Source organism: Astatotilapia calliptera, chromosome 6 (genome assembly GCF_964374335.1).
Source record: "Astatotilapia calliptera chromosome 6, fAstCal68.1, whole genome shotgun sequence".
NCBI lineage: Eukaryota > Metazoa > Chordata > Actinopteri > Cichliformes > Cichlidae > Astatotilapia > Astatotilapia calliptera.
The window spans coordinates 6,003,411-6,147,080 of record NC_137427.1 but is presented as its reverse complement, the minus strand read 5'-3'; the positions used below and the strand labels follow the sequence as shown (position 1 = coordinate 6,147,080).

Genomic DNA, 143,670 nt, shown 5'->3' with positions numbered 1-143,670 from the left:
TCATGAGAGAGGCAACTGTCGGTGAAGATTTGCAGCCATCTACATCAGCCACATCTGTTGAACCCATTCCTAATATGGACAGCAGTGACGTACAGGAGAATGAATCTGCCATCATACAGCTTACCTCCATGTCCAGAGAGGCATCTGACCCTCACTTCCAGATGACTAAAGCACAGTTCTTGGCACAACTGGCAGTTTCACCGATCGTTCAAGATCCAGAAAAACAGGTAAATGCTATTCAGTACATGGGGCTCATAATTTCTGTGGTTACACATTGAAATTGATAGTCATCATGTTATGTTGCTGTTGTTGTGGGATTTTGTTATTGTTTTTTTTTTTATTAGAACCCCTACAGAATGTGGTACCTATTTATTTATTTTTTGTTTCTTCTTTCCATTTTGATACAGGCCAACTCTGACTTTGCAAATGGTAAAGCTTCTTTGACGGAGAGAAGCTTACAGAAGAAAAGCTTACAGAAAAACTCCTTGGTCGTTCGGCTGCGAAGTCATCTGAAAACTCACTTGCAAGTTAAAAGAACTGAAAAAAGTCTGGAACAGAATTCAGAAAGTGAGACTACCACTCTCATCTCTAAGAAACTTGGAATAGAGAATGGCAGTCTTAACGATGAAAAGTCAACTAAGGAAACCAGTCCTGTTTGCCTTGGAAGGAGAGATGTGGTTAAAGATAATACAGCTCTAATTAATAATGCCCCATCTTCCATCAGTCCTGTAAGATCTGTACTGTGTAATGGTGGTGATTTACCCAAGATGATTGATAATGAGCCAACTTCTAAGAAGAGCAGGGCTAACAGTGATTCCACCACCATGACTCCTAAGGCGGACAGTACACATAGAGATGGTTTAGGCACAGATAATAAAAAATCCACATCTGTGAGTCCTAGAGAGGGTAATTTAAATGAAGAAATTGCTAGTCCTGAAATGACTTCAGTGACTCCTAGGAGGTCTTTGGGTAGGGATAGTCCTAGATATAAAAAATCCAGTTCTTTAAGTCCGAGGAGGTCGCCTTCAGGTAGAAAAGGTTCTTTGAGTTCTAGAAGTCCTAGCTCAACTAAAGAAAGTGGTAGCCCCAAAATGACTAACAATGATACAACCCCTATAAATGAAAAATCAAGTTCTGTAAGCCTTGTAATGTCAACCAGAGGAAGCACTAGTCCTAAAAAGACTGACTTGCCTTCTGTTAGTCCAAGAACACCTAGTTTGAGGCAGTCTGGCATCCGTAGGAGTTCACTTTTCAGCAAGGATGACTCAAGGACAAAAAGGATTAAAAGGGAATTAAGATCTTTTGGTATAACCACAGGTGGCGCTATTACTAGAAGAAATAAAGGTGAAACTTGTTCCCCAAGTGTCAAGTCCCCTACAATAGCTAAAAATTGCATCAGTCCTACAAGGACTGAGGAATCTACACCTGCTAAGAAGCCCAGACTAATCCAAGATGTTACTGGTCCTAAAAGGGGTTTTAAAGTTGTTAATGCTATGAAGTTAGCTAAAGCAGCAAAAGCTAAAAAAATTGCTTCAATGAAAAAGTCTAACAAATCTAAATTGGCAAAAAGTCTGTTATCAGAGAGTCGGACCAACTGTGGGGTTGGGAAAAAATGTCGAGCTAAAGTGTGGATACCTCCTGTCATGACAGAAAGTGAAATGGCTCCACCTGGGGAAAAGGAGTCGTCTTTGTTAAACGTAAAGACGGAGACGGGATCTGATAATCAAAACCCCAGAGGCTCCCCTGATTCACCCCAACCCAAATTTGTTACGTCACCAATTGTATCACCTCTACAGCCTTTGTCAGTCATAGGTAGGCATCTGCTAAGGAACCAGTGTGGGGAATGTGGTCGAATTCTTAGCAGCAGTGCTGCACTGGAAAGCCACGTTAGTCTTCATACGGGACACAGGCCCTTCTCATGCACATTCTGTGGGAAGAATTTCCCAGACTCCAAGAGCTTTAAACGCCACGGCCGGGTGCACCGTAATGGTCGGATACATATCTGCCAGCATTGCGGGAAGGGATTTGTCTACCGCTTTGGCCTTACAAAACACATACAAATGGTGCATGGCAGGATAAGACCTTTCATTTGCCAGATCTGCAAAAAAGGATTCTTCACAAAACGAGACGTAGAAGTACATATTAGGATCCACACTGGAGAGAAACCATTTCAGTGTACCCTCTGTGAAAGGAAATTCATAAGAAGAGTAGAACTGAATGTGCATTTGCGATGGCATAATGGAGAGAAAAGACACTGGTGTCCATTCTGTGGAAAAGGATTTTTAGACTACAATAACCTTAAAAGGCACAAATACACCCATACAGGGGAGAAACCACATGCCTGTCCACACTGTTCAAAGAAATTCACGCAGACGGGTCACCTAAAAAAACATGTTAAAAATGTACATGGTGGTCCGTGAGAGATGGACATGTAAGAAACCATGTTCACCTTGGAACAATGGTATGCTTTGAAATAGGAAATATACATTCTTGTAATTCAGAAAATGCATGCTGTGGTGCGGGTTTTTGTTTGTTTGGTTTTTATAATGGAATTTATATGCAAATGGAGAATTTACTTATTTTGCCTTTTTGAGATAATTATTTTGTATCTTTGTAGAATGGTTCGAGAGTTTGGGAATTTGTACTCATTTGCTGCTTTGTTGGAAATCCATCCATCTGTCTTAAAGAACGGAAGCAACTTAACTAAAGCCAACAGACGAACATGCGTGCCACTTGGTACTGTTGAAAATAAAAACGATGCAATATAGACAGGCTAGACAAGTAAATCTCCCCAAAATCACAAATTGTACTTTAAAGTGATGCAACATAATGATTAGTGACAGTTGTTCTTTATACTAGCTACACTTTTGTTCCTCCTCACTTGCAAGCAGATGAGGAAACTTTCCAGAGTGTTGAACTTTATTTTTTTTTCTTTTTAAAATGTTCTGTATGGCACTGTGTGCTCTCTGCAAAGTAAAGTGTAATATAGATGGAGATTGAGGTTTTTCAGAAATATACATCTTTAAATTTAAGTTGGTTTGTCAGAATATGCAGGTATCCTTTTCTCATACTTTTTGATTCAGTAGGTGATGTCACAAGATGTGTGAGAGCATAACCCCAGTTTGGCATGGTATTTCTTCCCGAATGTTGTACCTGAGTTAGTTTAGGGAAAATTGTTAAGGTAAATTTGGCTTCAACTCAAGTAAGCCTTTGTGGCATACATAATGCTTTTGTTTTGGACATGGACTTTAGTGTCCTAGTGGCATTTTAAAGCTGTCATCTTTTTCTTTTCTCATTTTGTAATGAGTTCGCCATAATACACTTGCATTCGTTTTTAAATATTGTCAACTGAACACATTAAAAACAGATGTTTTGTTAGTTTTTTTAATTGGTAATTTATTGATGTTGTTTTCATATATACAGTTACAAAAATTGAAGCACTTGCCTATCATTAAAAAAGAAGTATTTGATAATCTTTCCACAATAACTCTGGAAAGCACATCTTGTGACCAGTGTTGGAATTTGGATGTTGGATTTTGAAATATGCACTAAGGTTAAAACATGTCTTAATTAAATTGAGACTGAAAATACGATCTAATTTCCATTACCCATCTTTCAATTTCTGTCAGTATGCCACGTCATTACTGATGTCTAAATGGCAATGAAGTCTAATTGTATTACTTGCACAGTAATTAACCACCTCATTCAGGGAGGACTAAAAGTGAATCTTTTTTTATTTTTAAACATATTTTCATTCTGTTCAACATTGTGCTGTATTTAAAAAAAAAAAAAAAAAAAGATGTCTTTACTTTGGTGTAAATGTCTAATTTTTCTCAGATATGTTTGAAAAGCTAACTTTCCCAAAAAATATCAAACACAATATTAACACATTCTTTTACAGCCCTAAACCTCATTGTACATACTGTGAATTTACATTGATTTGATTTTTGTCAAGTCAAGTTGCATAGTTTGTTTGTACTGGCTGTTAAAATGAAAGAAATGTAAATAAACATTTTGTTTATAAAATTATTTTGTGATCATTTAAAAATGTGTAGCACAAGTAATAGCTTTGCAGTCCTGGAGTTTAATGATGACTTTGACTTTATGCTGTATGGTTTCAAATCAACTAATGCAAACCAATATTCTCCAGTGGGGGTAATACGCAAAAGATCTTGCACTGTTTGTTCTTCACCTTATGACCACCATTTTTCAAAAGTCCACACTGCACTCAGGGCCGTTTCTAGACAGGCATATATGAGGGGTAACTGTTTTTGTCAGGTAATTGGATTGCACTTTGTCAGGCCTCTACCCAAAGACCTGACCAACTTGGGTGTCCCAACTGAAGGCTGAGCTGCTGCTGGTCAAGCTTTTATGGTCACTAACGCGTGTGAAACCCCTGACCACGTTAAGGTGGCAATCCCTCAGGGGGAAAACAGAAAAGCAAAAAATAAAATAAAATATTCTAAAACATGACATTTAACTTAATTGGATAGCCTATGTCGAATATATTTGAAACCAACAATAACACTTCACACTATTGCCAATATTAACAAAACTAAAAAGGGTGGGCCCAGTTATAAAAAAGAGAATTCACAAAGTCTTGAAAAATAAAACTTAAAAATAGAAATAAAAAATAAAATATCAATTCAGATCTTTAAAATCAACAACATAAAATCTGTCTTAATTGGAGGGCCTTATTCAAATACATTTCATGGAAACTCAAATTAACACAGAGACATTAAACGCACCTCATTGCCTGCTCTGCCAAACGGGAGAAAGTACGTTCTTTGCAGATGCACTTCGTCTCAGAGGTAGGTTAATAAATTGGATTTAACTTAACCATAATAATAACCACAATTTGAAGGCAATGGCAAGATGCGCGGCATGGATGTTTAGCTGGGGGAGGGGGAGTTCTCTGCCGAGTGCTGTGAGCCTGCGCACAAAGAGTGCACGGAGGCAAAGAGCGGATGAGACGTGAAACCTATCATTTAATTTGTGCCTTTTCTAGCGGATTATTCAGCTACTATAGTAAATCTTGTCCATATTTAGTTTGTGGGTAATTTATTATTTTCTTTCTAAACTTCTAAAAGTTTGACTTAATGGGACATGACGTTTGTTTAAGGGGGGCATTGCCCCCTCTTGCGTATAGCCAGTAGGCCACCACTAATATTTCAGAAACCAAGAAAGTAGCATTATTTAGATGAAAAAGAAACACCACCAATCAGTAAATTTTGGAAGCACATGTTTATTGTATTTATTTGGACAATGTACAGTCTTCAGCTTTTAGCCCAAGGAATTATACCCCGATACATGACTTCTGTAAGGCATTATGAAGCATATTTCACTGATGTTTTTAAATCTGACTAAAAATTATACCTATAATTAACCTATACCCACCTATCCCCCCCCTTGCGACAAACTGGCGACCTGTCCAGGGTGTCCCCCGCCTCTCGCCCTATGATAGCTGGGATAGGCTCCAGCACCCCCCCCCCCCACGACCCTGAAAAGGATCAGCGGAAGCGAATGGATGGATGGATCATACCCATTGTTTAACCAATATTATGCCTACTTATGCTAAAAGCATTGGGACACAAAAATCTGTGAATATTTTAATGCTGCATTTCAAAAGCAATAAAAAAAAGAACAGTCTCACCCACAGATTTCAAAGTAATCAATATTACTTAAAACACTCAAAAACAACTGACTTTTTATTTTCACACAAGTATAGATTCATAATTTTATTTCAGTGTTTTATTTAAACTGAGTTTCCGTAGTCTCCAAAGTTTAGTGGTTAACATTTGATACTGGAAGGAGACACAAATACCTGGAAATGTTGTTTCAAGGAGGTTATCTGACATAAAACTGTGCTAAATCCACCAAGTGTCTATCTCTTATGGTGGCCCCTTTTAAATAAGGGAAAAGCTGAGAGAAGCTTTATTTAAGCTGAACACCAGTAAGCAAAATAGACATTATAGCAGAAGTGCATTATTTTAAATGATTTAAATTTGGCGCAGATTAAAGACACAAGATTAGCATAATGTAACCTGAGTCTTTCAAGGCCTTACTAAGAAGGCAGATACCAACAGGCATATCCACAGTGGCAGCGACAGAGTAAGAGCAGGAGGGACACCTGACCGAGCAATTGATTGGTAGCATTTTCCCACATTGCCAACTTTATCTACAGCTATTATTTCAACAGTCTGTGAGCAGCAGGAGGCATTGTAGTTTGCCACGATGATAGGAGCGCTCAATGAGGTGTATGTGAGGGTTCCATTACCCTGATGGAGGGAAATGCTCTCTATCCCAGTTCCGTTTCCATCTGTAATGTTAGCTGAGAGCCCCCACTGGAAATGTCCACACTGGGACAGATCATGAGGGCATTTGTTATCCTGCACGCTAACCACTTTACATAATGGCTGAATAAAATCTGTAATCTGGAAAAGAAGAAAGATGTGTTTGACATGTGTGAAAGGACTGTCAACATTCAGCTTTTGATCAGTACCAGCAATTTGTGTGGATATGTTCAGAAGCGCTTTTGCTTATTTCACTGACTTACCTTGGTAACAACAGACAATCTCAAAACAGCATAATTTGAGTCAACGCCATTGGATGACTGTGCGTCAATAGTCAGTGTGACATCAGTGCCTGACTGCGTGCTGGCAGGTGGTGTTATGGTCAATGTAGCATTGGCATATTGCCCAGTTACCAGGGTGAGTCTGTCAAGACAAGAGTAAAATATAATAATACCACAGGGGCTACATTTGTTATATGCATTAAAGATGTGACAGAAACCTAATGTTGTATAGCACATTTGGGCGGAGCAATAACAGCTATTGCTTACCCTTACCTTCTATACCAACTGATTATTGGGGTGACACAGGTCACTCAACCCTTTTATAATTTTAAAGGCCCAACAAATTAGACTCAAACAGGACATAAGGTAGCTGTGAACCCAATTTATGTGTTTTGGTCTAAGTTACGCTAACTAAGCTTCAAAGATATAAAAATGCTGTAAATATTAGCAGACTATCAGTGCCAGTCTTTACAACATTTAACATTTAAAGTATTATTTTAGCAGTGAACCTCTTACTCATTTGGGAAAATCATGGGGAATTTTCTGTCATTTCTGGCACTGATGGAATACTTTCCACCAGAGCTCTGAGTCATCACACTGAATGGAAGCTTAAAGGTCTGTCCTGGCTCCACACTGCTGTCCACCACAGCCTAGAGTGGACAAGGAAAAGCAACAACTTAAAAGGACTGGTATCGTTCTTGTACCTTGTGAATGCTTAATTATTCTGTATCTATTTATGGAATGAATTTGATTCGAATTAGACTCATTGTATCTGATATTATAGTCAAACAAAACACATTTACATTAAAGGGGAAATTGAAAAGACAAACCTGGATCTTCACTTTGGAGAGAGACATTTGGGTGTTTGACTGCCTCTGAAATTGACTGTTGGACACTTTGTCAGTTCCTTTTACAACGACCACAAACTCGCCTTTAGGGACAGCCTCAACAGTCACCAGAATTTCTCCATTGTCCATCTGAGTTAGTACACCATTGCTAAAACTCTCAGGACCTGAGACTTTTGCCAGGCTAACTTGTTCAGCAGTCATCGAAGACGGACCTCTTCTACCCATAACTGACAGTATTAGTGTGGCTGACTGGCCTGGATTTTCAGAATTAAGAAGAAAAGAATCAAAGTGTGAGGAAAAGCAAACGGAAAACAAAATTATATTAAAGATAAAAATAAAATATTATTACAAGATCTTTAAAAATCCTCTTTTGAGCTAAACAAGGTGCCAGTGGTGACGTAGTCATACATTTCACCACTAGATGATGCTCTTGTAATACAGAAACTTCACATCAATTAACTACACTTGTTACTTGTGTTGTAATATAAATACGTTATGTGCAATGCTGTTAAAATGTCAAAAGTTACTCTATTGGTGGGGTGTGGAGCACATTTTTTTTTACTGAAAATAAATCTCTTAAAGCAAAATAAGGTCAGGTTAATGAAGTTACCTTCAACCGTAAAAGAATAAAACTGCTTTATTGTGGTGCTGTACCTTCTTGTGGACGCCCACTGAGCACTGCGTAACCTGGGTGAGGTCCAGCAAAGCTTTCCACAAAGTCATAGATAAAGGTAATTGTACTCTGGCCTGGAAAAGCAAGCGTTTACAGTAAATACAGACTTACAGGAAATGCACATACACGGCAAAAACTCATTGAACCTGAATCACTTCTGACACTTGTATAATAAAGACTTGTAGTAAATAAACATATACCCGATTCTACCTGTGATTTTGAGTGTGTAGGGTTGGTTGGAGTTGATGTTGATCTGCCAGTTTCCTGCCTGCTTCTCAGAGTTGAAGCGAATCCTGTGCAAGTTGCCCACAGTCTGAATGGTGCCCAGTTTACCACTGGCCTCACTTTGACTCTGGGTTACACCTGAAAATGTTTAACATCCATTATCACTAATGGGTATTTTGCAATTACATTTGTTGAAATTGGTTGTGTGAAGCACGGAAATGTTTGGAAATGAGAGGTACCAGCAGGGTTTGTCAGCGTGAAAGTAATGGATCTTCCTGTGATGTAGATAGTGATGTTTTTCAATGACTCATCCAGTGTGAAGGGGAAGGTCTCTTGCGTTCCAGGATTTCTTGCTCGCTGAAGAACTGTCACCTGACAGAATTGAGGGAAAGGGGGGAAAAATGAGCGACTTACTCTGCGATCTCTATTCTTCAAACAATAGTCCAGTCATATAAGTCTCATTATATTCACTGAACTGTAGAATCATACCAGAGCTGAAGTTGAGGTGTCAAGGATAATATCTGTGGCTTGAGAAAGCTCTGATTTGGAAACATGAATGGCCTGGCCTCCAGAGGTCAGAGCTATGTCTTTGTAGTCGTCAAAGGAAGCAGCTCTGAGGGAACGACGGCGTCTGCTAAATGGTGTAGTAATGAAGAACGACACCTGTGGAGATCAGTTAATGTCACAGTTATACCCACAGCTGCCATGCCTAAGTAGGCTTAATGAATACTGATTATCATGAAGTGTCATTCTGCATTTACCTTTGACTTAGTGCTACTAATGAGAGCATTGATAGTGTCTTTGAGCTCAATGTCTTTTGCTAAAGCATCAGTGAAAACATAGATGTCAGAAGAGGAAGGAGCACCTGTCAGAGCAAGCTGGAGAAATAAAGTATACATAAAATCTTCGATGCATCCACATTTTCATCTTTCTGAAATGTTTTTGTCTGATTAACCAAAATCCCAGTTACAAGTGAAAATGTCACAACTGATTGTAGTACCTGAAGCCCTGACAGGCACATCTCAGGTTCATCATCTCCACCACTTGCTGTAAGCTTCGAGATTTCTTCTTTCATCTTATCCACGTGTGTTGTCCTGATCATAGGTCCAAACTCTACATACAAGAACAAAAAAGAGCTAACCATGTAGACTGACCTGAGGACTAAATATAGCCGGTTGTCTACAAGCACATTGGGACAATATGCAGATTTGCATCACAAATGCACTTTATGTTTCATAAAACAGAAATTAAATACAACTAGTACAGGTCGTTTAAATACCAGTAAATGCTAATATCATTAACGGGATAGAGGAGTTCATACCAGGGTCATTGAAAGGCACCAGGATGTACTCGGAGGGCTCGTCTTGTGTTCCTTTGTATGCGTCAATGATTTGATAAACAACTGATCTTGCTTCTTCAATGTCATCTGACATACTCCCAGTTGTGTCAATTACGAAGCACAAGACAGATGAGCGAGCAATCCCCATCATTCTGTGAGAAAAGAAAATTCAGTTTTCATTTCAATCCCAGAGTACTGAAATACTGAAGTAAAATACTTCATACTTCATAGTATACTCTGAAATACTTTGTTCATGTGTCATTATAGTACCTCAAAAAGTTACTGTCTCCTACAGCTAAGCGAAGATCCTGCAATAACTCGAGACTGGCGTCTGTTGCTGCTTGCACAGCAGCGTTGTGAAAAGCCAAGTTGTCTTGATGACGCTCATCTTTGCTGATGCCTCCTTGAGGATTGATTTTGCTAGTACGATCAGCTGCACCTCCATGGCTGCATTTACCTTACATAAGGAAGAGATCGTTGTACCCATATCTTGATTAGATATACTGATCTTGCATGTGTGTTTAAGTACTCCTAAAAAACCCTAAAAGCATGTAATAATAGTAAAAAATTATATGAAAAAAAATTGTGAAATCAAACTGATGTGTGTGTTAGTTTGGTTCAGTTCGGGTTTTATCAGTGGTACAGAAAACTGTCATACATGTCTGATGAATACAAAGTCACAGACAGAAACAAGTTAGGTTAGCTCAGCATAAACATGGCACTACTGAGGTAAAAAAGAAAAAAAAAAAAGAGTCTATCCTGTTAGTACATCTAAAGCTCACTGACATACAGTGGTCCCTCGCTATAACACGGTTCACTGCACTTTGCACCGTCAAAGGCTCCTGTGGTAGCACCTAAAAGGCAGAGGAAGATGCTAACCATCGCACAAAAAGTTGGACTTCTGGACATCCTAAAGGAAGGTAGAAGTTACCGTATTTTTCGGACCATAAGGTGCACCTGGTTATAAGGCGCATTAAGCAAAACAAAACAGTCAGATGAGTCAAACTTTACTCAACTCATTGTTCTTGCTTCCTCTATTTCCGTACCATTGATTCATTAATGTTGAATTCTCTGGCAGCTGCTCTATTCCCATGTTCTGGACCTGAAAACAGGGTTTGATCTTTGGCTTCATTCTGTAATACTGGACTTATTTTTCCACAAAGTTTCGAACTTTGAGAGTCTTTAAACAGGAGAAAAGTGTGACAATGTTCATGCCTGTCAGAGTAAAGTGTATAAAGTATGTAGTGAGGGGTTTTACAGCCTTAAAACATGGAGAATAAAAAAATAAAGCTGGCTACTTCGTGAATTTCAATTTTCGTGAGTTATTTTTAGAACGTAACTTCCACGATAAACGAGGGAACACTGTATTCTGTTTATTATTTTCATTGAGAAGTAGAGCATTATGTAAAAGCACAGGTTAAATGGAAAATATAAATAATATTAGCATAACTCGATTTAAATGTTCATGGGAGTGTGCGTGTGTGTGAATATTAGATAAAAAGCACTTAAGCATTGCAAAAATAGTGTTTGTATGAATGGATATGAATTGGTGAATGAGACATGTTGTATAAAGCGTGAGTGCTTAGGTAGAATAAGAACTATATAAGAAGTTCATTTAACATTTTAAGCTACAGTAAGTGAAATCTGAAAACTTGAAAACTGAAGCCCTTGGGTGAGAGGTGAAACTTGTTCAGGAAATTTAAAGAAGTCCATTCATGTTCTTTCCAAGCTTCTTAGATGTTCTCAATCATCATGGCCTTGATGACTGAGAACCTACACAGGCATTGTAGACATTGTTTGGGCATCTGCAAAATGCTCAGATTGTAGTGTTAACTGCTTCGAGTACGCACTGCCTTCTCAACTTGAATGTAATTTATCTATGTGTGTGAAATGATACCTTTAGGTTTGACAGAAGAAAAGACTCCCATATAGCCAGATGTGAGTTTCTTGTCTTTTAGGATGTTGGGGAGCAGCTGATTGGGGCATGTTCCACTGGCACTGTCACAGTTACTGCAGGTGGGGGTGTTCACATCTACACACACACACACACACACACACACACACACACACACACACACACACACACACACACACACACACACAAAACAGGATTACTGTAGGAGACGATTGGTTGATAAATATCCAGATATCTTTTAACAACTAGTGAGACTCTAAGCAACTCATCTCTTTAATTCATTATTTATGTACACTGTTTGGAGTTGTTTTATGAATGCAGTGGTCTGAAAATGAAACGTAATGACCAGCCAATGATAATCAGCCACTGTCATGTCCTTAGCAAGACTTCAGTCTCTGATATTTGGTCTATACATATTCTCTCGAGAAAAGAAAAAAGCATGGATGTTATCTTTTTATGGCACTTTACCCATCCCAAGGGAATGGGTTGGGTTCATAATAGTGGTGATAATCCACACTTACCTGCCAGGTTATCCAGAGGGAGGCCTGGGTTTATGAGGTTGCTGTATGGCTTTGTGTACCCCAGCTCAACCCAGTTACTGTGACTGTAAAAGTCCTGAGAGTGCAGAGAAACACATGTTACACAAACCTCATATAACCTCCATACTTAAATTTCTGATTGTATGGCTGTTCCAATACCTTTTTAAGTTAATTCATTTATGCCCTGGTGTTTTGTTGCACCCCTCTCACCTGTAGTGTGTGAAGGGCTCTACCCAGTGTTGTCCTTGCAGCCTGAAAATTCTCATTGTGAACGTTAGCTTTAATGGCCACCATGCCCTGTGTGATTAGGCTCCGCCCCTCCAAGAAAGCCTCAGAGTTGAAGTGATGTGGAGCACTAAAAGATTTTTTTAACATATAAGTGAGATCCTTGCCTTACCATTTGTAAAAATGTAATTTAATTATTCCATAGGTTGTTATTCCACGATTTTGCTTTACCTGTTGACAAAGTCGCGATCTACCAACCCATTCTGGGCGTAGATCTCTTGAAGAGCAGAATGAAATTTGGCACCAGACACCTCTCCTGTTGCTGTGGGACCTAGACAGGCTTGCACCAGCTCTTCAGGAGAGGAACCCTAAAGGGTAAAGTTATGAAGTTCAAAAAAATATTCCTGTTAAAAATGAAAAGGTGAGTACAAAATACATTTTACTTTATGAGGGGAACTGCATTTGTCAGAAAAAGAAAGCTCAAATTGTTAAAAAGCCTATAAGTTCTATTAAACACACACACACACAAGCCTTGGTATTAAGTTTAATACAATCATAAAAAGGACAATAAATGGGTACATTTATTCTGTGGGTTTCTTATTTGCTTTTAAAGCTTATCCAGACAAACATCCACATTAAAATGGATCTGACTTTGTGTTTAAGTGTTAATGTTTTTATCTGTGGCAGGCGACTAAGTTTATGCTATTTTGTACATATTGTATACCTACCGTGGGGTTGAACTCATAACCATTTTTCTCAGCCACCGCCTGACACGTCTCTCGCACTTTCTGCAATATAGCCGTTCCTGTAATGCTGACATGAGTGGATGCTCCACCCCCAATAGAGACAAAGGCCATACCTGGCCCTAAAAGAGCCAAAGGCAGCAGCGCTATGACCAGCAATGAATTCATGACAGATCTATTTTAAAAAAAAGAAAAAAAGGAACAGCATTTGTTAATTTAGCTGATTCAGTTAATTTTGATTAGAGTACTGCAAACATACTAAAACTGTGTGGTTTGAGATAATTACAAAGTAAGTAATTAAGTAGTTTTTTTCAGAACAGGTTCAATCATTTATAAGGATTTTAAAAGGTTTTTATTTTAATAAAATATGTTAATAATATAAATAATCATTGGAATCTTTAACAAAAACTCTACTTTACAAACAATATGCAGATGTTTCCAGTGCGTTACATTCAAGTACAATACTGTTCTTATTTTATCTTATTTCTTTATAGTTGTATATATGTATATTTTAATTTTAATTTTTACAGTTTGCACCTTTGATCCAGAGGACGATATTTCATCCCACTGTATACTTGAGTGTATATTGTTGGGTTGACAATAAAACTCTATTTTACTTGTGCTTTTTCATCCTGTGATTTATATTTACACAGATTTCAGAGTAAAAGTTATTATGTAGTAATGAATAAAAAGCCAATGAAAAATAATGAACATTTTCAAATTAAGTTAAAGAAAAAATAATTTAAAAGCTACCGTACATGCAATACTGGGAGAAAATGTCATTTCAGTTACATAAATAAACTATAAAATACAATCATACCTTGATGTTTCCAACCTATGACGACTCCAGTGGGCTTTAAAGTGTGCTGCCCTGTCACTGAATATATACTGAACTAAGGGAGGGGACCTGAACATGACATAAAGAGCTGTAATCTAAGTTAACTGGAAGGCAATATATTTCAAAGTTCACCACAATGAATCCATTTGGCCACACCTTGAGGAACACATTTTTTCTTTCTGTAATACTTGCCATACTAAAATGAAATATAAACCTTGATTAGCAAATGATTACCACATTATAACAAAAGTTTTCCTGCAAAGGTTCAATAGTTCAGTTATCTCAGTATGTCTTTATGGACAAGTATAATACCTCTAATGGAGATTATTTTTGACCTGCATTTATTTTGAGGTCAGTTTTAAGTACTAATAGAAATGCAACATTGTTTTTGTATTTACATTTTCTTCTTTCCCATTATATCCATTTTTAATTTAATTCATGATAAAATCTTCCCAAAGCATTTTCTCCTTTCTAGAACTTGTGTCATGCATATTAAATCAACTGAAATTCATGGCAACATAAGGGACAATTTTAGTTCATAAAATAAGAAATAAATATTATATTACCATTATGCGCAGCATGTACTCATCTTTTATTTTACTAAAAATGGTCAGGGTTACTCAATGGGCCATTTTGCTATGTTGCCAATTAGGTTTATGCATATTTTATTTTCAAGTACTTTCATTACAACATATTCATAAATATCATCAAACATTTGTTAGTTGTGCAAATGCTCAAATAATGGGTAATTTGGCGAAGCCTTAATGTCTCCCAAGAAGAACAAGAGGCAGTGAGGAGGAAGAGGTCTCTGCTTAGACTCCAGCCCATAAGACCAGCCCCTGGACAAGAAAAATTTTGTGTGATAGGGTTTTGTGTGATAAAGCAATATTCCATTTATTTCCACTCAGTTCAATTTATTTCAACTCAATTTTATTTATATAGCACGAAATCACAACAGCACAATTTTGTGACAGTGGGAAGAAAAATCCCTTTGAACAGGCAGAAACCTCTAGCAGAACATGACCCATGGTTGGGCAGCCATATACCATGACTGGTTGGGGGGGGTAAGGGGAGGAAGACAGAACAAATTTAATGTGTGAGAGAAAGCCAGACACCAATAATAAATGGCCTGCATTTGTATAGTGCTTTTCTAGTCCCTAAGGACCCCAAAGCGCTTCACACTACATTCAGTCATCCACCCATTCACACACACATTCACACACTGGCAATGGCAAGCTACATTGTAGCCACAGCTGCCCTGGGGTGCACTGACAGAGGCGAGGCTGCCGGACACTGACCACCACCATTAGGCAAACACGGGTTAGTATCTTGCCCAAGGATATTTGGCATGCAGCCAGGAGGCAGTCTGGGATCGAACCACCGACCTTCTGAGTAGTGGCTGACCTGCTCTGCCACCTGAGCTACAGCCACACCCAAAGAATAACTAATGATGAACATGTTTCCCTTCAGTTGGCACATTCTTACTGATAGATCACTGTTTGATTCTTACGTTGTACCTATTATCTTCGGGGTTTTAGATTATTTTTTACAATTGGACATTCTGTTAAAAAATACTAAACGTGCTTTGGATAAGTGGTTACACATATCAACCAACTAAATCCTACTTACTTTAGCTTCCTGTTCTAAGTCAGTGGGAGAACCTAAAGAGGCCAAGAAAAACAAAACAAAAGAAGAAAAACATGAAAGTCACGTTCTGACCAACCTGACTATATAAGTCGAAAAAGGGAGTGGAAGGAGAAATGGCAGTCTTAGTCATGCAGAAAACTTTAACAAAGTGGCAAGAAAATGCCATATTCTCCCTTTCTTACTGTGTTAAAAAGCAAAAACAGTGTTTACTGAATTAATTTCTGTGTGCTCAATGCAAAGGCATAAAAAGTGGAGGCAGGGGCAAACAGGATTAGTCTGAATTACTCTTAGTGAGTTAGAAAGAGTTAGTCTGAACACTTTTTGGCAGATCATTTCAAAATGTTTGGAGTGAATGGGAGGTGTTTCTAAATTACCATCTTCAAATCCAGCTCACCCCATGGTCTTTTATGCTTAAGCTTAGGTAGTGTACTTCCTTGTACTAGTGTTGGGCTGTGAGCCAGCCACAGAAAAGAGAAGACATAACATACAGAAAAATTATGCGCTATCTCGTCTGACTGCTTTGTGTCACTGCTGAACTGAAATTTGAGCCAATTTGCAAGTCTGAAGTTGCAGGTACTCTAGTAAAGGTTTTACCTCTTTGTTTTTGAAAGCAGTCATCCCTTCCTGGTGTTGTTCATAACTTATATGGAGAAGAATTTCTAGGCACAGCCCAGTGGTGATTTGGTGGTCTGGGGTTTACTCCTACACTATTTGCAAATCGCGTTGCCTTTTGTTGACCTCAAGTTTACACTTGGGAAATTTGCATAGTAAATTTGCATAACGAAAATTTTCTCCTCCAAGTCGGAAAATGTAAAAAGGATTTAATGAACTTAAAGTGAGGGAAAAGTAACCCCATATGGAGAAGTTTAAGTGTCTCAGAGTCTTGTTCACCAGTGAGGTGAACAAGACTCTTTCAATTCAGTTCAGTTCAGTTCAATTCAATTCAGTTTTATTTATATAGCATCAAATCACTACAAGAATTGCCTCAACATGCTTTATATTGTAAGGTAATGACCCTACAACAATACAAAGAAAAACCCATCAATAAGATGACCCTTCATGAGCAAGCATTTTGGCAACTGTGGGGAGGAAAAACTTCCTTTTAACAGTAAGAAACCTCCTTGCAACTTGCTGTGGGTGAAGAGAAGAACACAGAACAAAAGACACACTGTAGAAGATAGTCAGAGATAATAATAACTAATGATTAAATGTATAAGATAAATGTTTATATGTTAATACACTAGAAAGATGTACAGTGCTGCTGAGATGGTTACTTTTTTGAATGCCAGCACAAGACCAGCAGAGTTCTGTTAGAGTGAAAATGGCTCAGCTTGCCTGGACAGCTTTCTAGCAAACATAATATTAGTACTGAGGGCAATGCCAATCTAATTCAGATTCCATATATTTTCAGTGAAAATGACTGGCACTAAAAATTTTCTGTAATAGATGGCAGTCTGCCATTTGGTACTAATGAAGAAGTAAACAGTTGTTGTACACCAGCGGTCCCCTTTTTTGCGCCACGGACCGGTTTATGTCTGACAATATTTTCACGGACTGGCCTTCAAGGTGTCACAGATAAATACAACAAAATAAAACCAGTACCAGTACCAAAAAAGAAGATTTATTCATAACACACAGGAAAAGACCAAGGGAAACAGAGTTAATGATAAAAATGATAAAAAAAATTAATAACAATAAAGAAACCCTGAAAACCATAAATTTCACACCCGAGCCTCAATGGCCTGGTACCAAACGTCTCACAGACTGGTACCGGTCTGTGGCCTGGGGCCTGATAAATTTGATCAAAACGCTAATCAGTTTATTTAGTTATTTTTTTATTAGTGCAGCTTTTGGTTGAATTCCAGGTCATGAAATGTCAGCTATTCCATAAATGATTTTACTACTGAATAATATCTTTTTACACAGCTAAATTTAACTCGTACATGACAATATATCAGTGGTGGTGAAACACACGTAGTGCAGTGTTTCATCATGCAAACTGTCTCATTGTTTGAGTGTCACGGTACGGAGTGTGGACAGGAATCACGCTAAAAAAAAACCCCAAAAAAAACTTCTTCATGTCCTTCCAAACAATCTTCCTTCTCTCACAAACTGAAACAAAGCCTGATAACTTTTATTCCCCGACTCCTTTTGCTATAACTTAATAAGATCCAATTTCATGTCAATGTTACTGAGACTTTGGACCAGTTGTCTCCTCTCTAGCTTATAATTCCGACAATGCAAAATAACATCCTCCAAAGTTTCCTCCTCTCCACAATAGTCACATTTCATTGAATTCAATCCTGTATGTCCAAATCTCAGTCTTGACACCACAACCTCCTTTCGCCTACTCCTTCCTGTGGCTCACCTTACTCCCATCCCCCTTTGAATTTTATAAAACCACCTTCCCCTCCTTTCTTCTTCCCACTGTTTCTGCCATCTACCCCTCATTTCTAGCTTAATAATATGCTTAACTTCCACCTGACCAAAACTCACCACCAGATCAACTATCCTATGATTAGTGGCTTCCTTTGCTAACCTATCCGCTGCTTCATTCCCCCTTACCCCATAGTGAGCTGGGACCCATACAAACACTACTGACAGACCCATCATATGTATTCTGAAAAGAGTTTGCTGAATCTCTATTAAAATATCTGATCTACCTTCCGAATGACCGCTCTATAGACTGACCATGGCTGCTCTTGAATCTGAACAAATAATTGCTTTCAATGGTCTCAACTCTTCCACCCACTGAACCGCTAATAGAATTGCTATCATTTCTCCTGTAAACACAGACAATCCATCATTAATCCTCTTCCCAATTTCAACCATAAAGTCCGGAATTACTACGCTACCCCCACTTGACTAGCTGGATTCTTTGAAAGCATCCGTATAAGAACTGAACCGAGTCTAAACCGCCTGCCCTATCCTTACTCTTCTGGTGCAATAACGCAAAATCTACAGCTGCTTCAGGAAGTATCCATGGAGGGATTGCAGGCCACGGCACTCGCTGACATATGTCTAACTGATCTGAATATGGGTATGCTGCACAAAACTTTACAACTCTTTGTGCCCATCTCAGATTTCATATCAAAGACGTAAAAAAAAAAAGTATTATGTCCATTTGAAGGTTGCTCAAAATACTCCAGTGTCTGAACATCATTTTCCAGCCATATTTCTTGAAAACATAAGCAGACAGTTCGGCATTCAAGGCAACAAGAAATTGGTGAAATTGCCATAATAAAAGGACAGGACACAGTTAATCTATTAGAAGACAGGAATTCACAGCACAATAGTACTGATGAAGACGTATTTCTATATCGATTGGCATTGCTTTATTTAACCTCCTAAGACCCAAACTCTTCCACGGCATGAATTTTTAATTTCTCTTTGATATTTGGGCTGATTGGGACCCGATGAATGTAAAAATAAAGAATTACAAGATTTTTTTTTTTTTACCTAATTGTTGTTTCTAAGAAAAATGAGAGTCACGTATGAGGATATTCGTTTAAAATTTTCAATAGAACAGTAGCAGTGTACTGTCCTCGTAAGTGGGACCCTTGTAGGGTAAAATTTAGTATTTTGGTCTAAATAACCCAAAATGTGACGCCAGGTCCTAGGAGGTTAAAAATAGGGATGGATATTGAAAAGATTTTCATGATTCCGATTCCATTTTCGATTCTGTTTAACGATTCGATTCTTTATCGATTCTCTTATCGATACTTTTTAAAAAGGAGAACACTAAGGTCGATTAGCTTAGAACTTTGTTTTATATCTTCTCTTCTTTGTTTTATATCTTCTCTATATCTTCAGGAGTAACATGGCCTTACAAACCCAACAGTGAGATCTTAAGAGATCCACAGCCTACGACTCTTCAATGGGGCGTCACTGCCTTTCCGTTACTATTCAATCCTAATTGCAGGGTTCATCTTTTAGTGAGGACATATTTGTTGAAATAGCCATATAAAGTAACTTTTCCAATGGCCTCTTTTTTGAGATGCAACAGACCAGAGAATCTGAATGACACGATTACTCTGGAGCTTTGCCCTGCTGCATCAGCTGAAACATAATCAAAGGCATAAAGGATTATTAATTATTTCTCCAGTCAGAAGCTCAAATGGAAACTTTTGTATGAGGACACTTCTCCAGCAGATAGAAAGTGAGGGAGTTTTGACCAATAACAAGGTTGGCACAGCAGACATACTTCTCATGATGAAGTATTACAAGGAAAACGAAGACGCCCTCTTTGACTTAGCAGATGTAAGCTTTTTCCATACAGCTCTAGGTTTAATGCTGTTGCTCGCTGTCATGTTTTTTGTTTTTTTTGTTTTGTTTTGTTTTTTTTGGGGGGGGGGGGGGGGTTGTTACATAAAATGTCTTGGTCCTTTTTCTGATAGGAAACATCTGGCAGGAAACATCTACCAGGATGTCTCTTGGGGCAGAGGGCAACCTGCCAATGACGCCAAGGCTTGTTATGCTTGGTAAAAAGTCATTTATGAAATATAGCTGATTAGACAATATTACAATTTCTGTTTGGCACAGGAGCTTTTCGTGGAGACAGGTATCCAGACTCTGTTTTGTTAGCTCTCATCTCTCTAATTTCCTTTATAAACAAAGGTTGTTGGACATGTGTCTCAGTGAATCCAGCAAAGTAACCATCAAATTTCACATTACATATTACTGATCAACATGGTAGTCTAGCTACACCAACAGCAGAAATACTGAATTCAATACTGTAAAGTTTAACAGCAGCACCAACTATAAACTCCAAAATAACCATACAGCTGATGCAACTCCGGTAATTTAATTGGGGTGACTCTTTGTTAGGTGTGTTTAATATGCAGAATAATTCCCAATTATGTACAATCATAATATGTTAACTTATGTACATAAGGCCATTAATAATTAACTGTACATAGCTATTTGCTTTACGATTATCTATACAGTGTGAAGAAGTGAAGTATTGGAGTTATTTTATGTTGCATAATGACAATGTTGCCCCTATAAATTTAAGGACAAAGTTCAATGACTGCCACCTGCTGGATGGTGAGTGCAGAGGGGCTTGTAATTGTTGAGCTGGACAAAGAGAACACCTTTGCTGATGCGATGTCAGTCTTCTTTGGTTCCCTCTATGTATTGAACCTGGAATACCAGTAGTCAGCATGTGCAATATTGGAACTAATTCAGAGGTATGTTTGAACAGTTAGCTAATAGTGATAGATGATGAATAAATAATCTCTGAGTAACTCATTATTTCACATCACAACTCAATGCTACTGTGTGTTACTATTTATTATGGCATGCTTTAAGGTTTTTAAGGATAAACCCTGAAGATAGAACAAAATGTACCTCCAACAATGAAGACAAGCTCTCTCACCATCTTACAAGAAGCTGTCTCTGTCCAATAGGTTTTTTAATTGCAACAGTTTTTTTTCCTTCTTTTACCCGTTTGTTAAAAATGATTTCAGCTACTTACACTTTGTCACATGTATTGGCTCACCCTACAAATCAATGAACTCAGCCCACAAAGCAAGGTCAGGGTTCAGTGCAGGACAGTAAAGTTCCTTCACACCACACATGCTCATCCATGTCCTTGTGGACCCTGCTTTGTGCGTTGATTTGGTGGTGTGAGCCAGTATTTTTGGACAAAGTGTATATAAAGGCAGAAGTGTGGGGCTTGATATTCTATTCATAACAATTCAGTTTATTTGAATGGTGCCAACAAAATAAATGCTAAGGCACTTCAGAGTGTAGGTTTAAGACCCTAAAAAATATAACTAAGAAAACCCAGCACTTGTGCACATGTTGTCTGTCATGATATATACAAACCAGATTCCAAAAAAGTTGGGACACCAAACAAATTGTGAATAAAAACTGAATGCAATGATGTGGAGATGGCAAATGTCAATATTTTGTTCAGAATAGAACGTAGATGACAGATCAAAAGTTCAATCCGAGAAAATGTATCATTTGAAAGGAAAAATATGTTGATTCAAAATTTCACAGTGTCAACAAATCCCAAAAAAGTTGGGACAAGTAGCAATAAGAGGGTGGAAAAAGTAAATTTGAGCATAACGAAGAGCTGGAAGACCAATTAACACGAATTAGGTTAATTGGCAACATGATTGGGTATAAAAAGAGCTTCTCAGAGTGGCAGTGTCTCTCAGAAGCCAAGATGGGTAGAGGATCACCAATTCCCACAATGTTGCGCAGAAAGATAGTGGAGCAATATCAGAAAGGTGTTACCCAGTGAAAAATTGCAAAGACTTTGCAGTTATCATCATCAACTGTGCATAACATCATCCGAAGATTCAGAGAATCTGGAACAATCTCTGTGCGTAAGGGTCAAGGGCGTAAACCCATACTGGATGCCCGTGATCTCCAGGGCCTTAAACGACACTGCACCACAAACAGGAATGCTACTGTAAAGGAAATCACAGAATGGGCTCAGGAATACTTCCAGAAACCATTGTCAGTGAACACAATCCACCGTGCCATCCGCCGTTGCCAGCTGAAACTCTACAGTGCAAAGAAGAAGCCATTTCTAAGCAAAATCCACAAGCTCAGGCGTTTTCACTGGGCCAGGGATCATTTAAAATGGAGTGTGGCAAAATGGAAGACTGTTCTGTGGTCAGACGAGTCACGATTTGAAGTTCTTTTTGGAAATGTGGGACGCCACGTCATCCGGACCAAAGAGGACAAGGACAACCCAAGTTGTTGTCAATGCTCAGTTCAGAAGCCTGCATCTCTGATGGTATGAGGTTGCTTGCATGTCTGGAAAGGCACCATCAATACAGAAAAATACATTCAGGTTCTAGAACAACATATGCTCCCATCCAGACGTCATCTCTTCCAGGGAAGACCCTGCATTTTTCAACAAGATAATGCCAGACCACATTCTGCAGCAATCACAACATCATGGCTGCGTAGGAGAAGGATCTGGGTACTGAAATGGCCAGTCTGCAGTCCAGATCTTTCACCTATAGAGAACATTTGGCGCATCATAAAGAGGAAGGTGCGATAAAGAAGGCCCAAGACGATTGAACAGTTAGAGGCCTGTATTAGACAAGAATGGGAGAGCATTCCTATTTCTAAACTTGAGAAACTGGTCTCCTCGGTCCCCAGACATCTGTTGAGTATTGTAAGAAGAAGGGGAGATGCCACACAGTGGTGAAAATGGCTTTGTCCCAACTTTTTTGGGATTTGTTGACACCATGACATTTTGAATCACCATATTTTTCCCGTAAAATGATAACTTTTCTCAGTTTACACTTTTGTTCCGTGATTTATGTTCTATTCTGAATAAAATATTGACATTTGCCATCTCCACATCATTGCATTCAGTTTTTATTCACAATCTGTTTAATGTCCTTTTTTGGAATCCGGTTTGTATGACATAATATCATTATTGTTTGTACAACCATATCAGAAAATACATGGGTTAAATGGTTTAGTAAAAACAAGTGCTTCCTCAATGAAAATATGTTTTCAGTTTATTTCAGCTTTTGATTTGCGAAATGCATATTTCTGCAGAGAAAAATCAGAACTGAAATAAATAAATGGTGTAATTAAATGGTGTAATTATACATACATATATATATATATATATATATATATATATATATATATATATATATATATATATACACATATACATATATACATACATATATACATATACATATATATATACACACATATACATATATACATATACACATACATATATATATATATATATATATATATATATATATATATATATATATATATATATATATATATCCCGCAGGCGAATGGGAACCATGAAGAGGCCGCTAGAAAAGCTGCAACCACCAAGTACCTGCAGAGGGTCAGGCAAGTCCTGAGGAGTCAGCTGAATGGTAAGAACAAGATCCGGGCCATCAACACGTACGCCCTGCCCGTGATCAGGTACCCTGCTGGGGTAATAGGCTGGCCAAAGGAGGAGATAGAAGCCACTGACATAAAGACAAGAAAGCTCCTTACCATGCATGGAGGGTTTCACCCCAAGTCCAGCACCCTGAGGCTGTACGCTAAGCGGAAGGAAGGGGGCCGGGGACTGGTGAGTGTCAGCACCACAGTCCAGGATGAGACAACGAACATCCAAGAATACATTGGGAAGATGGCCCCAACTGACCGAGTGCTCAGTGAATACCTCAGGCAGCAGAAACCCAAGAAAGAGGAGGGAGACGAGGAACCAGCATGGAAGGACAGGCCCCTGCACGGTATGTACCACCGGCAGATAGAGGAGGTGGCTGATATCCAGAAATCCTACCAGTGGCTGGACAAAGCTGGACTGAAAGACAGCACAGAGGCACTAATCATGGCAGCACAAGAACAAGCTCTGAGCACAAGATCCATAGAGGCTGGGATCTATCACACCAGGCAAGACCCCAGGTGCAGGCTGTGTAAAGATGCCCCAGAGACAATCCAGCACATAACAGCAGGGTGCAAGATGCTAGCAGGCAAGGCATACATGGAACGCCATAACCAAGTGGCCGGCATAGTGTACAGGAACATCTGTGCCGAGTATAACCTGGAAGTCCCGAGGTCAAAATGGGAGATGCCCCCAAGGGTGGTGGAGAATGACCGAGCTAAGATCCTGTGGGACTTCCAGATACAGACGGACAAAATGGTGGTGGCTAACCAACCGGACATAGTGGTGGTAGACAAACAGAAGAAGACGGCCGTAGTGATCGATGTAGCGGTTCCGAATGACAGCAATATCAGGAAGAAGGAACACGAGAAGCTGGAGAAATACCAAGGGCTCAGAGAAGAGCTCGAGAGGATGTGGAGGGTGAAGGTAACGGTGGTCCCCGTGGTAATCGGAGCACTAGGTGCGGTGACTCCCAAGATAGGCGAGTGGCTCCAGCAGATCCCGGGAATAACATCGGAGATCTCTGTCCAGAAGAGCGCAGTCCTGGGAACAGCTAAGATACTGCGCAGGACCCTCAAGCTCCCAGGCCTCTGGTAGAGGACCCGAGCTTGAAGGATAAACCGCCCGCAGGGGCGTGCTGGGTGTTTTTATATATATATATAAAAAACCCAGCACGCCCCTGCGGGCGGTTTATCCTTCAAGCTCGGGTCCTCTACCAGAGGCCGTGTTACTTACCGTAACACGGCGGAATGACTCTGGCAACAGTGACACCAGTATATTACTGCAAAGTGGAGACAAAAAATCTAACAGTGTGTTACACCCACTGTGTCATTAGACATTTTTTCAGTGTATGGGGTGGAGCAAAGGGAGGTATGTCAGCATTCATCTCTGTGTGTCTGGGATTCAGTAGGTGTCTCTAGGACTGGAAAGTACTATAAACTGAGAGAACTGAAGTGCTGAGTAAGAAAAGTAGGCTCACAAGAAGTGCACAACAGAAATTTTTGAAAAGTTTCAACTTTCTATTTCTTCTGTGAATCTGACCGACTATACAGGTGAGTGTTTTCTACAATACTAAAGTTTAGTTATGAGTACAAGCTATGTATGCAGTCATCATGGTTTTGCTCTACTTCTTGCTGTTGTTGAGCAATAGTTATGTTTGGTTTTGAGCTTGTCACCTGTCCCTTTATACATTTAATTTTAGCAATGGACAGTAAATCTGATATATTGATTATTGCACATTTAGTTAGCAGGTTTTTGGGGGGTTTTGTTTGTTTGTTTGTTTGTTTTTTAAAAGGCTACACTTCAATGTAATTTAATTCACTGAGACAAAGGTGTAACTCGGTTTTATGGCCAATGTAGAGGCTGTATATTATGTTGCTGTTGAATTGAATTGCTGTTACTTAATAAAATATGACCTGACTATATAGAGCACACATAAAGCATAAGAATCAATAGAATTCACATAAAAGTGTAATGTGTAGCAGCTGTCAAGTAGTAAAAATAGAAATAATTTCACACTGATAATATGCTTTGACATAATAGACTCAATGTTCATAAAAGCACAAATCTCTATTTTCATAATCACTACAGCTGGTGCGAAAGCAGGCAGAGTTGCCTGGTGAAATTGTTCTGTCTTGTATTAGATGGGCCTCTCATAATGTAGGTATTCAAAGACTGAGTTCACCCAAGTTCTCCAGAAAGATAAAAAAAAGAAAATTAGTAGTCCAAGAAAGAAACATGCATTCACGTCAGCATTGTGTCTCGTTTTTATCAACTCATCCGTCTGTATTCATGTGCAGACTTGGTGTTGTGTTTACCTCATCTACATCATGAGTGCAGGGATGTGACTAAGAATGTAACCATAGCTAAGGGAGAACAATGTTGCTTTGAATTTTATACGTGAATAGTCAAATGTTTTTATTATAAAAATCTCAACCCATAATTCAGTGCCTGTAAAATGTCTGGAATCTTTTAGAAAATAAGGGAGAAATAGCAACAGTAGAGAACAATTAGAACAGGCAGAAACTTAAAGTTCATATTAATAGTGTATTTCTTTATTTTACCTCCCTTAATGTTCAATACTAGAACTACTAAGAAGCTACTGTAGTAATCAGATAATTTTTTATTAGCTACACTGTCTCTTTTGTAAGGGTGTCACTGCTTTGTGTTACTCCCCTTAATCTAATCTAACAATAAATACTTGTGTTAAAGCTGAGCCACAAATTATTCAAATGTATCGGCCCTAGGATTTTTTTTCCTTTGAAGCCAGGTGTATTGGAATTGGAAATCCATAGTTCTTGAAACAATGTGGCATGTGGTAATCAGGGGGGAAAATGACTCTTCGTTTAAGACGCAGTTATCTTGATTCCATTTACTACTTCATCTACTTCCTACTTGCGTAAGTACAGTGATCCTGGTGTTAACGTGCCAGGTAACTGTCAGTGGGTTTTGTGCCTGAGGTGCAGATCATGTCTTCAGTTATGACTTTAAATAGTTCCTAACCGTTCACACTTACAGGAGAGGCTTACAACCTTAAAGTCAAATCTCTGATGAGACAAGCATATAAGCCACAACCAATCTTTGTGAGGAGTGAAGTGATAACGAGTGTCTATTTCTCTAATTTGAACATCATATCTCATTCACGCACTGTGAATTATGCAGTCATGATCTAGCAACTTCATAATCATGTCCATTTTAAGAAATGACCCTTAAGTATGTTGATAGTAGTAATATCAGGAAAAAAGAAAAAGTGATTATTTGATGTCTTCCCTTGTCTTTTACAATTTTAAAATGACTTTTATAATGATTTATCATAACATTAACAACAATCACTTGAAACCTTAAAAATAGGTGTTTTGAATTGTGTACACAGTATGGTAATGTTTTAAAACTGAAAAGTGCCCGTACATTTAAGTTTTGGCTACCCTTATGTCTTTAGAGTGTATATTTCACTGGAGATATTATGGGCTGATAACGACAGGCATCCTCACAGATTGTTGGTATCTCTGTTGTCTCCTATGGATTGTCTTTAACTAAGCATGTGTAGTTGCCCAATAGATGGTATGTGGCTAGTCCACAAAAACAAGCTTTGACATGTTTCAAAGAGACTGTGTCGCTGTTTTTCTTATTTTTTTCTCACAGTGAACTTCCATGACAGTTATGGTGAAAGGTAACTCTAGTCAGAAAACGATGCTTTAATTTGCAAAAATATTACTACCCAGTGATTTACTATTCATCAATAATCATATTAGTCATAATGCTGAAAGCAAAGTATGTAATTGCTCAATAAAAACAAAAAGACAAATAGGCAAGAAAAGTTGAATCAATGCACCTTAGGGTGTGGAAGGAGTGTCCGTGGTAACCACAATCACATAAAAGTTTCATAACATTATGTCAAGAGGATGCACCTCCCCAGCACATTTATCTGTTGTGCCAAATCAAAATCATGAGTATCAAAAGGGGAAAAGGAATCACTAATGCCAAACCACAGGGACAGTTGACAAATCTCAGCTTATTTTTTGCCTTTCCAGCAAATATGCTAATTTTTTTGCCTTCAACAGAGCTTGTATATATATATATTTATTCAAGCTCTTGTGAATATATGTTGTTTTTAATTTACCTCAACTCGTTCAAAACAAACATTTAAAAGTGAAACCACAATTCAGTCCAGCAGGTGTCACTATAGCAAGTGCTGAGATCCAATACTTCTCTCTCAGAGACAGCAACTTGGATAGATACTCCATGTATGTCTGGCTATAACATACGTGGAGTATGCGCCAGCCGGGTGTTTAGCTATGAAAAACTCCATGTTCCCAGTGCAAATTGCTGTTTTGTGCTTTGAAATGTGTTGTTAGAGTATCTCTTTGCTTGTTCAGCGTAAGCTTGCTCACAGGGGCATTTAAACACATAGATTACTTATTACATTCTCACAAAGATGGATATGAGATTAGGAAAGTAAAATACCTCCTGACCTTTTGTAAAACAAATGGAACCTGCGTTAAATCTGACTTTAACTGGTTATTCATAAGCTTCGTGTCTGTGTCTTGTTTCACTTTTCAGAAAAAGTAATCTCAAACATGTCCAACAAGACAAATGTCTCAGAGGACCAGGTTTTCTGTCCCCAGCTTGAGATGATGAGGAGGCATGAACTTAATAACAACACACAGGTCAATCTGACTGTGGTTTGCATCCATGGACTGGTCTCTGGCCTGGGGATTTTGGAGAATGCCTTGATCATCTGGGTGGTGGGCTTCCGCCTAAGACAACGCACCGTGGCCTCCATCTGGGTGCTCAACCTGGCCCTGTCTGACTTCCTGGCTACCCTGACGCTTCCCCTGTTCACTTTATACCTAAACTCTGGTCACAGCTGGGAGCTTGGCAACCCACTTTGCAAAGTGCAGACATTCATCTTTTTCTTCAACATGTTCGTATCAGCCTTCCTTTTGGCAGCCATTTCGCTGGACCGCTTACTTCTGGTCACCAAGCCAGTGTGGAGCCAAAATCATCGATCAGTAGCAGGCGCGTGGAAAGTGTGCATATTGGGTTGGCTATGGGCAGCAGCTAATGCATTGCCATATTATGTTTTCCGCTCAGTAACTGAAACGAAGCATAAAAGAAAGTTGTGCTATCACAATTTTGCCATGTATTCCTCATATGCCACACCTGAGAGAGACTGTAACATGAGGCAGTGGACCACAGCTATCTCCAAGCTGCTGCTGGCATTCATATTGCCACTGGCAGTGATTGCAGGAAGCTACATCAAAATTGGTCTCAGTCTGAGGAGCAGGAACAGGAGGAGGAAGCAGAGTGCCACTAGACTAACTGATGATCTGATTACGTTAAACAGAAATCAACAATCAAGAACTACACATGGAAGAACTGCAGCCACAAATAAATTATCTCTCAAATTTCTAATCCCTGGTCCATCATTAACCACTAAAGAAGGCCCCTTGACTCCTACCACCCCTAATCTGACGAGTCAGAGCCAGCTATCCCAGAGTTTCACTAAAATGGTGACATCTGTGATTACAGCGTTTGCACTGTGCTGGGCTCCTTATCACATCTTCTGTATGATTGAAGTGGCAGCCCAATATAATATGGAATATCTCAAACTAGTGGAAGTAGGTCTACCTCTAGCTACAACACTGGCATTCTTAAATCCACTACTGAATCCTATTCTCTATGTCTTCAGTTGCCCACGTTTCTGTGTAAGAATACGGCAGAGTCTGGGAGCAGTGTTTGACGGACTGGTAGAAGAAAGAGGGGTGTTACTGATGACCCCAGGAAAGAGTTTAATAAGTCACATTAGGAGGAGGAGCAGTCGAGATGTTGGCCTAGGAATCCCAGCATCACCCTGTCAGTCATACAGTAGCCAGCCCATCGTCTCACCAGCTTTGCAGGACAATATAGTGGAGCATAGCTGAGACATCAATTGATTTTTGGCTTTGTTAGTAATCAGTGAAGTTACATTTCAAATGTTTTTATATGGCCTTTTAAAATTGTACTACATTGTCACTACTACCCCTGAATGGCGACCCTATAAAGATCAATACATCAGCTTGTGCATGTGACTGAAAACTGGAAAATGTATATCCTTCTGATTTAGTGCAAGACCATGGCGATTTGTAGTTAGCTTTCCCGAGCTCTATCATGAGGTCGAAATTCAGTTTGTACCGTACAAAATATATTGTTCCATATCCTGTCTCATGTAAAAGTTACAAAATCTTAGCATTTATGCACAGCGTTTAACATTGTAAATGTGTCAGTGTTCGAATTTCAAGTATTTTTATACTTATCTTTTTATAGTGATGTATAGCTGTTTTAAATGTTTTAAATAAAAAGCTGTAATTGTTTGTATCACTTTGGTGGAACTTTGGTATTAAACTCATAAACATTTTTAAATGACTGGATGAATTTAGAGTGGAATTTAGCTTGTTTGTCTTTTCAGTCACTTTATTAACCTTTTTGTAAGAAGAAAAGATGCCATAGATAGATGGCCCCGTACTGCCAATTCATACTGTACAGCAGCAGTCCCCAACCTTTTTTGCGCCACGGACCGGTTTATGCCCGACAATATTTTCATGAACCGGCCTTTAAGGTGTCGCGGATAAATACAACAAAATAAAACTAGTACCGGTACCGAAAAAAAGAAAATTTATTCATAACACACATGAAAAGACCAAGGAAAACCGAGTAAACGATAAAAACAATAACAAAATAACGCTGAAAACCGATAAAAACCCTGAAAACTATTGTACTAATTTCACACCTGAGCCTCAACTCTCGCGGCCCGGTACCAAACGACTCACGGACCGGTACCGGTCCGAGGCCCGGGGGTTGGGGACCGCTGCTGTACAGTTTTTAGACACCAGAGGGCAGGGTAGCACTGATTTTGAACAGGAGCCATGAAACCACAATGCAGGATTATGCTTTTCAGGTCCTGTCCTCCAGTAACACTTTAAATCTAAACTGCTGATTGCCCAACCACCTATCTGAGTGATTGGATTTGATCATATCTGATATCCATTTTGATTGACTATCTCATCACTGCAATAGCAATTGTTTGCTTTCATCACACTGAGCAGAACACAGACTAACGTATAATGTAGGCCACAGAAGGGTGGGATTACCATAGAGGTAGTTGTAATTTGAAAAGAATATTAGACAGTGGAGAGCCAGAATATAAAGACAGAGCAGGATTAAACAGGTCAGGCAAGCATAAAAAATTCCTCTTTCCCCTCAGATTTTCACTTTGAACAGATTATCATTCTTTCTCCACCTCTGCTTATGACTCACTTCTTTTTTCCCCTTCAGTAATCATCTGTTTCTGACTGCATGTTTGCGTTGATTTCCAGCAATGATTTATTTTGCTTTGTAAACGATAGAGTAAAAGAAAAAAATCACAGTAAATCAAAGACACAGAAAAAAGAAAAGAAATGCAAAAAAAGGAAGACTCCGACAGGGATGGAAAGTGTTGCCTAAGCCTGGCATTTCATTTATTAGTTTTACAATACACAGGGTTGCAGAACAGTCAAAGTAATTACTAGCATGAGGGGAAGTAGAGTTTCTTCTGTATTCTGTCTATTAAGTAATTTTTTATTATCATTTTTTTGTTGCCCAATATTTACATTCTGCTTATTTGATAATACTTTGTATATTTGATTACTTTACATATTTTTTATTGTTAGCCAAATAGTGTGTTTTGGGTTTGTTTGGGGTTTTTTTCTTGGTAATTGTAAAAATCTGAGGAAAGCATGAATAACCCTGAGTTATTGATATTTTACAAAAACTGTATATCCTAGTATTTAATCCACTACTGTGCTAACAAATTAAATTTCATATTCTATCTAAGTGATCGAGTGTTGAGTGGAGAGAGGGGCTAATCTTTATAGTCTGAATATCTCTTTAAATTCTCAATAATTCTCAGTAATTGTCAAAACCGAGAGATGTGAATCTAAAGATGAAAGATATAGAAGTAATAAAGATTAAAGGGTACTGACAGTCAACAAGAGACAATGAAACAGCAGGCCAACAGTGAGAACACTCGCAGCATAATATGCAGCAAATGATATCATCGGAGAGATTATATAAAATCTAAAAAAAGAGAAAAGGATGAAAAAGAGTATGGTGAGGTTAAGTATTGCTTTAAAGTATGTAATGCACTGCTAGAGCTGACAGATGCTGCCTAGAAAATTAAGCAAAGCTGAGGTTTATCACAGTGAATTTCCCATGACCATCATGTACTTAAGTGTATGCCTATGTGCACATTGGGTGATAAAGGTACAAACTGTCATATTCATATGTCTATACTACAGTGCCTCAGCCTTGGGGATAAGGGGAAGAGCTCAGAGTGGAGCTAGTGGTCCTCTGCAGCCCAGACAGATTGGTGAGATAAAGCATTGCCCCTCAATAATTCAAAACAGATGATTGGATGTATAACAAAGTGTTCTTCAAAGTATTTCTAAGCATTAGTGTAGAAATTTCCAATTTATATGGCTTTTTTGGTCGTTACAATGTGAGGAGTGTCTAGCTGCTACCAAAAACCTCAAATCAAACTGTTAAGAGCATTTTTCCTTTAAATGTTACACAGTTGTTGACAGAAAAAGTGTAAATTTGGTATAAGATACAAACCAACTAAATACTCTCAAATCCCAAGAACATTAATATTTACAAACAAGATAACACAATACAAAAGAACAGGTGACATTATGATTTATACATGCTTACTGACAGTGGCGGTCCTAGCCTGTTTGGCGCCCCGGGCGAACACTCCCTCTGGAGTGTTCACACAAACACACACATATGAAGAGAGAGAGAGAGTATGTATGCAAACGGCTACCAAACAGCCATCATAATTCCTCATACAATGAGAACAGGACAAATCAACAATTGACAATGACTAAATATTAAAATCTGTAACATAATGTATTGTTTGGAGTTTAGTCTGTCACTGTTACTATTTTTACCATTTCTTCTTGGACCAACCCACATAACCCACATAATTTCCTTAGGGATTAATAAAGTATTCTGATTCTGATTGTTTCAGGATGACCTGCCATTATCCAATGACACATCTACTTACCTGTATCTTTTGCTCGTTTCTCCTCCTCTTCTTTTCTCTTTTTTCTAAACTGAGGACCTGATGGCTCTGAACTTTTCTTGTCCATCTTCCATTGGATTTAATTTTGCACTCCAGTATGAACACCCATCCCTCAACCCCAGGATCACCACAACATAACCTAATAGACCTACACCTTAGTTCACAGATTCACTTTGTCTAGGGTGCATTTCTGAGATTTCACACAACCCAGGATTTAAATCATGAATACATAATGGGCTTGGATTTACAACATTATGAATGTTGTGTGTGAGCCTTTAAATCATCAAACTGTAAATTTTAAATTTCAAATTGTTATTGATCCTAAAGTGTATATTTATTTTCTTACTCTTCTTATATTTATTGTTTGTTTACTTGCACTGCTGTAACTGGAGCCTTGTCGTCTCTTCTCTCTATATACTGGACTGTATGTAGCGGAGATGACAATAACGTTTACTTTGACTTCAGCAGCGAGCAGGCGCACGGAGGGCTCTTCCGCTCACTTTTCGAGTATAGAATTTCGAAAAAACATCAGTGCAAATTATAAGTCTGTATCATAATGTCCGCTGTTTTCGTGTTTGTTGGTTTGTTTGTTTTTTTGTTTTATTTTGCGAGTTGGTTATTAGATGCTGCTCAAGCCGGTCAGAGAATTCCCCACCTCCGCCCCCCTCCCCCCCTCCTCCCTGCGCCGCCAGCAGCAGGCTCACCTCGCAAACGAAGGGCGCCCTTACCCCCAGCAAATGGGCGATAGAAAACCGATCGGTGCATATGTCATTCCCAGTATGCGCTGACTGACGCCGATGCCCGTGATGTCGCCCCCCACCACGATGCCGCCCCGGGCAACCGCCCGTGTCGCCCGTATCTAAAACCGCTACTGCTTACACATTCCAAAAATACTCTAAGTTATTTTATTAGGTATGTTGTATTCTTGTACAGCACTTTGGTCAACGCTCCTGTTGTAATTAAATGTGCTATATAAATAAATAAACTATAAACTAAAACTATAATAAAAGATCACATAAACTGGAGAAGTGGAAGTATTTTACTTACCCCTGCATAGAAGAATGAGTCATCTAGGGTTTTTGTATGGTTACGAAGAAACTCCTGACACAAAGGCTGTTTGTTTGTGGTCGAGGACACTTCTAAAAGTTTGCACTCCTCCTCTTTTTTACTTGCCACTGCACAATATGTCTCAGTGCAAGATCAGGCGTGTGTGTGTTTGTCAATGCTTGAAAGACAAAATTTCCTGTATTACATTAGCCTACATATAGTTGTAACTGAATTTCATTTACTTCTTTGAATTTTATTTTAAAGGAAGTACATTTTGTAATCTTCTTTCTTCATTTCTTCTTTGTCTTTAGGCAGAATTAAGGTCAAACATAGGTGAAAGTGTTAAAAGTTGATAACTGGTTCATTACTGCTGAACTGATCGATTCTGGCTCCATTCTGTTTTTTCTTGTATTCTGCTGGAATCAATGTGCATGATTCACAGTTTATACAGCTTCTCGATTCATTCTTTCTCTTAATCGAGCTGTTTTAGCAGCACCCCCTTTAAGCCTCTGTAACGCGTGGTTGAGCAGTGAAGGCAGAAATGAAGGACCTTTAAAAGAGTTCAGCAGTTCAAGCGTCTTTTTAACTGTCCCTTTCCCATTACAACAGTGGATTAGTGCAGCAGATTAACAGTGCAGGTCAATTTGGCCAAAACTAAGAAAATGACTTAAAGTAGATTGGAAAAAAAATGTAATTGGGAATCTCTAGCAATGAAGATGAAAGTCTCACAAATATATTAACTAAGAAAACAGATTTGTATCATGCATCAATTCAGTTGTGCCTTTGGCAGTACAGTCGCTGTGGCTTGCTTAAAACAGTTTCCTGAAATAAATGGATTCTTAAGAAAAGATGTCGATAGGAAGGAGATCCTCCCATAGGAAGAAATAACATTTTTTTCCACTATCCCAAGTGAATTATGTAACTAATCGAAAACCTGATTTCAAATGTAGCCCTGGAGAGAGTTATTCCCATACAGCTTATGACAAAATTTGATCCGAAGTGATTGATGGCCCTAATCACGACCTTTTGACCCCCCGCCCCTCCCCTCCGTGGGAAACCCCCGCGTGACGAATCGTATCCGGAGAAAGGGGGGTGGGAAACCCCCCGCGTGACGAATCGTATCCTGAGAAAGGGGGGCGGACCCCGGAAGCGCGCCATCTGTTGCTAACCGTAACGAATTGCAGCCCGAGAAAGGAGGGGTGAACCCCCGGAAGCGCGCCATCTGTTGCTAACCGTAACGAATTGCAGCCCGAGAAAGGAGGGGTGAACCCCCGGAAGAGCGCCATCTGTTGATGTGAAAAAAAAAGTTTTTAGTGGGAGGGACTGCAGCGAGGGAGGAGAATAAAAACCAGAGAGAGGAGTCCCGTCACAATTTCAAAGTCTCTCACACACACAAGATGGATTCTTTCCTTCTGCAGCCCTCCAGCGGTCCTGTTTACTTGGACGGTGAAGAAATCTGCTCTCCCGCAGAACCCTCGAGCATGGGCGGCAGCAGCAGCGAGTGGGCCTCGTCGATTATCAGCGATACGCCGGTGTCTGTCTACAGTACCAGACCCGAAGCAACCGACACTCCGCGGAAAGAAGGAAGAAGTAAGAACGTCTTCATGTTCCGCAGCCAAATTCCAGCACCGAGAAACTTGCGAGGAGAATGGACTCTGCCTGCTGAGGGTTGTGGAAAGTGGGGCTACATATTCAAATATGAATCGGGGGAGCTCTGGTTTTATCAGTTGAACGAAGGAGAAAGCTTGACGGAATCGAGCAGCATTGTGAAGCTGACTCCCAATGACTGGGCCGTGCTGAAGCTGCTGGTTGCGATGGCTATCGGAGAGGCAAATGAGGATTTCCCCATTCCTGAAGAGGAAGATGTTGCCGCTAAAAGACCCCGGAGAGAGGTAGATTCTCCTCCCCCTCCTCCTCCTTCTCCTTCCGTCTTCGGTGATGAAGAAGAGCATGATGCTGCTGATGATGAAGAAGAGCATGATGCTGCTGATGATGAAAAAGATCCTCCTTCTGACTCGTCTGATGAAAAAGAGGATACTGCTGCTGAGAATGATGAGGATAAAGAAAAGACCCCCTCTGTAGAGGATGTTTCCTCCCCTGATGAATCAGCTGATGATGATGATGATGATGATGATCATCCTCTCGACACAGTTACAGAAGAAGAAGAAGAAGAAGAAGAAGAAGAAGATGAGCCCCTGGCCGAAAAACTTCCAGAAGAAGAGCCCCCAGCTCCAGAAATAAAAGAGGAGAAAGCAGCTCCTGAGAAAAAAGAAGCTATTCCCCCAGCTCCAGAAATAAAAGAGGAGAAAGCAGCCGCTGAGAATAAAGAAAACATTCCCCCGTCTCCAGAAAAAGCTACGGAAGAAGAAATAGAAGCTATTCCCCCTCCCCCGCCGCGAAACGGAGGCATACGCTTCAATGATGACCAGCTGATCAAGACTAAAACAATCTTGTCAACCGTCTGGTCTTCAGGAACCACAGCTACGGGGAGATGGAGAATGAGAGCAAGTCTGCGTTCGACTGACGAGTCTGATGCCCCTGACATTTTTGTCATGGAAAAATTCAACCCCGACTGCGGATTATTTCGCAGCATGATGGTTATACCAGCCAAAGAGTGGGTCGTAAGAATGCTGCAAGTGAGGAAGGATATTACAATTCTTTTTCAAACTTGCCGCTGCTGGAGGGATGCCGTAGGAGTAAGGAAATGTCTCAACTTCTGAAAATCCCCGCCCCTCCCGGACCACGCCCCCCTTCCTTCTGTTTTAAAAGTCCGATCAAAAAGCCTTTTTTAGCTCAGAGAGAGAGATGGACTCTGCACCCCTGCTTCGCGATGAGGAGACCTGCTCCACCGATTGTTTTTCTGACGAGGGCGAGGTGGTACCCGACACTCCCGGTTACTGGCCTCTGAAGCGCCTGAGGCGGCAGCAGCAGCAGCATACCGACGAGATGGACGGCTGGGCGTCTTCTTTATTCATCGACACTGTGAAAACTGCTGTCTATCATCTGGTCAACTTGGTGATAAACAAGCACCGCACCGACGAATGTAATGGATGTAAGATAGACCATCCCAGCCAGAGACAACACGAGTGCCTGCAAATTCTGGAGGATGATTTTTATTCCGACAATTATTATAACATCAGAAAGAAACTGCTCACTCCTCGCTTTGTCCCATCCATTCAACGGCTGTTGATTGCTCGAAACATCAAAACTGAGGATGTTAAAGTCGGGATGGTTGCGGAGACCTTGCTTCATGAGCTGAAATCGGTGAGGAAAGTCTTTGACGCCATCACAGACGCTTATGACAATTTGGTGGGGCAAGATGTGGTTAAAATCGGGGAACTCCGTCTGGTTACGGAGTTTTACAAAGGTTGCTGATTCTTTTCCTGCATGCTTCCTATATTTAACCTTGTTTTTTAAACCATGTATTCTGTTTCTTTTTTAAAAAACAAAAAAAAAAAAACTACCTCATTTTTAATCGTGTATTCTGTTTTTTAAAATCCTACCTCATTTTTTAATCGTGTATGCTTTAAAAAAAAGTATCCTGTTTGTAACCATTTAACATGTTTACCTCATGTTTTTTTAAAAAAAGAAAAAACAGTTTTTGTAACCGTTTGACTCTATAACTGTGTTTTATCTCAGGGTTTTGAATAAAAGTGTATTCTGTTTCTTTTTAAAAAACAAAAAAACCTAACTCGTTTTTTAATTCTGCTTTATTTTAATCATGTATTCTGTTTCTTTTTAAAAAACAAAACAAAACAAAAAAAAAAACCTACCTCGTTTTTTAATCGTGTATGCTTTAAAAAAAAAGTATCCTGTTTGTAACCTTTTAACATGTTTACCTCATGTTTTTAAAAAAATAGTTTTTGTAACCGTTTGACTCTATAACTGTGTTTTATCTCAGGGTTTTGAATAAAAGTGTATTCCTGTTTTTGTAACTTACTTGTATTCTATAAGTGTGTTTTATCTCAGGGTTTTTGAATAAAAATGTATCCCTGTTTTTTGCATGTTAAACCCTCTGGTTTTGAATAAAAAATATTTAAAAAGCATTCATCTCTGGTTTTTGAATAACGTATTCCTGTTTTCTGCACATTAAGCCCTCTGGTTTTTTGAATAAAATAATAAAAGCCGACTCCTGCGACGTTATAACGCAGACGAGCTTTTTATCAGAAGACGAGATGGCCGAGAAAAGTGAGATGAAAAAAGTGTATTATGACCCGCATCACCCAGGTAGTTTCGGAGGAGTAAATAGACTTCGACGCGCTTTAGAAGATGAAACCGGTAAAAAAGTTGATATCCGCAAGGTGCAGAATTTTTTATCCGAACAGGACGCCTATACTCTGCACAAGCCGGCGCGAGTAAGATTTAAGAGAAATAGAGTGTTTGTGACCAAACCCCTGAAGCAGCTTCAGGCCGACCTGTGCGACATGAGACAGCTGTCTGAATACAACGACGGATTCAATTATTTATTAACCGTCATAGACGTATTTTCAAAAAAGGCTTACGCCCGCCCCCTGAAAAAGAAGACGGGTTCTGAAGTGACCGAAGCTTTCGAATCTGTGTTGAGAGAGAGTGAAATACCGGAAAATTTACAGACCGATGCGGGAAAAGAGTTTTTCAACAAGAGTTTTCAAGCTCTGATGAAAAATCACAGCATCTCCCATTTTGCTACCGCCAGCGACCTAAAGGCCTCGGTGGTGGAGAGATTTAACCGCACTCTGAAAACAAGGATGTGGAGATATTTCACCGCGCACAATACCAGACGCTATCTGGAGGTGTTGCCAGACCTGTTAGAAGGATATAACCGCAGTTATCACAGCAGCATTAAAATGGCACCTGCCGAGGTGCGCCCCGAGAACGCGGATCAGGTGTTTCGCAACTTGTATGGAAACACACCCGTCCGTCCTAAAATAAAGTTGAAATTTAAGAAGGCGGATCTGGTGAGGATATCCAAATTGAGAGGGGTATTTGATAAAAAATACGAGCAGAGTTTCACGGACGAAATCTTTACTGTGATCAGGGTCCTTCACCGTTCGCCACCCGTGTATAAATTACAAGATTATGACGGGGACCCCATTGATGGGTCGTTTTATGAGCCCGAGCTGCAGAAAGTGAAACTGACCGAGGACAAAGCGTTTCATGTGGAGAAGATTTTAAAGCGGCGCACAGTCAGAGGGGAAAAACAGGTTTTTGTCAAGTGGAAAAACTGGCCGGATAAATTCAACAGCTGGGTGAAAGCCTCGGAAGTGGTAGGCGTATAAAAAAAGAGACCCCTCGCATCATTCGGCTCATTTTTTAAAATTCATCATGCAGTCCGAAGGGTTTTACGTGACCCTGCCTTCCAACGCCAGCAAGGGCTTATTTAAAGATAACACCAGCGGCTGCTACACGGTAGATCTGGCCAAACCCCTCGAGCTGACCGGAGAATGGAGCGTGGGCTTATGCGAATTCATTTACCCGCGCACATGGTACAATCTATCGCCGGACGCCTCCTACTTGGAGCTGATGCGGACGACGGAGGAAGATCAGCCCCTGGTGATTTTAAAATTCGGCAGGGGAGGTCATTACGGACGCGTTAAAGATCTATTGGATCACCTGGTGCCGGCGATCCAAAAGTACGACCCGTCCTTCGAGGCTTCGTTCAACAACATCACCAAACGTCTGGATATCAAAGGAGTCGGGAGCCATAAAATAAAGGTCTTCCCTCCTCTGGCTTACATGCTGGGATTGAAAACGAACGAGTGGTGGACTCTGTCAAAGCGCTCTACTCCGTATCCGTGCGATATGAACGCGGGCGTATATAACCTGTTTCTCTACACCGACATCGTTCAGTACCAGCCGGTCGGTGACAGTTACTCACCGTTGCTCAGCGTCCTTAACGTGAAAGGCGATTACGGAGACGTGATCAGCATCAGACATAACACTGTCCATTACTTGCGCGTTTCTAAAAAATACATTAAAACCATACGCGTAGAAATTAAAACGGACCGCGACAGATTCGTGGATTTTGTTTACGGGAAAACGATAGTCAAGCTGCACTTTAAACCGGCTTGACAAATGGCTGCGCGTCTCCCGCAGGACCCTCACCGTTTTGTGAGGTATTATGAGGGGCAGGTGGGAGGTTCCCTTCCAGGTTTTTACGGAGCGCCCGTGATGTACGGCAGAGGGATAGGATCCATCTTCTCCAGACTGTTTCGTTTCGTGTCTCCTCTCTTCAAATCAGGGTTCGCCGTAGCTAAACCTCACCTGAAAACGGCCGCAACCAATATCGCTACAGACGCTGTGAAAAGAGTGATGGGTAAGCTGACAGAGCCTCGCCAGGAGGGGGCGGGGGGTATGATGGTCCTCTCCCGCAGGAAGAGGAAACGCCCTCCGGGCGAGCGGATTAAAAATAAAAGCGTCGGAGTAAAAAGTAAATCAGTTAAGGCTGGCAGCGGGAAGAGAAGGAAGCCCCAGAGGAGCTCTGACATATTTTAGAAGAAAATAAATAAATAAAAAATGTCTCTCTTACACAAGAAATCTGCCGAATGCACCCTTGCCGAACTGGATCTATTTTCAGCTCCCATGACCCAGCTATCCATAGAGGATAAAAAATATCAAGAATGTCAGCCCCTCTCTGCTTTGAACGACAACTCACCCATCGAATTTTTCATCCCCGGAGACGGGGAAAAGTATCTCGATCTGAACGACACCATGCTCCATCTGAGAGTGAAAATTACGGAAAGGGACGGGAGCAACATCCCACCCGACGCGGGGGTAGCCCTCATCAATTATCCTCTCAACACAATTTTCAGTCAGTGCGACGTTATTCTGGGGGATCGATTGATTTCGCAGTCCAGCGCCACCCATCCTTACAGGGCCATGATCGAGACGCTGCTCAACTTTTCAGAAGACACTCTAAAGAGTCAATTCAGCGCCGGTCTGTTTTACAAAGACACTGCTGGAGACATGGATTCTATAGTTATAAGCAACGGGCCGAACAGAGGGATAAAACAGAGAGCCGTTTTCACGGCCGAGTCGCGAGAAGTGGACCTGCTGGGTCCCCTCCACGCTGATATTTTCTTCTGCGAGAGGCTCCTGCTGAACTCTGTGGATTTGAGAATTAAATTGATACGCAACAGCGACGCCTTCAGTCTGATGGGAACTCGGGATTCGCAGTTTGCTCTGAAAATAACTTCGGCCTCTCTGTTTGTTAAAAAGGTCACTGTCTCGCCGGCCGTCAGGCTGGGGCACGCCGCGGCCCTGATGAAAGGAAACGCCCTCTATCCTCTTTCGCGCGTTTCTGTGAAAACCTACTCCATCCCTGAAAATTCCAGGATCTGCAACCAAGAGAATCTCTTTCTGGGAGCCATGCCCAAATACGTGGTCCTGGGCATGGTTCATCACGACGCCTTCACCGGGAGGAGGGATCTGTCGCCTTTCAACTTTAGACACAACGATGTAGAGTATCTGGCGTTGTGTCAGGACGGCAGGCAGGTGCCAGCCAAAGCTTTCCAGCCACAGTTTGACCGCGGAAATTCGGTCAGGGAGTTTTATCACATGTTTTCCGCCACGGGGAGACACCTCAAAGATTTACCTCTGAGCATCGATCGCCGGGAATTTAATGAAGGGTACGCCCTTTTTGCCTTTAATCTGGAACCCAGCGAGGATGCTGACGCCCTGTCTCCCGTCTCCAACGGGAATTTGAGGCTGGAGATGAGATTCAGAGTTCCTCTACCTCAAACCACAACTCTCATAGTGTACGCCTGCTACGATTCAATTCTGGAGATTGACTCTAAAAGACAGGTGCTGGTGGATTATTACTAAAATATACACACATGGATAACCTTCAGCTGGAGCACATTCTACATCGCGCCTTGGGAGACGTTTTCTGCGGTGTTTGGGCCTCGGACCAGCTGGCCTTTTTGAGGCGCGACTTTAAACCCCCCGCCTACTTTATAGTAAACACTCACCCCTCGCACTTGAGGGGAGAACACTGGCTGGCTCTGACTCTGGAAAAGGACGGCTCCTCCACTTTTTTTGACTCTTACGGATTCCCTCCCGACTTTGCTCACTATCCCTCGGTCATCTCAGAGTTTCTGGAAGGCCGCTCTGACAAAATACTCTATCACGATCGTCAACTTCAGCACCCTATGTCTGTCGTTTGCGGGCAACATTGCATTTTTTATCTATGTCACAAGGCTCAGGGGTTATCCGTCGGTAAAATACTTTCTCTGTACTATAACGATGTGTTTAAAAATGATGACATGGTGTCTGACTTTCTGAAAGGACGCTGCCCCGCTCGCTCTCGCAGAGGTCATCACGGGGCGTGCTCCTTACAAAAGTTTAAAGATGTGTGTATCAAATAAAGAAACGTAAACAAAAAAAAGTTTGTTGCAGCGTTTTTTTTATTTCATTTGTAAACAAAAAAACATTTGATTTTACATAGAGGTCCAGGTCGGGGAAAGCGTTATTTTGACCCGAGAAGGTTTTCTCCCCCTTCGCGCAGGTGTCTGTCCTCCCTCCTCCTCCTCCTCCACAGATTTAAGACGCGCATACTGATCGCGAGCTATACGGTTATGTATTGAGGATGAGGGTATGTTTGTTTCGACCAAAGTAGTTAAAAACGCGTTCCATCCTTTCGGTCGCGTTTGGTTTTTACTTTTAAAAGAGAGGGAGAGGTTTTTAAATAGATCGATCATGTGCGAACCCCGCACCGCATCCCCCTTGTAAACAAATTCACCCCTCTTTGTCCATCCTCCTCCACCCTCAGGTAATTTCTGCATAATGTAGCGTGCGTTTTTGCGATCTCGAGGGGGTAAGGATTTTAATACTTCTTCCATCATTTCATCATCCTCCTCTCTGGGCCGCTGCACTTGTTGCTGCACTTGTTGCTGCACCTGCTGCTGTTGCACCTGCTGCTGCGCCTCCTCTGGCGGGAGCTGGAAAGTCAGCCTACTCTCCTCGTCCCGGTCCTGTTTAGAGAGTGTGAGATATCTCCGCAGCAGAGACTCGTATCTTTTGATTTTTTCATACGAATTTAGCCGCGGATCCTCCAGTATGGCTTTCATCTTTTCGTCCAAATCGTCTTTGGCAGTTTCTCTGACGGTAGGCTCGGTGGGTCGGGTCAGTTTTTTCAACTCGTGAGAGGGAACGAGAATCATTTTTTTAAACATCTCAGCGTTTTTGAAATATTCCTCCCAGTAGGTTCCCTAGAATGGGTACGGCTGCGGACAGCAGAGGGAAAAGAAACCCTCCCGTTTGTTTCTTTAAAACTTGACGCTTACGGTTTAAACTCGTTTTCTTGTCGGCCAGCAGCCTGATGATCTTTTTCTGGCGTTTCAGTTTTTGGTATTGAGGAGCGGAAAGAGGTATGTTTCCCTTTAAAAGATTTAAAGCTATCTCGCACAGCGCCTGGAGGAAATCCGGGGAGCTGTGAGCGAGAATGTCTTTGCGTTTCTGCGGCGACGCGTGGTACAGAGCTTGCAGTAAGACTGCGTTTCTTTTTATACGCTGAGACATGGCTACTTGGGTTTAGGCAGGTAAATGACGGGGTACTGCCCCGGAAGCAGACCGGCGCGCACTCTGTAGCGTTCTGGGCACGAGGGAGTGAGATCGAGGATTAAATACCCGTGGGGCTCCTCGGTGGCGTCTTTGAAACTGTCTGAGAAAAAGGTTTTTTGCGAAGGGAAAATCTGACGGGCCAAAATCTCAATCTGCAGCTTGTCTCTGGGGTTTTTAAACAACACCATATAATTGGAGTTTAAGCTGATGGTGCGGCTGTATTTTCCCTGATGAAAAACGTTCTGGGTTAGCATCATAACCGAGACGTTTTTATGGTGGCGGTATTGAGTGAAAATTTTAACCACTTCCTGGTGATCCGAGGCCTGAAAGATGACGTCATCCAGCACCACCAGAACGTCTCGGAAATCTTCAAAAGAATCAGGCAGCCCTTCGATAAATTTAATGTTTTTATTGGTCTTTGAAAGCTCCTCATACATGGGTTGAAAAGAAGTATAAATCCACACAATATTCGCGGGCACAGTATCCATGACGCGTTCACAGTTTTCCAAAACACACTTTACAAAATGAGTTTTCCCACACCCGCTAGGACCCACAACTAGACAGGAAAAAGGCACTTTCAGTCTGTGATCAAAATCAGTTTCCTCCATTCTTTTTTTTTTTTTTTTTTTTTTTTTTTTAGAAGAAAACAAAAACACTAGTACCCGAAAGGCAGAGTTGTACCGTCTGGAAAGAGACGTCTCTTGTCGTAAACCACGCGAAACTTTTTCTGAAATGTTCTGTTTTTGAGCACAAAGCCTCTCTTATCCCTCTGAATTCCGTTCTGAGGGGTCTGGAGCTCCGCCTCTTTCATACCAGAAAGGTAACTTTCCACCAACCCGCTCATACTGTCGAAATTGACGCGTTCGCAACATTCTCTCGTCTGCGTTATTCCTTTCATTTTTACCACCATTTTCTTTTTGTTTCTGGTCCGGTAGGCGTAACTCTTTGGACCCGCGGAGACAAATTCCTGGATGGTGTCCCCGTCTAATTCGTCCGTGAGATCCCCTAGATAGTTGCCCAGCTCTAAAGGTTCCTCCCCCTCTTTCACTACGTAGATCAGAGAGTCGGTGTCGGTGTACAGAACGCTGCGCTGCAATTTTTCTAAATACTCGTAGAGTTTTAGGCGGGCGTAGGCTGTAGTAAAAGCGGCGATAAAAACGTTATTGGTAGCGCCGGGAGGTATCACGCACCGCTCGTTATAGCTCCACTGAATTAAAGCCACTTCCTGTTTTTTGGTCTTTAAAAAAGAGACGTGTTTAAAGACGTACTGTCCTGAAAAGACGTAGTTAAAAAACTGACTCGGCTTTCTGACCAGAGCGGTCTGAGTCATGTTGGCTCTCTGAGCAAACTTTCCCCAGAAACTGTTGAGACACAATTTCGAAACTTGTCTTTTGGCCTGATTCACCTCTATTTTTGACGGGTCTAAACGTATGCCCTGATGCCTGTGGTACTCTTCCACGTATTTGTTCCTCTCATCCTCGTCGCGAGCTTCCGGAGGATAACCGGAGGCTTCCTGTTTGCCTTTGAGAAAAGTGTTAATATAGCCGGCGAAAATATCGCTGCTGCTACTATCAAAGTGCCAGACCTCTGTGATTTTAACCACTCTGTAACCTAATTCTAAGGCTTTGTTAAACTCGACGGTGACCCAGACCCCGGTGAGAGCTCTGGCCTCGTCGTCGTGAAGGCACGGACCGCTTTGTTGATTGGTCTCGGCGCAGGTGCGACAGAGGGAGAATATTAATTTACCTCCGGGGGTTTTGTACGGTAGAACGGGGAAATAGAGCCCGCGCGGCGGGTAAACGGTGGCTCTGATCAGCCCGAAATAACTGCGAGGGTCTGCAAAATTCTCTCTGATGATTTGGGGGTGATGCAGAGGGTAAGCGCGTTTGGCGTTGACGTAAGGGTACAGGGATGTGACGTCTACGTAATACACATTTTCTCCTGGCGAGGCGCTGTAACGCAGTCTCAAGGCCGAAGTGCGGCCTCCGTAAAGCCCCGAGCGAGGAGACAGAGGTTCCGGGACTTCGTAGTTCCGCATAAAATTTATAACCTCCTCGTTCGATTTTTTCATCTCGTTCCATTCGTGCTCCCACAGAGTGACCGTGCGGACTCTGTAAACGTTTCTCAGCTCCCGGAGCCTCGCCTCGGCAGAGGCGTGCAGGTCCCCGTAAGGAGCGCGGGTCAAAGGGCAGATTTCCTCAGGCCTGTAGCATTTTGGACAGCCGTGATAAAAGCATCCCAGAAATTCCCACACCCACTTTTCCCCGTTAATCAGCGCGTATCCGTCGACAAAGTACGGGCCTATTTTTTTCTCTCCGCCGGTTGTGAGAGCGTGTTGAACGGGAATTTTCTGAGAGTGAGCTACCCACTCCAGCCACTGAATGGACGCGTGCGAATAGGCTTTGAACCTGCGCCCGTAGTTGTCGGGCGAGGGGATAGCCAGACTGTTTTCGGGTAGGAAATTGGTGAGAAACACTTTCATGCAGGCTGAAGCTATAGTGACGCAGCTGAAAGGGTCTACTTTAGTTTCGCCTATAAACCCGTCTCTGAACTTTACGCACGCCTCTCTCAGAATATTAACGTCGTTTCGGCAGTAATACAGGGATTCTTTTTCAAAGTTAAACACTCCCCGGGAGGCCTCGCAGTGCCATTGCAAAAACTCAGCCCTTTCGGGAGGTGACATGCGCTCCACCCCGTAATCTGAAGGAGGAGGGTACGGACCCGAGTATTTTAAGCGGTCCCGCGAGCTGAATTTGTGAGGAAAAAATCCCTTGGATTTGTCCTCGAAGCCTAAAGCTTTGGGCATAGCGCTGAGACGCATGGTGAGAAAAGAAAGCGAGTCTATGAATTTGAGAAGGAAATCGGATTCTGTGAAACATATAATTTTACTGCCTTGCATGATGAGAGAGGGCGTCATCCCACCCCCCACCAGGTGGCTTAGAATTAAATAGCTGTCAAACCCTTTCGCGTTGTGCGCAACGAACGTGGTCTCTCTATATTTTTTCCTTCTGTATCTTTGGAGAAACTTTTCAACACAGTCTACACCGTAAGCGTGCCACTCTTCTCCTTCTAGAGATTTTGTGCACACTAGGTAAGGGACGTGCGCCCCCTCCCTGTCTGGGAAGGTTTCAAAGTCATAAAAGATTATGGAAGCGTTATCAGAGTTTTCATGTTTCAAAGGTTGGATGTAACACAGGTGTTGATCGTTGTCGGGAGGAAGCTCCGCGCGACAGATTTTACATCTGGCGGCTGTGCACCTGTGCATTCCGCGACGGGAGAGGTGCTTGCAGTCCGGACATTTATACAATTGTTGACAAACGCTGAGGTCTGAACCGGAGTGAATTCTAGGTTGTTTGTGCTTTAAATAACACGCACGTGTGCGACATGATCTGTTACAATCCGTACAGATTACAGAGTCCAGAAAGTGAGAGGGGCATGCGGGGTCAAAACAGAGGTTGCAGCGGTTTTGGCAAAAGTGTTCTTCTCTTTTATAATACCCGCGGTGACATTCGTCGCAAATGTACTGAATTCCTAAAAATGTTTTTAGATTTTTTATCCCGTAATAGTGATGGTGGAATAAGAATAAGTACAGCGGGTGAGGCGTGTTCGGGTAGTCTGTTTCGATTAATGAAAGAGTTCTGTCCTCGGGCGGGCGGTAAAACACGACGATTTTACGTTTTAGTATTTGTTCGAATTTACCTATGTCTGTGAGAGTTACCTGAGTGCGATCGCTCAACCCCGCTAAACGCTGCAGCTCTCTGCCGCGTTCCAGGGCCTGTTTATCTGTGAAATGAGGTTGAGTGAGGTGAATCAGGTTGATGGCAAAACACAGATTATCGTTTTTGTTTTTTACCACGTACAGACAGCGTCGCTTTTTGACTAGAATTTCATCGTCTAACATTTTGTGAATCTTTTTACGCGGGTCATTACTGCCACCGCCTCTAGGATTTCTAATTACTTGCACAACAATTTCTAGGGGAGAGCCTGCGACGATCGCTCCGTTTGATTGTATCAGCCTGGCTAGCAGGTCCTCAAAAACCGGTACAATGTTTTCAGCGCTTTCGTCATCGACGTTAAAAACAGAGTGATTTCGCGCGTGCTCGCTGATGATCTCCAGTTGAACCCGGTCGTTACGACTAACTTCCGGTCTGACCCTATCCGCTAGATCTACAAAATTATCCCTGACGTTGAGGTAAAATTGAGCGAGGTCGCTCGCTTCATCCGGAGAGGGAATGTTAAATACTCGCCTTATTTCGAAATTATTAAAATGTTCGCGGCGAGTCACCGCATCGTTCTGTACCCGAGATCCTCCTCCTCCTTGTTGATGCTCCGCAGGCCGGTCCTCCTCCTCCTCCTCCCTGGGCTGCTGTTGATGATGCTGCTCCACCTGCTGCTCCACCTGCTGCTGCACCTGCCCCTGCTGCCGGTCGTAGAGCTGAAGAGCATTTTCTATCGGCTGCAGAGGGTCAAAGTTCAGTAGACCGGCAAGCCGTTCGTTTTCAATGTTTTGAAGGAGGACCTGCAATGCGTTTTCTAAAGGTTGTAGAGGGTCGTTTGGTGGTGGTGGGGCTATATTGTTTTCTAACGGTGGGGCTAAATGTTCATGGTTTCTGTTTAATTCTGCCACGGCTTCCAACAAAGCCTCAGGAATGCTGTGTTCTTCCGACATGATTTTCTTTATTTCTTAATTCACAGACTTTTACATGCTTTTACTTTACAGGTCCTTGTGTCTGTATATCGATGCATATGTGCGAACTGTTGCGACGTACATGAAAGCGAGTTTTTCAAGGATTCTCTTCTTATGAAGCATCCGTCGAGCTGTAAGAAAAGACGGACAGAATGTATTTTTTAAACCTTACATTTTTTATAGACCAGAGAAGTTTAATAGGATCGATTCATCCCCCCGTCAATTACCTCTCAGTCTTCCGAGAGGAGCTCTCACTCTCCTGATAGGAGGCGATCTGGACGGTTCCTCCTCAACCTGATTTTCTTCAGTCTGATTTTCTGTATCGGTCTCTGTCGGGGAAAATAAAACAGAAGAGATTTAAGAAAACAATCTCATCCTTCCTATTTTTTTGAGAATGAAAAAAAAACGTTTTATTTACCTCGCTCCTCCGCCCGATTGTCTGTAGCGGCGGGGGATTGGTTAGGTAAATCCGCAATCTCGGCTGCCGAGAAATAAAAACAGAAGAGATTTAAGAAAACAAACCTCCTCTTTCCTATTTTTCGAGAATGAAAAAACTTTTTATTTACCTCGCTCCTCCGCGCGATTGTCTGTAGCGGAGGGGGGTTGAATAGGTATATCCGCAATCTCGGCTGTCGAGAAATAAAACAGAAAAGAGAAAGATTTAATAAAAAAAAAAAAAAAACAACCTTTTTAGCTCGCTTTATACCACTCCAAGTCGGGAGGGGCGGTATAGCACACTTGGATTACTCCGCCACATCCTGATATTTATCGAAATGACGGATATTGCATCATATTGTTTACCTTTTGGTTTAAAAGGTATTTTCCTGCAGTTCTCCCGGTATGCGTTGACGAAAATAACGTCGTCGTCTTCTTCTTCTTCTTTTCGCTGCGGCGGGGTCTGTATATTCTCGGTTACCTCTGTCGAGAAATAAAGCAAAACTTTTTTAAAAAATCTGCTCCGGGTCGGGAGGGGCGGTATAGCACACTCGGATTACTCCGTCACATCCTGTTATTCAACAAAATGGCTGATAATGCATCATATTGTTTACCTTCGATTTTAAAACTTTTTTCTCCGCGGTTCTCCCGGTATGCGGAGACGGAAATAGTGCCGTCTTCTCTTCGATGCGGCGGCAGCGGAGATTCTGCGGGGGATATGGCTTCTAATTCGCCGTGGAAAACGGCCGGATTTCTGCTGTTACTCACTGCATTATCGATTGTTTCTGTAAGTATCAGAGCATGGTTAAATCAAGTCTATCTAAACTTGTTTAAAAAATGGTATATACTTATTTAAACGTACCGTAGTCCACTTGCGTGAAATCATTGATGTAGAAATCTAAAAGAAAGTAATCAAATTATTGACATCTCTGTTGATATATAATTTAAAGTCGTAAAGAAAAAAACTTACCGGGGTGAGGTATGAACAGATCCGGCGAGATGGCCCTCTGATCGGCGGCGTTGTTTGAACGGGATGCTGACATAATATTCTCGGATTCTTCCTCGCGATTGGTAGAACTGTCACAGATAGCGACTCCCCTTCCGCTTCTTCTCTCATTTTATCCTAGTCTAGCGAAGCATCTGTTTTTCGCATCTTTCTCTTGACAATACCGGTAGTTAGAGGGGGTTTGTTTTTTTTTGATTGCCTTCTTGCGAACGCCGTCTGTTTTCCCCCCATTCCGCAACGGTAAAATATGGCTTTGAGACGGGTATTTGTTTTACCAAATGGACAATTGCTGTCTGACCTTGTTCTTGCTGTTGACAAAACTCGGCTCATGGTTGACTCGTTCCCACAGAGGGGGTGCTTTAATAAACTTATTCGAATAATTAGATTTTTTTTTCCTCGCTAAGACTAGTTTTATGGGGAGATGTAAAAAACAGGGTTACAAGCAATGATAATATCGGATGCTGACTCCTCAGCGTCATCATTTTCTATCTATTGAGAAAACTTATTGTAAAAAGTAATGAAGAAAAAAACTCCTCCTTGCCTCGCGGGGTGTGTGTGTGTGTGTGTGTGTGTGTGTGTGTGTGTGTGTGGGCCTTCTTGTGAACGCCGTCTGTTTTCTGCAACGGTAAAATACGACTTTGAGACGGATATTTGTTTTACCAAATGGACAATTGCTGTTGACAAAACTCGGCTCATGGTTGACTCGTTCCCACAGAGGGGGTGCTTTAATAAACTTATTCGAATATGAGCTTTTTTCCTCGCTAAGACTAGTTTTATGGGGAGATGTAAAAAACAGGGTTACAAGCAATGATAATATCGAATGTTGACTCCTCAGCGTCATCATTTTCTATCTATTGAGAAAACTTATTGTTAAAGTATTGAAGAAAAAACTCTCTACTTTGGTCTGACAAGGAGCAGGTTGCGCAAAACCTACCTCATATAGATGTTTTAATAATAATAATATTTTTTTTGGAGGGCGTGTTATAGGATATAAGCATTGAGAAAAAAAAAACATAAAAAAAACAAAACTGATATCTGCTGACTCACTCCTCCTTGGTCCGCGGGGTGGGGGTGTGTGTGTGTGTGTGTGTGTGTGTGTGTGTGTGTGTGTGTGTGCCTTCTTGTGAACGCCTTCTGTTTTCTGCAACGGTAAAATACGGCTTTGAGACGGATATTTGTTTTGCCAAATGGATAATTGCTGTCGACAAAACTCTCATGGTTGACTCTTTCCCACAGAGGTGGGTGTGTGTGTGTGTGTGTGTGTGTGTGAAACAAGATCGCCTGTCGCTGGTTTGTTTTTTCAGTCTCTTGTAAAAAAAAGGACTCTCAAAAGGAAAAGTAGTATTCACTAAGCGCTATTTATTCAATTTTTTTACACATAGGCAGCCTGTAGGTTACAAGCGGATAGAAAGTTCTTCTTTTCATCACAAGCTATGGTGTATCTTAAAGGTTACAAGCGGATAGAAAGTTCTTCTTTTCATCGCAGAATCATCTGCTGCATCACCGCTGTGGTTAGGGAACATGATGCAACAGGTCTAAAAATGACTAGACACTTCCGGAGTATTTCCGGTAGGGTCATAAGGTCCGGATCGATGCCTTCCATAGTAAATATGCTGTATTTGAATATGTCATATTCAAAACCTTCTTCTTTGGGAGAGCAGATCTCATCGGACACAGGACCGCTGCGGGGCTGCAGAAGGAAATCCATCTTGTGTCTGTGCCTTAGAAATTGTGACGGACTCCTCTCTCTGCTTTTTTATTCCCCTCCAACAGATGGCGCGCTTCTGGAGGTTTCCCCCTCTCTAAAAACTTTTTTTCCCAACAACAGATGACGCGCTTCCGGAGGTTTTCCCCCTCCCTCTAAAAACTTTTTTTTCCCCCAACAACAGATGACGCGCTTCCGGGGGTTCACCCCTCCTTTCTCGGGGTGCAATTCGTTACGGTTAGCAACAGATGGCGCGCTTCCGGGGTCCGCCCCCCTTTCTCAGGATACGATTCGTCACGCGGGGGGTTTCCCACCCCCCTTTCTCCGGATACGATTCGTCACGCGGGGGTTTCCCACGGAGGGGAGGGGCGGGGGGTCAAAAGGTCGTGATTAGGGCCATCAATCACTTCGGATCAAATTTTGTCATAAGCTGTATGGGATTAACTCTCTCCCTGGCTATATAAGTAGCTCATTATTTCAATTTGTTCATTAATATTGATAGTTAATTGCAAATGTTTAATGTGTTCAAGAATGTATACCTGCAAAGTATGTGATGTGTGTCAGTTAAATGCACAACCTTTTTATTTGTATTTTGAGGTTTATGTCATTATTTTTGATATGGTATTGATATGTACTACAGCTCCAGTGAACCCTGAAGTAGTCTCAGGTAGAGGGGTGGGAGTAAGTGGGGAGCCGTGTGCACTCTGCAGGAAGCGAGAGAGACGAGAGCTGAACAGTGTCGAGTGAACGCAGAGTTCTTAGAAGGGCGACAGACGCATTTTCGGGTTGACGGATAGTTAACTGGAGTCGAGAACTGTTGTACCCTTCTGTGAGGTAAATGTGGATTTTGTCTGACACTTGTATCCAATGTTATTGTGTAAAACGGATTAGCGCTAACACAGCCGCTAGCACAACTGCTAACATAGTTGCTAGCGTAGCCTAGCATATTCGCTAAGCTCTTGTTCTGCTCTGTTTTTATTTATTAAGCTAATGCTAAGATTGAATGTTATCACATGTGAACTGGCATTTAGTGGAGTTGTGTGATTCAGTAGGAGGAGACGGACGTCTTGCTGGTGTGTCAGAGAGGTCCCTTCTGCTGGTGTGCTGAAGTTATGTGTTCACGTGGGAGCACGTGGAAAGGACGACTGTGAGTGCTGCTGCCGCGGCCTGCTGGTAGCCGTGACCCAGTTTCCCCGCTATCCCCTTGAACTGCCTGGAGGTGTGAGTACTGTTGTTTGCACGTGCTTTTTATTTGTACTGCTTGGCAACAAGTGAAGCGACCATATTGTTTTAGGTCCCAACGCACCCTAGCCACGACTCAGGCCTGCAACGAGGGGTTTGCTAGCAGAAAGACTGTAGCACTTGAGGTGTGTGTGTGTGTTTGGTGAGAGTGCGTGTGGGCCCACAATATTATTTGATTATTTTGTTTCTGTTGAGGTAGATACCTTATCATTGTTTAACAAACTTTATTGATTTTACTTATTTTCTTTGTGTTGTTAATTCAGCATTCACTAAAGTGGAGTTAACTTTATAATTGACCTGCTTGTGTGTGATTTATTTCCATATAGTGTAGTTTTATTGCATATTTAATACCATAAGCATTAAAAAGGGAGTATCAATAGGAAAGTAACAACAGGAACCCAGGGCCCCTCTCAATAGAACGTGGGACGGGTGTTACACAAATATTTTGAAAACTCCCCGTCCTTCATGTCAATTTTGGCTGATTACACAGGAATCCATGGGTGACCAGAAAAGGAATTCAAAATGTTGCACAATGGTTTAGTTGTTCATGAGTCAAACCAAAGGAAGTCAGCAAAAGTAGTTATTTAGAGTGGCGTGGAGCCTGAGCTTATGGCTTACAGGGATAATACATATTTATGACAACTTCATTATTGCAAACTCTCATGTTTAGCATGAGAATTCAGCAGTGAAACAGTAAATGCCACTAAACAAAAACACAAGGAAGGAATTACATGAAGACATAATTTGCGGTGCATTCAGAAATATACTCTGTTGTGGCTTCTGCTATCTTTTATCTTTTATGGTGTGGTCTGCTGGGGCGGCAGCATCTCTGCTGGGGACAGGAAGAGACTGAACAGGGTGATCCGAAGGGCCAGCTCTGTTCTAGGATGCCCTCTGGACCCAGTGGAGGTGGTGAGTGACAGGAGAACGGCGGCTAAGCTGTCATCCCTGTTGGACAACATCTCCCACCCCATGCAGCAGACTGTGACAGCACTGAGCAGCTCCTTCAGTGGGAGACTGCGGCACCCACGGTGTGGGACGGAGAGATTTCGCAGGTCTTTCCTCCCCACTGCTGTCAGACTCCATAATAAAGACTTTAACTGATCAAGCACACACATCCATACATATGCAATAATACTAAGTGCAATAATCCTTTCTGTCATCGTTGTATTTTTACTCAGTTGTATATAGTATTTGTATTTGTATTCTATTTTTATCTTATTGTATATTTATTTTATTTTATTCTACTGTATATAGTATTTTATTCTATTCTGTACAGTTGTGTACTGTATTTATTCTTATTGTATTCTAATTTTTGCCTCATAACTTTTGCACTGTCCACTTCCTGCTGTGACAAAACAAATTTCCCACGTGTGGGACTAATAAAGGTTATCTTATCTTATCTTATTCAGAAAGCACACATCAAAGTCACAAATATCTTATTTCTTTGTTCCCCAGTGCTCAGGACTTTCTATTTTATAGATATTTTAACAATACCACTGCTTAAAATTTAAAAGACCCAGGTACATCAAAGTGCTTCACAGATGAGCTACATTTGCAGGGTTACAATAATAAAGGAGCAAAGAAAATACAGTTATCATTACAGATGGTGGCGTGGCACAAGCGCAAACCGGGGAAAAGTTAAAATCTAATTTGTTTAGAAGGCTGGAAATGGATTCTGGGATATTGCATTTCATCATTTCGAGCTGATTGAAGACCAAAACAGCCAATCAGATTTTTTTGCATCCAAGTCTGGGATTGGTTGGTTTTGTTTCACAATTATAACGGTGTACAGAAAGAGTTGAATGCGCACGGGCAGAAATGTTGAGAGCGCAAGCAACACGTTGCAAGCAAGCGCAAATGTAAAAACTGAGCGAGAGGGGCTGCTATTGTGTGTGTGTATGGATAATAGCAAACACTGAAATACATCTTTTGCACGCAGCAAATAATTTTGTTCACTCAAATTTAGCTTTTCTTCGCTCAAAATAAATTTCTCCTCAAAATACAACACTTGCACCTGCAGATTTTTTTTTACGTGCACTCAGAATAGTGGCACAAAAATAACGCCATAGAATTTAAGCGTGCACATGACTCATAATAATAATAATGGGTTGCATTTATATAGTGCGTTTTTGGGACTGCTTTACAATACCACTATTCATTCACTCTCACATTCATACACTGGTGAAGGCAAGCTACAGTTGTAGCCACAGCTGCCCTGGGGCAGACTGACTCAACAGTTAAGTTATCAGTTTGCAATTCTCCCAGGCACAGAGACAAGAGGAGTTAGGCTACACGGTAAATCACAAACTTAACTAAAAATGCCCCACAAGTAGCAACATGAAACTAATTTTTGTTTCACTTTTTCTACATATGTGAAGCCCAATTCCAATTTGATTAATGTGAGCAAAAGGGCCACATGCTTTGGTATATGTCTAACAGCATTATGGTCACAGATATTTTTATAAAATATTACATTTAGTCTGTTTAATCCATGTGCAGTTATTTTGATAGTACCAAAAACGTTCAGCCAAATGGAGCATATGCCACACAACTAACATAACTTTATTTTACCAATTTCAGTGTAAGTTCTCTCCCATTGTGTCCATCATTGTTAATATGTGTTTTGCAAATGTTTCGTCCTTGCTCCATTTCAAAAACAACACCAAATATTGAAACAGATGAATGGAATTCAGCCTCAATGAACATTTTCCAACTGTTTCTAAAAATGTCTTCTCGAAAACAACTTTATATTTTAAACCACATAATGGTTTAAATGATAAATTACTGTAATTATGCAGAATGAAACATGTTGATAGTAGTTTGGCTTGGACGGAGACGGAAGTAGAGTGTTCTTCATAGATCCTTACAGTAACTGTGCTTCATCTTAATTTCTTCTAACCGCACCAGTTGGATTTTTCTCCTTTCCCACCCCGCTTTGTCATCTTTTTGGCTTCTCTTATGGGAAAACTGTAATTGCAGTTTCTAAATCATTTACTATTATCATTCCTGCCCCAACAAAGCTAGTAATTTGCTTTTTTATACACCCAGTAAGTGAAACATGGAAACATTATTTACAGAGATGTATTGCAGCATTAATCTGATAAATGTCTTAACCTTTTTAAAATAAGACAGACAGACAGACAGATAGATAGATAGATCCCCCTACTGTAAATCTATACTGTACAGAGATATAGATGGGTTGCAGGATATGAAAGAAAACAACCTTCTTCTTCTTTTTTAATCAGCATTTTTCGTGTCTACATGTTGGGTCTTTTTCTGTTGATCCCTCCTCTGTTTTTCTTTGAAATCCTTTTGGATTCTCTTGTGGAATCATGTCGTTTTCTTTCCCTGAAACTATTCCTGCCCCACCTATTTTAGGAATGGTTCAGTTCTAAGGGAGTCCTTCCCTCTAGATCTATGTCTGCATCTTCACATTTTGGTCTCAGAGCCAAAATTTTAAGAGACTTCTTACTATCATTCTGTACACTGTTTTGCGAGATACATTTCTATATTGGGAATATAGTAAACAATGGGAAGCAGTATTAGGTCCAGAGGATTGAGGACAAGCCTACATCAACATCGGAAGAGACGAGATCAGAGTGAGAGTGAGCAAATAAATACGGGATTACTGGAGATGTCACAAACACAGACAGGAAATGGTGTCAGGCTCAAAAAAGATCTATGTTAACCACTGTCATTGACACACTTATAAACATCTCAATATTTTGATACCTGCTTGTTAATTGGTCAGTTTCTACATAAACTGGAAAGAGACATTTAAAAATATATTTATTTACATTTTGGGAAGACTTCTGCTTATAATAATCTGTGCCTTGATGGGCTTTTCTGGAGAATTTAGCACATGTGTGACACAGAAGTATTTACAGGGGAACAACTACGAGCAAAGGATAGTAGAAACACACCGATTGAAAAGTGAGTGAGGGATGTAGATACTGTACAGGAGGAGTGAAAGATAGAGAGAGTAAAACTGAGGGATGAGAGAAGGAGGAGCGATAGCAGCAGGAGATATGCCTCAGATTATCAACCGGTGTCAGATGCTCTGGGGACAGATAAAGAGGAGGAGCGTGACACAGAGAGAAAGAGGACGTCTCTTTGAAGCAGGACTGTAAAAATGACTGATGTGAAAAATTCATCATCTGTGGAGTTGCCAGAGGGGAAGTTAATGAAGAAGGTCAGTGCATGTAGATGCAAAAATATGCAAACTCCTGTCAATGATGCTCTTAAACATCCCACGTGGTTTAACTTCTGAGGTCTGGCTGGTACTAATTTATTTTTTAAGTTAATGCCACAATGCTTAACGCTCATAATGTTACAAACCAAATGGAGTTTTATGCACTTAAACACAACATTATCACAGAAGACGCTTATATTTGTCAGAAACTAAACCATCAATGATCAACAGCTACATTTTTATTAATTTTGTGAGAGCCAACTTTTCTGAGTTGGTACATCATAAACTGTGTATTGAACGCTTATGATTTGTTTGTGCTCTCTTCTCCAGGGTTCAATCAAGAAGAAAATTGAATCATTCAGGAGATGGAGTTCAGCTAGCATCAAGAGACCACCAAAGCCCAAGGCCAAGACTTTGAGTCTGTCCTCCCCAGTGGGAGACCCAGATGACATCTGGCTGGAAGAAGGTGACAAGAGGAAGCTACGCCCTATTGTTGACTCTGTCTTTGGACAGGTAGGTGACTGAACTGGGAACTATGTAAAGCCAAGATATATAATTAGACTGTCATTTTTAAGGGTTCTTTTTTTTTTAAGGGTGTGTCTTTCCTTATAAGGCATGGGATGTTACAATATCATATTGCTATATGTATAAATCATATATAGCAGCACCCTTTTTGAAAAATGGCTCACAAATATAGTGTTAAAACGTTATATATCCATATCTCTTTAACTATTTAGATTACGTTTAGATCTGTTGTGCAGTAGCGTGAGGTGTTTGTTTGCAGTAGTGAAAATTGTGCGCATAACATTTTTGCAACAGAGTATATTTTGACTGGTTACACATTAGTAAGAACCAGCCTGTATTATTAAAGAAGGATTATTTAAATTTAGATCAGCAGAACACTTGGAGGAAACACACATTCCTTGAGGATTGGAAGGGTAATAAACCTGCCAGGGCAAGCTTTAATTCAGACATAGTGTGAAACAGATGAAAAAGATAAAAATGTACCTAAAAAGTGTGTATTTGTTAGTGGCAGCCTTGTGAACTTGTTTTGCAGTCTTTAATAAGTAGTCAGCGTAGTTAGTAATCTGTCCCATAGTAAAAATTTCTGTGTGTATAAGCCAAGACTTCAGTTTCATGTATAATTTCTTGCCATGTACTTTTTTTCTGTTCTCACTGGTTTGATCCAGATATTTTTGGTGTATTTTAATGTGTTGCAATAGCAAATCTTCCACATTGTTTTTGGCAGTTATGGCTTCCAGTTTCATCCACTTCCTGTTTATGTTTGTGGTGTTACTGAAGAAAAGACAAAAGCTTGTTATTTATATTCTCATATATATAAAATATTTCTTTTGCCTGTGTAGCTTCTTTTAGACACCAAAACTATTTGGCAGAAACAGCTGGAACCAGTGCATATGGAGCCAGTTTTCCCATCAATAATAATAATAATAGTAGTAGTAGTAATAATAATAATAATACACTTCCTGGGAAGGTTTCAAAAAACCTCCACGGATTATAATGGAAAGATTAGAGTTGACCTTGTTTAGAGGTGTCCTGACAACAGGTTTGCTTTTTTGTTGTATATGGGAGAAATGTAAAAGCATCACAGGAATTTCTTTTACCTTAAAAAATAAATCCCTGATGATGACTAACTGTACCCTTGTGTACCCTGTACCCTTTTAACATGAAAGGCAAACACTGCCTTACGGTAGTTCAAGCAATCAAATGTGTTTAAATTTAAACAAAATAACAGTTCTGAGGCACAAATGATAATCCTGCTTTGTGCCTTCCTTTGTTAAATAGCAAACCTTTTAGGTTTATTAGTTATTGGGGATGTTGAGTGGCATTTTAATTAGAAAAAGAGAATGGCAGAAATAGCTATACCAATTGCAACACAGTTTTGATCAGTGGTCAAAAGGTCACCTGGGATTAGAGTCATAAACTAACAATCATTAAATGTTCTTTAAAGCCATCTGAAAAGAAAACTAGGCTGTGTTTTGACATGTTTTTATATTTCCCCTTTTTTTCTTAGTTTCATCTCCAGTTCTCATTATTCAGATGAGTCATCCATATGTAGCCGCTAAACTGGTGGAACTAAATCTTCACCACCACGCCTATACAAGCAGAAAGGGGAGTGAGTGGGTCAGCGCTCAGAGCACAGAAATTTAGCTGGCTTCAAACACACCATTTATTTTCAGGATAAAACACAGTCAGAACCCCAAATACAAGCTAAAATCCCCGTATACAATAAAAATAGTGTTTACAACCCGCTAAAAACCCTGCCGGCAGGAATGATTAAACGCTAAAAACACAAAGCTAAATGAATGTTTTCCCTATACTAAAAACTCCCCCCCAGGGTCCTAATTCTCCCAGTCCAGCAACACACGGGCAAATTCTCCTGAGCTGAGAGAGACAGGAGAGGAACTCCTCTTCCGGGATGTGGACTCTCGCCAGCAGAAGACCAGGGAGGAGGCTCCTATCTCCACCTGACTGTGCGCAATCGTGCAGTCCAGCTACTCTCCACCTCCGCGCACGGCCTCCCTCGTAGCTCCGCCCTGAAACAACAGACACGGGCCAGCAACGTTGTCAGCGCAGCCGCTGTTACCCTTCCCCGGCAAAGCTACTCCTAGCGCCCAACAGTGGGAAAGCGATACTCACAGATGCAGGCAGAGGCGTACCCCTGCCCTACTGTGGATTTCACGCGTCGCCTCCCACGGTCGCTATTCTGTCCGTCGGGACTGGATCGCCGGATTGTGCTGGCCGATCGCCGAATGTCTCGTGGCGCCCCACAGTCAGGCCAGAGGTCCTTCTTCTCATATGCTGGCTTGCACACGTTTTGTTTTCCAGCTCTCCACTTTTCGTGTGTCTCTCTCTTTTTTGTCTTTGCGCTCACTATCTCCCTTAAGTCAGTTTGGTGGCTGATAGGCCACCTCGGGGAACGCCCCCACCTCACAGGTGCCTACAATTGTCCGCTTAATCCACAGTGGAATAATAAAAAACATATTGTTCAATCAACACTTTAAATATGGAGATAAAATCATGCAATAGGAATATCAATAAACAAACATGCAATATCACTATTACAATAAAATCATGCAAATAAAATCGACACCCTGTACCAACACAGTCTGATCCAAAACAAGATATAAAAACACAATTTTCCACTGTGTGACACATACACTGAGCAACAGACTGACTGAATAATGAATTACTGGATGTCTGGGTCTGGGATAAAGGCTTGAGAGTGAATGATAGTTGAATGTAATAAAGGAAGAAAGAAGAGACCTATTGCAACATAAAGCGAGATTAGAGCTAGAAGGAAGGAACTAAACTTTGAGCAGACAGATGTAGTTTAGTCCAACATCAGTGCTAAAAATGTCACGTCTGGCGAAGCAGACGTCATGGCATGAGGAGAGCTACATGTATGTGTTCCAGCTATGTGGGGATGCAGGGGGTGTTGGGCTTGTTCAAGTGGACAAGAAAATGCAGAACTCAACAGTGATTGGCAAAAACAATGTGGACCCAAATGCAGGCACGGTGGCGAGGGCAAATAATAACAAAAGGAGAGCCTTTATTTTGGCGGTGAAAAAAATACAAAGAAACACTAACACGACTGGAGGTACAGAGAAACTAACAAAAAAACGAAACTGGGAAAAGCTAAGAATAACAAATGACCTGAAGATGGCGAGTTAAGGCAAGGAACGAGGCAAGGAAAAAGGGCAAGGATACCTCAGTAGGTAGAGTGGTGGCCCCATGATCGTAAGGTCGGGGGTTTGATTCCCCTGAACAGCTACCCTGAGGTACCCCTGAGCAAGGTATCGTCCCTACACACTGCTCCCTGGGCGCCCAATGGCTGCCCACTGCTTCACTGGGTTAAATGCAGAGAGGAATTTCCCCACACGGATCAATAAAGTATACGTTATTATTGAAATAAAGAGGCGGACAGATCGACCAGGGACCGAAGGAAACACGATATATATACACACAGAAGGTAATGAGGGAATGGGAAACAGGAGGGTAATCAGACGGAGAAAGCAAAGCAGAAAACACTGACATAGGACAAGGACTATCAAAATAAGACAGGAAAACCCAGAACAGGCATGGAAACACAGACCAAGGAGACAGCTGACCAGGAAGACAGATGACTAAACGTATAGACAGAACAAAACCTATACTAGAGACACGACACACTTACACGGAAGGCCAGGGAACAAGCCTAAGAACCAGGAATCACAAAGACACTGACTGAGGAGATACATTGTGCACATATTCAGGGATTATTTATTTACTTCTGTTTATAAATGCGTTTAAAAGTTGGAATGTTTTTTTAACTGTATAAGGTGTACTTAATTACAGAAAAACAGCAAATAATTATAATTATATTGAGAGCTTTATTTGAGTGAGGAATTGAAAGAAGTTAATCAACAACTCATTTCATATGTAGGCAAAATCCAAATATCATGCACATGTCACATACATCCACCACATGAAACCATAGAAAGAAAAAAAATTATTTCAATAAATCCTAAAATTTATCCTCTAACTGAAATGTTAGCAGATGCCAGTGATTAGCTGGCCTTCTTTTTAAACTAATATATTCTAGCAAACAAGATTCCACACCTCACTTGCATGAAGGCATAACTGAACAGCAAGGAAACACTGTATAACAGTACATCCCATTGTTTACCCAGTATGTGTGAATAGCCGTTTTATAGGGTCTAATTTACACCACTCCACACATTTCTGGTAATTAGTATTAGTAACTTAGTATTCAGTGGCTTTGAAAAATATTGTATTATCTCACTTCTGAATGATCAAACACATTGGCTATATTTGAAAGATGAAAGACGAAATGCTACAGCTGCAGCTTTACGTCATAATATCACGAAACAGTAAAAACTACACCTTTATTTCTGATATATGTTAAAAATCACACACAGTTTTCTGAACTGGTCAACATTTTTAACAAAGCAACGAGGACATTGGTATAATAACCAGCACAGCTTTAGAAAAATGCTTTATAAGTGGGTTAACTGTTGTTCTATTTCCACTGGGGCAAAGCAGCAACAGTTGTTCACTGTTCAAAAAACAAAAACAATCCAACAAACACATATTCCGACATTACTGCGACTTTCTGACCCTTATTTTTGTTTGTAAGAGAAGTCTTTGATTTAATTTAACAGGACAGCCACATTTATCTTCTAGGTCACATGAAAATGCAGAAATAATATCTGGACAGGTGCAAAAGGCATTATCCTCCTTTTGGGAGTGGGGAAGTGGGCGAGAATGAGAGCAGAGAATGTGGGACAATCCAGACAGCCATATGTGGTCGCAGCCTGTAAAATGATGTCAGGTTAAATGGGAATCCTTTACTGACTATACCAGCATGTTATATTCCTCCTGTCAGCACAGTGCTGCTGCAATTTTGGACTTAGTTCAGGTTTGATTAGCGTGTCTATCAACCTTTTAAACAGAAAGCATGAGATTTTGATGAATGTGTGCTTAAGCATCACTAAGCCAATTCACCGTACATTCCATAAAAGAGCCAAGCTCACGTGGTGATCATCATTTAGTTATTCCTGGTAACATTGATCCAGCATACTTAATTCTTCAAAGCCACAAAAGGCAAGCCAGAGCCAGTTATAAATAATCTGATCACAGGCTAGTGGAGACATGTACTGAAGCTGTTAATTATAGCAAAAAGAGGGGGGGGGGGGGGGGGGGGGGGGACGAAGTTCTGTTAAAACTCTTACATGACATCTCAGTTTAAAGTATGTCATGAAAATCAAAGTGAACGACAAAAAAACAAAAGTGGGTAGCAATAAAAAACAGCCAACGTATGTTCTTTTCAGTTGTAGCAACCTGCAGCAATCTCTCTGTTTTACTGTTACTGTTTTTTTGCTCCCAGTTCAATTCAATTCCATTTTATTTATATAGTGCCAGATCCCAACAACACTTGCCTAAGAATGACTTCATACTGTAAAGTATTGTATTGTAAATAATACAATAATGTACCAAATGCATAAAATAACCCAGTACTCAGATGACCCCTATAATCAAGCACTTTCTTACAAGAGAAACTGAGGGGTTAGACTGGATAATGATAATGGCCAGAAACAGGTGAGAACACAGCTGGGATAAATCTAACTAATGAAACAGAGGAAGTAGAATAAAAAAATGCTGCACACAGACAGATGATTAACACAAAAAAACAGGTAAAAGGCATGGAAACTGACAAAGGCTCCATAACTGAAAACACCGGGTCAACAACCCAGGTACTCTGACAACAACCAAAGAAATTATTAGGTCATAAATGTCATTAAAATTCTCTCTCCTTTCAAAGTAAATAAGAATAAAACGCTACTATTATTGCACCACTTTAAGGGTGATAAAGGTGGAATTTGCCCTCTAAGACACAGGCAGCATATCTCAGGTAAAATGAGTTAATTATGATATTTTGTCATATCACAGGTCACACTGTGGTTTCAGTTGTATTCTTATCACACTTTTACCTCCCCATGTGTTTTGCTAATATAAGACATATTAGATAGTATTATTCTATCCTGACTGAATCAGTAATACGAGAGTATACTCTAAAGAAACATGATGATCATGCACTAGTTTCTCCACTTGAATTGTTCTTTGTTTTATCAGTGCACAAGTCGCAACCACTTCCTCCCACAAACATTTTTTTCTGTCATTTAATCTTGTTTAAACAGACAAGACTCAGAGACGATGTAACTTTATGCTCAAGCTGCTGTGATAACTGATCCAAATTCTGGTCTGAAGAACTGACATATTCATATTCGTCTACAGATTGATCTGGCTAAAATGATAAATCACTGTCAGAGGTCAGGCCCATGGAGCCACATGTGTCTCGTTCTACTTTTTTTTTCTCCACTATGTTCCCAAGCTAGTGTCTGCTAGGCGCAGTGTATGTTTTATAGTCAGTTACTGGGTTTGTGACTGACTTTTAGTGGTAAGCAGGAAGTCTAGAGTGAATTATAAGTAAAAATGTGGCTTGTAAAACCAATAAAATAAGATGGAGACAAAAAGGCTCACAATTTGTTGCAGCCACACTTACATTAAAGTACATTGATGCAGTTAGTTAAGTTGACTTCATAAGTATTATTTTGTACCTAGAGAACACGGTTTGGATTCCTTATTGCATAATGGTATTTGTCTCTACAATTACGCTTTGAAATGTAATAGAATGGGAAGTGCTAATACTCAAAACAGAGCGTGAGTTCTTCTAGTTTAATAATTGTCTCCATTGTTGTGTTGTCGCAGATATATATTTTCACGCATTAATATGTTTGCTGTGAGCTATGTTTGTGTTACAGCTCAGTCTTATCTTTGTTCAACAGGGTTAAGCTCAATTTAGCTTAACTTCAGCCACAACTCAAGAGATTATCGCACATTGAAGGTCAAAGGTATGAAAAGAAACAGAAACAGAAAAGAATAGAAAAAACCAAATGAAGAAAGGACTCTTAATGTTTCCATTAAAGATGGGACATCAAACATGCTTAGTGTACTATACATATTCCCAGTCTTTAATTCAGTGAAAAACTTGTAAGAAGTGCAGAATGCTAGAATGGGTTGATGACACCGATGTTGTTCAGGCTGCAGCTTATTTATGTAAGAAAGACTTCAAAACGGTTTTAGCAATTTTTCTTTAGCTTTTTGTTTATTTGTTTGTTTGTTTTGTGATAAACTTGTGTGTCTGCACATTTTAAATTGGAAAGCACCCTTTTTTGCTCATCTGACCTTACTATGAGATCTTTTTTGTGTGTGTGTGTCATTGTGCAAAAAGTGGGCATGCAAATACACATAGACATCCCCCATCTCAAATGGCAAAATGTTTGACCTGACCCACCCTAAAGCTGTTTGCATAGCATGCAAAATCCTGGGTTTTGGAATCTGTCCATCATGCTGTTTACAGCCCAGCACTGGATTTTCAGTTGGCCTGTCTTCCATCCTTGTCTTTCAGGCATCTGGTATGCTTGCAGTTGTCGAGGGATGGCACATGAATTCTCACCCAGCTGCTTTGTTTGGGGTTTTGTGGCTGAAAGGCTTTGTGCTCACACCAAGCTGCTGATGAAGGCATGGTGGAAACGCTTCTTTTTTGTTGTTGTTTGGAGAGCAAAAGAACCTCTGTTCTGTATTCTGGGTGCTTTTCAATACCACTTGAACTCATTGGTCTAGTTCATCTAAAGTAATCTGTGCATGACTACCTAAGAGGCAGCACAAGCACAAAGCTTCAAAGAAATAGCAGGAAAATCTCACCAATTTTTTGGCATGCCAACAAACAAGCTAGCATTTCTGCCTTGTGGCCTTCATCAGAGCATGAAACAAAACTGAAGGTTGTAACATTTACAGTAATCTGACATTGTTTCTGATCTCATGTGACGACCTTCATACATTTTAAAACAGAGCAGAGTGAATACAGCCGGGGTTAAAGTTTTCTATACTATGTCACAACCCGGCTCATAGAAAGTGACAATTAAGAGGGAGACCACACACAGGCTTTTAAAGGCTGTAAGACATATTTAATGAAAATAAGGTAAAGCAACTTAAAGACAATTTAAAGGACATAACAGCTATAACTGAAACTTCCAAATGAACAAGATGGGTGCCAGACGGCGAGAGACAGAGCCAAAGCCAGCCTGCTGGTTCAGTCAAGGTGTCTTTATATACACTGGGACTGGTGTTGCATCACTAATTGGGTCAGCTCCACCTACCTGCAAGAAACGGGTAAAAGAAAAAGCAAAACACAAGGCCAGCCCACTGGCCGTCACAACTATTACATTTCATTTATATACTTATTCAGAGAAGATCTGAGCTAAAATCATTAGTCAGCCCAGCAGGTGTCATTGTGTTTAGTGATGAGATCCAACATCTATTTATTTGATAAAATTCCCTGGCAGAAATAGCAGAAAGAATTACATGTTCAAGTCCAGTGAACAGCAGGAGGAGCAGCAGGAGAGCCATGATTGGCTTCATAGTTGTGTTTGGCTAAGACAGACTCTATGTGCCCAGTTCTGTAACTCTTGTTTGAATATTCTACTTAACATCTAAAGTGTTGTTACACTCACTGCATTTTCCACATCTGAAGTTTCCTTTCGTGTATGTTTTGGTTTGATAGGCTGAAAAGTGTGTTTACAATTATCTCTGATTGTTCAAGCACTTCAAAATCACAGTGATTCCACTTAGTCATCACTCAGATTTTAAGATGTGTCAGTATTAGTAATGTCTCTGAGTTTCTTGTGACAGCAGTTAAATTAAGTGGAGAAAATTATTCTTTCCAGTTGATATTTTAGGTGTAAGCAGTTCAGATTTTAAAACATTATTGTAGGCAGTGCTGATTATTGATCGATGATACGCTATTTCATTAAATCTTGATTTCATCTGATTGCCATGCTTTAGAATATTGGGAGGTAGACTACAGGAATCACTTTGGGAAATATTTGAAAATTGAAATTAAAACAGTTTCATTTGGACTGCAAGCATAAAGACTCTCAGTGTCAGTGTTGGTTTTGTATGATTTTTCAAGCAATTTAGTCCATCTTTGTCTCTTTAAAGAAATGAGGTGTTGATGGTACAATATCTTTTAGAAAAAACTTCAGTAGAGGTTCAGTAATAGATTTTATACCAGAGACAATAGTTCTTGATTAGGAATTGTACTGTTGCACTTTGGGTGTATTGCACTAAGAGGAATTCAATCTCTTGTGTAGCTCGTGAGAGCTACGCTAGCATGCATGAAGAGACTTTTAATTTAACTTTTGATTTCATTCACTGGATTATTTTTTAGCTCTTTATAGCACTCTCTATGCTCACTATCCCACTGCTTCTTTTGATACAATGTAGTTTTTTTTTCTTTTACTAATATGATGGATTTGGGTCCTCCATAGTTAGGGATGATACTGGCATCTAGTGGTAGTGCATATGTATTACCGTTAAGCGTGTGTTAATCCCACTATTTTCAACAACCAAGCTTTGCTGCACTCTACTGGCAATACTGAGGCAATGCAGAGTGTTGTCTAGGAATACATTTTACATAATAGGCATATTAAAAATTGCTGAAACTATGTCTTGTAAAAAAAAAAAACCTTTACAAACTGCTTTATAACAAGTAACTGTGGAGTAATTTGTGAACCCAGAAGAGATTACCAGCATCAAAAACATGGGATTTTGAGAAAAAGATAACTAGGTTAAACTCAGGAAACAGATGGAAGAAAATGGGTGGTCTAATGACCAGATACATGGGAAAGTAGATAGACACAAAAAATGTGTTGGTTCTCCTGAACTGACCACAGAGGATTAAGGCTGCAAGCGATGAGCCTTCATCAAACTGCGTAAATCTCTGGCACACATATTACACCCAATACACATGTATATAAAAAATGCAGTATATATAACAACAGTGCTTCACATCTGGGATTTGGTTTCAACAAAGAACAGTAGATGAATTGGACTGGACAAAATAATCAAACAATGATCCTAAGAAAACAAGTACCAGTATTTTTATTTCTAGAGGGAAAGGAATAAGCGTTGATGGTTTTAGAACGTAATTGTAAGGGAAACAATTAAAAAGCTGTGGTGAAGAGAATCATCTTTAAAAGCACAGATATAACAAGATAGTTTCTTAAACATATTCCTCATACCAAAAAAAAAAAAGCTTTTCAATTGTGCCACAAGACTGAAGCGAGACTCCATCAAGATTAATAACACTGGCCCCATCTTTGGTGCCATCTGGTGGCTTTAGAGAACTTTATTTATATAACTTCTACTTAATCAGGGTTGAGATCAAAGTCAAGAATATAAACAGACAAGCAGCAAAATCACAGACACCAATGAGCAGAAGGCAGGTGATGGTGAAGACTTACATTCAGAGACAGATGCTGCAGGTGAGCATCTGCACCACATCAATGCTCCCACCGCTTCACGAGCAACACAGTTATGATTATCAGTATAATCAGCAATTTCATAAAGCTATAATTATTTTTAGTAGCACTAGTAGTAGTTGTTGTGGTAGTGTCTATACTAAGTCAGAAGTTTACATCATACAGTTGCAATCACTGGTTTTATTATACACCCCTGCAATTTTACTTTCTAAAATGTTTTCGCATGCACTGTTATGTGCCTCTCTTTTCACTTTTCTCTTTCCCAGCGTGTCTCCATGTGTTTTAATTTTTTTAATCGCCTTTTTTTTTGTCTCACAGTGACTAGTTGTGTAAAATAAATATTCAACTTCTATTTCTTCTACTTGCAGCCCCATGCTCTCGTAGCCTGTCAGCATAGTTCTTTTCTTCTAATCTGAACTGCTGGGGATTAAACAGACAGCCAACTCTTCATCCATAATTCTACCACCCCCTCCCTCCCTCTCTCTCTATCTCTCTCTCTTTCTGACTTAGAGACATACACACACACACACAAAGCTTTGCCAGACTAGTCATTTGGAAACCATAAGCATGATGTTTGTTTGAGAGAGAGGGGTAGGTGGGTGGGATGGATTAGATTAAGTTGGTCCAAATTCAAGGGATCACTTGTAGCAAAAGGGGGTTACAGATAAAGGGAAAAACAGAGCGCATGCCCGTGTCTGTGTGTGATAGAGAGAGACAGAGAGGGATAGAAAGGGAGAGAGAAAATGGTCGAGTCATGCAATCAGAGCCAGAGTCTGGCGCAGCGGGTTGTTTCAGCTCAGATATGACCCAACTCTCCCACCCCAACCCGTCAATCTCCATCACTCTGCCCCGATTCCATAATATCACCGTAAACATTTCAAATCTCATCATGGCAGCCGCCAACAACCCATAGGAGTTTAGGACTGAATGTGGCATCATATACACACCACTGGACCAATAGGATCTGGGACTGAAGCACATGCACTGAGAGGAGTCGCTTTTTGTAGTAGAGGTGCAAGTGGAAACATTTGCCCTCCTCCTTCCTGGGCGATAAAAGGCGTTGCCACCTAGGATGCATTGGATCTAGTATGGATTTTGGAGTTTCATGTGACGTTTGAACAGAGAAGGGTGAGAAAGAGGAAAAGAGGAGGATAAACTTTGGAGAAGTGTGAGGACCAGCAAGGAGGGAAGGGAGGGGGGAAGACAGGGAGAAGAGGGCAGGGTGATGGGAAACACCAACCAGACTTCTAAAAAGAACAGTAAAAAGAAGAAGGTAAGGAAACATTTTGTTGTTCTTGGATAACTAAAACTAGGATTTCATAGCAATTTCCTATTTCATCTCTACTTGACACAAGAGACGTTTCAAATTTGCTTTTATTTGAAATATACAAAATAAATAAATCTATTGAAAATATCTGTAACAGTACAAAAAATGGCAAATTTGCCAAAATTTTGATAATAGCTTTATGTGTTTCATAATCCGATTGGTTCCTCTCCTCTAAGGTAATGTCACCCATAGAACAAAGTGGTACCCCGTTGGCTGCTGCCATGCTGGGGGGACTGGGTGATGCAGGGGAGATGGACACAGAGGATGAGGAGGAAGGAGGGAACGAGCGTGAGTTTGATGAACCCCTGTGCGCTCTGGTTAAGAACTGCAACATGCTGCATAACATAGTGGGGCCTGCATGTATCTTCCTCAGACAGGGCTTCGCCCAAAGTCAGCTTGTATGTATTTACCCACACTACAAACACACACCACACAAACATACAGAACTGCCAGAATTGTCATTGCCAAAGTCTCCCATAAATCCTTTCATCCATCCATTTCCAAAGTGCCATCCAAAGGAAGGTTAAGGTGAAGCTGAGGTCATCGTCACGGCTCCTCTGCCCTTCATCTCCACCAACCACGAAATCAAACTGTGACTGCATCCACTTACCCTATATTCACTAACATCATATCTATAGAAATGTTTTAAAATGTTCTGAGGGCCTCTTACTTACAAACTTATATGTATTCTACTATTTTGAGTAAAGTTATTGTACACTGAAATTACTTTTTACACAAATAGCCAAAGTAAATTGAATAAAAACATGTGAGAAAGGACATGTTTTGGTCATTCTCATGTCAGTTGAGCTTAGTGAGATAGACATCTAAACATCAAAGGCTGTGACTACCCATGAAAAAAACCACTTCATATTATAATTAAAAGATGATAATCACTAAGCCTCGAACTAAAACTAACAAAAAACAAAAAATTAGCAAATAATTAAAATGAAATAAGAAATAAAAACTGTTGAAACGTATAAAACTACGTTTTTTCACAGCTATAAAAGAAGGATAATGATAACGAGACCTGATACGTGACACAAAAATTTGTCCAGATTCAGGTACCTTTATAGTCTTGGAGTCTTCTATGCGCACCTCTTATTACAAATTAATGTCATACATGGGGAAAGTGGAAATGACACAGACAAGGAACTAGTTTAAAAGCGCTCCTAGAACAGTGGTGTATGATCAGAGGTGATACTGGATGCCATTTGAAGTGAAAATGGGCAAGAAGTGTAAAAGTATGAAAAAAGAGTATCCAGAATGTGGTTATGTAAATACTATTTTCTTTGCTGTATTGGTCGTAAGGTGAATGCGAGTTTCTGTGAGAATGCTAAAATCTGTCTCTCTGTGTTAGCCGTATAACAGACCGCGGTGTACCCCTCCTCTCACCCTAAAAAATCTTTTTGGGTGTGTGATTTGAAATAGTCTATTGATATATTTAACTACAGCCTTGCAGAGTCACTGTCTCGTTTATCAACTGATTGACAACCGCAGTTTAAATTTGCAGTTTACATTAGCATGTCTTTCACAGCAAGCAGTATATGATAACAATTGAACAAATGGCTATGTCTAATGTGAAAGTGGTCCCTTGCAGTTCCACACTCAGTCTCTGCAGTTCGCTTAAGATTTATAAGACGTTTTAGCTGATTGCTTTGCTTTTATGACACGCAAGTTGCACCAGCTGCAGTGGACAGCTGTTTCCAGAGGAAATACACTGATAAACCTTCTGTACACCACTTTCACAGCACCAGCAAGGAAGTGCTTAATGAATATAGTGAGGCGTTTAGCAGCTAAAAAGCTAGGTAATTTTCCTCAGGAGTTTGGACTATGTCTTGATCCAGCCTCACTCATTTCATATGCCACATTTTCAGCCACAGCAGGCAACCATCAAGTGCATGTAGTGGAGCATTCAGCAGACAAACAGCTTGATATTTCAGTCAGACACCAAAAAACAAGCTAAAAGAAGAGTGAACATTAGTCTTTCAGAAACATTACTCCATACTGTGTGATTAAAAAAAAATGTTGCTTTGAATCTGCCGAATGTGTAAACAGGCAAATAATTTTGATAAATTTTGATATACACATGTGAGATTAGTAATGTTGAGGAGATGCTGATTAATTACGCCATTATTCGAATAAGTCAAGGAAATAATCTTGTGTTAATACAGGCAAACTTATTTTCCAGCCAACTTCAGCAAATCTTAAATTAATCAAATCAGAATATTGTCATTTTGAGTAAAGACTACATAAAAGATAGACTAGTCTAAAAAGGGAAGTCAATGTGTTAGTGTCTTAAACCTGCATTCTTTCTAATGGTGAGCAGCACAGAGTAAGTTTGTTAATACTGAAGTCCATTACAGTCACTGTGTTACACACTTGATCTCTGACCTCTTAAACGCTTTCTGTAGTTCATTTTCTCAATTGCACAGCTACAATTGCAACGTAATGTTCATTTTATACATTTTAGTCCTAATTAAGGTATAATACACAAATAAGCAGGGTGTGTTTTAGGGCAGGCCTACCTTGGGGTTGACAAATCACTAACATAAGAGTGTACAGTGTCTGTGTTTCCATAATCAGATCAATGTCGTTCATCATCTCTGGGTTCAAAAATCCAAAATACAACTTCACAAAACATGACTTCATATTTTGTCTTAATTTTTATATACATTTTTTTTTAGCAGTATTAGCAATGCTATCTGTAAGTTTAACTACCATCATAGTTATATTTCAAAGTGGCCAGGTCAATTCTCTTGCATATGAATGAATGAATGAATGAATGAATGAATGAATAGATAAATATGAAATCTCGTTATTAACTTTAGATAGGGACTGTTGACACTGATAAAACTGAGTTCTATAACATGTGCTTAATCTTGTAAACGGGTTTATTTCAACCCAAACCATAACTTGAACCCCAATCAAGGTTTTTTTTTTTTGTTTGTTTGTTGTTTTGGCTAAACCTAAGCAAACGAGGACTGAAAGCAAAACTTGTCTCACATAAGATTTAAACCTAAATCTCGTGGCATTTTCATCCTGTTGTGTCGTGCTACATGCCTTCCTTCACAAACTTTTATTGTTGCTCAGTTTCTGCAGTCTTCTAAAGTCACGATTTAGCAGTAGTAACTGTTGTAGATTGGTAATGGACCACAAAAAAACAAAGGTAGGAGAAAACCGTTGCCTTTGTCTGTGGATAAATCTGTCGCAAATTTTAGCAAAAGGTACGACAAAAAAAAAAAAAAAAAAGTGGTACACGTTTTTCTGTTCAGCCTGTGCAGGTGTGTTAATGTTCGTTTAATCAAAAGCCAGCTGGACTGCAGATGCAGATAAGAAAAAAAAATTGCTGGCAGATAGAGAAATGAAAAACCGATAAGCCTTCATGATTTGTAATACAATTTACCGCTGTAATCTCCCTGCCACTGTTCGCTCTCCTGCATCCTCTAATCCAGGGCTGTATTATTCCTGCTGATGATGTCACAATCTCGAAGAACACATCACGTACAAATTTATCCTGGTGTCACCTTGCATTCCTTTAGCCAATTCAACAACAACCGTAAATGGTGTTTTATGTTGAATCAGAATCAGACTATTTTATTAATCACTAAAGAAATTATGCATGTGTTTGTTACTGCATTAATTTTTAGTTTAAGTCATAACTCACTCTTATTTCTATGATTTCATTTTCACTTTATTTTTTAAAGTGGCAATTCAATATTTCACCAGTTTACTCAGCATATGATGTAATTCGTTTTTCTTTCTTTCTTATAACTTTGTGACATGCTGCATGTTTGGAAGGTAGATCTTTTAGGTGGTATGTCATTATGAATCTGCTGTTAGTACATTGTATTTCAAAAGCTTGTTGTGGAGCATATGCACAGCAGACTTTCTCCAACAGAAGGGGCAGAATGAGACTGGACATGAATGCTGCTGGGTAGCAGCAGTTTTCAACTAAAAAGGCTATTAGGGTCAGTCAGATCAAAAACCCAATAATCCTCTAATAGAATCTCTGGCTGAGCAGATGAACATAGAACAAACAAAATGTTTCACAGGATTGAGAGGAGTGGAGGAGTAAAAGCACAAGAAGCAAAAATGTTTCCAGCATTTTGTGTGACTGAAATAGAGCAGATTCAAAGTATAACTTGTCTGACTATTCATTTCTCTTTATGTATGCCCTTTCTTCTTCCACACCACCGCAGGACAGAGATCTACGACCAGAAGAGATGGAAGGTACAGATTCTTAATCCAGATTCTTAATCCTCACCTTGTCTCTCAGTCTATTCATTCCACTCTGTTCTTTTTCATCTACCTTCCTTTCAAACCTTCTGTTTAACTGTGAACATTTTTTTTTTAATTTCCCTGTCTTGCATTGAAATGTGTAAGAACAAAGTGAAGGATTATCTTTCACAGGGAGGAATAATCCTTCACAATTTAACTTCCACTCATACATCGCTTCTATTCCTCAGTAGTGGCTCACAATTTAACAGCGTACATGCACATGAAAATGTCATTTCTATTTTAAATATAGATTCTATGACTTTGGTTTAGTGTAGTAGAAACTTGATATATTTCTTCTGCAATGATTTAATGGTGACAGGGGGATCTGTGTCACCATCTGTTCAGGTTCAGGTTAATTTTATTTGGACAAGTTTGGATATGGACTGCAATCATCCATGTCACACTATTCACAAACAACAGGCAGCAGAGTGCAAAGTACTCAGTGTTATAATGTTGTAAGAAGATTGAAGAAGAAAGAAAAAAGAAAGGCTCCATATAAATAATGAGATGAAAGTTTAAAAGCTCATTCAAAACATTAATGCCTCATAAGAAAGTGATGCAAAAATAAAAAGTTTGCAAATGAAATAGAAAGTCCCAGGAGCAATTTAAAAATATAATTTTTCACAATCCTTGCAGCTTCAGTTTCTGTTTTTACATTTTTATTGATATAATGATGAACGACCATAAGTATTTCATAAGTTTTAAAGAATTTTATTGGGGGCAAAAATATCATATTTATGCAAAAAAAAATATTGAATATTTACAGTGCACGGTGTTGCCAAAAAACTGTGATCATCTTCAAGCACTGATAAGACAGAAATCAGTTATTTGGTCCAAAGATTGTATCCAGCATGTCACAGAAAACAGAGAAGTCCGTGAAACATTATTGAAAAATAATTTTTTTACTATGTCATACTAACAACAAGTCAAAAATAGTTCAAATAAAACTAAAGCAATTTGGAAGTATTAAAAAAAGCACTCTCAGACAGATACCCCATCCCCATCACAATGTACACTCACTGATCCAGGGCAGCTGAGACTGAAACTGTGTCTTGTTTTCTCAAGAAAGCAAATGTACTCTGTCATACTTTTGCCCAACGGCAAATATTTCGCATAATCTGTATTGATGTGTTCTACTTGCAGAGTTGCGTGAGGCCTTCAGAGAATTTGACAAAGATAAGGACGGCTTCATCAGCTGTAAGGACCTGGGCGAGTGCATGAGGACTATGGGATACATGCCAACAGAGATGGAACTTATCGAACTCAGCCAGCAAATCTGTGAGTCCTGAACACAGACAGATAATTCTGTAATTCCCTAAAATCTTTCACTCGGAAGACCAGTGAAGGAGCACCAGGATAAAGCAGAACTGCAAAGCAGTTGATGTCCAAAATGTCTGTTTATCCTTTCTTCACCTGTAAATCTGTTAAGTCTGATGAACTGCCAAAATTTTCTCCTTACATTAACTAGCAATGATTTAATTAATTTCTTTACAAATAACTTTTTAACTATTGGAGAAAAAAATATTCACTAGTACTGTCATTAAGTACAGCATCTCTGTTAAATGCTGATATGAGTAAACTTCATATCAGCAATGCGTCAATGTGTCTTCTAGACCCTACAAAACTGCTCAAAGACATTTTACCATGAATTAAAACATAAATCTTACATCATTTCACATTTATAACCTTATTTATTTCCAAAATTCCTGAAAGCTGTCAAGTAGTTAAATGAGCTTTTGAAAATGTTTCTTTGAAGAGTTACAGTCAGGATTTAGAGTGCATCATAGCACAGAAATAGTGTAGTGAATTATATGAATGATGAATCATCTTCTTAGGAACTGTCCTGCAGTGGTTTGAATCACTGCAGTATAGTTTGTGCATGTAAATGGCGAGTCTTCCTCACATGCAAATGTTAATCACAGTTCCACAGGGTTCTGTGCTAGGACCATAACTTTTTACATTATAGATGCTTCCCTTACAGTATTATTATAAAACACTCCATTTTCATTCCTATGCAGATGACACGCAGTTTTAATTAACCATAAAGCCAGATGATACAAATAAACTAGTTAAATTATAGACATGTCCTAAACACAGCTAATGGCTGCAGTGGACAGTTTTCATTGCATATTTTCACATCACTGCAAATATGCTCTTATTATGACTTCTGTTTATAACATATTGACGTGGGTCTGCTAAGCTCTGTCTTATATGCATGCACAATTAACTCCGTACCACTGGATCTTCAGTAAATAATCCAATTTGTTATTTACTTGTATATACTATGCATGCATATTTATCTTTCTTCTAGGTGGTGGCAGAGTGGATTTTGAGGATTTTGTGGAACTGATGGGCCCCAAAATGCTTGCAGAGACTGCAGACATGATTGGGGTTAAAGAGTTACGGGACGCCTTCAAAGAGGTCTGCAATTTTATTTTAGCAAAACAGAAAACCATATCCAGGCTTAAACTAGGGTTTAGAAATGAATGCGGTCCAGAATTTTTTCTCCTAATGTATGCTATTTAAGGTGCAACAAATGACTGAGGTCCATACCTCAGTCATGCTAAAGTTGGGCATACACTGTGCGATTTTTTTTTTTCCTTTTAATTATTCTTCAAAAAATTATTTAATCAGCTCCTGCTCAAACTGTACGATTGAATCGCAGGGGTGAGAAGTTTGTAGGTGACGATGCACACTGTGCGTCCATAACATGAAGCTTATAACACAAAATCTGTCTCTCGCTCTCCCTCTCTCTCCCTCTCTCTCTTTAACTGACACAGACACACACACCACCATCAACTTTGTTAAATTGCTAATGAAAAACATCGACTAGCAATGAGCAGAAATGTCCATCCAACTCTTTTCACGGTTGGTCCAGTCATGATAATTTTGTGAGGCCACATCGAAAAGGCTCAGATGAGCTTGCCAAAGTTCTACACGCTGCACTGCCATGCTACTCCGTTTCTGTTTGCGCATGCATAGTGTGAGAGGCTGCGTTGACACCCTCATGAGGGCCGACAGGATTTCAAACAGGTTTGATTTTCTTGCGACTATACGATTGATGATTGGGAGCTGGTCGTGAGGTGTTAATCCCTTCTCGTTACCATGTATACTACACGATGCACGACACAGGAGAAACTCGGGCCGATCCCCAAAACGACTGAAAAATCTGCTCAAAATGGGCCAAAAATCGCACAGTGTATGCCCAGCTTAACCTGAGTAGGCCTTCCCTCAAACTGACACTCCAAAATGTTTTTGTTTTGCTTTTTTTAAATGCTTATTTTCCTTTTAAAGTCCTTCCATTCTGCTTTCTAGTTTGACTCTGATGGCGATGGTCAGATCAGCCTTGGAGAGCTGAGGGAAGCCATGAAGAAGCTAATGGGTGAGCAGCTCAACCACCGCGAGATTGATGAGATCCTGCGAGATGTTGACCTCAACGGGGATGGACAGGTGGACTTTGAAGGTGATACAATTTATCTCTTAGTTAAGATCGGTGGTAGTGGTGTGTTTGTGTGTGTGTGTGTGTGTGTGTGTGGGGGGGGGGGGGGGGGGGGGGGCTAATACAATTGGGGATGATATAATCTTTTTAAAGATTTTTAAGATGACTGTGGATGACTGTGGGAGTGCCCTTTTCCCAACAAACAATGCAAATATATTCTCTCTTTCCACAGAGTTTGTGAGAATGATGTCTCGTTGATTCTTCAGTAAACCTCACACTACTGCACTAAACACAACACTGGCCAGACTACAGACTGTTAATGTTTTTCTCACATGTACAAAGACATCTTGGTGTTTTTTCAGTTACGTGCAAAACCTCTTATAAAAATCCCTTAAATGTGTTACTGTTGTATAAATCTAATATGTATCATGTGTGTAACGAGAGATGAGAGTGATATTTCAGCGGGAATAGACCAAACCTATGGTGTCTTTAAAAGTTTATATTCATATGAATTTGCATAAGAATTGCATTTAAAAGCCTGAAAAAATAAGATCCTGTTTGCACTGACTAGATACTGTGAAACTTCAATTATAAGATGTATTTTCTGTTTCTTTATTGTATTTTTAATTTGGGTGAATTGGTCACTAACTATGCAGTTTAGTATCTACAAGTTTGTTGAAACATTAATATGAATGTAAAAATGTATTTTCTGAATTTCAATATTTTAATGCCACTTCATCTTAAACTTGAATGTGTTAACTGTGAAATATCTAATACACATAGAAAACATGAATGCTTTGTTATGAGTTACAATATTTATTATACAGAGTAGCATCTGAAACAATATTTTTAATATCTTTTTGATACCTGTTTCAGAACAATTACTAGTAATTTGTGTCTAACACACAGTGAATATCAGTTTCATATCCTTGCACCATTTTTCCTCTTGGTGAAATTTAACTGACAACCTGCCTCATAGTACATGGTTATTTTATGTAAGCATACACAGTATGCATATATACCTCTTTGATGTTTCATTTGTACAGCGTTTAATGACTCAGAAAACACATTGTAAATAACAAAAATGAGTGAACAATATTGAAAATAAATACTTTTTTGTGGTCAGATAGCTTATGGCCATATACTAAGTCCATATCAGTTTCATGTATTTTCTTTACACAGTCTTCCAGAATTGCTCTACCTTCCCGATGAATTGAATTAGATCCCCTCGTTCCGGGCACTTTTGGAGGTCATTTATTAGAACCTTTTTCAAAGTATAGACAGTTGCACTGAAGCCAACATTGACAGGAGCCATTGGTGGAGTCCCATCCCACACTGGAGGAATGTACCAGCTCCAATTGTTTAGATCAAACTTGATCACATCTGAGAGCTTATTGATGTTGGCCTTCTTCATTTTAACATCTTTTCCGAACATTTCATTGAGCTGTTCCATCAGCTCTTTACTTCTCTTCAGCTGCTCCAAAGCAGGCATGTCATACATGTTTGTATGTACAAAATGACAAACTGGCTTCTTCTTGCTAACACCCTTCAGCCTTGCAAAAGCATGACACACCATTTCCCAGAGGTCTTTCTCTCTGGAGCTGTCGTTGGAAATACTGACAACTACAACATCACTGAGTGCCACTGCAAGGCTCGCAACTTCTTTGTCACGTTCATGGCTGTGATCATCACGAACCATCCGATGTGGCTTCAGGCCCTCTGTATCAATGAGCATGATGCAGTCACAGCCCAGCTCTTTCCTTATGTCTTTACTGACACTGATCAGCTGTATGAATGCCCCTCTGGTGCATGTACCCACGTTGACGGCAAACCTGACCCCAAACATGGTGTTGAGCAAAGTTGATTTACCTGAATTTTCAGCTCCAATGACTGTGATGACCTTAAGCTTGCTACTGGAATTCATGATGTTATGCAATTCAGTAAGTACCTGGCTGATCCATTTTATTGGGATGTTTGCTGCATCTCCATCAACAAGCTCAAGAGGGAAACCATCAAGCATCATCTGAGCACACTGTCCAGGAAGTTGTTCGATGTTTTTTCTCTGACGACTGTATTCTGGCAGGCAACTCACATTATTATACAGCTGCCCACACTCTCTGACAAAGTGGACTACTCTTAAAGAGCAAGCTGAAATTTGGTTGTCAGTTTCCACAATTTCTTTTGTTTCCTCGAGAGATTTCTGCCTAAGCTCTTTGTATCGATCCTGGAGAGCTGACAGTTGATGCCTGGACAGGTTATCCAGTTCCATTTCCAGCCATTTGAGAAAATGGTAGCGTTGAACCTCTGAGGTTGTCATCCCATGGTGGAAGCATTCCACTGCAGTTGTCATCTCAAAACTTTGCTGCTTGTTCCTCAGCTCTTTCTCTTTTTCTTTTATGGACTCGCAGTAATTGCCAGGGTTATTGTTTCCAACTTTACGTAGCCTCCAGCACTCAGTTTCCACCCATGAAATTGCTTTCCAGATGTTTCCCTGATAAGGCAGTTGCTTGTCTTTGAATTCAGAGATGTTAGTTACCTTTGCAGTGATTTTACTCGCATTCTCCCAAGCAGTCTGGCATTCATCCCTATCCTCATCAACGAGAATCTGACAACAGTGAGCTGTGTAAGCCAAATCTGCCAATGACACTTTTTTGGTTTGGGGGCTTACTAGCATTTTAGAGACTGATTCCTGGAGTGCCTTTAGTAGTTCTGTATCAGTCTTTTTAATCTGACTAATATCAGTCATCTTTAATCTTGGGTTCACAGTCAGTTGTTTGAGTCTATAGCTTTTTCCCTGTGTGCTGCTTATCAAAAAGATATTTGCTTCCACATGTTTTCCTTCCAGATGCTTGAAGTAATTCGTTTCTGATTCATCACAGTAGATGTAAACAGCTGCAGATGCCTGACAGAGGAATGCAAATTGTCTTTCAGAAGTCTTGATATCTCCTCTCATATTGGTAAAAGCCAATGGTTCTGTGAATTTATCTATCTTCCTGTTCCCACACGGGAGGTACCAGCTGATTTCCACCAGTCCATCTGAAATTCTTCTGGGAACATCACAACATGCCATGATACGGTGACAAAATGTGTGATGAATCTGCTGATTGTTGCACAGCAACTTGTTCAACATCTGAGATTTGGACAAAGATGTTTTTCCCAGCCTGACAAACGATACCAAAGGAATATCAGACAGCACAAGTCTTTCATCAAAGTATGACTTTAGGAACGCCTGCTGAGAGGGTCTGAAAGTTCGGACAATGTCGCGCATAGACCACAGCATCATTGTGATTTCTCTTGTTTCAGAGTTTGGAAGCAAGAGCGGGACAGCAAACTGACAGAGTGACATTTTCAGGACCAAGTCCTGCTGAAGAGCACTGTCTGAACAAAGGAACAGTGCAGTTACCAAGTCCAAAAGATTGATAGCATTGCACTTGTCCCCATCTTGAGACACACATGTGGCACTTCTAGCATTTGTATTCAGCAACATGAGTTGCTTTAAAAAGGCCTCAGGAACTGCCCTTGCAGATTTTGGTTTCCTCTGTGATCGATCATACTGATTAATCTCCAGGACAGTGCTAAGTGTGAGCTTGGTGTCATACTGGTCTTCCAGTCCAATCTTTGACAACACCTGCCTTAGACTTGGCTCTGTGAATTAACAAAAGAAACTAGTAAGTGTACTAGGTCATTTTTACTGATTATGATGCATTTATTCTAGTGCTGTCAGCGCCATAACCGCATTAACATGGCAAATCTCAGTTAGCGAGTTATTGTGGATCACTCCATGCGTGGGGCTTCACGGCGTAAACGTGTTAGCACATTTAGCTTATTAACGCCGCCTTAATGTGGTTATGGCATTAACGCCATTTTAACAAGATTAACGCTGACAGCACTAATTTATTTTTCACAACCGAGCATCAGGATACCCACAGAGGACGCATGATAACATACTAAGATAGTGACTGGATCATGGTAAAGCTTTAGTGTGAAGGGCTGGTAACCAACACAAAACATATATAATTCACAACTGCCTTACATCAACCTCAAGTCAAGCTAAAACCTGGCAATTTAATGGCATTTATTTTAAATTTAAAACAAGTGAAGCAGAATGTCTTAATAACAAAACATGACAGTCTAAGGCCATCTGCCTCCCTCACATATTCTTTCTTCCTTCTGCTAACGTTCATTTTCCTTTCTGAAGTGCATACCTTCACCTCTCCAGGTTCTCTTCACCTGCTCCCTTGTCTCACTACAGACCACACTGTTGTCTGCAAACATTGTAGTCCACAGAGACCCCTGCCTGACCTCATCTGTCAGTCTGTCCATCACCACTGAAAACCCCAATCGCAGCACCACTTTTAACCAATGTTGGGGAGTAATGGAATACATGTACCGGCGTTAACAATTTAAAATACAAAATATGAGTAACTGTATTCCGTTACCGTTTAAAGAGGTGGTATTCAGAATACAGTTACTTTGCTGAAATAAAGGGATTACATGATGGTCTTTTCCTGTTTCATATGTTACGCGGTCCCCTCTCTGTTTCCGGTGGAAACCCAAACAAAACACGCATTAAGAGGCTCTAATGCCTGTGTCTCAATTAGGGCTGCCACAAACGATTATTTTGATAGTCGACTAGTCACCGATTTTTTTTGCGATTAGTCGACTAATCAGATCATCATCCATTGGACTTAAAACGTACAGCTTATTGCACCAGCAGCATCTGGTCTTATATAACTATCATTAGCTTACAGCTTTAAGTGTTTAAGGTATGTGCTAACTAAAAATAAAGACAAGATGATAGTTTGTTAAATTTTAATGAAGTTTGCAGAATGTTTCGGTAAAGTTTAATAAACTCCTTGCTATCTAAAATATAACAGGACACCGGAGTAAATTCTCCAGCATCTCACACTTCTGATAATCAGCTGTCTGCTTGACGTTTATTCAGCTGTGTAAAAACTATAACTTTAATCTCAGCCAAACCGATTTACTCAGGAACAAATAAAATACTGAAAAAAGCCAAACAATAACATTTTTAAGTTATCTACGGTAAGTGACTTATATATCATGTTTAACCTGAGTAGCGAAAGACGGCGGTGGGTTTGAAAACGATTTGCCAGGAGTCCGGTGTTCTCACGGCTCTAGTGAGCCTCGCCCCCGGCTAGCTATCGAGCTAGTGGGTAACAGACGTCTCCGAAAACGTCAGAGCGCTTTGAAAATATGTGGTGTCTTGATAAACTGAGCAGATATTTGAGGTTTACACAGCTACATTCTCGCCTGAAAATATGTTAAACGTTTATTTTGTGACCCAGAAAGAATAATAAGAGTAATATTAAAACTAACTAGCTGCCGCCATTGTTGGAAACTGAGCTGGGCTGCGCTATGAATTCTGGAACACAGCTTCTTCTTCTTCGGGGTTTAACGGCAGCTGGCATCCTTGTACATGCAGTGCTGCCATCTTCTGTTTCAGTCCGTTATTACACTCTTAAATCCTACTACTTATTCCTGCGTCTTTTGTGATCTTACAAAGCTTCAAACGACACGTCGACTATTAAATCAGTCGTCGACGATTTTAATAGTCGACGTAATCGTGACTAGTCGACTAATCGTGGCAGCCCTAGTCTCAATCTCGTGGCCCATGTCGCCTCTACTTGCAGCCTGCATAATGACCTGTTTTATATACGCACGGAAAAGTTTTCTATACGAGATTGCTGCAAAAAGTGCAGCCTTACCTAATGTCCACCTACTGTTACTCATTTTATATTAAGATTTAAAAATCTAGTTGGTGTTGGTATGACAAGTATCCTTCAGTAATAGTAATAAATCACACAGCAATAGTACATTCATGTAGTTGTAAAAAGCTTGTTACAAAATATATTTGGGGGCATGTATTCTGTAATCTGTAGTGGAATACATTTTAAAAGTAACCTTCCTAACACTGCTTTTAACTCATCTCTCACTCTTACCGCACACCTCACCACTGTCTCTGCTGTCCTCATCTCCTGCACCACCCTCACATACACATAGTTCCTCTCTTGACACCCTGTCATATACTTTCTCTAGATCCACAAAGACACAGTGAAGCTCCTTCCAGCCTTCTCTATACTTCTTCATCAACACAAACATAGCATGAAGCCACACTGCCGCTCGCTGATCATCACCTCTCTTCTTAATCTAGCTTTAGCATTTCTTTCCCATAGATTCATGGTATCATTCATCACCTTTATTCTTCTGTAGTAAAATTGTTCTTGAAAATTGGTACCAGTAAAGTATATCTGTACATGTAATGTGAGAAAATAAATGCTAGCAGTTGTAATTCTTCAAATATGTCTATATAGTTGACATTAAAAAATAATAATTAAAAAGCAAGTGCTTTAACATCATCTCACCTGTGCGTGTGCAGATAGAAATTGGCTCGCTGCACCTATCATTCACCACTGTTGAGACAGAGATGGTGTACTTTGTGTCTGGTTCTAAATCAGAGACTTTTTTGCAGTAATCATGGGTGTGTATCACCAGAGGCTCTTTTCCTGGACTTTCAACAGCTATGAGAAATTGTTGAGGAATTCCCTCCATTTTTTCTCCATCCATCCATTTCAAGGTCAGAGATGTAGCATCGGAGTGCTCTTTTGTTAAATGTCGAGGGGGTGACACAACTGCAAGAGAGCAGTGATTATGTTTAATCCAATTAAAATATGAACAGTGAAGCAAATCTAAAAATGATGTGGATTTTCAGATTTTACCTGTGAAAACAGTTGCAGTGACCCATTCGCTTAAATTGCCATCTTCATCTTCTGTGGCCACGCTGAAGAAATACTGTTGTCCAAGTTCAAGGTTGCTTATTTCTATTTTATGAAAATTTTTGATGACTAAGCGACCTTCCACCTTCTGCAAAGAGCTCCACATGATCCTGAAGCTTTTGGGTCCTTCTAGTCCCTTTGGGTTTCCCCAGCTGAGGACCACCGAGTTTGGCTTCACTGACGGGAACTGAATCCTACCAGGAGGGGGCACCACTGGAAAATGTAATGTAAAATAAGAAAACATTTTCTTTCCGCTGTACTCATTTACCTAACGATAAAAAAAGATAAATATTTGAATTCATTTGATTCCAACATTATCATGACTTTAAAATTCAACTGATGTAGCAAAACACAATTTTTAAATATGGTTAAAAATAATAATTTCTTGTCTTAAAACCACAGAATGACTCAATTTAGTCATTATAAGTTATAATTGATAATGAATCTGTTAATACCTGAAAAACATGTTTTACACTTCAAAGTCTGTCTAATTAATTGGCTTTGGAGAAGCATAAATCTCTGAAGATAGTGCCAACAGCACACTTTTAACTTTGACCTTTTAACTTTGACCATTTTAGATGTTTCTATTTCTTTATTGGTCTGCTGTGGCATGGTAGCAGTGCGCTCAACTTCAAATCTAAGGTAATGACACACACTGGTGATTGTACTTCTGAGTATTTACAGATGGCAATATAAATGCATTTCAGGTATAAGCTGTCAGCAGTCCATCCATATATATTCATCAACGAAGGTCATTACTTTCTGTTTTCTGCTTTGAAACTGAACTTTCCGAACAAAATTTGATAGTCTTTTTCCCTGTATTAATTTCATATAAATTATATGAAAAGAGGAAAGTGTCAAAACTTCATTAAATGGTGAATCTCTCCATTGATTTCTTATTGTAGCCACAGATCATTGTTACTTAGATGCCATAGTGAATCATTATATAGTGTCAGTCACCTTTGTGTGGCATTTCATAGTCCTCGGGTTCTTCATCATCAGACAACTGTAATTAAATAGCGATTGTAAGAAAAATGCAGCACATCAGCGATGATTTCGATATCACCCTTTCACTTGACTCACGGCCTGTTGTGTCCTCCATGCCCTGTGCTCAGTGATGTCATGTCCCCTGTGTTTCCCCTCTGCACAAATGCTGCAAATAGACATCTGATCAGTCCTGCAGAAGAAATCCAGAGACTTTTCATAATGAAGACACCGTTTTCTCTCGACTTCACTGCACACATCTATGAGCTTATGTCTATTCAGGGCATCCACTTTGTAGTGTTGCCGGCCATCCTTCTCACAGAAGGAAACGTTGCAGGTCAGGCAGGTCTTCACAGCAGCAATTTTGCTACAAATGTCACAGATCACCTGTCTGTTTTCAAACAGAAAAGTAAAAGGTTGATTAGTAGTGGCATTGCCTTCTTTATCAATGAACTGAAATTCAGCAGTTATCTTACATATTATCATATATAACAGTCTCAACGTCAGAGTCGAAATCCCCTGATCCACTTGTTTTAGATGATGAGTAACCCGATGTAGATGACTTTGTGGATTCTGCTCTCTCTAGATCATCCTGGTGACGACTGAAAGGCAAAGGGGGGGGGGGGGGGGGGGGGGTATTCCAACCATCTCAAAATTTTGTAATATGAGCAGGAAGAATTCAATGGAGGTATGTTGTTTTACTATCTAAAGTCTCTGACTTTAGGTCTGCATGACAATGCAACACTGGATCTACTTTCTACAGTTTATATACTGTGCATGTAGCTAAGCTGGAGACGACAGGGAAGGCGCCCTATTCACATGTGTTCCCTAGTTTGGGGGTATCCCAGACACCAATAAAAAGTCTGTAAGCAGTATCAGCAAATCATATTTAAACTGCTGGGGATAAAGTCTGGCGTACGTTTTGTTGTCCTCAAAAGTTGATTCTGTCTCTTGTTCAAAATAGTCCCAGTGTGGAGTCTCCAATCTGAAAGAATAATGACATCATTTGTTAAGCTACTTCTTATCATGGATTCACAATTATGAACAAGGTAAGCAAGACTTTCAAGCTTAAACACATTGAAGTACCAAGCTTGGTTACCAAGATGGCTTTACTCAACAACTGAGGGTTGGATCTTTTTTATGCTTTCCAATGTCAAAATTAAATTTATGCATGAGCAGATTGAGCTGGATACTCCTAGCTTTAGCAAACATACGTGTCAGTTGTTCTTAATTGGGTGGAATTTTCAGTTAACGTTTTGGTGGCTACTCAAACCTGATTTTAACAACAACCTGCTTTAAAGGGTTCAAAAAGCTTAAAATAAAACTCGCCAGATTTGAGTGTCTTACTGATTTTGGGGTTGGTCATCAATGGAAGTCCTCTTCAGCAAACATGGAGAAAATTTAGCCTCCTCAATGATATTAGATGTCTTCACTGGATATACAGCAGCTGTAGGCCCCATTAAGTTTAACCTGAAAAATCATTGCAAAGAGCAAATGTTATGCATGTATTTAGTTAATTCAACAGACATGCTGTATGGCATACTGTCTACTATATTTCAATGTTTAAAACATACTTGGGAAGACTCTCAACACCACTCATATGTCCACCCCAATATTTTGGCATTCCATATACTTTTCTGAAAGACAACAATAAGACTAGGACGTTCAAGCTTTATTTGGCCATTTTATTAGTAAAAATGCAAGGATAAAAGTTTACATTTCACCCATTCCAGCTAGACACAGTTAACTTTAATAAAATTGTCACTAATGAAGGTTTAACCACGGAAAGAAATTTTATTAAAATCTGGTATATATTACTGTTTTACTGTAAAACTAATTCAACAAGCTTTCTATAGGGCTTCTGTACTGCAAATTAAAAAAATAAATAAAAAAGAACTAGAATCTTGCAGGTATGGGAACCATAACGTCAGACATTTGAGTCTAAAATCCACCATCAAAGTTAAAAAATAATAGAAGAATCGTGAGTAAATCTGCCTTACTGATCTTTCCTAAAATGGAGAGGTACATCTTTGGAAGAACTCTCTGATGCACAGACAGACCTCGCTGTTTCCTGACTGAGAAAAAAAAAAAAATTGCATTTCTTTTAAACAGATGACAAAAAAATAAAAATACTCAGCAGATTTTGTCCATTTTAAAAAAAATCCAACAAAACTAACAACATCACTGAGTTTACATTTAAAGTTAGATTAGGTATCCTTTAGAATATCAGGCATACCAGTCTAAAATCCATCACTCATAAATTAATAAATACTACTACTACTATTACTACTAATACTAATCAGCAGCAGCAGCAGAACCATAAAAGAAGAAATAAGAGAGAAAATTCACTATCAAAGATGAAAAAATAATAAAATCTGTCTTACAGATGTTTCTTGAAATGGAGAGGTACATCTTTGGAAGAGCTCACTGACTGACAGTCAGATTGGTGTTGATTTTTAGACCATTGTGTCTTTTTACTGTGTAGAAAAAAGGATTTAATGAGAAACAAAAACAACCTTTAAATTGTGTTTTTTAAAGAATAGGGAGGTTTATCAGGGTAGGGTGCTCAAAGGTAGATCTTACAGATGTTTCTTGAAATGGAGAGGTACGTCTTTGGAGCCACTCTGTGATGCACAGACAGAGTGTGCAGACCCCGGTGTTTTCTCACTGAGAAAAAAAGTAACAATAAATTGTATGTCTTTTAAACAGCTGAGACATCTAAGGGAAGATAATACCATTTTTGAATCTCTAACAAAACTAACAACATCACAGAGCTTACATTAAAAACTACATGAGGCATCCTTTAAAATATCAGGCATGCCAGTATAAATCCACTATCAATGCTAAAAAATCAATAGATAGATAGCTAGCTAGATAGCTAGATAGATAGCTAGATGTATAACAATGGAAAATGCACAACATGAGGAAAGACGAGGAGAAAAAAAAGAACTCCCCCCAGACTGAGCTCCAACAGGGAGATCAGTTTGAGAACTGAAAAAAAACACCTCAGCACATAGCACATGAACCATCACATCTCACAACATAGAAGACACAGACAAAGATGAAAAAATAATAAAATCTGTCTTACAGATGTTTCTTGAAATGGAGAGGTACATCTTTGGAAGAGCTCACTGACTGACAGTCAGATTGGTGTTCATTTTTAGACCATTGTGTCTTTTCACTATGTAGAAAGAAGGATTCAGTGAGAAAAAAAACATCCTTTAAAATGTGCTTGCTACAGTAGGGTGCTCAAAGGTAGATCTTACAGATGTTTCTTGAAATGGAGAGGTACGTCTTTGGAGGAACTCTGTGAGGCACAGACAGAGTGTGCAGAGCCCGGTGTTTTCTCACTGAGAAAACATCACAAAATCCATGAATGTAAAAAATTTAATTAATGATTCCATGATATGATAACACACAAATCTCTCCACACATGGGCTTACTTGATATGTGTATTACATGTAAATGGAAGTTAATGAGTCTTTATCAAAGCTCTCAGTTGAACTGACAAAGCAGAGTACAGTTCCTTAAACTGCATCATACTTAAATGAGATGCTGAGATCTTACCTGAGGAATGCATATTGGTAGGCAGGATGTGTCTACCTACTATTTTGAGTCTTTTTGCTAAGACAAGCTAAATGGCTGTCGCATTTAACATGAGGTTAGCAATCTTTTCGTCTTCCTTAAACTACTTTTTTAATGTGTAAGTGAGCATGTTACTGTTTAATTTTGAAACTCTGTACCAAAACAGTCACAGGACTTTGGCCTTGGTGTCTTCAGTCCGAGTTTATGAAACCTTGGCTTCCTTTTCACAAACTGCAGGTGTTTTGAATATTGTCAGGTTCAGTGTCCTCTAACATTGTTATCAGTGGCAGCAATATTACTGTACTACTGTAGTTGGCCCTTCCTGCACCTTCTGGTTTGCTAAGGGGGCCATAAATCCTGATAACAGCATCATGGAGCATGTTTTGTTTCAAAATACATTTGCAAGGTTTATGCCTGGTGTCCAGTTATTTTCACTGCCTGACTGGGTCTTATCAGTCTCTGCCCATCCCTTGCCACATCTCTATCACATGAATCTTTTCCTGTAAGGAAACGAAGACATTAGTCTTGACTGGAGATTATTATATAACAGATGTAACCTTACTAAAGTCTATGACAGAATTTTTTTCTGGAGTTTTTTCTGGAGTTAATGTCTCTGCTTTATCATGCTGCATGGAGGCATGACTAGTGTGTGTTCCTTCACGGGCGAATTGTATGGATGGAAAACGATTCTGGAAAGAGATCATTTTCATTTTTACATCAAACCATGTCAGTGTGAATGTCACCGGAAAACTGAAATAGCAGAAGAGTACAGATTTGTAAGTTATAGCATAAATCATTTGCTGGACCTTCACCCAGGAGACTTGGCTTCATAATCGAATGTGGACTCGTTTTGTGTTTTTTCATCTTCTTTTTCTTTGTTTTGTTTTGGGGGGGTTCTTGCTTTGCATTACATTTCTCAGACAACACCTGTGTTTTCATGCCTGGATGGGTTTATTAAACCACTTTGCCGTTATGCTGGGCTGGAGGACACCTGAAAAGATTTTATGTGCACTCATTCACTACCTTGAGGTGTCAAAATAATCAAATTTTCTATTGACCATTCATCTGAAGCATAATCATCGGAGTAGCAAGCACAGACTTAAGGTATGTAATGGGTTACTAAGGTTTGAAACAGATTGTTAAATACAGCACTAACAACTTGCAGCCTTTTCCAGTAAGTCACCATGTAATTGACATATCTCTATATTTTTTCAGTAGCGCTGTCATTTGAAAGATCTTCTCACCTTTTGCTCTTGTCGCTAGAGCCAGACGATATTCCTGTCAATTCTTTATCACAGAATTTAGACACAAGGCTCTTCACTCTGACCCTTAAAAGTATCAAAACAGTATTCTGTAAATCTGCTTCATTATTTGTCCTTGAAGAGCAAATCTTGCTTAGTAGATTTTGAGAACAAAAAGTTCAAAAAAGGATCCATACCTTGCATCATCGTTCTCCAAAGACTCCATATTTTTTTCTGATTTTCTGATTAAACCTTACACCATCCTCCTTTGGACAATACTGCTACTGGGCCATAGACGATGAGTACCAACCTGCAGATGTAATTAAAAACCACATATCAAGTGTCAAATCCTAAAATGATACTGAGTCATCTAATAAACATATGGTTGTGTTCTGATTTCAGTGCATAATGTTAGACACACTGGGGTAAATTTCACAATTTCAGAGGTTATAAGAACTGAAAAAAGTTGTAAACAGCTGTAAATTATGTTGCCCACAATGCCTTTAACTTTAAAGTTTAATGTGATTCCAAAAGGATACAGGAAAATTAAAGCTATTTCTTATATTTTGTAAACTTTGTAATATATAATAACTGTTACTGTTATTTTCTTGGCACAACTGTAACCACATAATTTCCTTAGGGATTAACAAAGTATTCAGATTCTGGTTCTGTTTAATTTATAAGACCTAGTAATTTGTCATTATAATAATAAAGTACTGATTTTAAACAAAAGTTTTACAATGTTTTTTAAAATGTTGATTCTAATAACTACTGTCACTTTCAAATTCAGAGGAAAAATAGGTCATGGTATAAATCTGGACTCACTACTACAAGACAGAAAATATTAACCCTCTGAGGTCCATGTGTCATCAGTAACAGGACCAGCCCTAATCCTAACTGAAGCCCTATAATAATATATCATTTCTGTTTTTATTAACTTGTTCTCTTAAGTCTTAACAATCAGAGAGCAAATAAAATTATTAGTCTAACTGACAGGCATCAAAAACTGTTAACTGTTTTAAACCAGAAAAGTCAGTTTGCCTTTCTTAGAAATATAGCATCATCAAGTATGATTCTCAGCATTTAGAGGGTTAGAAAGAGTTAATCACAATTTTGAAGAAGAAGGGTTTGGTAGGTATGCAAAGAGTGATGAATTAGAGTCAAGGTTAAAAAGAAGAAAAAGCAGGACAAAAGAAACCCCTTGATAATAATTTGTGTGGCCCATGAAGGAAAGACGAACCATTTACAGTTGATGTTAACAGTAAAAATCAGCACATAATTATGACCAAAATTTATTTTTGAAGTCACCATAACAGACCAAACTTTCCTGAACTTAGCAAATATAGATAGTTTCAGTTAATGGTACGTAACTAATTTGACTGTAAACTAGCAAGCGTACCAAAGTGGCAGTTACCAACAAAAAACACCATTCTCTCAAAACATTAGAAACATTATACTTGTGTTTGTGCCAGATTCTTAATTAGGCACTTTTTTAATAGCACTTTGAAAATCCTTGCACTCGAGTAAATTTAAACTTCTACTTAGAAAGGCTCACGGAAAATCTATATATCACGAAAGGCAGAAGTGAAATATTACATGATAACATGTGTAGCTACTTGGACAGTCCTTTCAGGTCAGGAAACTATATCAGCCATTGTAGACCTTTTTTGAATGTCGCCTGCACTGTCAGACTATTATTTCAAAACAAGAGCAATTTGATGTAGAATAAAAAGTATATACCTGAAACACATCTGCATTTACATTCATCATCAACTGTCCACTTTGACAATGATAAACCTACTCTAAAGTGTTTTTCACTTATTTGACTTGTATGTGGAATTAAAATGACTTACCTGAGAGAGTCTCCTTGAGATCCAGTTCTTAGACAAACCCAGACTCCACTGTAGTGAGCTGGAGGTGAGAGAGTTAAAAAGGAGGAGTCTGAATTGCACAGTATGACTTACACAATATGACAGTATAAAATGACTGACAAAGTTACTGGACTCTCATTCTCATATATTTAATAATTAACCTGTTCACATGCTAGCATGCTATGTGGTTTGGATTTATGATTAGTTATGACCTTGTGTCAAAAAAACGTATTCATACTTCTGTGAATGTGCCCTCTTGCAAACTGCATTTCAGCAGACTTTGAAGGAAAAAAAATTAAACAGGCTCATAAAAGTTTTATTTTAGTAATCCAACCACAACTAAGTTGTAGGTCTTAAAAACACAGATTACAGCTATGTTCAAGGATTCATTAGGTGAATGATCCTGTACAAGGAGTGTGACAAAGTGGGTGAGAAGACCATTTGTCTACATTCTTAGTTAACATTCTTGTTTTGATTTAACCATATTTCACATGTAATCTGCAATAGGCAAACATCTACTATCCCGGGTTTGTTTATGTTCTGCACTTTTACAGATTATATAATATAACATCTTGGTTTAAATCAATTCATGCAAGTTTGTTAAGTTAACATGTTATTTATTTCAACTGTTAATTTGTATTGTTTGAACTTACCTTTACCTACCTGTCTTCCAGAAGCAAAAGGAGGAAATGTAGTTCTACTTCCTGCTTTATACCTTCTGGGTTCATCTGAGGTCACAGGAAGAGACCAAGGGCAGGAGGGGAAGAATTCTTATAATTTAATAAAGTTGATTTTAAAGGGTTTATAAAGAAATAGATTTAATGTTGTGATATGTATTGATTACACCAGAGTTTATGTTGCCAGTCAAGAGGAGTAGTAGAGGATGAATATAATCATGTTCATCTCACCTACCTACTGAATGGAATAGTCCAGAGGAGAAAGTGTTTGATTAAGGGGACTATTTAAGCAGACGAACTCAGGTGTTTCAGAAGAAGGGTTCAGGTCAGTGTAGCTGTGTGCAGTTTGACCTTAATTTCCGTTGATTTAAGTTCAGTTATGTTTATTTGAATTGAGTTTATTATAGAGTTGAGTTTCTTATTTGTTTCTTTGTAAATATTCTTGGGCCACAGAATGGTGAATAAATCACTTGCTACACTGGACAGCATCAGTCTCCTGCACTTCTTTGACCGCTTAAGTCGAGTCCTACCACTAGTGATGGCCAAATGAAGCTTTCCGAAGCACTGAAGCTTGTATTGAAAAACGGTTCATTACTCGAAGCTTTTCAACACAGTCCTCTCCGGTGACATCTGGTGGTGAAAATTTTGAAGAGCAGCTTGAATCTGCAAAATAAAACGGACTGCTCAATTATCACTGCTCACTCAAGAGTGGAGTTCTCTCTGATATTGGGCCACCGTTCCGTTGCTTTGAACATGTAATTGGTTTTGTTTTCTCGATTGGGGGGCTGAAAAAAATGTAATGCGTATTTGCGTAATACATTTTGATCAATAAACTTTCCCTATTTAAACATGCACTATGGTGGCCTTTCTTTGCTCATAACTCCTTGATGTTGGTAAATACAATAAGTGAGCAATATATATAATATACATATGATAACACACAGCACATTATGGAGTATGCCCCTGCTGTGAAGTCCTGCCTCCATCTACTTGTCGTTTAATCACTGGACAGCTGGACAGGTTCATACAAAATATTAGATTAGGCCAATTGTCCTATACATATTTTTGACCTAGGGGTGGGATTGATTGTGAACTGGAAAGGGAAAATGCTTAGGAAGCTGAGGGCTGCATCGTCACTGATTTGTAGAATCACCTAATGTGAGTAACAGGTTATAGTGAGAATGACGTCATATAACAGTTTTTTGTTGAAAGCAGAAAAAACTAGAGACCAGAAGGAGTCAGAGCTAAAAACTCCTCCCGTTATATTTTCTCATTGAATGCAGAGAGGAGCTTTTTATTGAGATATTTTAATCTACAGCACAGCATGCCGCTCTCTCTCTCTCCTGATATGAGTGAATGAAGCTCACCCACCAATCTCTGTTTCTTTCATCTATGTGACAGTCATTCAATCATTCGAATACTATATTTACATATTATTTATATATCTATATATGATATTCATTTAATTACACTTTTGATTTCAGCGTTTAAATAATTGGATAGTAATAATATAATATCTTATAATGTATTATCATATATAATAATTGGATATTATTCTTCATAATCCACAGTGAAAATAATAATGAGAGCGAGGGCATTCTTTTCTTTTGCACATGCATATGTAATGAATAGATATAGTAGTATCGAAAACATTCATTCAGTAGTTACCCATCCAAATCACTCTCGCTGATAAAAAAATAAATAAATAAATGTGAATCATTGCACCTGGCAATAACTAGAAGCAGCAGATACGCCACCTGCTGAAACTGCAGGAGTCACAACAAAACCTTGTTTAATCATGGTCACGTGACCTGGGTGTTTTGAACAGCGCTGTAGAGCAGCGTTTCGAAACATCGAAACTTCGTTGGAGTACCCAGAGAGAACCCACACAAACACAGGGGGAAAATGCAAAGTCCACAGAGACAGAAAGACCCCGGCCTGATGGTGGAATTGAACTCAGAACAATCTTGCTGTGAGGCAATAGTGCTAACCAAGTGCTTTGCGCCTTTTTTATTTAATTAATGTAAATGGTAAAATGGTAAATGGCCTGTATTTGTATAGCGCTTTTCTTTAATGTACGCATATTTAAACATCAATTTTATTATCTGAGACCACTAATGAATATACTTCCATCCATCCATCCATCCATCTTCATCCGCTTTATCCGGAGCCGGGTCGCGGGGGCAGCAGCCTAAGCAAAGAGGCCCAGACCTCCCTCTCCCCAGCCACCTCCTCCAGCTTATCCGGGGGAATACCAAGGCGTTCCCAGGCCAGCCGAGAGATATAATCTCTCCAGCGTGTCCTGGGTCTGCCCCGGGGCCTCCTCCCGGTGGGACATGCCTGGAACACCTCACCCAGGAGGCGCCCAGGGGGCATCCTTGTCAGATGCCCGAACCACCTCAGCTGGCTCCTTTCGATGTGGAGCAGCAGCTGCTCTACTCTGAGCCCCTCCCGGATGGCCGAACTTCTCACCCTATCTCTAAGGGAGAGGCCAGCCACCCTTCGGAGGAAGCTCATTTCTGCCGCTTGTATCCGCGATCTTGTTCTTTCGGTCACTACCCACAGCTCGTGGCCATAGGTGAGGGTAGGGACGTAGATCGACCGGTAAATTGAGAGCTTCGCTTTTACACTCAGCTCCCTCTTCACCACGACGGACCGGTGCAGCGTCCGCATTACTGCAGCTGCAGCCCCAATCCGTCTGTCGTTCGCGAGTGATGAATATACTTGTGTTATGCAATATGTGTGAAGCACTTAATCACAATTAATAGTACACTCTTAACAATTTTAGTGAAAAGTTTCATTTCTCAAAACTTGTATATGAATTTATGAATGTCTCATTCTCTGTTGTCCCATTTTGTCCCCTATTTAATAACAGCACTGCAGATGTAAGGACTCTGTTTTTTGTAGAACCTGATAACGTATGCTATCCCATCATGACTGAAATCACCAGAAGCTTGTGTGATGGCAGCTATGTTATTCCTTAGTTGTGTGAACATTCTGCTTAGCCTCCCATCATGTCCTTTTAAAAGGGTAGGAAACACTGGGATTAAATTAAATCATGACCATCCACTAACGATGAACTTATAATCAGTCCCACACATGTTCATATGCATAAGACTGATAATAACTGATAAAGACTATTCACAGGGGTGTTGACATTCAAAACAGGTGGTCTGGGGTTTGAGCTATTATTCCAGCTCTTAAATGGTAAACGGCCTGTATTTGTATAGCACTTTACTTGGTCCCTAAGGACCCCAAAGCACTTTACACATTCAGTCATCCACGCATTCACACACACACTGGTGATGGCAAGCTACATTGTATCCACAGCCACCCTGGGGCGCACTGACAGAGGCGAGGCTGACGGACACTGGCGCCACCGGGCCCTCTGACCATCACCAACAGGTGAAGTGTCTCGCCCAGGGACACAACGACCGAGACTGTCGGAGCCGGGGCTCGAACCGGCAACCTTCAACAAGACGAACTGCCAACTCTTGAGCCACGATCACCCTATCGCTCTTATTCCCTATTAAAAACCTTACATTTTGTTTGAATTTTCCTGCCTCCTGCATTATGGGTCCATTAATGCACACTCCACAGAGCTATATTGTGACTGATGTTGCTTTTAGCTCAGTAAGCAAAGCATGATGTGTTGCTCTTCTGAATGCGTGGTCACTTTTGGTCAGTCTGACTGTGCTTTATGTGCACCCTAATTCAGTTTCCACAGATTGTTTAGAGGTCCATGTGCAGCCTTGTTAGTAACCTTTAGCATAGCCATGACTTGACACTGTGAAAGAGCCTCTTGTCTTTGTATAGCATTTTGAGTTTGACACTTTAACTCAGTGTCAGTGTTTCCCACTGTCCCAGTGTTTCATAGTAATCAGTGTTCTGGAAACTTGAAGGGCAGATGTATTTGTAATAGCTGGCTGCAAGATCTTTTATTTGGACAAGCTTCAGATATTATGATCAAATCTACCTGAGTATCACCTGAGTTTTACTAAAGGAACAGAAGTCAAGTAAATCAAACCTATAGTTTGCTGGATGTGAAACACTGCATATCTCCTTTATTCTACATTTGAAAATGTGTCTAAATCCTCAAACTGTTTGATTATTTCCAGGTTTATATACAAACATGACAGGTACTTACACTTAAAAGATATTGCAATGAGGCTTTCCGGGTGTATTACAGAGGTTATAACCCAGAATACCAATGATATTATGTGTTTGATATTGTAAACAAGTGCAGTAAATGAATGTGAGGTGGAGACTTTGTTTTGGAGCTCTGGGAGGGTTGGTGTCAGTCTACACAGAGCTGCTCCCACACAGCAGCATGGCCAAACTAAGAACTCACCACCTACTTGTACGAGTAGGTGGAGAAGTAGAGATAGACAGACAGATGGATGAAACAGACACACATAGAGAGACTGTGTGTGTCTCTCACACTTTCACTGTGCATAACAGAAAATCCTAATGGGGTCCTTCAAACCCATGTTGGACAAGCATCCGGACCAACATGGGATATGTCAAGAGAACACTTTTTAGGAAAATAACAACCAAAGAAGTCATGCACATGTCACAATTTTATATAAATTTACATTGTTAAAATTATAACTACACTCTCCAATTTTTTGGTATTTTAACAAATGTCTATAGCACGACATGTATAGATAGATATGCTGTTACACAGACAGCCTGCCTGTCAACCCCAGAATAATTGTCAGAAATTTAGTCACAGAACAGATGGAGCTCAACTGTTGAGGAGCACAGCCACATGTAGGATGTAAAAACACCTGTGAATAAATGCCAACTAACAAGATAGTGGGAAAAGCAACAGTTATGTTGGTGAGGCTGTGTAAGTGTGAGTTTAAGTGTGATTGTTGGGGTTTTCTCCAGGATATTGTTGGGTATTTACCTTGCAGTGTAATGTCCTTTGAGGCAACTGTCGTTGTGATTTGGCCTAAATTGAACTGAACATTTACAGAGACTGTAACTGAACTCAGCTGTAAAACTAGCAGATTCAAAATACACCAAATCAAAGCAGCAGGTTGAGAATTTATTTGGTCAAACTTTAAAATGCTCCTTTAAGAGTTCCAGAAAACTAGGTGTGTAGCACTCTGTGACAAGTAAACTTATCCTGATAAAGATAAGCAGAAGTGAACGGATAGGTGGATAAACCATTAAATCACTTTTAAAAAGTAAAGAGTAAAGATAAGCTATATCTACACTATATAGAACCTGAGAGCAAACTCCTGCCTGGAGTAGCCTGGAGAGAAATGAGTAGGATCTCTTGTGTGGGACTGCAAGGCCAAATGGTAGAAGAAATTCAGGCAGAAATGTAACAGACCCATCCTCTTGTAACAACATTTTATTTCTTAGTGATGTAGAAGCGTATCCTCTGATGGGCTCAAAGAACAAAAACTTTGTGGAGCACATGTATTAGCATTCACTAGTGCCAGAAAGGACTGTTGACATGGGAAAAAAAGAGGGAGAAGGTACTTGAACCAACATGGGCTAATATGGTTGCAAAATTCTACTAAAAGTTTTCAGAATGAAAAATATAATGCAGACAAAGCTGATGGGAATGTGTTGGTTGTACCTCCCTCTAGTGGACTGTTATTGTTAAACACTGAAATAGTCTGAGCTGTCACACCACTGCTTCCCTTTTTTCCCTACTTTAACACATTCATTCCTGAAACTGACTGTTATCCTACCCTAATGTTTATAGCTTTGATTCTGTCAATTCCACTACATTGGTGAAACAGGAAACCACTGTGAGCACAGAGGTTTCAGCACATGTCACCCTTGACTATACTCTTGCTTAAACACAGTGTAACATATGAAACAGGCAGTTGTATGTAAAAACACATGTCAAAAACTACAAGGTCATAACAAGTCTTTGAATATAATTTCTGTAAAAAGTAGTGCAGGCTGTGTTATTTAATTTGCTTGGATTAATATCTAAATGAAAGAGCAAGATAAAAATTTTATTTCTTTTATTTTATTGTAATAATGAGAGTGAAGAACTGAATGGTGGTTAATTAATATATCCATAATTACACAGCATTTAATTTGGTACCATTTTCCTAGTTACAAAAAATCACTGATAAGCAAGTACAGCATAATTAAGTGATAATAACATAACTGATTATAACAGTACAAGGCTTTGTAAAGGCTTTCGTTAATCATTGTACTAAATGGTCATGATAGTAAATTAATTTCATGCAAACTGGCATATGGGTAAGTTACATGTGTCAAATTAATTGTACCTTCAAAAATATCTGTTGGCAAGTGACAGATACTGTGTCACCATCAGAGTCAGGAATAAGATGATAAACAGTATACGCAGATATTTTTGGAGTTACTTTTGGGTCACTCATTCAACAAGCTACATCAATCTGTATTTGCTCCAGCAAATAACATTTGGATAAATTGGTGAGTTGTAAAACATACTATTATAATCCTTAATGTGTTTCTATGCTTACATTACATGATGTTCATTGGTAACAGACAGTATCACCTAACGCATTCCAAAGTTCTGGAAAACTACATCTCACAGATCCAGTTTTGTTCAATATTACAGTTCTCATCATTCCAATCACCGACGCCTGATGCGCGGTGCCAAAACTCCACACAGTCTTGGTTTCTCCCATCATAGCTGTTGGGCTGGCCTTTACCCCAAAACCTACAAGAGATGGGAAATATCAAAGTCAGAATAAAAATGTCCTTGGATAAGCAGAACTTTACAAAAAAAACAAAAAACAAAAGATATATATTAAATTTCCTACGTTAAGGTCACTGGAGTTCCATCCACCCATTTCCACTGCCCCTCTACTCCTTCATCAGTCAGTCCGATCCAGACTTCTTTGTCACTGCTATACAAGCCATTGATGAAGGTCTATTAAGAACGAGACATGCAAGTTACAGAAAATGTTTGTCATACAAAAGGATCAATTTAATTCAATTTTATTTATACAGCACCAAATCAAAACAAACAAGGTGCTTTATATTGTAAGGTATACCCTACAATAATACATACAGAGAAAAACCAAACAATCATATGACCCCCTATGACCCAGCACCCCGGCAACATTGGGAAGGAAAAGCTCCCTTTTAACAGGGAGGGGCAGCTTTCTGCCATGACCGGTTGGGGTGAGGGAAGGAAGATGGGATAAAAGACATGCCGTTGAAGAGAGCCAGACATTAATAACAAGTATGATTCAGTGCAGAGAGGTATATTAACACATAGTGAGTGAGAAAGGTAACTGAAGATTATCTGTATTTGTTTCTAATTTATCTATATTTGTCTCCCTATTGTTTTCTCTTGTTCTTAACCGATTGTGAAGCACTTTGGTCAACTCTGTTGTTTTTAAATCTGCTATACAAATGCATTTTGAATTGAACTGAATTGAAGAAGAAATACTCAATGCATAATGGGAATCCCCCAGCAGCCTACACCTATTGCAGCATAGGGAGGATTCAGGGTCACCTGATCCAGCACTAACTATATGCTTTAGCAAAAAGGAAAGTTTTAAGGCTAATCTTAAAAGTAGAGATAGTGTCTGTCTCCTGAATCAAAACTGGAAGCTGGTTCCATAAATGGGAAGATTGCAGATCAGACAGCACCAATCAGTAGTTTTATACGAAGAATGGATAATAACATCTTCAAAGTTAGTGACCTGTTGGTAATACATAGGAGAGAAAAAACTAATAAGCATTGGTGATGAAAGAGTGAGCTAGTAGACTTTGAATATTGTTATAATATCTGTATTAGCAAAGCTTTCTGTTTTTTAAGGTAACATTTTTACGAGTATGTCATTTATGTCATTATGATTATGTTATTGTGTTAGTTTTATGAAAATAAAAAAATGACTTAATAAAAAAACTTTCAGGAGTTGAAATTCATAGCATGCATTGTCAGTTGATGTACTGGTGAAAATGGGGAGGAAAAAAATGAGTTCAACTTTAAGAAAAGAAAATTACCTCAAATACTATATATGGAGAGAAGACAAATGTAAACAAACCATTTCTTCTTTGCTTTTTATTATTGCCAGGTCTGCTCCTCTGTTCTGGCAGTCAGTTCTGCTCCTTTCCCACGTTTTTTTGCTAACTGATGTGAAGTAGCAGCTGTACTCAAACTTCTTCCAGCCAGTGGGGCATTTCTTCTCTGTAATTTACATTTTTTGTTGATCAATAACCAAACACTGGAGCAAAAGTAAAGAGATGTTTGATAGCTGTTTTCTTTTTGCTTACCTTGCATTGTTGCATTCAGTCTGTTAATTTCCTCCAACAGCTTTACTCTCTCAGCAGTCAGGTTTTCATTATTCACCTTCAGCAGGTCTCTTTCTGATGTTACATTCTGAAAATTGCTTTGAAGAGCGTTTTTTTCCTTAACCAATGAGTCATAATTAGCCCGCAGGACATTTTCTGCTTTTTTGATTACATTGTAGGTAGACTGAAGATGCTCAAGTTGTACAGTCAGATTTTGGTGACCTTTTGCTAACTTGTCCTTCTCAGTTGTAGAGAAGTTGTAGTTATCTTGCAGATTTTCCACTGTCTTAATCAAGTCGTTGTAACGATTCAGCAGCTGCTCTCTTGATCCGGTTACATTGTTGAATTTGTTCTGTAAGTTGTTCCTCTCTTTGGTCACAGAGTTAAAACTGGTCTGCAAGTCATTTCTTTGCTTGAGGACTGAATCATATTGTTTTTGTAGCAAGTCTTTGCCTGTAGTCAAGGCATCATTGTTCAACTGCAGCTGGTTTTTAAGAGTTTCTAGCTTTTCAAAATTTTGGTTCAAAGCAGCGTTACTGTCCTTTAACTGGGCTTGGCTTTGTGTAAGCTGCTGTTTTTCCTCCATCAGTAAATTGTAATTGGTCTGCAACCGTTCTCTGCTTGTAGATAAGGAGTTGTAATTTTCCTGTAAGCGATCATAGCGTATCATCGTATCCTGTTTCTCTTTTTGCACAGCTTTTATGTTTTGCTGCAGGTCCTGATTCTGCATAGTCATGGCTTTTGAGCTATTCTGATAGTCTCGTTCCACATTTTGATCTGTTGGAGAGGAGTCATGACAGAGGTGAGGACAATCAATTTATTTCACCTTGATATAAGGAAATGTTAATACTTAACAGACAGAACAAAAAGGTAGACTCACAGTGGATGCTTTGACCTATGACACCAGCCAAAAGGAGTAAACACAGCAACCCCAGGCACACTGTGGCAAGCTTGAAAGGACTGGTTCTTACTATATAAACTGAATGACGGATGGCAAAGGAGAAGGAGAAACTATAAGTTGGTGAAGCATGTTAAGGAAGTTGTGGTTTTAGAGGGTGGTATTGCAAAATTACACTTTAAAAAACATTCATCTTGCATAAACATGGTTAATTCCTCTTTCAAAATGTACCTAATTCAAATATTTTTAATAAAGCAACTTCAACCATATGTGCTTTATACAATGACTGTTAATGGAATAAATAATATTATGTTCGCTGCAGCCTCAAAAGTGTTCTGTTTGACTTTAAATACAATATATTCACATGAATGCTGTTATTTTGATAAAAGGACATATTTAAGTTAAATATTCATCTAGGTGCATTTTGGTTCCACCAGTTCCTTGTGCAAATAATAAAGAGATGAGACTGCATGGTGATGTTGTGCAGGTACTAGCCAAATGGTTGATTTTTCTATAAAACTACTGCTTAGCACTATCGTTACCAAAAAAAAGCACACCTTCAGCCACAGGAAGGTTACCATTTCCCAATTGCTCCATGTAGATTAAAATTTTCCATCGGAGCCAAGCATAAAAGTTGAGAGCAGAGCAATGTTATGTATTTGTGATTTCCTTTAAAAAAAAAAAAAGACAGGAAATTTAAAATCAAGGTTCATTACCTGTAGAGTGAAATTTGCTGCCTTCTTCAAAAAACTGCTTGTAGGCAATTTTAGTGTCATCAATGCCATGTGTGGATGCATGGTACTCGACACTCATCCTTGCATCTGCCTTAAAAGCTGGAGTCCAATCTGTGAAATCAAAAATGTTTTATGTGAAATAGTTTTCACTATAATAAATCCCCTCCCTTTCAAACTATTTACACTGAGGTGTTGATTGCTTTTAAAATAATATAAGGTTAATGATAGATAATCAAATATATATATGCCTAAACTTTAATGAATGCAAAATATAATTGAAATAATCCTTACCTCCCCTTGCAGATCAAACAAAACAAAATCAATGGACGAGCTGGAAATAGAATGATGAGCTTTTTCAGTTTGAAGAGTTTAAAATCTAATCTACTTCCTTTTTTTTTTTTGCTTATAGGGCAAACTTTGGGGGTATTTTAGGAGGTGGAGCAAGAGCATACCTCTTTCCTGAGTGAGTCAGCTAGAAATGATGGGAAATCAAAAGATAATCTAAACATATGTGATGAATTTTAACAGTGCATTGCACAGAACACAAGGCAATTATGATAAACTTAATATTATAGTGTTTCTGATTTAATACCCACCAATAAACTCTCCAAATATTTTCCACCATAGAAAAGTTTTGATCCTGGCTGTCTGAGTAGGAATTTCGCAACATGAACCGCCTGCTCTTATGAATAGATATGCGGAACCGTAGATTTCACAAAAACTTAAAAATGCTGAGATTGAAGTTTCAATGTGAAGATATTATGCAAAAGTCTAAGTCAGATATGTTGTTCAAGTTTTATAATAAGATCTCTTATACGTGCCAACTTCTACATTGTCGATTCATTCTCTTAACCACTTTTCTATGTGGGGTTGTGGGGCCACTGGAGGTGATCCCACAAGTTGCAGGTTGAGAGACGAGGTCCAAAATGTGTGTATTTTGACATATGAAAGGAAGGCAGATAGAACACATAGGCTCCACATAACTATGAGGTTCAAACCCAGAACCATGTTGCTCTAAAGCAGCAGGGCTATTTTACCACCATACTGTAAGGTAAGGTAAGGTAAGGTAAGGTAACTTTATTTATACCTAAAGGGAAGGTAAATTTGCTTTACAGAAAAATGACAGCATTTGACATCCCTTTAAAAACACGCTGTGTGCTGAATACTGAGTTGTAATATAAAATTGTCAAGAGAAGAAAGGAAAATGCCATAGAGCTGCATTTTACTGCGATAACAGATTAACTGTTAGATACCTGTGTGATGCTATGAATAATACCTACTGCTGAAAAGCTGTGTTGTGTATGATTACTGTTTATCCTTTTCTTAGGTCAGCTCGATTTGCAATACAATGTGAAGCCAAAAATTATACATCTTTCAAAATAAAATTACTGATTTTAATCATTTTATGCTCAGTGGTTCTCTAACTATTGTTTCCATCTTTGACTGTTCATGAAGAAGTGATACTACAGCCTTTGCTTTTAGGTGGACCCTGCAACGAGTTTCTGCCGAGCAAGTGAAGTGATAAAAAAAAAAAAGTGAGAAAAGCAGAAAGAGTGCAGAAAGTGTGGGTTTGACAGATACACCCTTTTATTATCTCATCCAAGCAGATGTTATAAATCAAATACAATGTCAAAAATAGCCACAGAGTATAATAGAACATGGCCAACCCACAGAGTATGCACAAAGAGTGTGGTTTGAATTGGAGTGCTGCGGTACCGTTACATTTACACACATATTGTGATAAATGTACAAATAAAATATAATGAATTTCAAACCAATAAATAACTATAGCCAGATACACATCAAACTATGTTTACTTGTTATCCAGTAGCCAGTATCAAATAAACAAAAAGCTCATTTGGATTCCATCAAACACTCACATTATTACACACCCCTAAACTCTGTCCTTTAACCTCAGTGCCTTCTCAACTGCCTGGCAGCCAAGCAGATGGCTGGAAAATCAGTTCTCAAGTTGCTCATATAACTGAAATTATTTTAAAATTAAAATAACAAGCATACTGTCATTCGGTCTGCACCAGATTATAATAGGTTCTTTTTTTTCTTCATGACAATAAGACCTTTCAGTTTCAGGAAAGCTGTTTTTTGGTGTTACCCTGACAACAGACAAATAAGCAACAACAAAAACATGGGGAGGTAACAGCAGCCATATAGTACTAAGTCAGTAAACACTATGACAATAATAATAATAATTTTTACTGAGTTCTTTACAACAAGGCACAAATTGGTCCATCACAAGATCCAGTACAGTTAAAAAAATAACACAGTTTAACACATGAAGTAGAAAGTAGAGAGAAAAGCAACAAAAGGAGAACCATAAAAATGAAGTGAAATGAGAACGGCTCTCTGATAAAAGTGTGTCTGTTACAGTCTCAGGTTTGTTTATGTTTCTGAGTTTTGGGTTCTTATTATGTTGAATTTTGGTTCCAGTGGTCATTGTTATTCTTTTATAACTTTGAGTTTTTTGTGTTAAGTTTTTTTATTTCGGTTATATCTTTAGTTTTCCTGTCTGTGTTCATTCTGTCTCATTTTGTCTTTATGGATTTTTCTTCATTATTTCTCTTTTTTTTTTGGAAATTAATTTTCTTTTTATCTCTTTTTACTTTTACTTTTTGGGCCCTGTACTACAAAATTACTTTACAATACTCGGGGTATTGTTCTGTTATCAATCAGGCTAAGTGGTAAGATGAAGCTGGTCATCAACTCATTAATAAAGCCCAGCATTTTTCCAAGCTAGCTACAAGCATATTCACATGAAAGGGGTGGCATTGCCAGCGCCTGACCAGTCACAACTATGAATAAGTTCACTGGCAGCAGAGCAGCTGAATTTCCAAAGTAAAACTATAATATTAGAAAAAAATATGTAGAGATTAAATATAGACTAAAAACAACACAGCTGCTGTAGACAAATTAGTCAAGTATGTGTGTGGGAGGAAAAACTGTGTTCAGTAGTTTGCTGTGTGAATGTTTGCACTTTACCTTCGTCAATAAGACCAGAAAAGATTTACTATACAGTGGGGCAAAAAAGTATTTAGTCAGCCACCGATTGTGCATGTTCCCCCACCTAAAATGATGACAGAGGTCAGTAATTTGCACCAGAGGTACACATCAACTGTGAGAGACAGAATGTGAAAAAAAAATCCATGAATTCACATTGTAGGATTTGTAAAGAATTTATTCGTAAATCAGGGTGGCAAATAAGTATTTGGTCAATAACAAAAATACAACTCAATACTTTGTAACATAACCTTTGTTGGCAATAACAGAGGTCAAACGTTTACTATAGGTCTTTACCAGGTTTGCACACACAGTAGCTGGTATTTTGGCCCATTCCTCCATGCAGATCTTCTCGAGAGCAGTGATGTTTTGGGGCTGTCGCCGAGCAACACGGACTTTCAACTCCCGCCACAGATTTTCTATGGGGTTGAGGTCTGGAGACTGGCTAGGCCACTCCAGGACTTTCAAATGCTTCTTACGGAGCCACTCCTTTGTTGCCCGGGCGGTGTGTTTTGGATCATTGTCATGTTGGAAGACCCAGCCTCGTTTCATCTTCAAAGTTCTCACTGATGGAAGGAGGTTTTGGCTCAAAATCTCACGATACATGGCCCCATTCATTCTGTCCTTAACACGGATCAGTCGTCCTGTCCCCTTGGCAGAAAAACAGCCCCATAGCATGATGTTTCCACCCCCATGCTTCACAGTAGGTATGGTGTTCTTGGGATGCAACTCAGTATTCTTCTTCCTCCAAACACGACGAGTTGAGTTTATACCAAAAAGTTCTACTTTGGTTTCATCTGACCACATGACATTCTCCCAATCCTCTGCTGTATCATCCATGTGCTCTCTGGCAAACTTCAGACGGGCCTGGACATGCACTGGCTTCAGCAGCGGAACACGTCTGGCACTGCGGGATTTGATTCCCTGCCGTTGTAGTGTGTTACTGATGGTGACCTTTGTTACTTTGGTCCCAGCTCTCTGCAGGTCATTCACCAGGTGTGGTTCTGGGATCTTTGCTCACCGTTCTCATGATCATTTTGACCCCACGGGATGAGATCTTGCGTGGAGCCCCAGATCGAGGGAGATTATCAGTGGTCTTGTATGTCTTCCATTTTCTGATGATTGCTCCCACAGTTGATTTTTTTCACACCAAGCTGCTTGCCTATTGTAGATTCACTCTTCCCAGTCTGGTGCAGGTCTACAATACTTTTCCTGGTGTCCTTCGAGAGCTCTTTGGTCTTGGCCATGGCGGAGTTTGGAGTCTGACTGTTTGAGGCTGTGGACAGGTGTCTTTTATACAGATGATGAGTTCAAACAGGTGCCATTCATACAGGTAACGAGTGGGGGACAGAAAAGCTTCTTACAGAAGACGTTACAGGTCTGTGAGAGCCAGAGATTTTCCATGTTTGAGGTGACCAAATACTTATTTTCCACCCTGATTTACGGATAAATTCTTTACAAATCCTACCATGTGAATTCATGGATTTTTTTTCCACATTCTGTCTCTCACAGTTGAAGTGTACCTCTGGTGCAAATTACTGACCTCTGTCATCATTTTAAGTGGGGGAACTTGCACAATCAGTGGCTGACTAAATACTTTTTTTCCCCACTGTATTATTAAAGTTTAGCCTATTTTAAGGCAGAAAGGAAAGCCGGCAAATATGGTGACTATGCAAGTTAACAGACCTATCAGTCTCAAAAATTCCCTTCATTTTTAGTCACCTGCGCATTCACTGTAGTTGGTGTCCATTTGAGAGAGATGTTTTGCACATCAGTTCTATAGTGATGGTGGAGTACTCTGTAGAAAATTTGTTCAAGTAAAGACTATCGTCCTCCTGGTGTGGCATACCCGTTGGTGACCCCCACACAGCAGAAACCCAGGCGCTGGTAAAGGCGGTGTGCTGCCGGTGCATATGCTGTGGTCCCAAGGATAACTGAAGAATATCCATAATGAGCAGCAAACTCCAGAACTTTCCTTACCAGCACAACACCAACCCCACATTTCCGATATCTTTGGTCAACAGACATTCTCTGCAGGACAACAGAACCTCCTGATTCATTTTACTGGCCAACTGCTGCTACAGTGCCCACCACTTTGCCTTCTAGCACTGCTACCGAAAAACAGGAGCCTGGGGCAAGCAGACAATAAACAGAACTCAGCCTATTGCTTCAAATATTGGAAAAAACAAAATTTTGGCATAATATTGAATGCTGACCACATGAAGGTTAAAAGGGCTCTCTCAGAAGTTAAGAGAAAAATAGTTGTGTATACATTAGGTGCACTTGTTCAACTGCATATTAACACAAATATCATAATCAGCCAATTACACAGGAGCAACTCAGTGCAGTGCAAAGCAACATCCTGAAATTTAAAGTGAACATTAAAATGGAGCAGAGAATGCAGTACCAGACAAACTGGTTGTAATACTTCAGAACCTGATTGCACTGCCATCGCTAAGGTTTCAAGGTTTCTAAGATATGAATAAAAAAAAAAAAGAACATTTGAACACTGCTAGCATAATGGACATGGTTTTGACGGCGGTCCCATACAAACAAAAAACAGATGATGACGGATCACCAAATATGCTTCCAAACCAACTTCATTCTGAGCCAAATACTAGAAAATATGATGAAGCATATCTTGCCTTTGGCTTCACCTGCACAATGGTGGTGCAAAGTAGGTATCCCCAGCAGAGTTTGTTTCCCCTGAGTCGACATGTAAAATAATTACAACATAAAGATGGTTTGTTTTTCTGTTCTTGAAGGCTACGTCCACACGTACATCACATAAATGTAATTTTAAAAAATTACATTTTTTCAAAACCGATGATGATGTTGGCGTCAGGATATGTTTGTGAGAGTGTCTGTGTTGAATGTAGAAGCCACGTCCGAACTTAACTCTGACACATCTGTCTTTCTAAATGGAGGAACAATAACTGCGTGGGTATATGTAAGCGTGTAAAAAACTGCAGCTAGTAAGATTAACAGCAACAGTATTTTGTCTATATCTGCCATTGTAGAAATTCACCTCACATAAACAATAACGTGGTGCACAGCATGAAGTCAAAAAAGGTGCACACCTTTGACATTCCGTGACTAAATCAACTTTTTCCTCATCCACACATAAACGTAAAAACTGACTTTTTGAAAATCTCCACCCTGACAGTTTTTAAAAATCTCTGTTTTCAGTGATCTGAAACGCCATTTCCATGTGGACAAAAGGCACGAACGCATAAAATAATCTGCATTTTCAAAAAAAGAAATACTTGCGTAGGTGTAGACATAGTGTAAAAGAGTTAATAGTTTATTTTATTGCTACCTGTAAATTATTGCAGTTTACCTTTATTTGTGTAATTGTTTACAAAAAGTTTGAGGTGGGAAATAAACTGCAGTGGAGTTTGACATTAAAATATGGGTGTATGTGGTTGGAGGATGTGTTTGTACTGTGCCTTGGAGGGGGGGGGCGAAGATTTTCTTGTAAAACAAAGGGGGGACTAGTAAAAAAATGGTTGGGAACCACTGATCCAAGTAAAATGAACTGCTTGCACAATCTAAGCATTCTTCCTAATAAGTAATGTTCATTTTGAAAGAAAAGTGATGTTGAAAGTTGCCATAGACAGTGGTTTGTGGTTTTCACTTACCGCATTCAGTAAAGACATTTGGGCAATAGCCTTTTGTGGCTCATTTGAATGAACAGAGTAACCCTTCAGCACTATTTGAATCTGAAAATTTTACAAGCTGATGACTCTGCAGTCATGAGTTTGACATCAAAGTTTTGCAATGCAGAACAGTCAGAAAAAGAAAAAAAGAAAAAAAAACATGGCACCACTGATAAAAGGAAATGATGAGCAACAGCTTTGATATTGTGTTTTCCGGGACAGGAGGTCAACTATGTGGATGTAAGTAACACCAAAATTGTATCTGTAATATTTCTAAATGTGTGTTTCAAACCACTTCAAGCAAGGGACCATGCATTACAAACAGAAACTGCGAAAAGTCTTTTGTATTATGGCAAAACAGAACCTGGCAGTTTCTGGTTTCCGCGTAAATGTTATGTACCTTGTGGCTTCATGTAGAACTTCTCAATGTTCCCCATGTCTGTGTTCATAGCTCGCCTGAGGTAACCATGGATGACACGTCTGCTGCAGAAGTAGCGCAAACACATCACACTTGCTGGGAGGACTCCTATCACCCACCAACATTTGGTGATGACAAGAGATATAACTGCCAGGGGAAAGATATCCCGTGATGCTTAAATGTAAATAAATTATAAAGTTCATAAAGAACAACACAAAAAGCACAAATTTCAATTCATTCAGACATTCGGACATTAAAACTGAGTCTAGTAGAACTAAAAGAACAAAAGGTTTTAGTAGCAGACAAGTAGCTTTTACAGAACAGGTGGTTGGTCTTTGTTCAGGCACGGAGGTTCTTGGTATATCTGGAATTAGAATCTTACACAATGTTCAAATTACAAAAACAGAAAAATAGAGAACAATTTACCTTAAAAGATTGTTTGTTTCAGACATTAGATGGGTGATCTTACCTGTCATAGCAGCATAAAGCCAGAGACTCTCAGGGTGATGTCTTAATCCTCTGAAGGCAGTGTCTGGCACCATCTCCATCAGCCCTTCATAAAAAATTTGCTGCACTACTAGATTGTCATCTGGTTCAAATTTGCATACTAATGGAATGTATTCATTTTGCTCTTTCAGTCCATTGCTTTGTTTTTTGTAACACTTTTTTAGTGTTTTTTTTCTCCATATCACACTTGATGACACCAGCAGAGAATCTGAGTGTGTAAAATAAGAAGCTGAGGGCCAACAGGAAGACCTTTCAGCAACAGTGTTTTCTCATGTGAGCTCCTTAGACCACGATGACCTGAATGACTGAGAACCTTCACAGACATTTCATACTGCACACAATGTTTATTTATTCGTGACTTCTTTTAACTTGACCACTCTCTTTATTTTTTTATCATATTTTTTAAACTCACATTGCTTTTGTTTTTTTATGGTTTTTAGTTCTTTGAATGCATTTTTTCAAATGCTGAGGAATTTGTTTTTGTCTCATCAAACACATTTTGTTTTAATGTTAAAATTTGGCAAACAAAACTTCCCAAAACACTTTCCCCAGTCAGTTATGTCCCCATGTCTGTTTGAAGCATTAAGCTTGCATGTCCTTCTCCTCGTCTCCATATCTGTGTGTTTCCTGTTTTCCTTTGACAGTCCCGCGTCCTGTGTTTAGTGTATTCCCTTTTGCTTCCTCCCGGTCTCATTTTGTCAGATTAGTCGAAGCTGTGTTTCCCTCCTGTGTCTAATTCCCTTGTTATGCTTTCTGTATTTAAGCCCTGTGTTTTCCTTTGCCATTGTCACATCATCCCACATTGTTGTGTTTTGTGTGGTCCTGGTTTCTTGTTTCTAACTTTTGTATTTAGTAATCTTGCTAAAGTGCAGTAAAGCTGCCTCCTTCAGTTTAACCCTTTGTGTTTGGGCCGTCTTCCTGCCTGCCACAGCACCTGTACATGACAATGTCATGAAAATGTTTGTTTGACTGCTGAAGTCTCACTTCAGGTGCCTTTAAATGACTTGGTCATCACTTTGCAACACTGTGTACCACAGCAGTAAGAAAAATACTGCACCCACTCAACCTGGATAGCTACTAGGTGAGCTCACTGTAAAATAGGGGAGCAGTGCATGTGTTTGTGGTAAATAGAAGACTGGAACTATGACAGGTAAAATGGTCAGGTAATGGAAACCAACATGGTTTTAAACCAAACTGTCATTTAAATTCTAAGTTATCTGGCAAAAAATGAATTACCTTTTGTGCACAGTTCCAACAACTGCTTCACTTCCTCACTGTGCATAAAATCTCAAACCCAAAGAGCAAATTGCTCAAAATTACAATGCAAATGATTGCAACAGGATTAAAATTATTTGAGCACAATAAAGAATATACACAATCCCCAACTGTTTATATGTTGGCTTAAGGCTTAAACATGAGCCACAAAATTCCCTGCTTATTCATGAGCACTACAAAGGATGTCGCTAATGTAGTGTAATCACTTTAAGAAATGTTCCGCTGTATTAAAATAGAATACGACAGTGGCAGCAGAAGGCAAGAGGCTGAGAGGAAGCAGGGAAGCTGGTGCGGAGTGACTCACTAGTCCGAGAATTCTGGAAAGATCTGTTGAGATTAAAAAGAATCGTCGTACATCCGAAAGGACCAAACATGCCAAATGTGACATGAGGGTCGGATCAGTTAGATGCTATATTTAACAGTGATGACGTTTTTCAGTTGTGATGCATACAAAATGATACTGATGCAAATCCTGGGGGAAGGCTGGAATGGAAAACCACTACAAGGGCACGAGGGAAGCAAATGGAAGAACTGTGCTTGGATCACAGCGAGAAACTATCCTTCAGATAAGCTCATTGCAGAAAAGTCTGCAGACACTTTCTGTCTCTTTTAGATGCAAATGAGCAGCAATGCTGTCTGCTTGGAAAAAAATGCCTCACCACATCTTTCATACACAGGTGAATGTGACTGCTTCACAGTCTAGGAAGTCTAGGAAGGAGATACACTGAACAAAAAGCTCAGTAATGTCAAATTTCAATTCAGTAAGAACACAGTGAGTGTGGGGGTGTTTTTGTATTTGTAATTCTATGTTACTAAGCTACATTTTTATCCTCTGTGGTTTTTCGGTATACATACTATGAGCACATGTTGCCTCCCACTCTCAAGTACTCACTTTCTTCTGAAATCAATACTATCCTCGTTGTCTAGCTCTATTTAACCCTCTTTATTCTGCAGCACTATTGCATAAATGCAACACATTAAAACGCTGTTGTTATTGTGCTTACTACAGTAAAAAAATATAACTTGTATATTAGCTGTGTTCGATAGCTAAAATTTTCATTCATTGCAGAGTTAAATAAGAGAATTGAAACCATTCTCTTTTCCACGTATAGTGTTGTGGAGTAAATAGGCTGTTAACTTAGCTTAAGCTTAGCTTAAAACTATCATGGTTCCCCAGTCTCCTGTGCGTCTCACATATTTCTATCAGTCTTTTCTTCTGTGTGTGTATGCAATAAACACACCTTCTGTTGCAGGACCGGGCCTTCCCTCTGTTCCCACCTCAGCTGTTGACACACCTGGTCTGATGAACTCACCTGTTGGTAATCTGTGATGGATCAGGCTGCTATGTAAGCTGGAGGTTTCCTTTCATTTGATGCTGGATCACTGAAGTGGAAGGAGTTGCAAGAGTTGCAGAAGGTCTGGCTCTGTTTGAAAGCGTGAAATCACAGTAGGTTGTTTTTGCAGTGGTTTTGAGATGTACTGAGAAGCAAGTTCAACATAATCAGTACACTTTACTAGTGCTGGGTTGGAAACATTTTTGCCTTCAGTACTGCCCTAATTCTTCATGGCATAGATTCAACAAAATGCTGGAAACACTGATTTGATGGTATCACACAACTTCTGCAGATTTATCAGCTGCACATTTATAACATGAATCTCATCCAATTGCAGTTGGAAACCACCAACTGCCATGTCCTATTTCATGTCCTATTTCATGAAAATACTAAATAATTACCTCAGCTGCTGTTTGTAGATCCATTGCATCAGTCCCTTCGATCTTTCCTCCAAATGTTTATGTAGAATAAAATACATTTTCTGATGAAAAACCCCTAACCTCAGTATTTTGTTGTACTTTGAGTTTTAGGACCTCAGAAAGCCAGCTACAAAATCCAGGCTGATACGATGACAAATCTACAAACTAAGCTAAAGATAAACCCTACTTTCCCCCACTTGCTGTAGTTTTGGATTATATAATATGATGACATTCTCCATCGTGTTAACAGCTAAATATTACGTCCTACACATTTAGAAATATTACTGATAAAATTTACTTGATACTTAGTACATGTAGAGAACCACCTGTCCTGGAAAACAATTAATCAAATCCTTTTTAAAGGACTATAACAGAGAAGGGATGAAATCTCCAGTCAAATTCTTCAGATGATTTTCAGTTGCTTTTATCAATCATGGCATGTTTTTCAGACTGTTTAACGTTGTAAAACATTGATTTCAAACTTCTGACTGCAGAGCTTTTGCATGCCACCTTTTTTATACTCTTTCTCTGCCCTGTGTTCAAATTCAGAGGTAATATGCTTTAAAAATAAATAAATAAAAACTGTTAAAATATTCATTCAGTTTTTCTGATGAGGAATCAGACCTCTAGGCATTTTGGCCTGTTTTAGGCCCTTAAACAACTTGAATATTTTTTTTTTTGTTTAAAGATCACGTTTTCAGTTCAAAACAAAACAAACCACCTTATCACCATAAGCTGGAAGACAAACTTCTCCCATCTGCAGCAGTTACCACAGTTACAATGAGAACTATTTCAGATGTTGATTCAGTCCTGACAGGTTACCTTGTGCATTCAAATGAGCCACCAAAGCAAGTTGCCTAAGCGTCATCATTGTGTACTGTATGACAAGTCAAAGCCACAAGCAATCATCCTAGAGCAGGCAGACATATTTCAGCATTCCTCTTCTCTGCAAATGAACCTCACCTATCATGAAGAACACTCAGTGTGTGCAAGCTGTTGAACTTAATGTATTTTGGTTAGTACTAACTTGCAAACTATCCTCAATTAGGTACACCTTGGTCCTGTCAGTTCTGACCACTTTTTGACTTTAGAACCACCTTAATTCTTTATGGCATATATTTAATAGGGTGCTGGAAATACTCCTCAGATGTTTCAGTATATAATCATGTAGCTGCTTGATGCAATTGCTGCCGATTTGTCTGCTGTGCATCCATGATGTGAATCTCTTGTTCCACCATATCCCAAATCTGCTCTGTTGGATTGAGACCTGGTGACTATGGAAGCCATTTGAGTACAGTGAACTCATTGCCATGTTTGAGAAAGCAGTCTGAGGTGATTTGAGGTTTGTGACATGTCATGTTATCCTGCTAGAAGCAGCCAGTAAAGAATTGGAACACTGTCGGACTGACATGGTCTGTAACAACACGTGGTAAGGCCATGGCATTAAATTAGTACTAAGAGGTTCAAAATGTGCCAAGAAAATGTCCCTCAAACCTTTACAGCCCCACCACCAGCCTAAACAACTAATAGAAAGCAGGATGGAGATTGTCTTTGCTGACAGGCACCCAGTGTGGTCTTAGCTGATGTAGCTCATCTGCCTTAAAGATTCAATGTTTTGTGCTTTTGTACTGAGTGGTTACTTAAGTTCCTGGTACCTTATTAGCTTAAAACCATTCTCTTCTGACTTCAACATCTTCACTCAGAAACCTCCTCCTTTTTGGATATTTTCTCTTTTATTTGGAACATTCAATGTAAAAGCTAGAGATCATCCCATATGGAAAAGAAATAGGAAAAACTTATAAAAGACTTGTATCAACTTTAGCTTGCTTCATATAATGAATCATATAAGGCTTATATGATTTACTCATGAAAGTGGCCACTTTCTCATTACTTTCATATACTGTTTTAGGAAGTATCCAAAACATACAAGTTCCATTTATATAATTTTTCAAGGGATCTTATATCTGTTTTCACTCTTGTATGCTTTTCATGTTTCACACAAGACAGATACAAACCTTATAAGATTTATATATATCTTTTCCATATGGGATTGTAAAGGAGAATCCCAGTAGATTAGCACTTTCTGAAATACTCTGACCAGTCACAACACCTTTATAGTCACCTGCCATCCTGATTGTGAAGTTCCATTTGAATTTGAATAGGTCAACCATGTCTGTTTGTCTAAATAGCCTAAATAGCTAGCGTGGGATTGGATGGATTCTTCCAGATGCATCTTTATAGTGTTTAATGCACATTTAACCTTAATCTTTTTACTCCACCACTGATGGTGTTAAAGGTTCTGTCAGAGAAAGAAAAATCGCTTGCAGCCTGCACAAAAATTTAAGGAGGGGATAAACTCATCAATGTCCAAATTTCCTCATTGTTGCTAATCAAGAAAAAGGCAAATGGTAACCCTGACTGTATGATTACTCCAATTATCAGTCATGTGTCAAAATATCCTTGGGCAGGGTACTGAACCACAAATTGCCCTAGATGCATTCACTAAACTGTGCGTGAATGTTGGAGAAAAGTCCTTGGGTATAGATAAAAGCACTGTACGTATGCACGTGGTTGGGTGAATGAGATTTGTAGTAGAAAGTGATCTGAGTGCTCAAAATTGAGCAGAAAGGTGCTATATTACTACTAGTCCATTTAATAGATGAGGTCATTGTAGCCTTTCTCCTGATGTGTTGTTTCAAGATGCAACCAAAATATTTCAGTCTAAACTTTAGTCGGTTAACAGTTTCTGAAATGACCAGTCACATCACCTTTAGAGTCACTTAAATCACTTTTCGTCTCGATTCTGAAGCTCTGCTGGAAATTGAATATCGTTGTCTTGAGCATTTCTGCTTGTCTAAATGGACTGAACTGGTGGCATGATGGACTGAACTGGTGGCATGTGACTGGCTAATTAGGTATTTGCATAATATAGGATATATAATATATTAAAGGAGAAGTATAGTAGGTGTAACTAATAAAGTGTCTGGTGGATGTGTTCCTGTTTCTGGCTTCACTTACCCTAACATCAAAATAGTCAACGACACAAATGTAAATACAGTTTCTGCAAAAGTATTCGGCCCCCTTGAACTTTCCCACATTTTGTCACATTACAGCCACAAACATGAATCAATTTTATTAATTTCCACGTTAAAGACCAACACAAAGTGGTGTACACGTGAGAAGTGGAACGAAAATCATACATGATTCCAAACATTTTTTACAAATAAATAACTGAAAAGTGGGGTGTGCGTAATTATTCAGCCCCCTTTGGTCTGAGTGCAGTCAGTTGCCCATAGACATTGCCTGATGAGTGTTAATGACTAAATAGAGTGCACCTGTGTGTAATCTAATGTCAGTACAAATACAGCTGCTCTGTGACGGCCTCAGAGGTTGTCTAAGAGAATACTGGGAGCGACAACACCATGAAGTCCAAAGAACACACCAGACAGGTCAGGGATAAAGTTATCGAGAAATTTAAAACAGGCTTAGGCTACAAAAAGATTTCCCAAGCCTTGAACATCCCGCGGAGCACTGTTCAAGCGATCATTCAGAAATGGAAGGAGTATGGCACAACTGTAAACTTACCAAGACAACGCCATCCACCTAAACTCACAGGCCGAACAAGGAGAGCGCTGATCAGAAATGCAACCAAGAGGCCCATGATGACTCTGGACGAGCTGCAGAGATCTATAGCTCAGGTGGGGGAATCTGTCCATAGGACAACTATTAGTCATGCACTGCACAAAGTTGGCCTTTATGGAAGAGTGGCAAGAAGAAAGCCATTGTTAACAGAGAGGGACACAGCAAACATGTGGAAGAAGGTGCTCTGGTCAGATGAGACCAAAATGCAAAACGCCATGTGTGGCGGAAAACTAATACTGCACATCACTCTGAACACACCATCCCCACTGTCAAATATGGTGGTGGCAGCATCATGCTCTGGGGGTGCTTCTCTTCAGCAGGGACAGGAAGCTGGTCAGAGTTGATGGGAAGACAGATGGAGCCAAATACAGGGCAATCTTGGAAGAAAACCTGTTGAAGTCTGCAAAAGACTTGAAACTGGGGCGGAGGTTCACCTTCCAGCAGGACAACGACCCTAAACATAAAGCCAGGGCAACAATGGAATGGCGCCTGTTACAGTTGTCTTAGGGCGAGATGCAGGGTACAATGTGCTTAATTTTACTTTCCCCTGTGGCACCATTATGTTCATCGGTGTCAGTTGTGTATCCAGGAGTTTCCAATTCCATCATTACTTTTGTGTGTATTAAAGTCCTCTGTCACTTACTGTTCTGTGTTGGGTTGTTTGTTTCCAGGTCACATCACGTCATAGTTTTCTCTTCTACTCTTCAGGTTCATGTTCGGTTTATTTCATAGTTTCATTATCGCATGTTCCTGTTCAGTTTTATGTTCTAGTCTATTGTCATTGTTTCCATAGTTAGTCATAGTTGTTTCCCAGTTTAGGTTTCAGTTTAGCTTCACCCTTGTTTCAACTCGCTGTGCTTTTCTGTTTTATTTTGTTTCTCTTCAGCCTAAAAAAACTGCTCACGTTTTGTTACACCGTAGTTAGTTTCTCCCGTGTCTACTTTTGAGTCTATTCCTCAAACACACTGGCTGCTAAGCCGTGACAGCCGGAGTACCTGGAAACACATAAACACGGGGAGAATATTCACGGAAAGACCCCCGGCCTGATGGTGGAATTGAACTCAGGGACTTCTTGCTGTGAGGCAACAGTGCTAGCCACTGTGCTGCCCAAAACAAACTGTGGCCAAACAAACATGGATAAATTTACAAAGCAACTTTTACAAATAAAAAGCAAATTATATTTTATATAGCATAAGAGTCCCATTAGTGTGTATGTGCGTGTTTGTCTGTATACATCAGTGTCGTATAGTTAAAAAGTCTTCTCAGTGGTCAGTAAGTCTGAAAAGGAGCTACAGTGCATTTAAAGCCAGTAAGTTAAAGATGGAATTGAGATCCATCAGCATCAGGGCCATCATTACGCCATGTACACACCTGACTAAGGCAATGCAATGTTGCCTATTTATGTATTGCTTGCTAGATGGATTCTTCTAGATTCATTAAAACAAATTTACCATTAATCTTATTGCTCCACCACTGATGGTGTTAAAGGGTCTGAGCAGAAAAAGAAAATTTGCTTGCAGCCTGAAAAACAATTTGAGGGGATAAACTCATCAACGTCCAAAATTCCACCATAATCAGATAAAACCAAATGGTAACACAGACTGTATGATTACTTCAGTTTTCCACATTCAGTGCTTTTATAGTTGGAAACAGGAGCATATCCTATAAATCCTTTAAATAGAGGCGGCTAAGGTTCAGACAGTTGGTGGATTTATCCCTGGCTGCTTCAGTCTATAGTGTCATCCTTGGGCAGGGTACTGAACCACAAGTTGCCCTAGATGCATTCACTAAAGTGCGTGTGAATGGTGGAGAAAAGTGCTTATGTATAGATAAAAGCACTGTATGTATGTGCATAATTAGGTGAATGAGATTTGTAGTAGAAAGTGCTCTGAGTGCTCAAAATTGAGCAGAAAGGTGCTATATTAGTACTAGTCCATTTAATAGATGAGGTCATTGCAGCCTTTCTCCTGATGCGCTGGTCCAAGATGCAACCATAATATTTCAGTGTAAACTTTAACTGACATAAGTGCTATGCTATCTGGAATTCAGAGAGTTTCCTGTCAGTTATTCATGCATCATCTTTCGGTGCTTGCCAGAAGAATATTTGCTGCTTTTGATCATCTGTGTCTATTGATTTCTGGGCCAGACTGACTGAAGATTTCTCAGAGCTGAGAGAGTTTCCTGTCAGCTATAATGTCATATAAGCCTATGATTGATTTGCCACACTTTGATCATCCATATCTGGTGATCCCCCGAGACACTTTTTTTTATTATTTCTTGTTTGTTTATCCTGGTGTTGTGGTGACATATGTGATAGCTCATTTTTAGGAGAATTTAGCTTGTGACTCAGTCAAATCTAAAGACACCCACTGCTAAAGCCGTTATAGGACACACATTTTGTTTATGCTGAAAAATGTTGAACCTTGCCAAATGAGTATATTCTTAAAACCATCCCACAGAGGATGTAAATACTTCCCTAATTTAAATGACTAAGCAAGCCCATACCTGAGGAAGAGCACAGTGAGGAAAGTGTCAAAAAGTGTATAAACTCAAGGGCCAGAAACACCGCTTCTTGAGAAGAGCAGCAGTTTTCTCACTTGAACTCCAGAGAAACAAATGTCCTTGTTATGTTTGTTAGTGAGTGATGCCCTGAGTTAAATCAAGCTGTTCAGTTTGTGCTGTGTGGGCTAAATCTTGGAGGCTTCTGTCCTGGTCCGTCATTTTCTCGTTCCCCCACCATGCCTGCAGTCAGTTTGTGTTCGCTGCTGCTTCTCCTGATTCTTGGAGAGCATTAGTCACCCTCGATCAGTCTACAGAGCAGTGAGAAAAAAGAGATTAAGTGAAATGGTTTCATTTTTTTTTAATTTAGCATGCTGAATTACAGTAAAATAGTACAGTGTCTTCTGTTCCAGGGGCTTCTTTAATGTTGTGCTGTTTGGATCCACAAACAGAGTGACGCTGTGCTGTGACCCAGTAATGGCAAACAGATCTGAATCTTAGGTTTCGAGTGGATATTTGCATTCAAAACCGAATGCAACTCATGTAGGGTGACTTGAATTTGGATGAGATGTACTTAAATTTCATCATCTGATCATTTTTTCTGAACTGTCTCCCCACTAACAGGGCATCTTGAAAAGAGAGCCATCATAGAGTCAGGGGAGATGCCACATTGTTTAAATCCACAGATAACAAAGTGCAATCAGGAGGTTTTCAAAGTCAAATGACGATACAACAAGAACTACTTAAGAGGCATACCAGCTCTCTTAAGCAACGAGCAGGTGGTGTCTTTAGAACATGCTAAGATCCGTGATTTTTATGTATACTATTATATTAACAACTCATATATTTGATTTTATATGACATAACAATGCAGATTTTCTTTTTCTTAAAAATCCTTAAGATCAAAGTGAACTGTTAAGGATTCACTGTATCACAGCAAACTGGTTAGATTCATCCTGTTTGCTTTAATTAACTTTAAGTCCTTGACTGATTCCTCTTGTGGAAAAAATCATTAACTGAACACACAATTTTTTCAAAGGTTTGGAGATATTTTGTGCTATTTTCTATTTTATTCTGATTTGTCCAAATATGAAAATTAAAATAGCTGATTGGCTACTCTTTACAAGCTATATTATTTTTCACCGATGTATTTCAATTCAAGTGCCTAGCTACGTTGGCTACTGTACAACAAATAGGTTTAAGTCAGCCAAGAGATCAAAAACGTAAAATGTACATCAGACCATGTTCGCTTAGAAAAACATTTTTTGTACACACTATATTTTTATACTTACACTTAACAATAAATCAAGAATAAAAAAGGATTAAACAATTAACAAAACAATTTAACATTTAGTGTTTTGCTCCTAAGTCACCTCAAAAACTCTGGTAGTTGTTTATCTCTGTGTTTGTCTATCCACAAACACACACTACATACTCTCACCTCAGTCGCCAGTATGCTACTTGTCCCAGTCTATTTTCTGGAGGAGGCTGTAAACCCTGGTGAAAGGATTCTAATGGGGGTCAGCGTGTCAGTGAAGCTTATTTCTGTCCAGTGACAGTGTTGCTGATTTGAGCTGTTGAAGAAATTTTCTGTCAGTAAGCGTGGTTGTTTTGGCCACTGTTGGCTGGCATTATTGCAACTTTCTTTGAAGTCACTCTAACATTGTTGAAAATGTTAGAGTGACTTCAAATGTTACAAAACTCACATTTAATGTAAAAATGTAATGAACCTGTTTTTAGTCTTCCTTCTTTTTTTAAGGGCACTCGAGCCTAATATTAGCTGGCATAATGTTAGCTTATAATCAGTTGTTGTCTAGCCTGCTAGCTGTCAGCTGTCCAAAGACAGTATGGTTACATATCTACTCTTCTGAAACATGTTTGCGCATGTTTTTTGTGAACTTCAGTTCAGGAGATGAGGCTTGAAGTGAGGACTAACACGATGAGTTGGAAATGAAGGAGGAGTGAGAAGGCAGATTAAGATGAGGAGAAGAAAGGCGCAATGAGAAAGAGGTGATGAAAATATACATGTACAAATTTTAAATAGTCATATATGAGATTTGAAAAATAAACTAATAAGGTGTTTTATGTTTGTGGCCAGTCTCTAGTTACATACATAAAACATAATTAGGCAGAATGACAATGTCCATCTCAGCCAATGTATTCAAGATACCGGGACAACATGTCGCCTTCCACAACCCGGCACCTGCTCCTGTGTTTTTAGCATTATATTATGTTGTTGTTGTTGTTGTCTCAATTTTTTAAAAAAAAGTTTCCTAAATATACTTAAGTTCAGATCTAGGTGTTGTGTTGTGACATGAAGAAACATTAATACTAAAGACTGACTACAATCATTTTATAATTACTTTGGCTTTAGATCGGTGACATAATTTCAATTCAGTTAAATTCCTTTTATTTGTTTAGCACGAAATCCCGAAAACAGTCACCTCAAGGTACTTTATATTGTATGTTAAAGACTCTACAATAATACAGAGAAACCCCAATAACCATACAACGCCACATTACCAGACGCTTTGGCGACAGTGGGAGGGAAAACTCCAGCAGAGCCATCTGCTGGGCGGGGCGGCCATCTGCTGTGACCGGTTGGGAGACGTGTTGTTGTTTTTTAAAGGTTTGGTAGTTTAGAAAGCTGATAGAGCAGGTCATCTATGAATCAGACGGTTGGTGGTTCCATTTCTGGCTGCTCCAGTCTGTATGCCAAGGTATGCTTGGGCAAGATACTGAACCCAAAGTTGCTCTTCGATGCATCCATCAGGATGTGAATGTGTATGAATGTTCGATAAAAGCACTTAGAGCATGTTTTTATAAATGTGTGTGAATGGAGTGTGCTGTACAAATGACTTTGAGTGTAAAGTAGAATAGAAAAGTGCTATTTAAGATCAATAAAGCACAAGTATGAGCAAATATATGTAAATGAGTGAGACGTTCCTGGTCAAAGATGTGAAGAAGACAGTTTGTTTAAAAGAGCTTCACATGTCCTCTGCAAAGATGAAGTAACCTGCCAGATGGATGACCATCTGAGCTGCACTCGTGAATCAGGCCTTTGTGGCAGAGTAGTAGACTGAAACCACTCTGAGAACAATGCTTATGACAGCCCACTTGGTGGTTTCCAAATTGCATCTAGAGGACTAAGAAATGATTATCTGGTGTATTGAGACAAAAATTTTCTCCTTGGGAAGAACTCCAAGGACTGCAAATGGTTGGCAAATCCAAGCATTGCTCATCGCCTACTAATACGGTCCCAATAGTAAAGCATGATGGCGGCAGCATCATGCTGTGGGGATGCCCCTAAGTGATAGAAACTGAGAAACTGATGGAAGGATGGTGAAAATCAGAAACAAAGTGATCACTGAGAAATGCCTGATCGAGAGCGTACAAAGCCAGAGATATTTGAAGGAGAATTACTGGTCAGTAGTCCACTAAATGTCCTCTAAATCCACCAGTCCTACCAGTAACCTCAAATTAGTGATACATAAGCACAGGCTAAAGAATAAAACAATACAAACTTATTTACAACATGTTACTGTCATGGCACCTGGAAGCTGCCCTTCAAGAATTGTATTTAAAGATTTATACATACTGTAATAAACTAACCAGTACTTTCTCTAACTTTTCACAAATTGTGGATACCCTGGATGTTTTCAGTGTTTACTACACAGGTTTTGTAAAGCATTGAACATATTTGCATAATAGAATTCTGTGTGCTGGAAATAACTGGATGACTTCAAGTTGTTAATATTCAGGCTGAAAAATATGTTTACAACCCACTTTCAAGTATGAAGTGTCGTTAAGCACAATTACAGTGCAAGAAAGATGACTACAAATGACTGCTGACTGAGGCAACACCTCAGTGACACAGCAAGTCATCGGCGGTAGAACAGAACAGAACGTACTGGTGGATGACAGAGGAGAAGAAAAGAGGAGGGAGGAGTTGGCAAGAGAAAGAAAAGAGGTGGGAAGATGTTGAAATGAACACAAAGTTTTATTTGGTGCTCCGGGATGCAAACGTGAAGCTCCATGTGAGTCCAGAAAACGTGGACTAGAGGAAAAACACGAAGCAAGGGTTGGTTAAAACATGTGATGTTGTTATTCTGCGACAGTTATAATCGGTGAAGCACAGTGGAGAATTAGGACACGGAGAAGTGGAAACTGTGGGTAGGAGGACTAATTTATTGGTGCTGTATCATGATTCTGTGTGATAGAGAGATCAGACATGGCCACCCCCTACTTTCTGGAAATATTCTCTGAGCCTTTTTGAGCCTGTTTATTAACACTGGCCAAAAGATTTCCCTGTGGGGCAAACCATGGCTATGAAATAGTTGCATATGTGGAGTACAGCTGCAAACCCACTTTTGGAGGAAATGTTGAATCAATTAACCATTTCTAAAGAGGAGTTGTCTCTTATCTCATTTTATAAGCAAGCAGCCTGCTCATCCTTCCCCCAGTACCCTCCTACATTTTGCAAAAATTAAATCTCACATTAGAGACTTTTGTAGTGTTTAAATCTGTGCTCCCCTCTGTGGTTTAAAATGGGGCACAGCCATTTAGCATGCATGCTTCAGTCAAGTTTTATCAGCAGCTGAGTGAGTGGTAAATGGACTGCATTAATAAGTCTCTTTCCTGTCTTTTCAACCACTCAAAGCACACTACAATGCAAGCTTCAGTCTCTATTAACACATCAGGGTTACTTTTAGGGCTCAACATTGTGCCCAATGAAACTTCAACATCCAGACTGGAGGAGCTGAGGGTTGACAGCTGACCTCAGCTATGACCCTGAGGTACAATAGAGTCTAAGGTGTAGTATAGGTAATAATGTGACTAATGATATTAAGGCTCATATTCCTTCCATGGAATTGATAAAAAGCTTCTTTATTGGTTAATCATCCTAATCTTTTGTTTTACCACAGATTTCAAAATTATGATATCAACTGTTAGCTTTTGTTGTAATTTCTGCTGTTAGATATTACAAAATGTCATCTTTACAGTTGATTTTAATATTATATTGACATGTTACATGTAGGATGCATTTACTGTTAACACATCGGCAGCGGTACTACTGTAGTTTGCCTGTATTTTATTAATATTTTGCTATAAAAGAGGATTTTTAAACAAATTGTCAAGAAAGAAGCCAAACCAGGATCTTTATACAATATTTCAAAGTTTGTTCTTTTTACAAATAATGTGAAATACACGAGAAATAATGTCATTTACCATATTTGGAAGGAAAAAGCATTCATAAAACTGTAGGCCTCAGGAAAATACTGCTAAAGACAGAATAAGCACTTACAGCAACCTTTAAAGTAACTGTTGTAACTCAAACGTTACGTTTTTTGGCATTCTAGGACACAAAATAGATTCCTGGGTCTATATTCTCTGACATAATCGTGCATATCTGTTTGTAACAGATGGCATAATTTGATTGAGTCAGAATTTATCACAGTTACCGAGTTCACCAGGTTCAGCATTGGGTGATAATGACAGGGAGAACTTTACAGTGGCAAAGTAAAACAAGTAGGAAAGGTTGGATAAACATGTCAGAGGACATGATGTAGTAAACATATAGCTTCCTTCCTTCTATGCCCCTCATCTCTCCGTGCGTTTGTTTCTCCTGTCATATTCTATTTTCAGTCCATTGTTTTTTCTCTCCCTTTCTTTCCCACCTCCTCGTCTCGCTCTTTCATCTCACTTTAAATGACAAACAGACCGATGATGTTAGAACAATCTGGGACATCTGTATGTGATTTCATCCATCTGTTTCCTGTGTGTTTTAGCTTCTTCATCTTTGCTTATTTGGTATATACTCAGCGCTCTGCATGGACTCTTTTTCAATCTATACATAAACATCTTTGTGAACAGGCAAATTTTAGTTTAAATTCAAAATTTTCAGGGGGATCAAGATGACAGCAGAGATCCTGACGTACTTGTCACCTCAGAAACACCAAAATACACACTGAAATGCAAATGTTTATGCCATGGAAAGATTATTTTGGGGCCACCTGGCTGGGGAAGCAGGGTGAGTCTGCATGTAGGTGTCAGTGTGTAGTATGCATGTGTGTGTGTGGGCATGCATGTGCGTGGATCCCGCTTGTGTGATGCGATGAGAAACGTCTGTCTCCCAGTGGGTCTCTCTTAAGGCGTACTAGCAACGCCAAATGCTGCCAACGGGGGTGCATTCGCACGTGTGTGTGTGCTTGCACACTTAAGCCTTCCAAATGTTCTCGCTGAAAAGAGATCCAAGTACATGACTCAAACGTCACACCTCTTCTGCTGCTAGCTTTCCGTCTCCCTCTCTTTTACACAAATCCTCATTTTCATCTCATTCTGTTAACAGCGAGCGGTGTTTTTTAACTTCATATTGGCGTCAGTGACTTTTCACTTTTTCCCGAGTGCACACATGATATGAGTAAGAGTGTGCTAACTTTTTATCTGCACAGAAGATGCTGTCTATATTGTCTGACATAACCATGCATATCTGTTTGTAATAGATGGAATGATTTGATTTATTTAAATGAATAGCATCAAGCATCAAATACTACCATTTCCATAAAGTTTAATACATGTGCTGTACTGCTGTTTTTAATGGGCTTACCTTGTGCATAATGCATGCATAACTCTTAACCTTTCCATGTTTTATATGAATTAAGTCAATGAAAATAAAAAACTGGCCTCATGGCTGTACAATGGATCAAAAAGCTTTTCTCTCTCAGCTTGTTATAGCAAGCAACTTTTGTTGTCGTCTCTTTGATATGCAAGATATTTCTATTCGTACCGGCCGTAAAAAGGGACAAAAGAAATAATGAACAGTTATGTACAGTGAGATGTTTTTGCAGAAACTGACAAAAAATACTTTGAAGGATCAAAAGAAAGCATCAAACATAAATGTAAAGTAATTTAGAAAATGACAGTGATAGAGCGAATTCAGCTATCAGCCAAACACAAATACCTACAAATGAGAGGTTGAAAGGGTCACATTTCTATTTATCTCTATGAAAAAGGAAAAACCATGTATCAGGCAAGGTTCTTGGTTCAAATAGGAAGCAAAGTACAGAAATATGAGAAGAGCAACAGACATGACGTCAAGCGCGCTTTACAGAAAGAGATGTGTGAAAGCAGGAACACAAAGACCTCATGTCAAGATGTGAAAAGATCTTCGATTTGTTGCACAGGAATCTGAGAGGTGGTGTAAATTCAGCTGCTCAGCATAAAGTCGAAAGACGTGCAAATTGCGTATGCACGTGAGAAGGTGTGTGTGTGTGTGTGTGTGTGTGTGTGTGAGCGTGAGAGAGAGGGAAAGAGAGGGATGAGGCCCAGCAGGTGGAAATAAGTGTGACAAAGTAGTGACGCACTTGAACAAGTGCAGAGAAACGAGCTTCCTCCTCGTTTCTGAGCTGCTCCCTCACTTCTCTTCAATAACTCTGTAGTCATTAATATTCATCTATTCAACATACTGTAGCTTATACAGATACATTCATGCCCTGCCTCCCCACTCTACTCGCTGTGGCTCTGATTTTGTCTGATCTGATGGTTGAGTGACATGGACGTCATGCAATCAAACCCACACAGTTTAAATGGACTCTACGACGAAGTGCGTCATAGAATTTTTCTGCCAAACAAAAGCTTGGAGACCAATAGGAATGTGACGGATGAGCTGTCTGATGTGCTTGTTTCATCCTTATATAGGCATGACAAGCTGTGATTCCACGGAGCGAGCTCTGTGCCACAGAGAGTGGTGTGTGTGCAGCAGGAGTCTGTGACTTTTGCATGTAGCAGCTTTGTGTTTGCACAGATTGAAGTCTGCCACACACATGCTGTTGGACAATGTGAAAAGATTAGGAATTCGTTCCCATATTTGCATCAAAGCAATGAAACTATTTAAACCACTGTTTGTTTTTTGTTTGTTTGTTTGTTTGTTTGTTTGTTTGTTTTTATTAAAGATGTTTGCAATCTTTACTAAATCATCTATAGTTAAACTAAAACTCCCACCTGCCAAGTAGTTAGGTAATTACCCTGCCAGCTTGATAACTCTGTGCACGGTCCATTATTGCCGCATTCTACTAAAAAAACAAATGCTTCTCATTGATTTGTATAAATTATGATTTAATTTACTTCCAGAGCAACTGGAAGGGATCTCAAAGCACAAAGTTTTTTGGAAACAAGAATTTTGTGTGGGTACATCTTAGTTTATATACAGACTTCATTTCTCAGATACTCCCCAAAACACCTTTTTTTCCTCCCACTTTTCTCACTTATATCCAGATTTAAAGATATCCCCAGCCTGATGAAAGAGTTTAGTAATGTCCACCTCTCAGATCACTGAAATTTCTTGTATTTTCTACAATTTCCTATTCTCTCTGGATTCAACCAGTAGATATGCTACATGCAAAGAGTCCTGTGTGGCTACTTAGACCAGAGAAGTTTTGGGCACAGTGTTTCACTCTTTCTAAAATGGATCATTTATGGTCACCAGAGGATGAATCATAATTACTTTGATGATCTGCTGATGTATGACATCAATAAATGCTTTAGGATTTATTATTTCTTCAAAACCAGACTGTGCAGTTTAGATCTAATAAATCTGGTATGACAAGATTTGTCATACCAGATGTATGGAAAAGGTTAAATGAAAATAGGCACATCACTGTAATACACATCATATACTTTGCTGTAACCTGTCAGCTCGATTATCATCATTTCACTTTCCATGTTTTTGCTCTGCTTTTATTTTCCACCTTTTCTTTGGTCATAAAAGTGTCACAGTGGTAACTTTGAGCATGTATCACAGGATGTCTGTTGTAGCATTAAAGTATGGTGTTGGTCATCTTTCCTCTGAGTGGGTGCAAAATCAATTAGTCCAGCTGTATCCAACATAAGTCAGATTTTCACTCAGATTGAATCTGAGGCTTCAAATGACCGAGTATAATGGATTTCGTTACACTTAAAGTGCAACTTCCTCCCAGACATTTTGATCAGAGGAGAGTGTTTGAGTGTTGTAATAAAGTTTTGATGATATGCAACGTTTCCTTTAATATCAGTTGTTTATTGAAAAATGTTCCAAAGTTTTTACTTTTCTCTTTTTCCTTTTTTTGGCAAAAATAACCCTGTGGCCATAAACAGTGCTTATGATCATTATATTTTGATTACTATCATTATTGGTGTCTCTTTTTGATTATGTGATCTTACTGCAAGAGCAGGTGCTCCTTTTGAGGCAGGTTGAACCTTAAACAGTGAATAGTTTAACTCTCCTCACTGTTCTCACCCCCACATTGCCTGTTCTCTTTCTCTGTTGAGTAGTTGCACCGTTAAGAAAGCTGGATAACTGCCTGGAGGACTTACACAATGGCAACTGTGTCTGTGTGTCCACGTGATTTTGTGTGTGCGTGCATGCTTGCATGCATATGTGTGTGTGCAGTTTGATTGCTTTGGGTGTTTGACTGGACAGTTGCCTAGATATAGAATGAAACACCCACACATTCTTAGAAAATGCTTTGTTAAAACAAGTATGAATTTATTCTTTCTTTATGGTGCATCTTTGAAGAACATCTTTTCTTTTCTTTTACAGTAAAAATAAATACCAAATAAGCAGATTTTCATATAGTATCATTTCTTTTTCAGATACAAAACATAGAACATGCAGACAGAAAAACAAACAAAAATTGGAAATGGTATAACTGGCACTTTGGTCATCTGACAGTGACCTCACTGTCATGGCCACTGAAGAGCACCCGGGCTCAGTTTGACCTCCTCCGTTAGACTGTGAAAGAGACTAAAAAGCTGACAAAGATGACACTGAATATTTTCCAAAGTCATTCCTAATGGGGAACTCAGTTGGCAAAAAAACAGAAAATCTCAAAGAGGAACTAGTTTTCTGTAACCCTTGCAAGGCCAGCTGGTTTGTACGTGGCTCACTACCTCCTACTCTTTCACTCCTACTACATCTTTGCCTTGCCCTACTCACCACCGTCACAGCCAGACATCACCTCCTTTCATCCTGTCTTTACCCTCGAGATCAAGAAAGCTTTAGGATAACAGTGAGTAATTTAAATGACTCTTAGGAAAAAGAGTAGCTGTGCATGAGTACACCTACACTATCTTTCCCTTTTTTCCAAGTCCTTACAGTAAATTGTTTTCAAGAAGAAGCAATTAAGAAACCCTCCTGATGGATATCTCAAATTTTCATGTATAAGGTAACTTCCTGCTGTTTCTTTTGTTTTTCCCTTCTTGTGCTGCTCCATCAGAGCATTTCTCCAGTCTGCTGCCTCAGCACATTTTTCCTGTTTCACCTCATATCATTTCCATTAGTCTTTCTGCATGTCAGTCTTTGAGCCTAAATTTAACTCTGATTTCTGTCTCTCTCCCGACTCTCTCATTGCTCTCTTGGTGTATTTACAAATCAGCCAGTTTGCGCTTTGTCTGTCCATTTGGCATCGCCTGTTGATGAATCACAAAAGTGAGAAACCTACTGACGTACTTGCCTTTTGCAGTGTTGCCTACTTGTGAATCCATTCATCCCCATTTATGCACACACACAGATGCCTGTTAAGTCAGAGCTTTCCATGTGGCCAAGTGATCAGTCCTTTCAGTCCAGTGTAGTCACCACACTTCAGATGAACTGAGACAATTTGTGCACTTTTGATCCCACATTTGTTTTATGATGGTGCATGAAGTGCACCTCAGAATTCCTTCAGTTAAAATATATTCCGCAAAAACTGCCCCAAAGAAAGGAATGATTCAAGAAATATTCAATATATCTTTTTTTATCAAGATCTTCATCTGCATCCAAGTCAACAATCATCACACATTATATCAATATGTCACAGAAAGACATCCAAAAAAACAAAATCTCTGGCTTCCTGACAGGAAGCATTCATTCCCTGTGGTTGTCGCAAAACAACACTATATATACAGAAAATGGTGAACGGTATGAGTATAATGGATGGAACAACTACTGATGAGTAGATTTATTATTTGTCGCCTGCAAATTGCTGCTTCTACCGCCAGCACTGTCCTCTGTTCTGTCTCGCTGTTTTTCTGCTTCTTTTCTTATTGCTGCCTGAACACTCCCATCTCCACCCACATCTTCTTCTTTCTAAAGCTGTTTCCTTTGAAATCTCCTCCCCTCCTCTCACTGCCATTTTGTCTCCCTTCCCTCTTCTATGACGTCCGTGCATCTCTCTCTCGTTCCTTTTGCTCCCTCTCAGCCTCACAGTTTTGTTTCCCTTTCTCCTCTCTCGCTCTAAGGCCCTCAACTTCATTTTGCGCCTGGTGCTCTGTCCTGTAGAAGCACAAGCCTTCACAGTTTTTCTGGATCAAGATGAACATGATTGTGATGAACCACAGATATTAGTTTGAACACTCACAGTACACATAACTATTTACATGACACTTTAAGTGGTTACAGTATTTTCATTACTGTGCACTGATTCTAACAGTAATTGTAGCATTTGCAGCAACCAGTTAATTGGATGCACTAAAAGCACTAGTAGTTTTAAATAAGTTGAGGTGACAGAATTGACAACATCATTCACAGCTGCTATCAAATTGCGTTTGTACTAGAGATGGACTCAGCCCTCGTAGCCCTGATTACAGGGCATCATAACATGACATCATACAGGTAAGGCAGAGAAAGCCATACCTGCAGAGCATTGTAGATAAATATATACCTTAGCTGAAGAACTCTTAGCAGCCCTGAAAAGTGTTAAGCCCTGTAGTTGGTAGATTTCAAATCTAACCGTCCCCCCATCTCCCTTGCTGTGCCTTGAGGATTTGCTTACAGCAAAGCGGGCAAAGGGGGTGTAGAAAGTCTAACAGGGATCCTCACAGCCTTTAAAACAGGCTGGAAGGGTAGGGGTGTGGTACTAAGAGTCAGATTCAGCCGAATAGCAGGTGGAGGTTGAGGCAGAGGGTGAAAACAGAAAGGGCTAGTAGTAAAAGAAAAGAGGGTGAGGAGGATCTGGGAGAGGAGGAAGATGGAGGCAGGTCGAACTCAGGTGGACATTCAAGCTCAAAGCACCGCAGGGTGACACCTGAGTCCTCATTGCCATAGTTTGCCCAGTACTCTTCTTGCTCGAGTTTGGGCAGTGCCAGCTCATCCTCTCCCAGCTCATACTTGACTGCTGAGGTGATTGTTGATGGGCCCTTTCCGTACAAACCGGCTTTTACAGTCTCTGAGGCTTTCTCGAAGACACCTTTAGTGGATGACTGGGGCTTGTTCTTGTGGAACCACCAGCGGGTCTTGGTGCTGAAGGTGGTGGTGGTGGAGCCGGCAATGGAGCCAGGGTCAGGCAAAGGGCAGAGGGCGAAGTCCATCTCACGAAGGAAGCGGAGATCCTGGCCACGACGGGTGGAAGGGGAGGAGCAGATGACTTCAGATGAGGAGACACGGGCCTCACGGAACCACTCCCACAGGGCACGGGCCTCACAGCCACAAGACCAGGGGTTGGCATTGAGGCGGAGGAACTCGATGCCCTGGGTGTCCCTCAGAGTCTGGCTGGGCAACTCAGCCAGAGTGTTATTGAAGAGGAAGAGCATTGTCAGGCGGCCAAGGTCACGGAAGGCCCGGCGGTTCACCTGTCTGATGCGGTTGTCGTGGAGGAGAAGGCGATCGAGGTTGACCAGGCCGCGGAACACGTTCTCTGAAAGGGTACGGATACGGTTGCCATGCAGGAACAGCTGACTCAGGTTGATGAGGTCAGAAAAGATGTCATCCTGCAGGAAGTGAAGATTATTCTCCTGCAAATTAGAGAAAAAATGGGGTTTAGGCTGAGAAAATCAGACACAGTGAGTGTGATTGGTAATATTGATAACACGTGTGATGCTGCATGTGAAGGCACATGTGTGGGTGGATGCATGTGTTTCTATGTGTCAGAGTTATCTGTATGCATGTGCATGGCTTTCCAGCGCCCCTACCTGCAGATAAAGGAACTGCAGACTGTAAAGCTTGTGGAAGATGTCATGGGGCAGGGCAGTGAGCCGGCAGCGGTGCATGTGGAGGCTCTGGAGCTTCTCAAGGCCACGGAAGGCTCCCCCCTCCAACCTGTGGAGGTTAGGGTTATCCCCCAGGTCCAACTCCTCCAAGTCCCTCAGCTCACTAAAGGCCCCTGCCTCAATCCACGTGATGTTGTTGGAAAACAGCCACAGAACCTGAGGGGAGAAAACGTATTTATGAAATAAATTTTTGATTATATTTTTCATTATTTTTAAACTTTCAGTGTGGAAAAGCAACAACTTCACACTGTAGATGCTGCTTTCTTCATTCTTTCTTACCTGAGTTCCGAAGCCAAAAGAGCCAACTCTAAGCTCCGTGATCCTGTTGTTCTGGAGAAACACGCGCTGCGACTCGTACGGCACTCCGACAGGAACAGCAGTGAAGTTCTGCGCCTGGCAGCTCACAGTCATCGGCGTCGGATAGCACACACACAGGTGCGGACATGCCGATGCCGGACTTGGCTTACCAAGGACTAGCCACACCACCAGCCAGAGGGAGAGACCGCCTAGAAAGAGCGGGGACAGAGCAAAGGAAGTGAGTGGGAGCTGTCCATGGTGCGATAATCATCCATTACCATTCAACGAAACATCATGCAGAGTGCATAACGGTAAATATCTGCCTTCATTTTTAGATAAGAAAATTATTTAATTGTTTTTGGCGATTATGGCTTGCATCTACTCATATTTTCTCTTAGGTTTCATGTACAGAAACCTTATCTGTCGCAGTAAATTAAGTTTACACCTTGGCACTACACTTACGCCGACCATTACGCACAGCGTAATCGGAAAGGAATTTAATCAAATCATAGCAACGATTTCTCTGAGTCAAAGAAAAAGCTCTTAACACACTTTTACATCCAATTTAGCTCGAATAAATCACCAAACAGACAGAGAGCTGACAGACTTTCATTTCAATTTTGTATCATCCATCCATATATCAATTTTGGATGTTCTGTTTCATATAAGTCAAAGTACTTCACACATTCTTATATTTTAAAAAACTTTAAAGTGTTCGAGTTCTAAAGCAAAGCAGCATTAACTGTCATTTGAATCCAATGGGTATCCAAAACCAAAGAAGATAGAGAGAAACTTACTTTTGCAGCTGCGCATGATGGAGCATCGTCGGCTCCGAGAAAAAGTAGAGGTTTCCATCCTGAACCAAAGCCCAAAGCGAGTTAGCCTAAGACCGCGAAGTAAAGCCTGCTATCTCCGCTGATGCCCTGGTTCCCGAGTCGGAGCGACTGAGAGTGTGCCGGTTGATGGCTACCAGTGTCCCATATATACTCAAGCACCTTGTCATTGCCTACGGCAGTAGGCACCGTGGAATCTCCTACGTCACTGATCGGGGTCATGAATGAGTGAGGGCGGTAAGAAACGGAAAGGGGAGGGGCCGGCCGTAGGGGATTCTCTTGGAGAGTTTGCTCGCGCGTAAAGGCTGGTTGGAGACGTGCGCTCAGACTCTGTGAGAGGAGGAGACTTTGCGACGCACATTGGGAAAAGAGGGAGGGAGTGCTAAAGAGTGAATGTAGAAGCAGTGTAGGGAGGGGTGAATGAGCTAAGGCACGGTGCCCGGTAATGATGACTGAGTTGTGGAGGAGCGGAGGACGGGTAGGAGAAGAGCGCATAGCTTGTTTCCTGGCTGACGCTTATTATGGTCTGCTTCCGGCGCGCAGCAGCCAGACAGAAAGATACAGAAAAAGACTTAGATGGTCCTGTCTTAGGAAAGAAGGATGCCCCCGAATCATGATTCAACCATAAGGGAGAGCTCGATGCCAGAAGAGAGTCACTCAAAACAACAGTGATTGAATAGTGGCCTGTTTGGTGTGGAGGTTAATTACGACATACTCCAGTCATACTGTTGGTAGATTAATTATAGCTCCTGACATAATTTGATGATGAAGATATCAAATGGCAGTCATTAGCTAAACGAGATAGAAGTGGACATATGGAAGTGAGGTTTCATTTACTATTTAAGGACATTTGGGCGTGTTAAAGAAAATCGGAGATATGAAGATGAGGATGAGGGTTATCAAACATAATTCCTCTCTCCTCTAATGTCTTTCTTCTTGTTTTTCTACCTTTTTATTGCAGTAGTTGAAATATTGTTAATTAGGTTAATAATGAAGGGGTGATTTGCTTTTAATGAATCCAAAAGGGAAAAAGACAGTAAAACACAACAGATGCCTTGATATTCATGCCACTTGAAAACTGTTTTACTGTCTGTCTGTGCCTCAAGCTGTCATTGCTTGTGTTCAACCACCAGCTGTAAGATAGCAAGATAGCATCAGATGTAACAGTGTCACCATGTGATAAATTATGCTCTCATTTGACTTTTATTTGATCACATTAAGTTTTAAACATGCAGTCCACCATCTGAAGGAGTGTACTGGGTATGCAATCAAGGACAAAAGTCTTTTGTAGTCTTTCAGCCTTTTTAGATAAACTACCCTGTGATGGACTGGCAACCCAGGGTATGCCTTGCAGATAGCCCCCATGCATTATCTGGTTTGGACAATCAGTTAAACAAACTGTTTGCTGTTTTGTGCAATTTTAACCATAATATGACATTAAGCAAGTATATTTCATAAGTAAGCAAACCTTTTTTTGGGGGGGGGGGGGGCATTCCCCACCTAGAATCCAGCCCAAACCTCGGTTTTTATCCAGCAATAACAATACAAAAGAATCCGAGTTTCATTTCAGCAATAAGGGTCAGCACAACATCTTTGATCTATATATCCTAACATGCATCTTACATGTAACTGAGTTTCACTCCTGCTGTGGCTCAATTTCCCACCAGTGAGTCCAGCTCCACTATTTGAAACACTGGCCTAAGGGGACAGACATGCCACCAGGTATTGCATCTGCAGTCAGTAGGACAGAAGTGATTGCAAAATGATTTTTATTGGAAATTTTCTGCTCATCTGTTGAAGACTTGCATTCAGGTCTCTTCAGACTGATGAATGTGTTTTGCTGTCTACCTTCTCGAGATGACTCAGTTTTGCTTTATTTAATTATGAATTCGATTGACATGCAAGAGTTGAATAAAGCTGCATAAAAATCTATGGATAAACTGTTACAGTGTGTTTTTGGCGAGTACTTTGTTAATGTGGCATTACGCAAGCAACACTTTCAAAATACAGGAAAATAACCTTCACACTAACAATAACTGTGAAATTGCATCATTCAACCCGCACTAGAGTGGATCAGAGTTGACCTTGAAGAATAATTTCAGCTTTTCTTTGTGTGTCTGACATTAAAAATAAATGTAGACCGCTGCTCAGACCGAGAGATGTGAGAATGTAGACAACAGAAGCATACCCATTCATAGAAACACACAGGCGGCTCAACAGATGAGCGTATGAGTGAGGAAAGAGTCACACATTTGGGCGTGTGCACGGGTGCATACATAAGCGAATACACACACAGTTTGTAACTGCCATTCTACACAAAGCCAACTGAGCCGGAGGCACGATAAACAAATGAGTAATTGAGGGGATCCAATACACGGTGTGTGCTGTTATTCCTTCACACCTCCTGCTCTGTCCTTAACTGGACTTGTGGACACGCAAGCTTCAGTAGCCGCTGGTCATCCACGACCAGCACCTCATTGGCTTCCCCTTTCCACACACCCACGCCGCCAGCTGTGGTAGTGTGTCTGTCTGTGACTGTCTGTACTTGCGTGTTAGCATGCTTGCCTGTTGAGGCAAACTTTGTCTAAATGCCACCGCCGTGTGTCAGTCAGTCAGTGTTGTGCCAGTCACCCACACAGCAGGTTCGCAGTACTGTGTAGGCACGGTTTCGGTGTGTGATGATAATCGCTACGTCGTGTTTGTGTAATCCCCACACAAAAAACAAATCGAGGCTTCCCCAGCCTGCTCCCACTCCAGCACATCTCCTAACCCGTCTATCTGTCCATTTACCTTTCTGTCTTTCTATATCAGTCCTACATCGCTTTATCCAATCTATGCTGGGCTTTCATCCACCATTAGTAACAAACAGAGGCGTGCGTCACTGCACCTGCTGCACTCTAAAATAAACTGATTTCACTGTCAGCCAATCAAAATGGGCCTCTTGTACTCTCGTCTGCAGGTGTGCCTGCGCAATTCTGTCCCGTGTGACTTGACACTGATAGCAGGTTGCAGTGGATGCCAGTGAGTGTAATGGGATACTGTAGTAAAGGTGTGTCTGTTGCCAAGGTAACAACACATCCCTCTCTTCTCACACCTTATTTGGAAAATATTAAAAATGGGTTATAGCTTCCTGGTATTGGATTTTAGCCCCATTGTGAACAGTTCACTTAAACACTCTCGATTAGCTGTTCTTTCTTTAGAGTTGCTGATATAATGAAGTTCAGTAAAGGTGGACGACTTCTGCTTGCTCATTCCTTCCACGAAACTTAATCACAGAACTATTATTGCATGTACAACTTGTAGACTCAGTGTATTTGTGTCCCATAGGCCCAGAGTAATGAGAAGAAACGAGAAAGACAGGAGGATGTGACCACATGCCTTGCGGTGGTTGTGTTGGATGAGTAAAATATCTAATGAGTGAAATAAAATGATTCAAAGACACAGACAGCACATAGACAGTGCAGTGTCACGCACACAAACAGGAAAAACAAAAGGAGCCCCGGACATGTACTTCCTGAAGGTGACTCAACATGTCATATTGTTTTGAAGCAAATTAATACATTGCTCACTGGCACGGTCCGTCTATCTTCCACACACGTTTACAGAGGCACCAGCATTTTTCAGCGTCTGTCCAATTGTCACAGACAAAAACGCTCGTGCTGTTCTCCCTCATCTTGCTCGCCTCCCCTTTCCTGCATCCCTTCGCTCTTTGTCTTCCAGTACTCCCTCCCTTCTTCTTTATTTTTTATTTTTTTGCCAGTGTCTTTCATTTGTTTGGTCTCTTGGCGTCACCACTTCCGCTTAACCATATACTGCGACTGTCTTTCCACACACTGGCACACACTCTGCAGCACAATGGTTACTGGTGTGGCATTTAATTAGTTCCTTCTACTTATAAGGCAAGTAGTTTTTTGAGTTTCAGAAATATAAGACAGCCCTTCAGGGAGCACGTCATCACTATTGTTATTTGATTTTAGCCTCTTTTTTTCAAAGTTGACTCCGTTGTTCTTCAATAATAAGATAAGTCAGTGTAGAATAATGAGATGTCTTCCTTTTACAAGAAAAGCTTGCTCACAAATTTTTTAATGAATGTAGATAAATCAGTAGAGAATAATGAACTTGCTACAAAGTAATTAATTCCACTTGATATCATTATTCTCACAGGGTAATTAAATTATAGCTGAATTTGGTTTGTCATTTTTCTTAGTCCCCTCTCAAATAAACATTCATAAGCCTACCAGTCTTTTTGATCTTTGAGTTGTATATAAAAAGCTTTGTTTATTCTTCTTCATATTAAGCCTGTGAAAACAGTGGTCTAAGGTTTTCTGGAAGGAGAGAATACCCATATTAATGGCAGCACTACCTGATTTCAGTCTGAGTTTTAAAACCTATATTATTATTATAATACAGCAACGTTTTACTGCTCATTTAAAAATACAGAATGAGCCATTGTTTAGTGTGACTAAAGAAAATGAACAAAGTCATAACATATTGCCTACTGTTGTGTACTCCAGCACCCTCAGTAAGCAGCCAGTATGCACAAATCAAGACTTTCCATGTTAGTTTTTTCTGTAGTTTTTGGTTATCATCTACTTTAGATACGCTAGCTGATTATTTAAGATCATCCCCAACATTAACATGTAAAATAATAACAGTGATAAAATGTTAAAAATCATGTTCATTTAAAATTTGAGGAGCTATGCTAAAGATATCCCGCAGAGGTTTCTTACAGAAAAATGCATTTATTCATCATTTCTTAAGAAAATGCAATCTGTGTCTTTGAGGTACAGTTCACTGCATACAGCTGCTGTGGTTCATCGTTTATGTTCCTTGCTTACTGCTTTGATATCATTCAGCTGCTACCATCTTTAAGTTGCATGTAATTTGATCTAACATTTAAAAAAAATTGCGTTTCTGTGTTTTCAGTGCCTGCCTGATGCAAATAAAAGAAAATCGCTTGAACAAGAATTGTTCCATCACACTAGTCAAAAACTTCACTTTTCACCATCCATCCACTTTTTTGACCACTGCTTAATCAGGTCAGGGTCACAGGAGGGCTGAGGGTTATTCCATCTATTCTATATTAGGAGCTCCGTGATGGATTGGCGTCTGGCGAGACTCTGTCTGTATTGTGATTTTGTGGACCTACACTAAAGTATCAACATAAACTCTTCAACAACCTGGGTTCATGCAGTAAATCCAGCTAAACACTGTTGGTTGTCCAGTTATGTTGTTAGTTGCAGGTGTGTCTTTATGTTTCTAAGGTCACACATTGTAATTGTTTGTAATTAATCATTTTAGTCACAAAGGTTAAGACATAGTGTGTATAATATAAACAGGGGCCACGCGACTCGTTGGCACACTGTGGCAGATGGCTGGCCCTCCTTGAGCCTGGTTCTGCTGAAGGTTTCTGTCATTAAAAGGGAGTTTTTCCTTCCCACTGTCGCCAGGTCGTTGCTCATAGGGGTTTGTCTGATTGTTGGGGTTTTCTCTCTATTGTTGTACAGTCTTTACATTGCATATAAAGTGCCCTGAGGTGACTGTTGTTGTCATTTGGCTTTACATGACTTGAACTGAATTGAATTTTATTAAACTGAAATAGGCTAAGTCCCTTTGCATTGCACTAAAATTTATTAAATCAATGTAACTAAAATTGACTGAATTCACATGAAATAAAAATAAATTAAATCAAATCAAGTTAAATTAAAATAATGCTGTCCCAATACCAGTGCTGAGTTACGTAGATAGGATTGGAGTCGCTCTGCTTTTTTGGTCAATACAGCTTCCTTTCCTCATCTTTCATCAAGAGAACAATTGTATAACTCTCAGCCATACATGTTTGCATGCATTCAGATCAATGTTTTCTACTCCTCCTCCTCCTCCTCCTCCTCTTCCTCCTCCTCCTCCATCATCCCTCTCTCACTCACTCGCTCACTCACTCCATTTCTCTTCAGAGCTAATCTGCTCAGTGTCCACTCACTGCTTCCTGTTGGTATTACAAAAAACATGAAAGCATTTTCCTGACAATATCTCTCCCTCTATTGATCTACAATCATGTGAAAAAGAAACTACACCCTTTTTTTCAGTTTTAAGGTTTTACATATCAGAACATAAACAAATCATTACATTTATTCTAAAGCTATTTAAATATTACCCCAGATTAACAACAACACTTGACATATTACATCATGTCATTATTTATGATTATTTGATTATCAGCTAAGCTGGCCACCTCCACCTCTGTAAATGCAGAAGTTTTGACAGTTTTCTTGGAGCTATAAAACAATATCTGTTAACACAATGCCAAAGAGGAATGACATCAGCAATTATCTTAGAGAAATAATTGTTGCTGCCCATCAATGTGGGAAGGGTTTAAAGCTATTTCCGAACAATCTGATGCTGATGGTGATAAATATTATTTTAGAGTGGAAAGCATTCAAAACAGCTGTCAGTAGAGGACATCTCAGCAAAATCACCCCATGGTCAGACCATGCAATGAAACTGAAAAGAATCAAATTCAGTTCAATTTATTTATATATAGTGCCAAATCACCAAAATAGTTACTTTATATTGTAAGGTAAAGACCCTACAAAGAGCTGCATCTCAGACACTACAGGCCTCAGATAGGATTTTAATTGTTAATGTTCACGAAAGGGCAATAAGAAGAAGACTGAACAAGTATGGCTTGTTTGGAAAGGTTGCCAGAGAAAGACATTTCCTTCCATCCATCCATTCTCTTCCACTTATTCTTATCAGAGTCACAGGGGCACTGGAGCCAGCTACCATAGGACAAAAGGCAGAGTTCACCCTGGACAGGTGGCCAGTCTGTTGCAACCATTTACACAAACATCCAAACCTATGGGCAGTTTAGAATGATCAGTTAACCAGAATCAACCCAGCTGAAAGCTGTATGGAACCTTAAGAAAGCTGTATATAAACAAATGCTTGCAAACTTCAATGAACTGAAGCAATGTTGTCAAGAAATGTGGGGTAAAATTCCTACGTAATGTAACAGACTAATAATTTCTTGCAGGAAAAACATTGTGTCAAGTTATTGCTGCTGGTGGTAACAAGCTGCTGAATAATGGAATCTACCAAGTTTTTCACACACTGCTTCTTCCTTGCATTAAATGAATAATGGCATGCTGTATGTCATGTTTTGTTGCTCATATGAAGTTGCTTTTGTCAAAATTTAAGACTTGCTAAGAATAGATGATGATTTTATTGTCTCCTGATACTTAAAACTTTTGAACTGAAAGAGGGTACGCTTTCTTTTTCATGTCTATACAGTGGGGCAAAAAAGTATTTAGTCAGCCACCGATTGTGCAAGTTCCCCCACTTAAAATGATGACAGAGGTCAGTAATTTGCACCAGAGGTACACTTCAACTGTGAGAGACAGAATGTGAAAAAAAAATCCATGAATTCACATGGTAGGATTTGTAAAGAATTTATTCGTAAATTAGGGTGGAAAATAAGTATTTGGTCACCTCAAACAAGGAAAATCTCTGGCTCTCACAGACCTGTAACGTCTTCTGTAAGAAGCTTTTCTGTCCCCCACTCGTTACCTGTATGAATGGCACCTGTTTGAACTCATCATCTGTATAAAAGACACCTGTCCACAGCCTCAAACAGTCAGACTCCAAACGCCGCCATGGCCAAGACCAAAGAGCTTTCGAAGGACACCAGGAAAAGTATTGTAGACCTGGACCAGACTGGGAAGAGTGAATCTACAATAGGCAAGCAGCTTGGTGTGAAAAATCAACTGTGGGAGCAATCATCAGAAAATGGAAGACATACAAGACCACTGATAATCTCCCTCGATCTGGGGCTCCACGCAAGATCTCATCCCGTGGGGTCAAAATGATCATGAGAACGGTGAGCAAAGATCCCAGAACCACACGGGGGGACCTGGTGAATGACCTGCAGAGAGCTGGGACCAAAGTAACAAAGGTCACCATCAGTAACACACTACAACGGCAGGGAATCAAATCCCGCAGTGCCAGACGTGTTCCGCTGCTGAAGCCAGTGCATGTCCAGGCCCGTCTGAAGTTTGCCAGAGAGCACATGGATGATACAGCAGAGGATTGGGAGAATGTCATGTGGTCAGATGAAACCAAAGTAGAACTTTTTGGTATAAACTCAACTCGTCGTGTTTGGAGGAAGAAGAATACTGAGTTGCATCCCAAGAACACCATACCTACTGTGAAGCATGGGGGTGGAAACATCATGCTATGGGGCTGTTTTTCTGCCAAGGGGACAGGACGACTGATCCGTGTTAAGGACAGAATGAATGGGGCCATGTATCGTGAGATTTTGAGCCAAAACCTCCTTCCATCAGTGAGAACTTTGAAGATGAAACGAGGCTGGGTCTTCCAACATGACAATGATCCAAAACACACCGCCTGGGCAACAAAGGAGTGGCTCCGTAAGAAGCATTTGAAAGTCCTGGAGTGGCCTAGCCAGTCTCCAGACCTCAATTCAATTCAATTCAATTCAATTCAATTTTATTTATATAGCGCCAAATCACAACAAAAGTCGCCTCAAGGCGCTTCATAGATACAGAGAAAAACCCAACAATCATATGACCCCCTATGAGCAAGCACTTTGGCGACAGTGGGAAGGAAAAACTCCCTTTTAACAGGAAGAAACCTCCGGCAGAACCAGGCTCAGGGAGGGGCGGCCATCTGCTGCGACCGGTTGGGGTGAGAGAAGGAAGACAGGATAAAGACATGCTGTGGAAGAGAGACAGAGGTTAATAACAGATATGATTCAATGCAGAGAGGTCTATTAATACATAGTGAGTGAGAAAGGTGACTGGAAAGGAAAAACTCAATGCATCATGGGAATCCCCCGGCAGCCTACATCTATTGCAGCATAACAAAGGGAGGATTCAGGGTCACCTGGTCCAGCCCTAACTATATGCTTTAGAAAAAAGGAAAGTTTTAAGCCTAATCTTAAAAGTAGAGATAGTGTCTGTCTCCCGAATCCAAACTGGAAGCTGGTTCCACAGAAGAGGGGCCTGAAAACTGAAGGCTCTCCCTCCCATTCTACTTTTAAATACTCTAGGAACAACAAGTAGGCCTGCAGAGCGAGAGCGGAGCGCTCTAATAGGGTGATATGGTACTACAAGGTCATTAAGATAAGATGGGGCCTGATTATTTAAGACCTTGTATGTGAGGAGCAGGATTTTGAATTCAATTCTGGATTTAACAGGAAGCCAATGAAGGGAAGCCAAAACAGGAGAAATATGCTCTCTCTTTCTAGTCCCTGTCAGGACTCTTGCTGCAGCATTTTGGATTAGCTGAAGGCTTTTCAGTGAGTTTTTTGGACATCCTGATAATAATGAATTACAGTAGTCCAGCCTGGAAGTAATAAATGCATGAACTAGTTTTTCAGCGTCACTCTGAGACAGGATATTTCTAATTTTAGAGATGTTGCGCAAATGGAAGAAAGCAGTCTTACATATTTGTTTAATATGTGCGTTGAAGGACATGTCCTGGTCAAAAATGACTCCAAGGTTCCTCACCGCGTTACTGGAGGCCAAGGTAATGCCATCCAGAGTAAGAATCTGATTAGATACCATATTTCTAAGATTTTCAGGGCCGAGTACAACCCCATAGAAAATCTGTGGCGGGAGTTGAAAGTCCGTGTTGCTCGGCGACAGCCCCAAAACATCACTGCTCTCGAGAAGATCTGCATGGAGGAATGGGCCAAAATACCAGCTACTGTGTGTGCAAACCTGGTAAAGACCTATAGTAAGCGTTTGACCTCTGTTATTGCCAACAAAGGTTATGTTACAAAGTATTGAGTTGTATTTTTGTTATTGACCAAATACTTATTTTCCACCCTGATTTACGAATAAATTCTTTACAAATCCTACCATGTGGATTCATGGATTTTTTTTTTCACATTCTGTCTCTCACAGTTGAAGTGTACCTCTGGTGCAAATTACTGACCTCTGTCATCATTTTAAGTGGGGGAACTTGCACAATCGGTGGCTGACTAAATACTTTTTTGCCCCACTGTATCTATCATTTCCTCATTTTATAATGTAGCTAATTTAATATTACTAATATATGTTATTATATTTTAAAATTAAACATGACAGCATTCCTCAAAGCATGCTTGAGATTGCACTTTATTAACATTTTTATGACTAAGTTTATAATTTAGGAAGCCTTGTACACATGACACTATCCTTGATGTGCTGATAACTCATTCATCTCTGCATTTCATTTTATTCAGTCACATTTGCAATTTTGTATAGTTTTAGGTTGCCACCTTTTTAGGTGGCTGCTGCGTTTCCTGACACCAGCGTTATTTAATCTGCTATGATAGCAAACGCAAGCCCTTAATGACTCAGCTGAAACAGAAGAGTAGCACTCCCTTGGACTCACTCTGTGTAATTATATTGTGTTATAGTATAACATGAAGTGCTGATGAATGATCTGTACAATGCAGTCTTTCCCTCTTATAATCAGAGAGGACCACAGCTGGACTTCAGCAGCCTTAGATAGTGTTCAAACAGATTTAAGTTTTCTTCATAGACTTTCAATAGTCCAGGTTCTTGGCATTAAGGGATTGAGTGAAAATGTTTACAGTAGTATGGATGGAAAGGGGCTGGGTAAAACTATGTTTCTATATAAATGTATATCATGTTATGTTTCAATATTAAGGCTTTGTTAAAGTTTTATACATGAAAACTAGACCAATCAGCCACAACAGTACAATCACAGACATGTGAAACAGATAACACTGCTGGTATTGTTGCTGCTGCGAAACCTTGAGTCCTGGCATTCATGCTTATGGTGTCTTAACAAGTTCCACCCACATAAAATTGGAGCAGAATAAGCTTAAACAGCATCATAGTAATGGTCCTCTTCATCATGACAGTACACCTCATTGCAATAGCTGAAGGCAGCTTAAGCAACATGGGAAAAAGTCCAGATTGTTCACCCAAATTCCAGACTTATCATTGCCTAGTCTTTTCAACCATTGTTTGGACTCCAATGGAAAAAGGCCTTTCCAAGGAGGTCTTCCTCTTGCAAGCATTTAAACCCAAAGTATTCAAACCAACACTGTGTCACCAATGTCGAGACCTGGACAGTACCTCTTACAAAGGGTATCTGCAAAATCTAAGACAGGAAGTTTTAATGTTGTGGCTGATGGTACATAATCAAAAGGTAAAGATTAAAGTATTATCTTTAAGTAAATCCTTGACAAAATGCATATTTAGCAGATTCCAAACAGTTCTGCTGGAAGTGAAACTATTACAGTATTAAAGCCACTTGGCAGCCGCAGCACTACCACCTGCACCTCATCTTCGTCTTTTTAGTGTCAGCAGTA

General features: G+C 39.8%; 9 protein-coding genes and 1 long non-coding RNA gene across 15 annotated transcripts in view; 4 read left to right on the top strand and 6 right to left on the bottom strand.

Annotated features, from left to right (window-relative positions):
- The window catches only part of LOC113023666 (uncharacterized), a 16,208-nt gene extending 12,182 nt beyond the window's left edge, over positions 1-4,026 (top strand). For both annotated transcript variants that reach the window (XM_026169914.2, XM_026169913.2), the window contains exons 4-5: positions 1-227; positions 408-4,026. The exon at positions 1-227 is cut by the window's left edge and continues 2,133 nt beyond it. In XM_026169914.2, the coding sequence (XP_026025699.1) occupies positions 1-227; positions 408-2,420 (2,240 nt within the window). In that variant the 3' untranslated portion in view covers positions 2,421-4,026. The remainder of the gene's footprint in view (positions 228-407) is intronic.
- Positions 4,027-5,225: 1,199 nt separating this feature from the next.
- On the bottom strand, positions 5,226-33,738 carry vwa11 (von Willebrand factor A domain containing 11). 3 transcript variants are annotated; one of them, XM_026169908.2, is made up of 18 exons: positions 33,611-33,738; positions 13,067-13,256; positions 12,570-12,706; positions 12,324-12,468; positions 12,096-12,189; positions 11,557-11,691; positions 9,930-10,116; positions 9,642-9,811; positions 9,321-9,433; positions 9,082-9,198; positions 8,810-8,983; positions 8,560-8,692; positions 8,306-8,458; positions 8,077-8,169; positions 7,405-7,676; positions 7,091-7,224; positions 6,557-6,716; positions 5,226-6,434 (listed from the first exon to the last, which is right to left on the bottom strand). In XM_026169908.2, the coding sequence occupies exons 1-18, from the start codon at positions 33,631-33,633 to the stop codon at positions 6,054-6,056; spliced, it is 2,811 nt and encodes a 936-aa protein (XP_026025693.1). In that variant the 5' UTR covers positions 33,634-33,738; the 3' UTR covers positions 5,226-6,053. The 3 variants fall into 3 exon arrangements, with proteins under 3 accessions (XP_026025693.1, XP_026025694.1, XP_080158818.1); XM_026169909.2 differs by lacking the exon at positions 33,611-33,738 and adding an exon at positions 15,549-15,580; XM_080302692.1 differs by lacking the exon at positions 33,611-33,738 and adding an exon at positions 13,902-14,152.
- LOC113023665 (prostaglandin D2 receptor 2-like) lies at positions 24,856-29,868 on the top strand. Its single transcript, XM_026169912.2, has 2 exons — positions 24,856-25,016; positions 28,024-29,868. The coding sequence occupies exon 2, from the start codon at positions 28,041-28,043 to the stop codon at positions 29,385-29,387; it is 1,347 nt and encodes a 448-aa protein (XP_026025697.1). The 5' UTR covers positions 24,856-25,016; positions 28,024-28,040; the 3' UTR covers positions 29,388-29,868.
- Positions 33,739-39,664: 5,926 nt separating the features above from the next.
- Positions 39,665-41,951, top strand: LOC145429158 (uncharacterized protein F54H12.2-like). Its single transcript, XM_080302202.1, has 2 exons — positions 39,665-40,019; positions 40,167-41,951. The coding sequence occupies exons 1-2, from the start codon at positions 39,665-39,667 to the stop codon at positions 41,411-41,413; spliced, it is 1,602 nt and encodes a 533-aa protein (XP_080158328.1). The 3' UTR covers positions 41,414-41,951.
- A 5,756-nt stretch (positions 41,952-47,707) lies between these two features.
- Positions 47,708-50,527, bottom strand: LOC113018521 (uncharacterized). Its single transcript, XM_080302691.1, has 8 exons — positions 49,243-50,527; positions 49,135-49,170; positions 48,887-49,057; positions 48,639-48,755; positions 48,404-48,466; positions 48,256-48,318; positions 48,065-48,166; positions 47,708-47,968 (listed from the first exon to the last, which is right to left on the bottom strand). The coding sequence occupies exons 1-8, from the start codon at positions 49,313-49,315 to the stop codon at positions 47,865-47,867; spliced, it is 729 nt and encodes a 242-aa protein (XP_080158817.1). The 5' UTR covers positions 49,316-50,527; the 3' UTR covers positions 47,708-47,864.
- A 5,734-nt stretch (positions 50,528-56,261) lies between these two features.
- Positions 56,262-77,521, top strand: cabp2a (calcium binding protein 2a). Of its 2 annotated transcripts, none has more exons than XM_026169905.2 (7): positions 56,262-56,420; positions 56,751-56,933; positions 72,851-72,881; positions 74,073-74,207; positions 75,241-75,350; positions 76,245-76,392; positions 76,601-77,521. In XM_026169905.2, the coding sequence occupies exons 1-7, from the start codon at positions 56,361-56,363 to the stop codon at positions 76,624-76,626; spliced, it is 693 nt and encodes a 230-aa protein (XP_026025690.1). In that variant the 5' UTR covers positions 56,262-56,360; the 3' UTR covers positions 76,627-77,521. The 2 variants fall into 2 exon arrangements, with proteins under 2 accessions (XP_026025690.1, XP_026025689.1); XM_026169904.2 differs by lacking the exons at positions 56,262-56,420; positions 56,751-56,933 and adding exons at positions 68,039-68,597; positions 68,828-69,049.
- On the bottom strand, positions 58,591-60,319 carry LOC145429281 (uncharacterized). Its single transcript, XR_013909523.1, has 2 exons — positions 59,079-60,319; positions 58,591-58,975 (listed from the first exon to the last, which is right to left on the bottom strand). It is a non-coding gene; the product is annotated as an uncharacterized LOC145429281 (long non-coding RNA).
- Positions 77,092-92,636, bottom strand: LOC113023660 (up-regulator of cell proliferation-like). Of its 2 annotated transcripts, XM_080302690.1 has the most exons (16): positions 90,829-92,636; positions 89,173-89,285; positions 88,979-89,062; positions 87,416-87,499; positions 87,238-87,330; positions 86,733-86,816; positions 86,150-86,626; positions 85,724-85,786; positions 85,497-85,619; positions 85,069-85,134; positions 84,626-84,751; positions 84,249-84,540; positions 84,126-84,171; positions 83,109-83,378; positions 82,755-83,021; positions 77,092-80,013 (listed from the first exon to the last, which is right to left on the bottom strand). In XM_080302690.1, the coding sequence occupies exons 8-16, from the start codon at positions 85,771-85,773 to the stop codon at positions 77,543-77,545; spliced, it is 3,711 nt and encodes a 1,236-aa protein (XP_080158816.1). In that variant the 5' UTR covers positions 85,774-85,786; positions 86,150-86,626; positions 86,733-86,816; positions 87,238-87,330; positions 87,416-87,499; positions 88,979-89,062; positions 89,173-89,285; positions 90,829-92,636; the 3' UTR covers positions 77,092-77,542. The 2 variants fall into 2 exon arrangements, with proteins under 2 accessions (XP_080158816.1, XP_080158815.1); XM_080302689.1 differs by lacking the exons at positions 88,979-89,062; positions 89,173-89,285; positions 90,829-92,636 and having other exon boundaries at positions 85,724-86,626; positions 87,416-88,283.
- Positions 92,637-97,505: 4,869 nt separating this feature from the next.
- On the bottom strand, positions 97,506-101,803 carry LOC113023205 (uncharacterized). The gene is made up of 7 exons (XM_026169230.2): positions 101,715-101,803; positions 101,406-101,534; positions 100,672-100,770; positions 99,774-100,568; positions 99,545-99,687; positions 98,309-98,418; positions 97,506-98,205 (listed from the first exon to the last, which is right to left on the bottom strand). Exons 2-7 carry the CDS (start codon positions 101,500-101,502, stop codon positions 98,067-98,069), a joined length of 1,383 nt encoding a protein of 460 aa, XP_026025015.2. The 5' UTR covers positions 101,503-101,534; positions 101,715-101,803; the 3' UTR covers positions 97,506-98,066.
- Positions 101,804-129,925: 28,122 nt separating this feature from the next.
- On the bottom strand, positions 129,926-132,560 carry rtn4rl2a (reticulon 4 receptor-like 2 a). Its single transcript, XM_026169893.2, is given in 5 exon segments — positions 129,926-130,938; positions 131,116-131,349; positions 131,473-131,699; positions 132,288-132,395; positions 132,398-132,560. Coding segments are annotated over 5 exon segments (1,578 nt in total). The 5' UTR covers positions 132,546-132,560; the 3' UTR covers positions 129,926-130,077.
- Positions 132,561-143,670: the final 11,110 nt, after the last annotated feature.

Bases quoted from the DNA above. Each gene is read 5' to 3' on its own strand.
- vwa11 (XM_080302692.1), bottom strand. From the start codon at position 13,996: ATGTTCAGGTCCCCTCCCTTAGTTCAGTATATATTCAGTGACAGGGCA. The intron at 9,434-9,641 runs GTATGAACTCCT...TCTTGTATGTAG, and splicing joins GGTGCCTTTCAATGACCCTG to AGTTTGGACCTATGATCAGG. The intron at 8,693-8,809 runs GTATGATTCTAC...CAATTCTGTCAG, and splicing joins ACACCTCAACTTCAGCTCTG to GTGACAGTTCTTCAGCGAGC.
- LOC113023665 (XM_026169912.2), top strand. From the start codon at position 28,041: ATGTCCAACAAGACAAATGTCTCAGAGGACCAGGTTTTCTGTCCCCAG.
- LOC145429158 (XM_080302202.1), top strand. From the start codon at position 39,665: ATGGCTGCGCGTCTCCCGCAGGACCCTCACCGTTTTGTGAGGTATTAT. The intron at 40,020-40,166 runs GTAAATCAGTTA...ATCTATTTTCAG, and splicing joins TAAAAGCGTCGGAGTAAAAA to CTCCCATGACCCAGCTATCC.
- LOC113018521 (XM_080302691.1), bottom strand. From the start codon at position 49,315: ATGTCAGCATCCCGTTCAAACAACGCCGCCGATCAGAGGGCCATCTCG. The intron at 49,058-49,134 runs GTACGTTTAAAT...TGATACTTACAG, and splicing joins TTTCACGCAAGTGGACTACG to AAACAATCGATAATGCAGTG. The intron at 48,756-48,886 runs GTAAACAATATG...ATTTCTCGACAG, and splicing joins AAAAAGTTTTAAAATCGAAG to AGGTAACCGAGAATATACAG.
- cabp2a (XM_026169904.2), top strand. From the start codon at position 68,550: ATGGGAAACACCAACCAGACTTCTAAAAAGAACAGTAAAAAGAAGAAG. The intron at 68,598-68,827 runs GTAAGGAAACAT...CTCTCCTCTAAG, and splicing joins AGAACAGTAAAAAGAAGAAG to GTAATGTCACCCATAGAACA. The intron at 75,351-76,244 runs GTCTGCAATTTT...TCTGCTTTCTAG, and splicing joins TACGGGACGCCTTCAAAGAG to TTTGACTCTGATGGCGATGG.
- LOC113023660 (XM_080302690.1), bottom strand. From the start codon at position 85,773: ATGCCAAAATATTGGGGTGGACATATGAGTGGTGTTGAGAGTCTTCCC. The intron at 84,541-84,625 runs GTAAGATAACTG...GTTTGAAAACAG, and splicing joins ACTGTTATATATGATAATAT to ACAGGTGATCTGTGACATTT. The intron at 83,379-84,125 runs GTGACTGACACT...TACATTTTCCAG, and splicing joins CTATGAAATGCCACACAAAG to TGGTGCCCCCTCCTGGTAGG.
- LOC113023205 (XM_026169230.2), bottom strand. From the start codon at position 101,502: ATGAGTGTCGAGTACCATGCATCCACACATGGCATTGATGACACTAAA. The intron at 100,771-101,405 runs GTAATGAACCTT...TCCGTCATTCAG, and splicing joins CAGCAAATTTCACTCTACAG to TTTATATAGTAAGAACCAGT. The intron at 98,206-98,308 runs GTAGGAAATTTA...CATCTCTTGTAG, and splicing joins GGAACTCCAGTGACCTTAAC to GTTTTGGGGTAAAGGCCAGC.